The sequence below is a fragment of the Oryctolagus cuniculus genome, chromosome 6 (assembly GCF_964237555.1).
Source record: "Oryctolagus cuniculus chromosome 6, mOryCun1.1, whole genome shotgun sequence".
Classification (NCBI taxonomy): Eukaryota; Metazoa; Chordata; class Mammalia; order Lagomorpha; family Leporidae; genus Oryctolagus; species Oryctolagus cuniculus.
Genome location: NC_091437.1, coordinates 91,718,388 through 91,862,566, shown reverse-complemented (window position 1 = coordinate 91,862,566; position 144,179 = coordinate 91,718,388). Strand labels below are relative to the sequence as shown.

General features: G+C 42.9%; 2 protein-coding genes and 4 non-coding genes across 15 annotated transcripts in view; 1 reads left to right on the top strand and 5 right to left on the bottom strand.

The window, feature by feature from the left end:
- TRIM55 (tripartite motif containing 55) overlaps positions 1-42,538 on the bottom strand; it is a 53,732-nt gene extending 11,194 nt beyond the window's left edge. Inside the window, exons 1-11 of one of the 10 annotated variants that reach the window (XM_051843811.2) lie at positions 42,158-42,507; positions 41,442-41,614; positions 31,223-31,388; positions 30,792-30,887; positions 15,695-15,928; positions 15,344-15,366; positions 15,121-15,245; positions 13,572-13,825; positions 11,891-12,178; positions 10,515-10,602; positions 3,398-3,619 (exon numbers count right to left, since the gene is read on the bottom strand). In XM_051843811.2, the coding sequence (XP_051699771.1) occupies positions 3,570-3,619; positions 10,515-10,602; positions 11,891-12,178; positions 13,572-13,825; positions 15,121-15,245; positions 15,344-15,366; positions 15,695-15,928; positions 30,792-30,887; positions 31,223-31,388; positions 41,442-41,614; positions 42,158-42,325 (1,665 nt within the window). In that variant the 5' untranslated portion in view covers positions 42,326-42,507 and the 3' untranslated portion in view covers positions 3,398-3,569. Of the gene's footprint in view, positions 1-3,397; positions 3,620-9,045; positions 10,445-10,514; positions 10,603-11,890; positions 12,179-13,571; positions 13,826-15,120; positions 15,246-15,343; positions 15,367-15,694; positions 15,929-30,791; positions 30,888-31,222; positions 31,389-41,441; positions 41,615-42,157 lie in introns of those variants that run through there. The other 9 variants (XM_008255584.4, XM_008255585.4, XM_070075105.1 and 6 more) reach the window with 9 other exon arrangements.
- Positions 42,539-50,663: 8,125 nt separating this feature from the next.
- TRNAA-AGC (transfer RNA alanine (anticodon AGC)) lies at positions 50,664-50,736 on the bottom strand. The gene has a single exon. It is a non-coding gene; the product is annotated as a tRNA-Ala (tRNA).
- Positions 50,737-50,871: 135 nt separating this feature from the next.
- On the bottom strand, positions 50,872-50,960 carry TRNAY-GUA (transfer RNA tyrosine (anticodon GUA)). The gene is given in 2 exon segments: positions 50,872-50,907; positions 50,924-50,960. It is a non-coding gene; the product is annotated as a tRNA-Tyr (tRNA).
- Positions 50,961-51,420: 460 nt separating this feature from the next.
- TRNAY-GUA (transfer RNA tyrosine (anticodon GUA)) lies at positions 51,421-51,513 on the bottom strand. Its single transcript has 2 exons — positions 51,477-51,513; positions 51,421-51,456 (listed from the first exon to the last, which is right to left on the bottom strand). It is a non-coding gene; the product is annotated as a tRNA-Tyr (tRNA).
- Positions 51,514-51,877: 364 nt separating this feature from the next.
- TRNAR-ACG (transfer RNA arginine (anticodon ACG)) lies at positions 51,878-51,950 on the top strand. The gene has a single exon. It is a non-coding gene; the product is annotated as a tRNA-Arg (tRNA).
- An 11,754-nt stretch (positions 51,951-63,704) lies between these two features.
- Positions 63,705-143,249, bottom strand: DNAJC5B (DnaJ heat shock protein family (Hsp40) member C5 beta). Its single transcript, XM_051843820.2, has 6 exons — positions 143,088-143,249; positions 120,505-120,622; positions 107,449-107,576; positions 81,836-82,049; positions 76,546-76,720; positions 63,705-65,468 (listed from the first exon to the last, which is right to left on the bottom strand). The coding sequence occupies exons 3-6, from the start codon at positions 107,565-107,567 to the stop codon at positions 65,374-65,376; spliced, it is 603 nt and encodes a 200-aa protein (XP_051699780.1). The 5' UTR covers positions 107,568-107,576; positions 120,505-120,622; positions 143,088-143,249; the 3' UTR covers positions 63,705-65,373.
- Positions 143,250-144,179: the final 930 nt, after the last annotated feature.

Below are 144,179 nucleotides of genomic sequence, written 5' to 3'. Positions count from 1 at the left end.
AACTCTGTACTCTGTGGGCTGTCGTGGGGAAAATGGCATTTCATGGAAATCACTGAGAAACACAAATAAAGGCAGAGAAAAACCCACAGGAAGCACAACGCTAACCAGGGTCTTAGGTTAAATCAGAATAATAAGCAATTTAACAACATAGGAAGCAACTCCACTGGTTGTGTCATAACAACTCCCCCAGCACATATTTTCATCGAATTGCGGAGCTGTAGGCACAAGTTGTCAGGGGAAATGAAGTCATTGCTCTCCTCACACACAATTTGCATTATGTTTCCTTCTGTAAAATGGATATATCCGTTCTAGCTTCCTATTAGAGTGACATTTACTTAGGATACTATTTCATCCAGAGAAATGCAATCTACAATTTTAGGGCTGATTTGTTTGCTGTTTTTTTTTGTTGTTGTTGTTTTAGTAAAACTCCAAATTGACAGTTATTAGGATGTCAATTTCCTAGCAGGAAAAAGGGAAAAAGAAAACAGAAAAACAAAATTGCAGTTGTAGGATACAAAGGCAAATGCATTAATATTATTCATGTAATATTCTTCTTAAGATGTACTTGTTAAGGAAAACTATACTCGTTCCTGTAATTTTTTTCTTTGTAAAAATGCCTGCACCCCACTATCATCACTCCATGTAATTTCCAGGATTACTGTTATGTAGTAAATGTAGGCCAGTCCTGAGCACAGATCAGTGTACTCTCTATTTTTGACAAGTTGAAATTGCAGCATAGTCGGATGCCTCGCATATCAGTGATGTGTAAGTTGAATCTCCTAATTTGTAAAACACAAAGCAATCATTTTCAGCAGGAATTTCTGTTTGAAAATAACTTGACACTCTGAATCCCTCAATTAAATGTAGAGAACATTGTTACATTCTCATTCATTTCAGTTTGTTTTGGGAAATAGATCATTTCAAAGAACATAGGACCTATAGTCACACTCATGGGAAATCATTTTCTTGGTCTGCTGTTTTATTTATTTATTTTTAACATTCTAATACCTTACAGAATTAATCTCACTTAGAAAAGAGGCTTCTAGCCTTCCAGTCCCTGGTGTCTTACTTCTTAGTCTCTGGTGGCAGCTAGAGTGGATGTTTGCACTTGAAATTAGAAGGCATGCTTTGGTCTTAAAGGTCATTTGTATGAAGATGATTTTATCTTTTTTTTTGCATGTTGTATCTGGTAAAGATGCAGGACTCATGTCTGCTCACATTCTCCCTGGAATATTGGTTCATTTAAGGGATTGAATCTTGGGGGAGAAATCTGATAAGAGCTCAGGTTTGGGGAGACATATTGGTTTCTGAGAACCTTGGAAATAAACCTTGTGTTTCAAGAGGAGAAGAGAATTTTGTTAGCTTTCTAAACCTTGTCTTCAAGAAAAAATAGATTTATTTATGTATGTATTTATTTATTTATATGAAAGACAGAGAGAAGAAGACAGATCTTCCATCAGCTGGTTTATTCCACCAGATGCCTACAACAGCCACGATGAGGCCAGGCTGAAATTAGGAGCTAGGAACTCTACCTGGGTCTCCCATATGGGTGGCAGGGAGGGACTCAAATACTTTGACCATTTTCTACCTTCCAAGGCTTGTTAACAAGAAGCTAGATTGGAAGCAGTGTAGCCAGGACTTGAACCAGTACTCTGAAATGGGATGGTGGCAAGTGGTGGCTTAACCCACTGCACTGCAACTCAGGCCCCTAACCTCTGTCTTTCTAAACCTTTAAACCATAGGTCTGTGTGTCTTTCCTTCCTTCTTTCATTTTTCCTTTCCCTTTGCTCTCTCCTTTCCTTTTCAAAATGAAATATTTCTTATTTTCCCTTAGAATCATCTTTATAACCTCACAGGGCAACATTTACAGGTGGGTCATGGGAGTAAGATGGCCAGGGACTGGTTTTCCTTGGAGACTCTTTACCCACTGCTTCTGCCTTTATTAAGCCACTGCCTTGACCCCCTCTCACCACCTCTGAGTTCAGAGTGAAGAGCACTGAGTGTGGGTGACCCACACTGCTCCTGACGCTCTATGAGCTGACGACGTGTTAGAAAGCAAGGAACTGGGGACACGGGGAGTGGGGAAGGAACATCTGCGTCTTGCTGACCCTTAGGTTGGGTCTTCCCAGCCAAGAGGACAAGCCCAGGGCTGGAAGTCAATGGCCTGTGACAGGCGGCCTCTGTAGTTCTGTGAAAGTCAGTTTAGACAGTGTAAGGGGGTGGATTAGGGCAAAGATGTGTCATGAAAATGTTCAGAGATGTTAGCTCATAAAGTAATTGACATCAAGATGAAAAATAAGGCCCCAAAAAACAGTGACAACCAATCACCAGCTAGTGAGGCTCAGCTCAGTCACTTAAAGGTGCATGAACCATGCTGGCCCTTGCTGCACTTGTCCCTGCAAGTGGCTGAACGAGAAAGGGAAGAGAGGCTTGTTGGATGCAGGCTTCCCCAGGCACGCCCTTTGGAAAACTGCCTTAAGGACTGTCAGTGTCATCCTCCTCCTGGCTCTTCCCTGTCCCTCACTCCCATATAGATGCGAATGAGTTCCACTCTGGGCATGCAGACACAAAATGAGGAGAGGTCAACGGGAAGTTTTGCCTTTCAAAAAAACACAGATCTTGGAATAAGTTCTTCAAGAAAATGCTACAATGCTAAATGTAAATGTACCTAAACAGGGTTTCAAAATACGTGAGGCAAAAGCTCACAGAATTGCAAGCAGAAATAGACAAATCCACAATTGTAGTCTGAGATCTTCAAACTCTATTCTCAGCAATTGATAAATAGAAAATCAGTATGGATACAGTAGACTTGAACAACACTATGAATCAGCTAATTTAATGGTAATGTATCAAACACTTACCCAACAACCACAGAATGGAACATTCACCAAGATAGATAATATTCTGCGTCTTAAAAATATTTAATAAGCTTAAAAGGATTGGAAACATATGAAGTATATAGTCTCTTGACATAAAAATTAGACCAAAAGTCAAACAAAAAGATATTTGAAAAATCTCCATATATCTGGAAATTAAATATCACTCATCTAAAATAACTCATGATCAAAAAAATAAACTACAAGATTCATTTGAAAATGTTTTGAATTAAAAGAAAATGAAAATACAAAATGTTAAGACTAGTGAGATGCAGCTAAAGCAGCAATTAAAAGAAAATGTATAGCATTAAATGCTGATGTTAGAAAATAGTAAAGATCTCAAATCAATAATCTAAAAAGAAAGAGAAGAAAAAATTAAGCCCAGAGTTAACATAAGGAAAAGAGCAGAAACAAAAGTGGAAAAACTGACCAAAATCAATGGAGAAAATCAATACAGCCAAGTTAGTTTAAAAAAAATCAGTAAAACTGGTAGTCAAAACAATATTGAAACAAGATCAAAGTTGGAGGACTTATATTGCTTTATTTGTAGACTTCTATAAAGCCATAATGATCAAGACAGCATGGTATGGGTAGAAGAACAAACACACAGGTCAATAGTACAAAATAGTGTCCAGAAATAGACCTACACATAGTTGGCCAATTGAATTTCTATTAAGTTATCCAGGTAATTCATTAAGGAAAAGGAACTTCAACAAACAGTGCTAGAACAAATGGATGTCCATCTGTAAAACAAAAAAGTCAAAAAGCAAATCTCAATCCTTACCTCAGGTATACAAGAACTAATGAAATGATCTTAGATCTAATTTAAGAACTAAAACTATAAAAATCATAGAGGAAAACATGGGAGAAAATCTTTGTGATTTTTTCTGAGTTAAGCAAAGATTTCTGAAATAGAATATAAAAAGCACAAAGCCACAAAGCAAAAACGATAAACTAGATTTTGTTAAAATGAAAAATATTTGTTCTTCAAAATACAGCGAGAAAGTGAAAAAAAGCAGCCAAAGACTGGTATAAAATACAACTGTATTTCAGTATCTGCAGCAGACTCATTTTCAGACTCCCCACTGGAGACCAAATGTGTGAATGCTCAAGCGGTTTTTATAAAACTGCACTGTACTTGCATATAACTTACACACATTCTCATTTACACTTTAAATCATCGCTAGGTAACTCAGCATACTTAACAGAACATAAAGGCTCTATAAATTGTTGTTACACTGAATTATTTAGGGAATACTGACAAGAAAAAAGGTCTATACATGTTCAGAACAGACACAACATTTTAAAATATTTTCAGTCCACAGTTAAATCTAGAAACTTGAATACAGCGATTTGACTGCTTGAAAAACATCTCCAAATTTCTGATAATGATGTTTCATCCAGAGTACATAAGGAACTTCTCTCTAAGTAGACAAACAACTCAATCAAAAGTGAAGGAAAGGGGGCTGGCGCTGTGGCGAAGCAGGTAAAGCCGCTGCCTGCAGTGCTGGCGTCCCATAGGGACATCCCTGCACCCGTGTGGGAGACCCAGAAGAAGCTCCTGACTCCTGGCTTCAGATTGGCTCAGCTCCGGCCGTTGCGGCCATCTGGGTAGTGAACCAGCAGATGGAAGACACCTCTCTCTCTCTCTCCCTCTCCCTCTCTCTGTCTCTGCTTTTCTGTAACTCTGCCTTTCAAATAAACAAATAAATCTTTAAAAAAAAAAAGTGAAGGAAATTTGTGAACAGTTACTTCACCAAAGAAAATACAAAACTGACTAATAAGCACATGAAGAGATGCTCAATATTATTAATCCTTATGGAAGTGAAGTCAAAAGTGTAGAGACACTATACACCTCGATTAGAGTGGCTAAAATGTAAAAGATGATATAGCACTGTGTGCTGGCAAGGGTACAGAGTAGCTAGAACTCTTATGCAGTACTGATATAAACACAAAATTTAATAGTCACTATGGAAAAATGTAATAGTTTCTTATAAAGTTAACCATAAACTTGCCATTTAACTCAAAATTCCACACTCAAGAGAAATGAAAGCATATTCACATAGACCTACATGTGAATGTTCAGAGTAGCTTCATTTATGATGGTCAAATTGTGGTATATCCTATCCACTCAATGAATAATGATTAGGGATAAAAAATTGAGATGGTGATATGTGAACCATAATGATTGGCTGGCAAAAGCAGTCTACATGAAAAGAGCCAGTCACAAAAATGTACCTACTATATGTTTTCATCTATATGACCTAGAACTGGAAACAAACTCTAGAGCAAACAGATCAGTGGTTGCCAAAGGCTGCTAGGTAGGGAGGAGACTAACTGTAAAGGCACTTGGGGGAATTTGGGGGGTGACAGAAATATTCTCTACATTAATTGTGATGGTGGCTATACAATGCTATGTATTTCTCAAAACTCATTGAACTATACACTTGAAATGGATAAATTTTAGTGTATTGTTACCCCAATAAAGATGACTTGAAAAATCAATTATCTTTCATTGCCTTGTCCATCCACTATTCTGTGACTGCCTCAAATGTGTACCTTCTGTCTGCCTGACTGGGAAGTGAAGTGTACAAGAACCTTTAGGTGGACTTCAGAGCTGAGTCACCATGGATTTTGTAAAGTTTATGGCATCTGAAGAAGGAATAGCAACTGTGTAAACATTCAGCCAAATGAGTACCTAGGAAGAGACTTTGGAGCACAGTTTGGGAAACGTGGATTTATGAGCTTCAATACAAGAACTATATTTTGAGAAATGCAATGGACTATTTCTCTGAGAATCTATTGTTACTGTTGGCACCAGAATGACTGGTGGGCAGGCTTAAGTTCACGACCCTCTCCATGAAAACATCCTGTATCAAAGGACAAAATTCCCAGTGTTAGATTTGGCCCTGTCCAGTGTTGTATACACAGATGGAGCTACTCATGGAGTGGGCCCTTTGTTTTCCTAGCAAGAAAACTGAGACTCAAAGAAATTAAATGCCCAGAGAGGGCAGGTGCTGTGGTGCAGGGAGATAAACCCAGATCCCACATCAGAGTGCTGGCTTGAGTTTTGGCTATTCTTCTTCTAATCCAGCTACTTGCTAATGTGCCTGGAAAGCAATTGATGACGGTTTAAGTACTTGAGTTCCTACCACTCACATAGGAGACCTGGATGGAGTTCTTGGCCCCTGGCTTACGACTAGCCAAGCCCTGGCTGTTGTGGAATTTGAGAGGTAAACCAGTAGATGGACAATCTTCATTCATTCTCTCTCTCTCCACATAAATAAATAAATAAATATTTTTAAAAAATAAAGTAAGTGCCCAGAGCCAGACACAGGAGTAGCTCCAAGACTGGAGTCTTCTCTCCTTATTTAATTGATATTTTTATTGTATAGAGCCTTGGCAGAATTTCTATCCAACTAGTTTATTTTCAGGATTGAAGAATGGAATATGAAAAGTAGCTATTCCTTTCTTAAAATGACAAATAGCTATGATATGGTAAAGATTTTAGGCCTGACCACCACTGCCTTCATGCTCTTGAAATACATGAGCTGTGGTTCTTAACATAGGCAGAAAGTACAGAGAATTCAATGCCAAGGTTCTCATCTTCAAAGCACATGGCTCTTGCCAGGGTGTGTGTATGGTGCAGTGAGGGAGGGCTCTGACCTTGAGGCAGTTGCTGTGTCCAGCTCAAGTATCAGTCAGTGCAGCTGCTGAGTTAATCCACATTAGGGAGACATTGCTCTAGAAACCCCTGTTCCCTGCACAGCTCCCATTGAATACTCTGGACAAGGTCTTCCACACAAGGTCACTAAGTTGCTTCAGGATTGGGGTAAGGGGCACATGAACTGGGCTTTCATTGCTGCTGCTCCTACCTCTGCAAAAACTTAATTGCCACACGTATTTCCAATGAAAATCTCAATTGTCGATGGGGAGTGAGAGGGGCCTGGGGACAATGCCTGTGTTAACACTCAGTGTAATTTGTGTTTGTTAGTTGCAGGAGAGGAAAGACATCAGACGGAAGTAGATTTGACCAGGAAATAGTCACATCCATGCATGCTCAAGACATGAAGTTTCAGAGAGACCGCTTTCTAAGAGGAGCCAACTTGCTTCAATGCCTCCTTTTTCTACCTGATTATTGCCTTGCCTTGTTTTCTGACGTTGACTGGGGCATGGTGTCATGTTTCTAAAATAAATCTAAAAGTTAACACATGAAGTAGATTGAATATTATATCTACCAACTCTCTTTTCATTGATGGAGCATACAGCAGGCATGGCCTAGAAGGATGATAACCTAGAAGGTGGTACTCCAGCAAGAGGCCAGACCAGCTATGGGGTCTTTGCACAGTTTTCTGGGAGGTGTGGGGATGACAAGGGTCAAAGTTCCGCCTGTGAAAGGATGGATGGGCTTTTTATAAGACTCAATTCTTATTTATTTATTTGACAGGCAGAATGACAGAGAGAGAGGGAGAGACAGAGACAGAGAGAAAGAGAGACCTTTAATTCACTGGTTCATGATCCACATGGCTGCAATAGCTGGGTTTGGGCTGGCCATGTGCAAGGAGCCAGGAGCTCCACCCAGGACTCTCACATGGGTGGCAGGGACCCAAGTTCTTGGACCATCATCCACTGCTTTCCCAGGAGCATTAGCAGGGAGCTGGATTGGAAGTGGAGAAGCCTGTACTTGAACCAGTGCTCCTATATGGGATACTAGAGTTTAAAAGGTGGGTCAATCCTGTGGAGATCAATACTCACCTTGCTGAGAAATTCTATTTTCTTAGAGAATAAAGATGGGAGAGGCAACAATGTTTCTGTGATCTAACAAAGATTAGAAGTCCCATTCACTGCTGTTAGAGGGAGCTGAAGTTTATTTATTTATAGGAAATTAATTTGAGAGACAGAGAAAGAGAGACAGCAAGACAGAGAGATGAAGTGCTCCAATCCATGGCTTACTCCCAATTGTCTGCAATGCCAAGGCTGAGTCAAGGCTGGGACCAGGAGCTACAATGCAGTGTGGGTCTCTTATGTGGGTGCAGGAATCTAATTTTATGAGCCACCACTGCTGCCTCCCAGGGTGCACATTAGTAGGAAGCTGGAATCAATCAGGAGCAGAGCCAAAATTTCAACCCAGTTACTCTGATAATGGGATACAAGTGTCTTAATCTCTAAGCCAACTGTATACTCCTGGCATCTGGTTTTTGCCATTGTCACTCTTTCTCTTTTAAGATTTATTTCATTGAAAGACAGAGAGTAAAAGATGTCTTCCATCTGCTGGCTCACTCCCTAAATGACTGTAACATCCAGGTCTGGACCAGGCTAAAGCCAGGAGCCAGGAACTCCATCCTGGTCTCCTACAAGAGTGGCAGGACCTATGTGCTTGTGCTATCTCATGCTGCCTTCTCAGTCACATTAGTAGGAAGCTGGATCCAAAGCAGAGCAGCATGGGACTCCAAAATGGAATGCTGGCATCAAAGCCATGGCTTAACCTGCTGTGCCATAATGCCAGCCCCATGGCCAGTTTCTAACACACAACCTGCCTGTGTGCTTATGTGACGAAGTAGTAATCATCCAGCATCACAACTCAGAGACAGCAAAATCAAGGGCAGGCTTCCCTGTGCAAATGGATGTGAGGAAAGCACTTGGAATTAAAGATTTGCCTCCTTTTAGGTCTTCAGTTCAACTGCAGGGAGCTGCAATGAGTTTACAGACCAACATGTGAGCCCAAGATGCGCCTGGGCTCCGAGGCAACATCACTCCTGACATGGGGCCATCTAGGAAAGAGCGGTAGGACTAGCCATGAAGCAAGGACTCTGGTAGCACATTCTAAATGTTCAACATAAGACTAAGGACAAAGCATGAAATTCCAACAAGCCAATCTTGCAATCTTGGGACAAATGTTAACCTGGTAACTGGGTCTTGAGGTGGTGAAGGTGAACAAGGCCTGCAAAAAATTCTCAGAGGCCAGGACTTTGCTACTATCATGAGGTCTCTATTGTCAGGTCCATATCTTGTTTTGAGACCAAAGAGTAGTACTGTCTATGAGCAGGTGTCCTTCTCTTTGTGAAAGGCCTGTTCTCAAGTCCTGAGAACACGCAGCAAGGTACTCTGCAATACTGAGTGTCAATCCATCACACCCTACCCCACCCCTCCTGCCACCCCCTCATCTCACCAGACAGGCATAGGGATGTCAGCATACAGGGGAGGGCTCAAGGGATAGCAGCCATGATGAAGCGAGACACTCCCCCTGCAGCCTCTGAGAAGCATTACAAGGACATGTATAGATGGTGACAAAGCCCCAAACTCGAATTCTCAGAATTGTAAACAGAACTCTTTAGACAATTATTCAGATCCACAGTTAGGCCCTGGTTCCAATAAAGCACAGTGTCTTCTCTGTCTCCATTTGCCCTCCTAAGTCCACTACCAATACTCCCTCCCCTTGTCATTAAGTCTAAGTAATGTCAGAAGGAGTTAAGTAGCTGAGCAGACCATAAGAGTGTTCAGAATATTGCACAGTGTGCAAGTTTCAAGTTGACTGTTAGACTTTGGGGGTGGGTCCTGTTCACCCACAGTTACAGACATGGCAGGGACCCCCAGAGATCCCATTACCCTTGCTGAGCAGACGGCTAATGAGGCAGAGAGGAAGCCTATGATGGGAGCTCTGTCAACCCAGGAAAAGTCATTGAGACAGAAATAGCCATGTCTTTTCAGCAACAGGGACCATGAACTACTTCTGAGCCACAGGCACAGGGAGTTGGGTCTTAGGCCCGGTGGGGTCATTTACTTAAAAGTTCCACAGGATTTGGATCTTTAAATATGAATTAAACAGAAAATTTTCAAAAGGCTATTGAAGATATTTGTCCCAAATCAAACCTCTTAACAGTAATCAAGCAAAGGCTTGATCATGAGAAAACAAAATGCAGGGACGTTATGGATTTACTTTGCTTCCCCTTCATTGTGGCTGGTGAGTACACACTTGTGTTCTGGCTCTTCATTCATTTAGACCGCAGCAGGTGCAATTGTGACTGTACCCAGGCCACCTTTTCTCAGGGCTCTCCTCTCCCAGTAGAAAATGCTGGGGGAAGTTGAGTGTGAACATTCAAAGAGAACTGAGAAGTCAGCTCATCTGCATGGCACTCATGTTGGAACTGCCTAGGATAGCATTCCTGACAGGCAGGGGTCATCTTTCCATCTCCTGGGCATCTCTGGTGTACGCAGGGATGCTGCCACGTAATCTATGCAAACCCTACATTTTCCCGAATGAGCCCTTTGTTATTCCTCCCTACATGAAGGGCAATGAGTCCTCATAGGGACACCTTTAAAAATGCCCCCCCCCCCAGTGGTCATCCTGGAAGGTTCACTACTACTGGATTACTGAATAATTGCTGACGGAGTCCCTGTTCTGAGTCGAGGTTCCCCTCCATGCAGGAATAGACAAAGGAGCAATCCTCCTTCTCCGGTGCCTTAAGGCAATCGTATCACAGCGAGCTTGAGTCACAATATTATCTGTGTACGTGGTTCTTTTATAGATGACTGAACCTCAAGGTTGGCAGAGAACTTCATCTGTGGGCCTACAGAAGAGTAACATTATGGAAGAAACTACATGAGATGTTAGTCAAGGGAAAAGAAAATATTTCCTACCCATTAAAGTAAAAATCAAGCTCTGAATCTGACTCCAGATGTAGTGAAGTATGAGAAAAGCCAAAAGCACTAGGCAGATTGCTAACTCCTGTGAGAAAACAAGAAGAAAGCTTCACTGACATGATCACAAATAACGTTTTCAACATTATTGAGATGGACTTTGCATTTGGGATTGGAGCCCTCCTAAACACTCCTCCAAGGGCGCTGCACAACCATTTTCAGAGACCAGCTCCTCCTTTCTCAGCTTCCATCAGATATCTAAGAATTCCTGTAACCTCTTTAGAAATAATCAAAACCTACTCCTTTTGTAAATCTAAAACTACCTCAAAAAGGTTTTTCTCACACCAAATATTAATTTTTGCCATTTTTCATCTGTGAGACAAATGCCTGGCACAAAAGCATGCTACTTTTAATTCCCCAAATTTATTTTCTTTATTCCTTCATAAAATTGAGGTCTCTTTGAGTAGATATTGTTAAGATAAAAAGTCATTTTCTGATTTTTGGAGGAATGTTGTTTGTTTTTCATAGTCACCTGATGACCCAGAAGAACAGAACTAGAGAACACTTCTTGAACACAGTCTCTTGCCTGGGCAAGACTCACACCCAACACAACATTTAAGAAAACTCATGAGTATGAAGTAGCCATGAACACTCTTCCTTGTGAAGAAACCGTAAAGCATTTCTTCTATGGATTCTTTAAGACATGCAAACATCTAACCAAGAGTTAGGAAAAGACATAACTTCAAGTTTTCATTACAGCAACAACAAAAGGTATCAAGAGTCCCTTAAAACTTCCAGTGGTGGAAACCCTGTGCTTTTCTGCTCCCAGGAGCACAAGCTTAGGCAGCACGGATTTAGTCAAGCCAAGACGATCTTTGTTTAACCACAGCCAACATACTCTCAGAATCCATGAATCAGTGGTTATTGGCCAGAGATTGAAAACTAAGTCTAGTGTGCTCCTAGGGGTTGCTGGGAAAAACAGGTCATTAGTCTTTGGAAGCCCAAGGAGGACAGAGGAAAGGCTGAGCAAGAGCAAGTGGCTGTCGCAGGGAACCCAAGGGCACAGGCAGTCACCGCAGACAAAGCAGCTTTCCAGGGCATGCCGGGGCTGGGCTCATTTGTGCCCCCTTCCCTGGGAAGCCAGGTGTGAGTGAGATCACCACACGTGGGCAGAGTGGAGTCAACACTTTATTTCTTTCATATAGTGCTTTAAACAAAAGCCAACAATGGGGGGATGAGTTGTATCTGTATTTTCCCCAAGACCTTGGGTTCTCCCTCCCTCCCCTTTGAAAGCCCTTCTTTCTTGCGGAGGCCTATTCGAGCGGGACCCCAGAAGGCATGGGAAAGCATTCAGACACAAGAGCATCAACACTAACCTGAGAAGTAGCTGCAGGTGAACTAGTTTCCTTACCACTCACTGCTGCCCTCTCAATGGCTGCAGCTCCTGCCACTTCTGCCTTCTGCACATTCGAATCCTCAGAACCCGGAGCCCCTATTTGTCCCAGACCTTCGCTCCCTTGGGTGCAAGGTGGATTGGTGATGGCTTTCCGGGTTTGGCCTTTATACCAACTAGGGTACAACAAGGGATCCGCAGTTGCTGCTGCTGCAGGGAGTGGTGTTTCAGACTCTGTGGTCTGCTGGGAGCCAGTGGGCACCACCTCCCCCTTAATCAGGACACAGATGAATTCAAAAGTAAAAAAACAAACAAAACAAAAAAGGAAGAAGAAGAAAAGGCAGTCGATTTTAGTCCTCTTTGGGTTTGAACACTGAGCTCTTTGTGTGTAGTGCCTAACTCAATGGTTGTCTTGTACATTCATCCCACACTCTAGGAGTGCTAAAGGCAGAATGCTGAAAATAGCACTCCCTGTCTGGCAGTATGGCACATGGAATCACCCCATTAACTTCTGTGCTTGTCTTTCACCAAATGGTATCCCAAGCAGGTAGAAAGCAGAAGCCTTGAGTGAAAGTTGCTTTTAAAATATCAGATATGGGAAAAGATTCAAGTTATTGACCTGTTAATTTTTGGTATTATATGTGGGACTCCAAAACCTCTTTATAAAAACCAAAACTTGATCTCATTGATCAAATCCAACTCTTATTTAGTTAATACTGTTTTTTCAATGTCAGAGCAGCTGGCATACCTGGAATTTCAAGATTCTAGGAACCATAAACACTAGTTTAGTCTGATTTTCTGAGAAACAGACCATTGACTATAATTCCACCTCTTAGTTTCCCTTCTGGGGTTCTCTTTCTACAGATAATTCCAATCCACTGTGAAAGCAAGTGCAAAAACCTTGCAAAACCTCCTCTTTAATGAGTATGAATTGCCTACAATGTCACAGGCTGGTTCCTGTCTGCTGAAGTGTCATGGAATCAGCATAAGGGTTTGGAGAGGACAGTGACCTCTTGGTAACATAAAATTAGCAGACCAAGTGCAGTGTCTGGGTTGGCCTAATTTCCTAAGATAAGCTTTAAACAATTCTGTCAATAAACAAGCTCATCAAATGATAGATACACAAGTAACCAAGCTTAATTTACTTGCCCAGTGAAGGAAAGATATGATTTTATTTCAGGGTAAGCAACAGGGACATAAACTAGTGCGTTTTTTCCATTTACTTCCTCTATTATCTATGGGAAATCCAAAGCCCTGAAGGTATACTCACTTTTATTTCTTACATGATTACTCACATTATACCCTATATCTGCATTCACAAAGCAAAAAAGTAGACCCAATCACCATGGTGTTGACTGTCTATAAATTATCTTGTCCCACACACAGACACACACTTCTCAAAGACTGATTCCGAGTTGAAGGTGTTATTGCTGGGAAAGTGGTAATAAATTAAACCTTGCCAACCAGCTATCACAACAACGAACCTGTTGAATAACCTAGAAGACTTTTCTTTCTGACAGTGTGACTGTTCTGATATCATTTGTCTGCCACATATAAATGTCTAGCATTTAGTGGTCTTTTTCTTAAGATAGAAAAGATCTTTCTGGCTGTACAGCAAAGAGGCATCCTGCATGTCCTCCAGGAAGCGACTGCTGAATGGTTACCTGTGTTGCAGGGGCATCCACAGCAGGGAGCAGGGCTGCAGGTGGTTCTGGAGAGGAGACTGGAAGTGCTGCTTCCGGGGTAGCCTGGACCTCCGAGACCGACTGAAGGGGCACCATGCCTTTTCCTGGACTTTCATCTTCTCCAGATGACTCTATTTGAATACTTCCCACCTCTTCCACTTCTAATACTTCCTCGCCTCCTTCTTCTCCCTCTTCTATTTCTCCTTCTCCTTCTTCTTCTTCATCTTCATCTTCTGGTAAGGTAAGTTATTTTAAAAATTGTTACAACTACCACTGCATCCTCAAACCGTCAATGGCCAGTACTTCTTGCTCATGTTATGATCAGAACTAGGGAAGTTCTTTCCCATAGATACTTGAGAAGGGCCCAAGAGTGTCATGCTAGGGTGTTGCTTGTTTCTGGTTCAGCAAGAGCAGGACAAATGTGCAGGAACCACCACTATCACTCTTCCTGTCCTCTGTAGCACAAAGTCTTCACCCCTACTGTGCATCATACCCTCACCCTTCAGAGCCTGTTCACACTTCTGTCAGAGTCTGCCACATCTGCAAGCTCCTGCAGGGCTGGGATTGTTACTCATCTGTCTCTGTCAAATGGAAATGTACCTATCTTCCCTATCTCAGAAGATACACGCATGCACACACACCATTTTAGCTTCTTATCTCCTTTGTTCACTGTATATACTCACTTTTTGCTGCAAATAATGTCATGGTTCTTTCCCCAAACCATTGATCTTAATATTCCTTCAGGCAACATTAAGGACAGACAATATTAAGTAATTTTTAAAGAGACTGATCCCAGATAATTTGTTTTGAAAATGATATCTGTGGATTCTGGTGCAGGTGCATGGTATGACAAGTGGTTTAGCCAAGGAGTGTCATGATCTAGATGAGCTAGAATGAGGCAAGATAATCAAAGTTTGGGTCAACTCCAAGGCTATTTTCCTCTTTTCAATTATTTCATAAGGATGAAATTCTAGGAGTGGGATTTCTGGGTCCAAGGGTAAGAGATACATTTAGGGATGCAGTTATAGCTCATGAGATCCATCCAATAACACAGACCCAGTTTTATTTCCAGATTCCTAGGTTCTGACTTATTTTATGACATGTTTCTCGTTCTCTGAAATTTGAACAAGCTAATATGCAACCATATGTAGCCCAGGTGTTTTCTACATTTTGTTTTTATCTCATCCTTAACCTTGTTGCTAATGACACTTTACATCATGGTGGCTAACACTTCGAGTAGTGTTGAAGCTGAGCTATCATCATCACCACCAATTATTATGTATTTCACTATCCAGTGTCAAAGGTCTGATAATGTCATTAAAATAGGCGTATGGAATCCAAAGCTGAATAAACTCTGTCAACAAACTATATGATATTGTAATGAAGAAGAGATTATGATCCCTGTAAAGTTAGTGACATCCATTCCAGTGGTGTTTCTGAATCCCACCCCTTTTCTTCCCACCCAATTCTTTGCAGTGTTTATACACCTGCAATTTTGGTCAAATGGTCAGAAGAATGACGAACACACCTCTGTAAAAATCAATGTCACGTATTACTTTTTCTTCTCTATCGAGGTTGACTGTGAAGTGGTTCATGTTCTCATAACCATGTTCTATTTTCTCCATCTGAAATGCCTTTGATGCTTCAGAAATTCTACAATGAAGACAAATTTTAAACATATCATTGTTTAAAATTTGATAATCTTAGGTTTAAAAAACTATGCATTTGTCTTTAAAATACAAATCACTTACTTTTGTAACAGAGTTTTGGCATTCTGTGAAAGCAAACAAAAGATATGTTTACATAATTCTTTTTGTTGAAGACATTTGTGAGACTTAATTCTTATTATGCAGACTCTGAGAATCTCATAACTTAGTTTCTAATGTCATAAGTCATAGCGTTTTATAACAGAACGTTCTTATATTTAACACAAATGATAATTGAACTGTTTGAATAGATGAAGATAAGAGCATATAGGGGGTTAAAACTTTTGTTGATAACACAGGCAAAATGTATATAAAAGAGTGAAAATGTGATAATAACTTAGTTTACCAGGATCCACCTTTTGGAGTTGTTCTTTGGTACCAGAAAAAAAGACTTACCTGCAAAAACACTGCCATTTCGGGCTCGTCCATGAACTGGATGCCTGATTCAACCAACTTTGATACATTCTCCAAGTGATCAGAATACTTTTTGATCAGAGAACGGACGTGTTCCAGTTTCTCTTCTTGGGTCCGGGTAATGACTTGTGTCATTTCATTCTTCCTTTCCTCCAAGATGCCGTACAGGTAGTCAAACTTCTCACAAAGCTCCTGCTTCTGTTTTCGGCAACATTCCTGTTGGGTTAGTTGGTGTTAGAAACTATTTGAAAGAAAATTCATTTGGAGAAATCACCTTGACATTTTGGGAGACAAGAATATTTAATTATGTAGGCTATTTTTCCTTTTCCTTTAAGCTGCCCCCTTAGGTGTAGATACTCCCTGTGTTGATGCTTTAAAAAAAAATCCCATTTTTATCAAATTTTATATTAAGACACACTCAAAATCTATCAAATTACCTAAGTGAGTCAATGATTATTCAATCTTTTTGGTTTTCTTTTTTCCAAAAGATTTACTTAGGGGGCTGGTGCTGTGGCGTAGCAAGTGAAGCTGCTGCCTACAGTGCTGGCATCCCATATGGGCGCTGGTTCCAACCTCGGCTGCTCCACTTTCGATCCAGCTCTCTGCTGTGGCCTGGGAAAGCAGTAGAAGATGGCCCAAGTCGTTGGGCCTCTGCACCCGTGTGGGAGACCCGAAGAAGCTCCTGGCTTCTGGCTTTGGATTGGCTCAGCTCTGGCCATTGCTGCCAATTGAGGAGTGAACCTGTGGATGGAAGACCTCTCTCTCTCTCTCTCTCTCTCTGCTTCTCTTCTCTCTGTGTAACTCTGACTTTCAAATAAATAAATCTTAAAAATATTTATTTATTTGAATGATAGAGTTACAAGGGAGGGGGCAAGGGGGAGAGGGAGAGGGAGCGGGAGAGGGAGAGGGAGAGGGAGAGGGAGAGGGAGAGGGAGAGGGAGAGGGAGGGAGGGAGGGAGAGAGAGAGAGAGAGATTGATCTTCCTTCCCAGATGGCTGCAACTGCGGGGCTGGGTCAGGCTGAAGCCAGAAGCCTGAAGCTTCATCTGACTCTCTTAAGAGGTTACAGAGGCTCAAGAAGTTTGGCCATCCTCCACTGTTTTCCCAGGCACACCAGAAGGGAGCTAGATCAGAGGTGGAGCAGCAGGGACTTGAACAGGCACCCACATGGAATGTCAGCATCCAGGCAGCAGCTTAACCTGCTACCCCACAATGGTGGTCCCGTCAATCTTCTTGTTATTATAAATGGAGAATGCCTTAGAAATTAGGGCTACTTTTATTCAACTAGTACATTTGGATTATGTAAACTGCAGGTTGTATTTTTTTTTTTTTTTGAGTGTGGGATGTGTATGTATGTTTGCCAATCTCCCTGGGCCTATCTCTGGGTCCAGGACCCTTACAGATGAGAGCAGATTGGGAGCTATAATGATTCAGCCTGGCTCTCCTGCCCAATGTGGATCTTCTTGGGACTCTAGTTAATTTATCTCAGACATCTCTGATCTCTGTACAACCCTAACACATGTTCTTTTGTTTTAGTAAATATTAATCTCTTTGGTGTTGTGTATGACTTTCTTCCCTTACATTACTTTCTGGAATTTCTAAACCACAGTCTCCTTGAAAATAGAATCTGGGTCTGCCTAGAACACAAACCACCTTGGATAGTAGACATTCAGTAAATACCTATTGACTAGATTTTTTAAAATTATGATTCATTTCTCTCCAATTCCTCTACTATTCTCAGAGTGGTGGAGCAGGGGAAGAAGATCTAAACCAGACTGTTGATTGTGAAGATACTCCATACACAAGATCTAAACCAGACTGTTGATTGTGAAGATACTCCATACACAAAAGTACAAGAAACATAGGACTCACTGCCCTGCCTTCCTTGGAACACAACTACTTCTCATCACAGTTCCTAACCAAATTGTAATGCATACAGGTGATTCAATGGTTCAAATAATTTAAATAGAAAATACGAGTTACTGTTGTCATCCATTCATTCACTTAATAAATAATTCACCAATTTTATGTACTGTGCAAAACTGAGAAACTAGGATACAAAAATGGGTTAAACATAGTTTCTATTTGCAAGGAGCTCATAGTTCACTGATTGATAAAGACTATTGATGAGTGATACAATATGTTACAGTAGCTTGACTAATGCAAATATGCCAGAATTTATAGAAGCCACAAGGTGAGACCTTAATAAGTGCTTTGTGTGAGTAGGGAACATTTTCAGTGGAAACATGGGTGTTAGCTCAGGGAAAGCTTAGCGGAAGTTTGGCTTCAAGGGACGAGTATGAGTAGAGGTGGAGGCAGGGGAGGAAAATGTCTGGAGTCTCAGCGGTTGTCAGTATAGAAGGACAAGGGCCTTGCAGCACGTCAAGGCGTGGACATTGCTGGACTTGCCAAATTTCCATCCTTTTAGCTTGAGATTTGGCCTAGGAACTGAAGCCTGTAAGTAGCTTTCCAGTCAAACTTGCTTTTGCTTTATTTTCTTCTGCGTTAAGCTTACAAGTACCATTTGTCCACTAAACCTGAACTATGTCTCTCTGCTATTTAGAAGCCCTATATGGCTTACTAGGAATATGTGATGGCTTCTGGCTTATTCTAAAATGAAGCATTTAAGACTTACATTAAGATGTGATGATGGTAGGATGCATTCATTTATAGTTTTCCTTTTATGTGATTTCATATGTGTGAGAATATCCAAGTTTATGAAAGCCAAACATTTACAATGAGATTGAAGTGAAGTAGTGTATATTTAGTATATTCTCTCAGATCAAATAAAGATTAGATCACTCACTTCCACTTTGACTGTGACCTTGTCTAAATAAGATTGGAGTTGGTGAACTCAAAAGGCTTCCATAGCTTTGGCAGCTCATGACAAGAGCCTAGGGTGATTACTGATGCCATAAACAAGAGTGTCAATTTGTTAAGTCAACAACAGGAGTCACTGTGCACTTACTCCCCATTAGGATCTCTCTCCTTAATGTGTTGTACATGTAAATTAATGCTATAATTAGTACTCAAACAGTATTGTACACTTTGTGTTTCTGTGTGGGTGCAAACTATTGAAATCTTTACTTAATATATACTAAATCAATCTTCTGTATATAAAGATAATTGAAAATGAATCTTGATGTGAATGGAATGGGAGAGAGAGCAGGAGATGGGAAGGTTGCAGGTGGGAGGGAAGTTATGGGGGGGGGAGCCATTGTAATCCAAAAGCTGTACTTTGGAAATTTATATTTATTAAATAAAAGTTAAAAAAAGATTAGATCACTCATCTGGGCTATATAAATGTCATTTAGTGATTTACACGAAATAACTACTTTTATTCCTATATTATTTTCAGTTATAACTACCATTTTATTCCTGTTCTAGTCTTTTGATGATTTTTACTATACTGAGTTTTAATCAAATTATTATAATTTTAATAGCAAGTCTTATTTACTCATACTTTACAGAATAAAAAGTGCTACCCCATGCATGGTCTGTGCTTTGTTATAATTATTATTTCCCTACATACTTTGTAAAGCACTTATAATATTTTCTGGAATTCAGTAAGCACTGTACCGATGTTTGTTAAATCTAGTCGCAAATGTATTCATTTGAATGATTCAGTTGTGGAATTTTGAAATTGCCTTGAATCTTAAAAGTAACCTGCTCAGGTCAACCAGTTCACGAAGCGGAAACCCCAAACACAGCAGAGCAGCCGCTTTCTAAAGGCCTTTCTACCGCTCATTGCTGGTGCCTGCCTTAGAGTCCAGGGCTTCGACTTCCGGGCCACTGCTACTCACAGCACACCCAGATGTGCCCATACTTTTAAGTAACTTTAAAAAGAGACATGAAACAAAGTACTTATGAACTGAATACATATGCCTTTTAATAAGCCCCACTCTGCTGAAGGTAGGCTTTTAAAGGCAGGTAACTTCAAGTAGTTTAAGAATTACATTAATTAGTTAATTCCTTCAACAAAATCCTAGTGTTGATTACATACCAAGCATTATAAATTCCAAAAGCCTGCCATGATTTCTCAGTGTTTAAGAGAATAAAAAGTATAAAAATCGGCCGGTGGCACGGCTCAATAGGCTAACCCTCCGTCTGTGGCGCCAGCACCCCGGGTTCTAGTCCCAGTTGGGGTGCCGGTTCTGTCCCGATTGCCCCTCTTCCAGTCCAGCACACTGCTGTGGCCCAGGAGTACAGTGGAGGATGGCCCAGGTGCTTGGGTCCTGCACCCACATGGGAGACTGGGGAGGGCACCTGGCTCCTGGCTTCGGATCAGCGTGGTGTGCTGGCCGCAACGCACCTGTCGTAGCGGCCACTTGAGGGGTGAACCAACAGAAAAAGGAAGACCTTTCTCTCTGTCTCTGTCTAACATGCTTGTCAAAAAAAAAAAAAAAAAGTATAAAATTCGTCGAAAGTGACAACATAACATGTATGTAATTATTGTATTTTCTAATTTTGAACAGGAAAAAAGCCACTTTTTTTCTTGCTCCATTTGCCTTTAATAATATAATTCTGTGCAAGACATGGCCAGAATTAGACAGTTCTGTTTCAGGAATGTGGAAAAACATGTGTTGTACTTGGAATTATGAAATTGAGGCTTATAAACTTCTAGAAATTAACTTACAATATTCAGAGTAGGCTAATATTGGGTTTATATGCTAAATACACTGAGAAATTTGAAAGTCTCCCATTTTTTCCGACTCTGAGGCTGAACCAACACATGAGACTAAGTTAGACACCCTTCATCTTTCTTCACAACAAGACCATCAAGGTGCTGTGAAAGTCAGAGACCAATAAAGCCTCAGGTTATCAATTCGCCTTCCAAACTTATCAGGGAACAGGTCTGTCCTTTGAAAACAAAATGTTCTCAGAGGCCACCTAGCTACTGAGAGTGATTAGTTTGACTAAATTCACTATGGGCTGAGCCTTTGTAAATGTGAACTCATTACACTTTGAACAGCGAGTTCCTAATAACCTGAAAAGTGCAATGGGAAAAAACCGTGCATCTCTGCATTATCAACATGCCTGCAGAAAACACACTTTAAAGGATGATTGTTACCTGTAAAAGCATGATAACAGCCATGTTTATTTCTTCTCCACAAAAATTTTCTGACATCAAAGATTTCTCTCTGCATTTAGCATACTTTTTCCTTTATTTGAGTAGAAAGATGTATATTTAAACCCAACTCTATGCTGTATACCACCTATACCCCCTCCCACTTCTCTAGAGAATAATTGAATTAATATATACACTTTCGGAACTTTCAATTTTACTTTTTAAAACATTCTCCGCTTTCTTCCCTTTGATGTCTGTGGTTCCATGCTGTGTTCATGCACCTGTCTGAATGTGCTCAGGAGTGAAGCAGCCCCCATCACAAACGCTCCAGGCATCTTGTGATGCACAGGTCCCAGCTGGACCATGGCCTGCCTTCTGGGTCTACCAGGATAGTTATTTATTGGCTTCATAGGAAAACCAAATTAATGAAAGATTTTTGCCATATTTTAACAAAAATGAAATTCATCCCAGCAGTTACGGTTTGAATAATAGTTCAGGTGTCCCCTAGAGGCTCGTGCAATGTGGCTTGGTTCTCAAAGTCCTGTGTTAACAATGAATGGACTAAGGATGGAGACTTCATCTAATTCAGCATCTAGAAGGTAGGCCCAGTGGGAAGACTTAGGCTATTGGGAGCTCGCCATTGGAAAGTAGCTCTTGTGAGAGGGTTGGCTATTTAAGCTCAGTTCATCCTAGTTTCTGTCACTGCTTCCCAACTCATTATGTGATTATCCCTCCATCATCTGGCCTCATCAAATGCCTAATGGTGCCACCCAATCTTCGACTGTGAACCTCTGAAATTATAGGCTGAAATAAACTTCCTAAGTAGCTCCTCTCAGTTATTTTGTTAAGGTCATGAAAAGCTAACGAATACATCTACCTGTAATGAAATGGGAAGATGATGACAGATGACGTATTTGTTTCTAATCAAGGTAAAAACAAGAAAGAAACAAGTAGTCCTTTTAATGTTTCTTTGGAGGTGGGACATCTGTAATATTGACATAAAATCATTGTTTATCTCTAGCCTTCATAGAAATATGAAAAATTGACATTTTAATAATTTTCAGCCATCTTTATATTTTAGTAGCAATAAGATAAAACAAGATATGCAACTGCAAAGAGAAGTGTTCCATGGGAGAAACAGACGATTTTATACTAAAAGAGCAGACAGTGTACCACACAAAAAACCAGGATACCACTGTTTTTAGTAGTCAGAGTTTTGTTGACTCACTTTTCTCCCAGGCATTTATTACTCTGAAATTTTCTGTTTTTTATTTGTTTCATTGTTTATCCCCTCTTCTAGGATAAAAACATCCCCAGAACACAAACTTTTCACATCTAGCTCACTATTTCTCGACCAGTATGTATCCAGAGAATGGTCCATGACACACACCTGAGAAACAGGGTTTGCAGGATTGATCAAATGAGTGAATAAACACAATGTCCATCTAGAAATATTCAGTCCTCAATCCAAAACTTCTGTTTTGTTCTGTCCCAAAGAAATAAGGATTTATGTGGATACCCCAAACCACTGCTTCATTCAGTGCTCAAAAGAAAACAAAAACTTAGGTAAGCAATGTTGGGGAGGCCATTGAACCTCCAGGCAGTTTTAAAAGATCTGTACAGTGAGGGATTGAACTGGATAATTGATATAGTCCCTTCTGACTGTACAGTTCCAAGGCTCTAGGTAGGTCAGGGAGATGTGGATATATTTCAGAGGGTTTTCAGACTCTCCCATTTCTCTCCATTCCTGGACAGCTTTAGAATCCTCTACAGCACTTACATTACATTACATGCCCTGCAACATTGGTCTCAGCGTGGGCATGGGCCAGGTCTCAACAAGGAAAACCTAACACAATGATGACCATTGTTTTTACCATATAAGGAGCACAACTCTGGGACTAAAATAGAGCTGAGATTAGCTCTCAGCCCCTACACTTGTCTCTGAGCAACTGTGGCGCTACCAGACCCATTCATATCTCCCCTGCATTCCTCCAGCATTCATCAAGACACAGTTGCTCAGAGCTGCAGCTTCATTCAAATTACAGTATGTCAAAATGTCCTTCATCAAGCCAACAGGGTTCCTCCCACCACCTCTCCCCACATTCCTGAAAGAGAAAGAATCGTAGGCTAAAGGTCAATAATACTGAAAAGAGAACTATATTAAAGTAGGAAGTTCCTTCCAGGGAAGTGAAGTCCAACCCTTCATCACAAGCTCTTAGAGAAATCCCAGCAGTGCAAACTAGGCTGTTCCTACAAAAGGGATAGACACAGATCCAACACTATGGCATAGTGGGCTCAGCCTCTGCCTGCAGCGTCGGCATCCTGTATGGATGCCGGTCCAAGTCCTGGCTGCTCCTCTTCCAATCTAGCTCTCTGCTATGCCCTGGGAAAGCAGTGGAAGATGGTCCCAGTGCTTAAGCCTCTGCATCTGTGTGGGAGACCTGGAAGAAGCTCCTGAATCCTGGCTTCAGGTTAGCTCAGCTCTGGACGTTGGAGTCATTTGGGGAGTGAACCAGCTGATGGTAGACCTTTCTTTCTGTCTCTGTCTCTCTGTCTTTCTGTCTCTCTCTCTTTCTCTCTCTCTGTAACTCTCTCTCAAATAAATAATAAAAATCTTAAAAAAAAAAAGGGAAGGAAGGAATGTAAGAAAAAGAAAGGGAATAGACACATTAGAAAAACAAGGTCCTCCAGGTACAAGGCTGGGTCCTATCCACCCCCCACCAGCCAGGGCTAACATTGTGCTCCATTTGGGGTCCATGGGTCTTGAGTCTCCCAAACTTAGAGTCTTTTCTACTACATCATGTCATCATCCAGGTCAGAGGATAAACTATGTCATAACTGGGTTATGGCATTGGGTTGTTGGCAGTGGGTGTTTCCTGGGCTAATCCAGACCACCTAGAATCACCTAGAGTAAAGCCCTGAGGCTGAGGCTCAGGTGCGCGTGTTATGACTTGGGCCACATGGCGGCAGATATTTGATGGACTCCGGTCTGCCACAGTCTGTACACTTCTCACTTCCCTGGGACAGGTTCAGTCTTCCTGGGCTGCCAACATCTCCAGTCGTCACAAAGCTTTTTGTTAAAGAACAGAGCTAATATCTAGTTCCATTGCTTTTCAGCTTTTCCCTGTGAAGGTAGGTGCTCAGCTTGGCCACTGAAGTGAACCAAAATTCCGAGAGGCTTCTCCTGCGACCATTTAATTCCAGGGTTCAAATGATCTTTTGTTCTCAGGACAAGCGGCGCTATCCCAGCTGACTCTGAGGATGACCTGAAGAAACAACAGATGGCCCTCGCCTGTGCCTCCTACTCCATGTTAGTTCCCACACACTATGAAGAAGGTGCTAGCAACCCCATCGTAAAATTGATAAGGATGAGGGGGCAGAAGCTTCAGCAACTTGCCCAATGCCAGACCGTGACAAAGTTAAATTTAAACCTAAAATGCAGGGCCAAAGGCGTAGGGTAGCCGGTAAAGCTGCCGCCTGCAGTGCCCGCGTCCCATGTGATCACCAGTTTGAGTCCCAGCTGCTCTACTTCTGATCCAGCTCTCTGCTATGGCCCGGGAAAGCAGTGGAAGATGGCCCAAGTCCTTGGGCCCCTGTACCCATGTGGGAGACCCAGAAGCTCCTGGCTCCAGCTGCCAACTGGGGAGTGAACCAGCAGATGGAAGATCTCTATCTCTCTGCCTCGCTTTCTCTCTGTGTAACTCTGACTTTCAAATAAATAAAGAAATCTTTAAAAGAGAAAAAAACCTGAAATACATTCTTTTAAGCATACATTAAAATTCTGATAAGCACTTATTAAAACTATTCTTATTAGATTCATACTTCATATTTGTAACTGCATAGATAATGTCTCAGAGATGAGAAAAAGCTATTTGGGAATAAAATCACTGTTTCGGAAACACAAAGGTACTTTAAAAATGTTGTGGGGAAGTGAAATTCAAAGATGTTTATCTTGATGCAAAAAAATTGAAATTTACACATAGCTTTTTCATAATGCACATTTCTAAGAACTTATTGAAAATCTCCCACGCAATGGATTTGTTCTCATTGCAAAATCACTGAAAAATTTTATGAAAGCTGGCATTTTTCAGGTATTGAAAATGCTCAACATCAAATATTATTCAACTTGTAGCAGTTTTTCTGCACAACAGAATCATTTTTTTTTAAGATGTATTTATTTATTTGAAAGAAAGAGTTACATAGAGGCAGAGGCACAGAGAGAGAGGGAGAGGTCTTCCATCCACTGGTTTACTACCCAATTGGCTGCAACGGGTAGAGCTGTGCCGATCTGGTGCCAGGAGCCAGGAGCTTCCTCCAGGTCTTCCCATGTGGGTGCAGGGACCCAAATGGAATGCCAACACTGCAGATGGCAGCTTTACCAGCTACACCACAGCACCAGGCCCAATGGGATCATTTATTTCTAAGCCTGCTTGCCTGCCTTCGGTAGGGCCAGAATTAATAGCCTGCTCCTGAGGTGTCTAGTGTCACAGGGTGAGTGTCACCGGTAAAGATGATAACAGGGAGGTTGCGTTTTCTAGGGATGAGGAATGGAAGCCCAGCATGGCTGTCCACCAGCAGAGAGCTCCTGAGTGGTCACCTCCACTCCCACAAGCAGCTCTCTTTCCCAGTCCCAGCCTATCCCTGAGCATCTCCACACTCAGGAAGGCAAGTGGAGTACGGCCACGCCAGGTTCATCTAGGATGACTCAGAAACTCTCCATCAGCTTGCAGTCCAGAGCTCAGGGAATGTCTGAGGCTGAGCCTCTCTCAGCCAGGACGACTAAACCGACTCAAATCTCTTTCACCTGCCTCCAGCTCACACCACAGAGGGAAAATGCTACTCCTTCTTTTAGCACTAGAATCATTCTCAGAGTAGCCTTCACCATTACTGTAAATTCACAGCAATTGTGCACATTTTTGTTTTATAATTTAAATTTTATTTATTTACCTGAAAGAGAGAGGGAGAGCAACCTTCTAACTACTGGTTTATTCCCCCAAATGCTTGCAACAGTAGCTGAGCCAGACTGAAGCCAGACCTGGAACTCATTCCAGATTTCCCATGTGAGTGGCAGGTTGAGCCATAATCTGGTACCTTCCAGGATACACATTAGCAGGAAGCTGGATGGAAGTGGAACTGGGACGCAAACCCAGGTACTCTGATAAGCGTTATAGCATCAAGGATATAGCATCACGTAGGAATCATAAAGTCAGACCTTCTCCAGAGGAGCCATCAGAACTGATCTGAAAGAACTGTACTTATCCAAGTCATATTCATTCATTCATTCATTCTTTATTTTATTGGCTATTCAAAATTTCAGACTCATTTTATAAAAATACAAGATATAGGAATAGGCACGTCCATAAAGAAGGCCTTGAAAAATCACCTGCAGTCTCACTATTCACTGCTTGTAACTTTTTGTGTGTTCTCCTCCTGCTGCTCTCCTCCACCATGAATGTAGAGGAGGCTATATATGGGACATATATGCATTCTACCCTCTTATATGTGAATGCATGTATCCTAAAAGCATATATAAATACATGTTTGCCATTATTTTTCATCTTATTTCCTTGTGAAAAAAATCCAAGAGGTAAAATAAGCAAGTAAAAGGAGGTGAACACTATTAAAACTCCTGCCTTGGGGCCAGCGTCATGGTGCAGTGGGTTAAGCCTCCATCTGGGATGCTGCAATGCTGGTTCAAGACCCTGCTGCACTGCTTCCGATCCAGCTCCCTGCTAAAGCCCCTGGGAACACAGCAGAGGATGGCCAAGTACTTAAGTCCCTGTCACCCACATGGGGACCCAGATGGAGTCTCCCTGTTGCTGACTTTGGCCTGGTCAGCCCCGGTTTTTGTGGCCGTTTGGCCATTGTGAACCAGGAAGAAGAATGCTCTCTCTCTCTCTCCTTCTCTCTCTCCTTTTTTTTTTTTTTTAAAGATGTTATTTATTTGAAAGGTAGAGTTACAGAGGGAGAGACAGAACTTCTATCCACTGGTTCACTTCCCAAATGGCCACATTGGCCAGATCTGGGCAAATCTGAAACCAGGAGCCAGAAGTTTCTTCTGGGTCTCCCACACAGGCCACCTTCCACTGCTTTCCCCAGCCATAGCAGGGAGCTGGGTCTGAAGAGGAGCAGCCAGGACTTGAACTGGCGCCCATATGGGATGCTGGAGCTGCAGGTGGAGGCTTAGCCCACTACACCATCAATGCCAGCCTGACCGTCTATTTGTCTGTCTGTCTCTCTTCCTCTCTCTCTCTGCCTTTCAAAAAAATAAAATAAATCTGAAAATTAAAAAAAATGCCAATTTGTAGTCTCATCTTAAAGTTCGCAGGGAATAGTTACCCACCTCCTCCAGTAACCTAGGAAAATATGTAGATAAAAGGGTGTCACGTATGACAAACGTTATTATTAGGAAGAATGGAATATCTTCAGTATCCGCACTAAATCCCATCAGCTGGACTAACTTCACACCTGTTCCTGCTTGTCTTTGTCTCAGAGGAATTAAGAACAGCTGCTTCCTACTGCACCCCAAACAACCTCCAGGAAGAGAAATCTGTGGTTCCATTTTTCCCTACCCTCTTAGTGTCCTTTGATGTGGCCGGAAGGGACCCTGGATTGTTTGCATTTACAAGGCCCCACTGTGACCCACAGGGCTTTTCTCCTGGGCGTGTTTTCCAGCTGCTCCATCCCAGACAAAAAAGCCCATTCCTCCCAACAGAGATCTCTGGGAAAGGCCCCAGCAGACTAGAGACGCATATAGAGATGACCTCACTCGCCCACAAGCAACACACTCCTATTTATACGCCTAAGACTCAGCCTGCTACTGCAGTGCAGATTCACGGCTCAGTGATCAGATTGTATGGTCTTGACCTCTACTGTAAACGAATTCCAAGAAAGACGCTCCTGCGGCCCATTTCTGAATCTCTTTGGGCTCATCACCCAAAGAAAGCTTTCCTTCTAAAAATGGTTCCCAGATTCATCACAGATCTCTTTAGGAATATGAGCGTGGAGAAGAAAGGAGATTGAGTTTAATCATGTGTAAATTGAAAATGAGATAATTACAGCCAAGTTCTTGAAGCTGTCATCTAGGAAATGGCCTTTGGCTTTAATAGAACTTGCCTTTATAATGATGAAATAATAAGAACAGCCAGCACTCTCTGGGGACTCACCACATGTCAGGCACTGGGCTTAGCATTTTGTTTATACTTGTTTAATTCCTCACAGTAATGCTATGAAGTGAGTACAATGATTACCTCATTTTTACAGAGAAGAAAACTGAGACTAGATGTACTTGTAGACATACAATGTATCTTACAAACACAATGCTTCATTTAAAGAAAAGTAAGAAGCACTGTGAGAAATCCAGCAGGCCATGTATAAAGTTAGAAGATTTGCATATAAAACAATACCCATTTTTTTGAGAATACAGCAAAACAGAACATCAACCGTGGTTACCTAGGGGGAGTAGGACAGGAGTGGGGGGTGGGGATGGATAATAACAGGTCTTGCAGGTAACAATGAGGAGGACAAGGTGCCATGAACTGAGCAATACAGCACCTTAGTCCTCTACACCTGTGATCCAAAGAAAAGAACAGCCCTGAAGTTTACAGCAGGGAGAGGTTAGTGTGAGGTCACTTCAAACAGACTGTGGAAAAGTGGAATTCATAGGAAGTTTATTTTGGGGCAAAACTTTTTGAAACCCTTGCATAGCTTTTCTATAATATGCATTCTCCACAAACTTTCTGAAGACTTCTAGCAGATTGCTCTGAGTTACAGAACCAGAGACCTAGAATCAAACCCAGGTGTCTTATACTTGCCACCTACGTAGTATGGCTCTAACTAGCCTGTGAATCTTCAGTTCTTGAAAAGATATCTGCCACATAGCTAAACCTCATTAGGATGCCACATGTGGCCTTCAGTACTTACAGTTTATATACATTTCTAATATATTTATTAATTTACTTGTAAGGCGAAGTGATGAGGTGGGGGTGGGAATGGAGAGAAAGAGGAAGAGAGAGAGGGAGAGAGAGAGGAAGGGAGAGAGTGACAGAGGGAGGGAGAGAGTGAGAGCTCTTCTATCAGTTAACTCACTCCCCAAATGGCTTCAACAGCCTGGCTGGGCCAGACCAAAGCCGGGATCCAGGACATCCTTCTGGGCCTCCCACATGGGTAGCAGGGGCCCAAGTACTTGGACCTTTCTCCACTGCCTTCCCAGATACATTAGCAGGAAGCTGGCTCAGAAGCAGAGTGGCCAATACTTGAACTGACACTCTGATATGGGATGCTGGCATAGCAAGCAGCTGCTTAATCTGCTGTGCAACAATGTCAGCCCCATTTATAGTTTGTAATTAAAAATGATGTATATGTTTATCTGAAAGTCAGAGAGAGGGAGAGATCTTCGATCCTCTGGTTCACTCTCCAGGTGACCATAATGGCCAGGGCTGGGCTAGCTCAAAGCCAGGAGCCAAGAGTATCATCTGGGTCTCCCACATGGGTGGCAGGAGCCCAAGAACTTGGGCCATCTTCTGATACCTGCCCAGACCATTAGCAGGGAGATGGATTAGAAGTGGAGCAGCAAGACATGAACTAGTACCCATACAAGATGCCAGCAATGCAGGCAGTGGTTTTACCCACTATGCCATAATGGCAGTCACAATAGCTTTTAATTTTGTATAATATAAAAATATATTTGCTAGGATTTTATTTTTTTTATTTATTTATTTTTGACAGGCAGAGTTAGACAGTGAGAGAGAGAGAGAGAGAGAGAGAAAGGTCTTCCTTTTCCGTTGGTTCACCCCCGAAGTGGCCGCTGCGGCCAGCGCGCTGCAGCCGGCGCACCGCGCTGATCCTAAGCCAGGAGCCAGGTACTTCCTCCTGGTCTCCCATGCGGGTGCAGGGCCCAAGGACTTGGTCCATCCTCCACTGCGCTCCCGGGCCACAGCAGAGAGCTGGACTGGAAGAGGAGCAACTGGGACAGAATCTGGCGCCCCGACCGGGACTAGAACCCGGGGTGCAGGCGCTGCAGGCAGAGGATTAGCCTATTGAGTCGCAGCGCCGACCAGGATTTTATTTTTTAAAAAAGCTTTATTTCATTTATTTTAAAGGCAGACTTAACAGAGAGAGAGAGAGAGAGAAAGATCTTCCATCTGCTGGTTCACTCCCCAAATGGCCACAACAGCCAGGGCTGGGCCAGGCCATAACCAGGAACCAGGAGCCTTTTCTGGATCTCCCACATGGATGTAGGGGCCCAAGCACTTGGGCTGTCCTCCACTGCTTTTACAGGCCATTAGCAGGGGGCTGGATCAGAAGTGGAACAGCCAGGACCCAAAGCAGTGCCCTTATGGGATGCCAGCATCGCAGGCAGTGGCTTTACTCACTATGCCACAACACCAGCCCTCGGTAGGATTCTTAGATGCCATTCTAAATAGCCAGCCATTCATCTATTCATTCACTGTGTTTTTATTGAGTGTTTAATATGTGCCAGGCACTGGGTCAGGCACAGGGCAGAGATGAACCAGTCAGAACTCGGCCTCTATGAGCTCCCTGCTACTAACCCATTCCCTAATCACTGCCAGGCAGATCTGTCTGCTCCTGCCGCTCTTTCACAGCTCTGCTATCAGAACACAGATGTGCAGTGCACGCCTCACCTGCACGTGACTTCCTAAACACCGACTAGCTTATATTAAGATCTTTTGAGTCTCCCCCAATAAAGTTGGCTGTAACAGCAACAACACTCATTTCCATTGCTGGGAATTTATTTCCTGTAGCTAATCCTTCTAAAGCACTTGACCAAAGGAAAACATATGCAATGACAATCCTGCTACTTATGGTAAAAGCTGCCTCATTGACTCCTGGAAACTTCTCTTTTCATGCCAGGCAGTGAATGTTTCAGACACGCATCGGAAAGGAGAGAAGAGAGGAATGTCAGACTAGGAATCCTAGTGTGGCCCTGAGAAAGCCACAGAGCCCCAGGATTGCAGGCTTGGTTTGGACTCCTGGGAATCCCTCGACTTACCTCAATGGTTTTACAGGTGTCCTCCAGCTGGCTGATCACACCCTGAACTCGATCATTGCTTCCCACAAGGACGGCGATGCCATCACTGAGCTCAGACTAGTGAAGAGAAAAAAGGGACTCAGGATCGTAGGGACTTCCCAATCTCCCCCAATTGTGGGTTCATCATAGGGCTGTCCTCCTGCATTCTTAGATTAGGGTGCATGCAGTCCTTAAGGAGTAACAATGATGCTTGGGAAACCCGTGAACCTCCTGACAGCACAAGCGAACCTTCGTATGTGAATGCATTAGTGTGAAAAGAGAGTCCACAGTTCTGCTCGCATTCTTAACGGAGAGCGTGATTCTGAAAACACTAAGAACACTGAACTATAAGCCACTGAGAATAGCATATTCAATCAAAGGATTTTAGGCAGAGGCCAGAGCAGCACTGTTACCTTCTGCCTCTGGAACACGTGCGTGAGTGGAGCCACCTGACAATCCTTGTGTGCGCCGAACACCTTGCACAGGGAGCAGGTGGGCACTTCGCAGTTGAGACAGTAGATGTTGATGCGCTCCTCTTCGTGCTCCTCGCACATGGGCTGGTCAGACTTCTTTTCTGGCCTGGGTGGAGTAGGTAGGCAGATAAATGTCCATCAGCTCCGGCTGGGGCAGAGTGGAGAGTTTAGGCCACTTTGCAAAGCCTAGCTCCTCCCTGCACCCGCAGTGACCCTGTCCTGGACGACCCCCAGGGAGCCCTTCTTGTACTCAGAGCCCACCAAATTTGGCTTCTTAGTAACGGGGTGCTGACAAATCTCTAACAACTGCTTGTGGCAGGGGTGGGATGCCAAGGCTCTGATTTGCAGCATATGCCAATTCCCGAGGTGTGAATATTTCCATCATAGATGATTTCAAGTTATTCAAGGTTTTAAAACTGGCTAAAGGGGGGGGGGGTGCTAGTTATGGTGGAAAAAGCTGCTAGCAGCATCCCATATGGACACCAGGTTGCATCCCCACTGCTCTACTTCCTATCCAGCTCTCTGCTATGGACTGGGAAAGCAGTGGAAGATAGCTCAAGTCCTTGGACCCCCTGCTCCCAAGTACTTCTTCCTTCCTGGCTCCTGGCTTCGGACCAGCCCCGCTCTGGTCATTGCGGCTATTTGGGAAGTGAACCAGCAGGTGGAAAATATCTCTCTCTGTCTCTGCCTCTCTCTCTCTCTCTCTCTCTCACACACACACACACACACTGCCTTTCGTATAAATTTCGTATAAATAAACAAATCTTGAAGAAGAAGAAGAAGAAGAAGAAGAAGAAAAAGAAGAAGAAGAAGAAGAAGAAGAAGAGGAGGAGGAGGAGAAAAAGAAAAATTGGCTAGAGAAACTCCTGAAAGTTGAACACTGGGCTCAGGGCAAGCACACGATTCTCAAGAGACACTTTCCCATTATGAGCAAAGAAGGTGAGTTTGCCTAGCAGTTAAGATGCCCAAGCCACACAGCCTGAGTGCCTCGGTTTCATCCCATCTCTAGCTCCGTATTCTAGCTTCTTGCTAATGGAGACCCTGAGAGGCAGCAGTGATGGCTCTGAAGTTAGCTTCCTGCCTTCCATGTGCTGAGACTTGGATTGAATTCCTGGCTCCCTCACCCCTGTTAGATATTTCGGAAATGAACCAGCAATAGAAGCACATGCTCTCTCTCTCCCTCTGAAATCAAGTTTTAAAAATCAAGAGGGGAGGTGTTCTGAAAAGCTAAATCTCGATTTTGTACCAACTTTTCAGAGGAGCTCAACCACAGCCCTCTAGCCCCAGAAGAGGCTCCGCATAAAGAAGGGAGGATAACAGTGGCTAGGGGAACCGGAAGCTGTTCTCATGGTTGAGGTAGGATAACTGTGGCTAGGGGAACCGGAAGCTGTTCTCATGGTTGAGGTAGGATAACTGTGGCTAGGGGAACCGGGAGCTGTTCTCATGGTTGAGGTAGGATAACTGTGGCTAGGGGAACCGGGAGCTGTTCTCATGGTTGAGGTAGGATAACTGTGGCTAGGGGAACCGGGAGCTGTTCTCATGGTTGAGGTAGGACCAGGTGCTGGCTGGAGGATGCTCTGTGGAAGAGGAAGGAGTGAATATGATCTCCTTATGCTAAACCCAGCACTTTCAACATATTCTCTCTAAAGATGGAGGCTGTTAACAGTTTTCAGTTAATTATTGGAAAACCTCAAATCCAGATCCAAAAGCTGTCCTCAGATTTCCAGAATTACTTAGAAACATCTTAGATTTGAGACCTTTTTTAAGGTGCTATTGAGGTCCATTTTTAAACTACTGGTTTTTATGGGTCACAAAATCTATTATTATAGACCATAAAATCAGTTTAGGGGGTTATAACTAGTATTGTTAAAAATCAAAATAAAATGGGATTATAAATATTGTGAATTAAATGTAGTAAGAATTACTATGAAATATTATAAATTGCATGTGGTAAGAATGAGTATTGATATAATGCATATGTGTATGTGTGCATATGTTCATGAAGAGACTTCAAAAAGTTCATGGAAAGGGCAAGTGTTCTGGTATAGCCGGTAAAGCCACCACCTGCATCCCATATCAGCACTGATTCCTGTCCCAGCTGCTCCACTTCTGATCCAACTCCTTGTTAATGGCCTGGAAAAGAGAGCCCAAGTGCTTGGGCTGCCCTTTACCCACATGGGAGAGCTGAAAGAAGCTCTTAGCTCCTGGCTTTGGCCTGGCCCGGGCCCAGCCATTGCAGTCATCTGGGAAGTGAATAAGCAAATGGAGGCTCTCATTCTCTCTGGTAGCTCTTTGAAATAAAAAAATAGATCTCTTTTAAAAGGAAAAAAAGTACCTGGAAAAATGAGATTCAAAGATAAGCTTATTTTGGTACAAAACTTCTTGAAATCCATACAGTTTCTTCACAATGCACATTTTCCATAAACTTTTTGAAGACTTCTCACATGCAGTTTCAATATTTTTTGCACCAAAATAAACTTAGCTTTAATTGAATCTTCCATAAACTTTTTGAAGTACTTCATACACATATACATGTGACTACACACCTGAAACAACAGATGTATTCAATACAGACCTATTCATATACCTACCATAATGTAAAATATGCTTTCTACTGCAAGCCACAAATGCAAATGTTTGAACCCCACTAATACTGATGTGTGTGTATGGTTTGTAGCTGCAGCATCTAACTCAGTGAAAGGCAGAGAGGACTTGCTGATGCACCACTCTCCAATAGGCTCTAGAAAGAAGTCAAATACTTGAGATTGAGTTAACCACTGAGAGAAGCCCTGAGGCTTGTAAGCATAGATTTCCAGTTGCAAGATTTTAGAATCTGATTTTTGCAAAAGAAATTTCTGTTTTGTAGTAATATGCTTTCCATGAAACCTATGACCTTCTCTCTTGACCACACGCTTGGAACTCAAATAAACGAGGTAAGACCCACAATTGAGAAAATGGAGATGCCCCCTTCCGGATCTGTTTCCTTGACTAGAATGTGAGCTCTTGAGCTCCATGAAGGCAGAGGCCATGAGCTGTCTTCTTTTCTGCTGGCTCCCCAGTCTGCAGAACAGTACCTCACATGGTGGGGGTGAGAGACTCAGTACTCAGTGTTTGTTGATAGAACCAGTAGGAAATTTAAAGGAAATTTGCCTAATTAATGGATAGTATTTCCAGTGCTCTGATCTAACACCACCCAGACACAGGAAATATGGGAAAATCTGGGGTTACTTAGCATTCAGGAATGGCAAAGGAAGAGACCAGACAACCTGAACACCGAGTTCAAAAATGACAAAGCCCTCTGGGGGTCATCTAGGGACTGGCTTGTCAGTCTCCATCTGGTCAAAGGCAGGTGCACCTCTGAAGCTTTTCCTTGCACAAATCTCTGCCTTGTAGTAAATGTGGTGAGGCTGGACCTGGAGCACAATTACCAGAAACTGGCACAGACGGTACTACCATGGCTCATCTTCCATAGGGCAGCCTGGGTCTCATGTGCTGCTTTGACGTCAACTGCTATGACCAGAGACAGTGATGGAGAGCACAGATGTATGCAGTGTGTGCAGTTACTGAAATTGTGGAAACAGCCATTAGGCTCTGTGTTTGGTTCTGTTTATGGTTCAATTATTTTTCATGATACAATTTTACACAGAGAACTATTTCCCATATTTCTTATTGAATTTTTCTTGTTTAGGTTGCAACACAGCCCAGGGGTACTACCCATTTAAAATGGGCATATAATAGAAACCTCTGAATAACTTAAACATTTAATAGAATAGAGACAAATACTGCATATGGAATAAAGATGAAAATATATTTTAATGAAGAGAGAGTGCCCCAGCTCACAGATGTGGTTCAGGGCTCAGTGCCAAATGTTGGCAGTGGTCTTTAGCAGTTCAGGGCAGGCCAGATAGAAAAGGATATAGCCTGCTCTCTTTGGTCTTTGAGGCTTCTGCAACCACTCTGGAGATTCCTGAAGAGTGGGCATCTGGCCTCGGTGAGGTGATCTGGCAGTACCTCTGTGGTCATATGTCCTTAAAGTTTTACTCCCGCTCAGCTCCTCCATATGGTGGCTCTATGGGCTTAGACAACCTGCTTAACCTCTGTTAGACACAGTTTTTACTCATATCTAAAAAAGTCACTGGGTGGCAGTTCAGTGCCATGACTACGATACCACTTGTTACACCTGTGTCCCATATCAGAATGCCTGGCTTGGAGTCTCGGCTCTGCTTCTGATTCCAGCATCCTGCTAGTGTGTACCCTGGGAGGCAGCAGGTGATGGCTCAAGGACTTCGGTCCCTGCTACCTCCTAGTTTTGGCCAGGTCCAGCTCTAGCAGTTGTGGCTAGTTGGGGAGTGAACCAGCAGAAGAGAGGTCACTATCTGTCTCTCTCTTTCAAGTAAAATGAAAATAAATAAAAATTTTAAAAATAAATATAAGAATCAGGCAAAAGATCTTCTAATTAATTGTGACAGAATGAACACAGGCATTTATTTTATTTATCTTTCTGAAAACCCACTTACATGAGAGTGAGGAAATAAAAAAGTATAAATGAAAAAGAACAAAAAGTGAGCAGGATGAGAGCTCTCGAACAAATGTTGGAAAGTTGAGACATATTGATGAAAGGAAGTGACCTACTTGGCTTGTATCTTATGTCTGCAGGGAAGAAGTCTACAAGAAGCAAGCTAACGTGCACTGTGGAAACCTGGGAATGTTCTGGAATTGCAGAGACAAACACCCTGGAGTCAGGAGTAGGGGAGGGGCTGGACATTTTAGGAGTTTACTTAAGGATGTATTCCATAAAAACAAGAGAGTAAATCAATGAAGATAAGAAACACAGGATCCAGGAAGCAAGGGTTTAAATGGGAGGAGAGTAAAGAAAATTCCTTGGTAGAGTGTAAAGGTCAGCCTTGTGAGGGACTCAGTCCTGAGACCACCTGTGCTGGAAAGTCAGCAATGTTTAAAACTGCGAAATCAAGAACTAAGTGCCAGACATAATAGGTATATACGTATCATTGTCGATAAATAGAAAAATAGCTGAAGGAATTAAAAGAGGGTTGACTCGGGGAGTGAGACTTGGAGTGAAGAGAGTGGGGCAGGGACTACACTTATCACTAGAGGCCTTGTGGTACTGTTGAATTTTTTAAGTCATGTATGTAAATTATTTTGACTAAAATATTAAAAACCTTTCAATGGGTGATATTAATAGAAATCACCATCTCACAAGGTTGTTGTGAGAATTAAAGATGATTCATGTGTAAAACATGAAACATGTCTGACACATAACACATAGTTTCACTTATTATATTTTAAAGTTAATTATTATGTTATTAATATTAACCAAGGGGCTGGCACTGTGGCATAGCAGGTAAAGCCACTGCCTACAGTGCTGGCATCTCATATGGTTGCCGGTTCTAGTTCCAGCTGCTCCACTTCCTATCCATCTCTGCTATGGCCTGGGAAAGCCGCAGAACATGGCCCAAGCCCTTGGGCCCCTGCATCCTCAAGGGAGCCCCAGAAGAAGCTCCCGGCTCCTGGCTTCGGAGAAGCTCTGGCTGTTGCAGCCAATTTGGGAGTGACCCAGCGGATGGAAGACCTCTCTCTCTCTCTCTCTCTCTCTCTCTCTCTCTTTCTCTCTACCTCTCCTTTTCTCTGTGTAATTCTGACTTTCCAAATACATAAATAAATCTTTAAAAAATATATTAACCAAATTAGTACCTTCTCTTGCCATCCCCCAAACTACAGGCTAGTCTAGCACCGTGTGGCATTCCAAAACAGAAGCTAGGTTTTGTCAAGACCTACAGTCTGGCTGTTCTGTGGGAGGTTAGAATTAACCAGTACCTCCCAGTCTGTATTTAACATCCCCCTCTGTTTTGCACCACCACATCCTAATGACTTATGGGGTCATCTCTGCCCATGCAAGGTCATTCCGAAGTCATCTAATGTGTTCCTAGACTCAGGGTTCTGATATGGCAATGCTGTCAATATTCAGAAAACAACTGGGTTTACACCCACAGTGGCCAAGCCCTCTGGGCAACTTGTGGTTTTACTCCCAAGTAAAAATGCCCCAAAGGCAAGTCTCAAATTCAAGAAACAACAGTGTAAGAAGAATTTGACACTCACAGAAACATTCCTAGTCTACTCAGAGATGAGCTTTATTGTTGGAAATTTGGTTCATTGCTTTCATGTTATTTGCTTCCCAGCCCTTGGTACTATTTTTGGAGCTGTACTAAGCAGATTTCATAATTAAAGGAAGGTTATGTCTTCTAGTTTTACCAATGCCACAGTTTTAACATCTCTGGGTTTTATCACAAGTGTTATTTTTCACATTGTACCCCACAATGCAAGTAGTAAAGCAGAAAATTATTGGAATACATCAATAGAACATGTCAGAATATTTGTGGTATTGCTTAATCAGTAGGCATTTACAGAGCAATTATTCTGTGCAAGGCACTGTAGGAGGTACTGAAACAGTTTTCAGATAAACTCCTTGGATAATTCGTTGGTTATTAATTGGCTGCTTCATTTTTTCTAAGAGTTTGTATGTGCATTTGCATTTTAAAGTAATGAAATAGAATGAGATCAGATCTATGAGGAAACAGGACAAAAGTAGTACTTTGCTTCTTGGCAAGAGACTTTAGGAGCAAGGGAAGGAGCTGGCTACAAACTCTGCAAGTATGCCATCAGTATTTCTTCTCCAGTCCCATATCCTGATACTATCTAATTTAGTTTTGAATCTTGGGCAGAAAGTGATATCCATAATAATTACAGTAATTATGTTAGATTTATAGAACAGCTTTCCTCCGAATGTCGCTCCCCCTCTTCGTGGAGGAGCAACACAGGACCCTGCGCTGTTCTTTCGTCTGCTCGGCCCTCCCCGGGTTTGCTGCTGGTTCTTCCCGGGTTGGCTACTATCCCTTCCACCTCCGTGGAAGGGCAGTTCCCCCTGGCCGCATTCCCCACTTCCGCAGGGGAGCGGCACACCGCCGGCCGGCTCTCTCGGGGGCTGCACGGGTTCCCTTAGATGTTCCCCATAGATGTTCCTGGTGCATGCCGTCTCTCTCCTCCTTTATAGTCCTCCTCCGCCAATCCCAACTCGGCTGAGTACGCTGCTCTCCAATCAGGAGCAAGTCCTACAGTTAATTGGTTGAACTGGAGGCAGCTGTGCGGAAGCTGTTTACTTCTCTCCCAGCGCCATATTGTGGGAGAGCAGATGCATAGAATAAGTCCTAATTCGAGTAACTTAGTCTAGTCCGGATTGCTCCCCACAGATCCCCCTTTCTTTTTATTTTTTAGCGTTGATACGCGCCTGTCTTCGGTGTCCCGCGGCACACACTCTACTCTACTTGCTAGAGTTGCCACAGGCTCTTACAAGTCCTATCAATCAGGAAAACCGAATCCGGGTCCTCTCTTCGCCATTGTGAGGAGGTTTTTAGGCGCTGATGCATGCCTGTGTTCGGTGCCCTGCAGCGCATGCTCTGCTCTGCCTGCAGGGGACTTACAAAACCTATCAGGCAAACCGAATCCAAGCCTTCTCATTGCCTTATTGTGGGGGAGACTTATTAGTGTTGGTTCGTGCCTATCTTCGGTGACCTGCAGCTCATACTCTGGTCGAGCTTTGCTGGCGCTTACCGCCTTAAATCAGGCAGACCGAATCCAAGCCTCCTAATTGTTGCATTGTGGGGAAGCCTTACTGATGTTAATTCGTGCCTGTCTTCGGTGACCTGCGGCGCATAAGCTGCTAGCTGCCCGCAGGTGCTCATCGCCTCACTTGATTAGGCAGACCGAATCCAAGCTCTCACATTGCAGTGTTGTAGGGAGGCCTTTTTATTTCTCTATTTCTCTATCTCCGGGCATTCCTATTTCTCCCATTTTACTTCTATCTTCCAGCATTCCTATTTCTCTCATCTTACTTCTAAACTTCTGTTTCTCTTATCCCTGCGGCTTCCCGGTGCCTCGCCCTGCCGGCAGCTTCACGGCTCCGTGCGGCTTCCCAGCGCCTCGCCCCGCCGGCGGGCTCCGCCCCGAGGCTGCTTCTCGGCGGCTCGCCCCGCGGCAGCTTCACGGCTCTGCGCGGCTTCCCGGCGCCTCGCCCCGCCGGCGGGTTCCCGGCTCTGCGCGCACGCTCCGCGGTCTCCACGCACTTCGCGCCCGCACCACGGCCTCGCGCGCCAGCCCCGCGTTCTCTATCTATTCACGCCCCGTGCTCTCTCTGCACGCGGCGGCTTCCGCGAATGTTTCTGCCACCACCGGCATTCAGTCCAAGTTCCCCGGACTAACCTGGCGAATTTCAACCTGGCGGCCCACGTCTCTGCCTCTGGTTCCAGATCTTCGCCTCTTGCTCCCCGGGGTGACTTGAAGAATTCCAAGGTGGCTTATATCTCCGCCTCGGCCTGCACTCGCGGCTTCATCCTCCCTAACATTTTTCTCTACCCGGTATGTTTCCTTAAGTTTTCTTCCAACAATATTCCACTCATTTCTCCTGGCTTCTCCCCACAGTCCGTATCCGAGTCCAAGCCTCCTCCAGGTTTCACTTTCGCTTTCAATCTCCTAGCTTCCCCGCCATAGTCCGCATCCAAGTCTATGAAAGCTTTCACTTTCACTTTCAATCCTAACTTCTTTCCCACAGTCCATATCCGAGTCTATGCCTAGGCTTTCAATAGCTTCTTCCGGCACCTAGGCTCTTTGCTAGTCTCTCTCTCCGGTATTTTCCTGCTTCTTCCCGTTTCTTCCCTCCTAAGTTTCCTATCCGAGTCATGTTTCCTATCCGAGTCAGGTTTCCTATCCGAGTCACGGCACCATTATGTCGCTCCCCCTCTTCGTGGAGGAGCAACACAGGACCCTGCGCTGTTCTTTCGTCTGCTCGGCCCTCCCCGGGTTTGCTGCTGGTTCTTCCCGGGTTGGCTACTATCCCTTCCACCTCCGTGGAAGGGCAGTTCCCCCTGGCCGCATTCCCCACTTCCGCAGGGGAGCGGCACACCGCCGGCCGGCTCTCTCGGGGGCTGCACGGGTTCCCTTAGATGTTCCCCATAGATGTTCCTGGTGCATGCCGTCTCTCTCCTCCTTTATAGTCCTCCTCCGCCAATCCCAACTCGGCTGAGTACGCTGCTCTCCAATCAGGAGCAAGTCCTACAGTTAATTGGTTGAACTGGAGGCAGCTGTGCGGAAGCTGTTTACTTCTCTCCCAGCGCCATATTGTGGGAGAGCAGATGCATAGAATAAATCTTAATTCCAGTAACAGTATAGTCCGAATTGCTCCCCACACCGAAGAGCTCAAGGCTCTTAGAGCCCTGCAGATGTTCCATCAATACTTGTCCCTTAACAAGAATCACAATGAGGCCTTTGCTAGGTGGTCTCAATGCTGCCACCAAGCTTTGTGGACTGGACTGACCTGTGCATAATTGAAAAAGAGCTCTTTATGTCATGCCTTCTAGGAATAGCTTCCGCAGTGTTGCCTCTAGGAAAGGAACTCTATAGCCAATGTGGTTTGATGAATAAGGAGTCTTTTTTGAAGTGAATGAATGTGTATACTTATGTGTATATGTATACTATGTGTCAGTCAATCAACAAGTGGATGCTAAGAGAGTAAGTCAATACAGTCTAAGGAACAGGAAAATACAAACTGAACTCCAACCTTTTTTTTTCTTCAGATCTCCAAAATTAAGTCCATTAAAGCCAGGACTATTCCTAGCTTTATAACATCCCAGGAAATCAGTACAGTGATAAACTGTGTTAAAGGATTTTGTTTTTATTATTATAATCCAGATCATTCTAAGGCAAGACTGTCTGAACAAGGAACGGGGCCATTTTAGATGATGCCATTTATGTTCATTTTATGTAAGGCTTTGTGCTAGAATTTTTCTGCTAGATAGCATTTGGTGCTACAAAGGAACTGTCTAAAATGTATGTAATGAGAGGCATCAAGGTGGGACACACTATTATACCTCTCTCAACATCACCATCTAGAAAGGATGAATGATAATGGGTCCTAAATTGACACCAGCTTCCTTCTCTCCTCCCTTGGATGATCTCAGTCCCACTGGGAAGGACTGACTTGGAAAGATATTTTCCAGTGAAAAACATTAGCCTATGATTGGTAAACAATCATTCAGTGTAATAAACAAACAAAACAAGCCTCAAAGTGGGCTTGACACAGCGCTATTACCTGGTAGACTCCTGCTTGTAGATGTCAATGATATTTTCCACCAGCAGGTTCCTCTGAAGTCCATAGACTCCATGTCTGTCCAAAACTACTTCGTGCCTACAGGATGGGCATCGGAATCGGCCCCCAGACGCCACAGTTGTGCCTCCTCTTGTGGGCAAGTACGGGTTGGAGGCCTGTTCTTGCCAAACAAGAAAACAAGAAATGATTAGTGCCACACAGAGATTTTTCTGAGGCTTCTTTCACTCTCTGGGACTACAAACAGCGTGAATTTGTGCTTTGAGTTTGCCATGAGATAATCCCTCATGGCCATATCAGCAAGCGACCGTGAAACACAGGCCCCATTGTGAGCCTGAGATGCTTTCCCATCCGCTGTTTCCACAACCCAGACTTCCCGCCAGAAACTCCAACATTCATGATTTGAGCAGTCATTCATTTTCTTTTTGACACAGATTCAACAATTTGACTTTCTTCGAAAAAAATAACGCATGGATGCTGATTCTTAGTAGTAAAACCAAACTAGATTCTGGAATAAGAAGGAGGTTGACAGCAAAGCACAAAGCAAATCCTCCAAATAAAGTTTTCCTGAAAATAAATGTAGCCTTATGAAGTTTCCTAAAAGGATTTAGCTCATGTTAAGCACTCCTTTGGGAGAGGAGGGAATCTTTTCCACACAATCCCTTCCCCTTCCCCCACACACAAATTCCAAACAAACCTACCTGGAAAATATCACTGGCACATTTCCTACACAGGTTATGCTGGCAGGGGAGGATGACCACGGGCTTGGTGAACATCTCCAAGCAAATGGGGCAGATAAGTTGCTTCTCCAGGTTATCCATGGTCTGCTGCTCTTTGGAAAAAGACTTGTAATTCAGAGATGCGCTCATCTCCTGGCCGTCTGAGTTCTGCCAGGGAAAGGGTGCTCCGAACGCCTTCTAAAACTATTTCCTAGAAATAATTCCAAGGATTGTATGATCAAGTGTCCTTTACGTTTCTCTCCGTGGAGGACATTGTTTCAGGCCCTGGTTCACAGTGGGTGCCTGAGCTGTTTTTAGCAGCCCAGGGTCACGTGACCGTGAGCTGACTTGTCCATATAAGCCAGTGACAGGAGGATGGATTCTGACAGGTGACAGAGAGCAGGAGTCAACATTCTTACCCCAGGGAGTGAAGAGAGTGGGTGGGAAGGAGGATTACAAACCCCATTTAGACAGGGACAGGGGGATTGTGAGGAGAAGGAGGTCGAAGCTGACAGTTGTCAACAAGTGCAAGTGTGCATGCCTGGTCCCTGTGCCAAGCTCTCCGGGAGTGCTCGGTCAGACCCTGGTGACAGGCTTCTCCAGGAAGGGGCAGAACAAGGGCTGAGAATCTAACTGGACCACAAACGCTATCGCTATCTTGAGAATCTATGAAGTAAGTCACCAAAAGGAGCCTTACAGGTGGAAACAGACAAACAGGTGTAGAAAACCGTCGTCCCAGCTTCACAAGGGCAATATTCAGACTGGCTTAATGTTCACCTTTGTCCTGGTGGTGGTCTGGGAAAAACCCATCGTAAAAGCTGACTTCAACACAAAGATGTTCGAAAACTTAAACAAAGGCCAACTTTCAAACACTGATGATCTGATGATTCAAGAGGTTGTAACAAAAAACTCTAGTGTGCTCTTTTTTCTTCCATGTTGCTTTCCCTCCTCTGTAACCCTCTTTCATCCTGTGTTTTCCCCCCCTACACACACCTGAAAATACACAAAAATTTGGGTAGCTTTTAAAACCATAAGCTTAGTTTGCAGCAATAATCTCACAGGATTGCAGACTTGTGCATTCATTTAGCCACACATCAGGGGTCTCGAATTAGGGCCTTTGACAGCTGAAGCAAAAATGCAGTCCTGTATCCCTGTGTTTTAACCTGCAAAAATACCTTTACTCCTTTGCATCTTTGCCTTTTTCCAAGGTGGTTTTTTTAAAGAATCAATATTTTCCATGGTTATTTCTGATACTTTTGATGGGTTCTTAATTCATAAACATCAATACTAACATTTCCCAGGATTTTGTGAAACAACTGTTTAACCAGGAGAAGTCTATTTTAAAATGTTACAACATATTAAAAGCAAGAAGGAAATGTGTATCTGTTTTTGCGTGCAGACTTTTCATCTTATTTCTCCTTGATTTCAAAAACCTTGAACGATGAACACCTTTTGTCAGTGATCCCTGGAGTACACTTAATTACCAGCAGAGGTAGGTCGGTGTGACTATTCTGTGTAGTCTTAGTGTTGTGTGCCCTGAAAGCTTACTGACACTCTAATAAGCTCCATTTAACTAAAAATAAGTTATATATATTCACAAACATTTTGATGATCTTTGGAGAATTCTCTGATTCCTTTCTTTACTGATTTAGCAACTACAGACAAGGAAGAAAACTTGATTTTTTTTTTAACTTGGTTCATTCATTTCACCTAACCTAGGCAATTAATTGGGTTTATCGTTGTAGTGGTTATAGAGGTATGAGCATAGTATGTGAGATATTTCCTAGGAAAAATTTTAAATTTTTAAAATTTTGACCTTTTTGTAATGATATTTAACATAAAACACAAAGCATATTTTAATGCTTTACAAAGTTTTCTTTCCTGACATTCTGTAAGCATTTTTCCCATTCAAGTTTTTTTTTTTTTTTTTTTTTTTTTTTTTTTTTTTTTTTTTTGATAGGCAGAGTTAGACAATGAGAGAGAGAGACAAAGGTCTTCCTTTTCTGTTGGTTCACCCCCCAAGTGGCCACTACAGCTGGTGCACTGCACCAATTGGAAGCCAGGAGCCAGGTGCTTCTTCCTGTTCTCCCATGAGGGTGCAGGGCCCAAGCACTTGGGCCATCCTCCACTGCCTTCCCAGACCACAGCAGAGAGCTGGACTGGAAGAGGAGCAACTGGGACAGAACCGGCGCCCCAACCGGGACTAGAACCCAAGGTACCGGTGCCGCAGGTGGAGGATTAGCCTAGTGAGCCGCGGCGCTAGCCTCAAGTTTGTTTTTTTTTTTTTTTTTTAACTTTTTAAACTTCTGTTAAAAACTCGGATGTAGACATACACATTAGTGTTCATTTGTTTGCACCGGTATCACCACAAAGGTGAGTCATGCTTTGTGGTGGATACTTCAAGAGCTACGGTACCAACTAGGGAATGTAATGATATGAGGTTACTGTCCTATATGCAGCCTGACTTTGACTGAAGCTTCATTATGTGCTGTGTGACTGTACAGTGGAGCAGAACCTGTTCACACAGAAGGAATTCATTCCTTCATAAAGCATTCCTCGAGTATTTATCATGTGTCTTCATTGTGCGAGGCCCCAGGCACTAAATTATGAACAAAACATAAGTCATTGTCTTTCAAAAGCTCAGGCTAACAGTAGAGATAAGAGCTGGCAGACACAATGTGATCAAAAGTAGCAAAACTGCACAATAGGAGGAGTCAGGAAAACTTCATGGCTGGGGTTAGCATTTGATTGACCCACTGTGCAATTAGAAGTACCGGAGAGTTGGACAGTTAGGGGGACACAGAGGGGAAGGCCTAGAGCAGAGCCACAGAGGCGCAGATGCACAAGAATCCCCAAACATGTGGGACTGGAGCTGGCAGTCATGAATACTGAGCTGCAGAGTGTTCAGCACTTCATAAATTAAGCACCAGGATGTTGCAAATGTTTCTCACAGCACATTTCTGTTTCTGTGACAGCGCCACTGGTTACATTAATCTCTCAGGGGTGTCTCGGACAATGAGAGCAAAGGAACCTGGCCTGAGGCCAGACTGAAGGCTGCTGCCAATGAACCAGATGAGAGGCCCCGGCGTCCTGGCCTGGATGAGGAGGCAACGGAGGAAGGGGCCTCTGGGTTAGTCTGAAAATCAAGTCCAATGACTCAGATGGCCCGAATCTGAGGGACCAGTGACAAACAATGAGGGTGCAGAGTGAGTCATCTTACAGACTTCTCTCTAGCCTCTGTGTCCACCTCACTTTGTGGATAAGGAAAGTGACCTTGCCTCAGTATATCACAGTTCTTTCATCTGTAAGTAAGCAGAGTTCATAACCTAATGAAGCAAGATTTGTGTGTGTTGGGGGACAGGGCATGATGTTCTGAAAATTTTCAGTTTTGACTATGAAAATCCCCAAGTGGATTATTTGATGTCTACTGGATCCCCAGTTTCTCTGCCTTTCACACTTTCCTAGGACTGTGCCTGGAGGTCACACAGTAAGCTGGCCAGACTCCCATGGGACTAAGTACCTAGTGGATCAATAATGTCCCCTTCCCCTCCACATTCTCTTCCCTGCATGCCTGGCTTGTCCTCTCTCTCGGAGACCAGTGAGCTATGGAGTGGGCATGTGGACTGGAAATGGGACACAGGGAAAATGTCTTGTTCTAAGGAGGAACCAGGAAACTTCAGTCCATTCCCGAATCATTCAGAGTCCAGGAAGTAGGACCCATTCTGGAATTGAATCAGAATTTAAGTCATTTCAACACTCTGGGATTTGGAGTGGACCTAAGCCTCTATGGGGACATGAAATCTACTTAGCCTCCTGAGAGTACCCTGTATTGTATGAATATAGAAGGGGCATACTACCTCTTCCACTCCTACCTCCATCCTCATCACACACATTAGGACAGGGCTTAAAACCAACTGGGAGCAATTACACAGGGAGCTGCCTTGATTGGAAGCCCTACTTACTCCTTATTCCTGAATTCCATCAGCAGTAGTTTTTGTTTTGGTGAAATAAATAAATAAATAAACGAGAGAGAAAGAAACCACATTGAAATACATAGTTTTTTTTTCCAAAATACGTTTTTCCCGTGAACTTTTTTGAAGACCCCTTCATATTCTTGGATTTCAATTCTTACACCAAATAAACTTCTTTTAATCTATTTTGATGACATTTTGAAGTACCCATGTAGTTTTGACACACATTAAGAAATTCAGGGGGGCTGGTGTTATGACATGGCAGATTAGGCCACTGACTGCAGCACCAGCGTCCCATATAGTCATCAGTTCATATAAGTGTTGGTTCAAGTCTCTGCTGCTCCACTTATGATCAAGCTCCCTGCTAATGCTTCTGAGAAAGTAACAGAAGGCCCAAGTGCTTGGATCCCAGCTACCTGCATAGGAAACCCAAATGGAGCTTGTGGTTCCCGACTTTGGCCCTGTCCATTGGGACTATTTGGGGAAGTGAATCAAGTCTCTCTTTCTCTCTCTGCCTCTCATCTTTCTCTGTAACTCTGCCTTTCAAATAAATTAATTAATTTTAAAAAAGAAAAGAAATTAAGGAAGCTGGGAGATCTGAATTGGGTTCCTGGCTCCCAATATCAGCCATTCTGGGCATTTGGAAGAGAACCAGTGAAGGAAACTCTCTTTGTCTCTCTCTCTCAAATAATAAATAAATAAATATTGAAAAAAGAAACAGGCAAAACTCCACCACTCTGCCCTCTTCCAACAGTTTCCCAATCTTCTAAAAGTCTAAGGATAGAGATGGATTCCTAAGAACCTGAGAATGCACACAACAGTGGATTTGGCAATAAGGGATGACAATAAGGAAGAGAAGTCTTTTGATCTCTTTCAACTTTTGGCTAGCAGGCCAGTGGAAGCTGGCTTTAGGGGCCAGGGCGTGTGTCTGGAGTACTCAGTTGAGCTCCACCCCCAACACATATATCCCACCTCCCCTCAACCTCAGTCTGCTAACGGATTTCTCTGAATTCATTCAGGCCTTTTGAAATCTGTTTCTCACATGTCAGTCCTTATTTAAATCCTATTAGTGGTTATATAACCCCTGGATAAAGACCTCACTCAGGTCCCTAGGGCCTGACATAATCTACCCCTGGTGTATCTCTCCCATCTGTAATGTCTGAAGAAATAAGATGTGAGTGACAAATATATATGATTTTCAATTTTCTGAAAGCCACATTTAAAATTTTGCAAAGAAACAGAAAACATAAATTCTTAAGGGAATATTTTATTTAACCCAAAAAATCAAAAATATTATGATGTGTAGTCAATATTTTTAAAAATAAGATACACGGGGTTGACACTGTAGTGCAGTGGGTTAAAGCCTACAGTGCCGGCATCCCATATGGGAACTGGTTCGAGTCCCAGCTGCTCCACTTCTGATCCAGCTCCCTGCTATGGCCTGGGGAAGCAGTAGAAGATGGCCCAAGTCCTTGGGCCCCTGCACCTGCGTGGCAGACCCAGAAGAAGCTCCTGGCTCCTGGCTCCTGGCTTCGGATCAGCTCAGCTCTGGCCATTGAGGTCATTTGGGGAGTGAAGTAGCAGTTGGAAGATTCTCTCTCTCTGGCTCTACCTCTTTCTGTAACTTTGTCTTTCAAATAAATAAAATAAATCTTAAAAAAAAATAAAAATGATACATGTGAACATAGAGTTGTATTTCTTCTTTTCCAATTTAGAGGCCTTTTTCCTTCACTTTTTTATCTTATTGCACTGGTGTTAGCCAAAAACCTATAATAGACATGCTTGCCTTGTGCCTACTCTTAGGAGGAAAGTATTCAGTTTTTTATTATAAGTACAAAATCTTTGTTATATGTTCTTCATTGATGCCTTTATCAGAATGATGAAGTTCCCTGCCCTTCCAAGTTTGTTGACAGCTTTTCACTGACATTGAATTGGATCAAATGCCTTTTCCGCATCTGCTGAGATGATCACATGGCTTGCTTCTTTAGTATGCTTAATTATATCAATTTTGAGTGTTGAACCAGTTGTATATGTTGGAATAAATCCCACTTGGTCATGATATATATTCTTTTTGTATATTATTGGATTTAATTAGCAAAGATTTTTCTGAACATTTTTATGTTTGTAAGACATATTGGCCTGCAGTCTTCTTTCCTGTAGTGTCTTTGCCCAGTGTTGGCATCAGGATGACATTGACTTCATGGAATGAATTGGGAAACACTCCTTCTCCAATTTTCTGGAAGAGTTTGAGTGTAGTTCATAGCAGAATTGGTTTGTTCAGTAGAATTCACCACTGAGGCCGGCTGGACCTGATGGTTTCCGTATGACAGACATAAATGAATTAATACATGTCAATTACCTAGAATTGCGCATGGCTTGTAGGAAGTTCTGACAAAGGTTAGCTTTTAACTTTTTAAAAGTTATCTACATTTCCAATTAAAATGATAAATGTTTATTTCAAACTTAGAAAATATTTTTAAATTTTAGGGAAAAAAGCCTCACAATATCCTACTATCAAATATTATTGCTGTTTGCATTTTAAACTATGTTCTAGTCTTGTCCAGGAATAACTTATGCTTGCTTATATTGTTATTATTTATATTACCCTTTATTCATTTAGCATTTGATTAATATCTCTCATGTCAATACAAGTTGTTCACAAATATAATTTCAATGATTATACATATTCCATTATATGGTCATACCATAATGTATTTAATCATCATTTTGTATTTTTAGGATTGTTCTACTTTCCATGAACAATAGATCCAAGCACCTCTCTCCTGCATGTCTAAATATCTATATAGACACAAATTCAAACCCTCAAATGATGTTTCTAAGTCTTCACTCTGTGTATGGTGTGCTTGCCAGGCCTCTAGGCACTGAAATGTGTCCCAGTATCTGTAGCTTGCCAGGGAAATGACATTTTATGTTTATTTCCCTTCTCCCTTTTTACCTTCCTGTCTCTCCCTTCTTTCCTTCTTTCCTTCCTCACTGATAGCAGTAATGCTTATTGTGTGTTTACTATGTATCAGACAATGTACCACAGGCTTCCCAAATTGTACCATAATTAAAAGTGGGAACCATTACTATCATCTCTATTTTAGAAATGAGAAAACTAAAGCCCCAAACTGTGAAGGAAGTTTTCCAAGGTCATGCAGTAGCAACTGACAAAGAAAAGCCTTCAGGTTGCACAGCCCACAGGGCTAACCACTATGACATTCTGCCTCTCAACTTCTACCTCTGAACTTTTTATGTGACTTCCCCTCTTCACCTAGGCTATTGATTCGAGATGTTGTTTATTCTGGCCCAGTTCACCTGTTCCAAACATCTGTCCCCCACTTGGGTTTGGGGTTCAATCCTTCCTTTTTCTTTATTATATGTTTCCTGCTTTTTTGGTTACTTACAGTTTGAATGACTGTTCTCCCCTTAGCCAACTAGAACACACATAATCTCAAACTAGAAATTGGAATATATTATCTAACAAAAATATTCTTTTCCTTACTTTTGTAAATGTTTTCATGAACCCTATGATGATATTTTTAAATGACATTTAAGCATTCCATTAAAAATTTTATTGAAAATAGTAAAATGAAGTAAAAATGAAGACCATGCTGAATAATGAAAGATACAGCAATAAACCTCAGCAAGTTGTACACACTGGTCACAAAAGTCTACAGGTTTCCTGAGATCCTAAAATGAGAGATTAAGAAATATCATTGATTTACTGTAACCCTTAAAAAGAGTAATGTTTCTGCCTTTGTCTGGAAGATTTATATTTTGTGTTGTGAGGCTACAGGATGGCTTCAGCTGTCTCTCTCTGTGTGTGGCTATATTCCAGACAATGAGATTTGGGAGAAAAGTCTGTGTACATGTACCCTATTGAAGCTCTGGCTTTCAGTAAACTTGTTCTTGAGTTGTCTTTGACACAACTGACGGGCTCAAGCTCGGCCCTAGACAGAACTGTTTTTCCAGTTCATTCCTTCTCAGTGCGGGTCTCACAGCGCCTTAGAAAGACCCGCCTCCAGCTGCCAGCCCCTGGCTTCTGGGCCTCTCTCGGCTCCCCAGCCACCTCGGAGCTGCCCGGAGCAGGCACACACACACACCCCCACCCCGAGCGGAGCAGGAGGAGGAGGAGTGCCCGGTTCCTCCGCTCGACCAAAGTTTCAAGCTGCTGACCTGCCCGGGTTCTATTTCCGGTTTTGTTTTTCCTACTGTGAGGTCCCCCTAACTCTGGGCGTCTTAGCGTCAGACGGGTCCCCAGAAGAGCAGACATCAATCACCGAAGCAATCGCAGAGGTAATGGACGTGACGGTGCTCCGTCGCTGTTTGTGAAAGAAAAATAGCCAGTTTCCTAAGGTACCCAAAGTAAACGCGTCTAAAAATTTAAAATTGGGAAAACGAATGAACAGCAGCTGTCATTTTTAATTCCGGGGAATTTTTACAGAGTAGTTCCAAAATTGCCCTCCATTTCATTTTCGACTCAAAGGAAAACGTACCCCGAGGAGGAAGAAAACTGGAGGATGCGGGCATCGATCCCGCTACCTCTCGCATGCTAAGCGAGCGCTCTACCATTTGAGCTAATCCCCCACCGCTGGGCACGGTTGCTTATCTTTTCCTCTAGAGAAGGGTCAGAGCGTTGAGCCTGAGAAGATAAACTCCCTCCGCAATACTTCTGCTCATGCTTCGACTGAGGGGAAAAAAATGACAAAACGAAGCCGCCGCTCCTTCGAGCCGGAATCGAACCAGCGACCTAAGGATGGCCGCGGGCAGGCGCCTACAGTCCTCCGCTCTACCAGCTGAGCTATCGAAGGGAGCGGAGGGCCGGGCCGCCGCCGGGGCCCCACGACAGCGCACCCTTTTCCAGGCGTGCGTGTTGTTTCGTTCTCTTCCGGATCCCCAGCTTCCTGAACCCTTCTTGGCGCGGACCTGCCGCCTCCTCACGGCCGCCGGAGCGAGCCCTCGCGCGGCTGACCGGCCCGGGGCCGTGAGGAAACCACGCGGGCCTGGGCCCCGGGGAGCCTGCCCGGCCGGGCTTGGCCGCGTTCGCCCCCTTCCCTGCAAGCCGGGGGCTTGGAAACGCCAGACTGTTTAGCAACAAGCACTAGGCCAGGACCCCGATCCCGCGATCGCAAAATATTCCGCACGAGCGGTGCCACACACGCGCCGGAGCGACAGTGCGACAGTGCTAGAAGCGCCCACCGGTCGTTGGGGTGTAAGTTGTAAGAGGGACCCTTGCAGGCGGGGAAGCTGTGGAAAAATGACACAGCCGTCTCCTTCGAGCCGGAATCGAACCAGCGACCTAAGGATGTCTCCTGCTGGAAAATCAGCTACAGTCCTCCGCTCTACCAGCTGAGCTATCGAAGGGACGTGGTGGGGACGAGCGCCCCCTGAGATTCAACCCAGGTGTAGGCCTGCTTCCTCGTCGGTCGGACATGGCAACACGCATGCGTAGTCGGACGCACACGCGCCCCGCCCCTCCCCAGGCAGTGGGCGCCTGGGTGCTTTGCGCTTGCGCAGAATGACGGTGCGGCTCGTATCTGCGCGCCCCACTACGAACTGGGGGCAGGGCCCCTGCCCGGGGTGTCCTCGCCCTGCGGGGCAGGACCCTGCGACAGCACTGCCACCCCTGCCTGCCTGTCGCACTTCGGGTTTACCAACCTGGAGCGACTGTCGGGTGTGGCCTCACCGTACTGTAAATGGTTAGGCTCGTCACGGGTGAGTGTGTGAAGGGCCAGTGGCGCAATGGATAACGCGTCTGACTACGGATCAGAAGATTGTAGGTTCGACTCCTGCCTGGCTCGGCTTTTGTCACCTCAGTTTTAAAAACCAGAATTCCTTTCCTAACCGTAAATTCCACCAGTTGTGGGCCTGCCCTTGTTTCCGCCTCCCTGTTGGTTTCCTGGCTCCAACCCTGCAGCTTTTGCGGGGTTAAAGGGAGGAGGACCCGGGGCTGACCGATCGCCCCCCGTTTGGCGCCGCGGGACCCGGGCACGAGCGAAGCTCCCAGGTCACGCAGAGCTGGTTAAAATCCCAGCTGTGCTTCGGCTGCAGCTCGGTTCCTCAGGTCCAAGACATTGGAACCTTCCTCACACACCCCTGACAAGGCAGAGAGAAAAATTAACGTAAAGTGTCCATTTGATCGCGTTCCAGTCTCGCATTTAATTTGAACAAAGATGTTCATTTTCCGATCAGGCCTGTGACCCTGCTTTGTCCGGCCGTTTTTGGAAAGTCATTTTCAGAGGTGGTTCGCGAATTAATGATATGCGACCATTTCTCGAAGTGCTGGGCTCTCCAGTTTATTTAGCGCTGCATAAAAATTATTTAATGTCTTGGAGTCCCCAGCCCAGGGGTCTTTGACCTCAGAGGGCATAGTGTTGTTTTGAGCAAACTTGAATTTGTACTAATTTATCAGTTTTATTTGTGGAAGGAATTTTGGAATTATTTTTGAAATCTCCCCTAATAAGATAGCAAATCCCAAGAGTGAAAGTTTTCATGCAGTGTCGTCAGGAAAGAGAAAATTAGGGAAAACAAAAGGACTAGTTAGTTTTCTAAGTGGGAAAGCTGCTTCCCTAAGACTGCACAAGTGGTCTGAAGAAGCTACAATCTAAGTGGAGGACAAGCTCAGACTATTTGGACAAAATGATGCTGGTTTGTGGGTTTTTTTTGTGTGTGTACATTTTGACATTTTTGTGTTTAACAAACTGCCACCTCTTTAAAGTTACATAGTGTTTCTGAGAGTTTAAAAATCACCACCATGGGAAGTTGGGGAGATATGTTGCACCCTTCTTAATGTTCATGAACAGAACCCTGTAAATTAGGCTAAGAGGAAAGGACTTTTGTCTTTTTTTCCTGCCTTTTCATTATTTTACAAGGGTGGCAAACAAGATATTTCTTCTCTGGAGATTCAGGGCCCTGGCTATCGTTGCAATGCCACACCAAACCTTGCCTCTTGGGGTACCCCCTTCTTATTCTGCCCACTTCCTCAACACTAAGCTTGACCAAATAGCAGGTGCCAGGAGAGCCAAGAGAGCGTGGTTTCTGGCTCTTCATTGTAACTGAAAATCACATAGAGCTAGTATAAGCAAGAAACATATGTTGTAATGATCCAGAGGTGTACTTAAGGGACCAAGTACAAAATGCGCCTAGGCCTAAAGGCTTCCCTGTGCCTCTCGGCTGCCCTCAGTGCTTCTGTAGTGCATATATTTGGAAACATGGTGCTCCCTCCCACCCTAAAAGTTGTCCAGCTTTATCCCTCCCAGTCTTTAACCCCAAGAGTCCTTCTCTTTCTCAGGCCTGAGTCTCAAACCCTCCATTGTTCTGGCCTTATTTAGATGCTCACCTCACTCCCCTGCCCTCAGTGTCCAGGGGTGAGAATTACATATATGGTTGGGCATATGTGATTGTATCCCTTCCTTCTCAGTAGGGCATTGAAAAGATAAAGACACAAAAAAGAAAAATCTGTTGCATTATGGAAAACTATAGTAAGCACAATCAGCACACCAGAAATTTTAAGTAAGTTCTAGGAGGAAAAATTTTCTGTGAAATTGACACATCTAGCAGGGAGAAAACCACGGTCCATTCATGCACATTCTGCAAATTAGCAGAGACCAAACCTCTCTCCCTGCAGAGCTCCCAAGAGTCTCCAGGCACAGAGAGAGCAGCACAAAGGTCAGTTGCCCATAACCCTGAGCAGCTGTGGCTGAATTCGTCCGCAGCTGGAGCCCACTGGAGACGTGCTTAGGCAGAGTAGATTTTCCTGTAGAGAGCTGGTAGAGTGATTATAGTGCTGAGGAAAGAGGCAGCGCAGAGCCTAATAATAGTCACAGAGGGAAAAGAAAAGCCTACCTACCCGGCTCTCAGAATGAGTACCTCCTTAAGTTAGCAGTTTTGGGGGATCTTGGGCCATGGATCATAAATGAAATAGCCTGCTGTCACCAGACCCCAACCATTTTAGATACGAATCAATGTAGTCTTTCATTCATGAATATGAACAAGCATTTGCCACACATTAGAGAGGAAACAACAACACTTTAAAAATAAAGTCCAAGCTGAACTAATTAAATGACCCAAGAAGAAAACAGGAATAATTTGAGGACTAGAACAGAACTAGTTTTTTAAATGCTAATGACTATCCTCAGGGACATCCAAGAGAGTATCGCAGCAATGAAATCAGAACAATGATATTAGAAGGAACAACTGGAGAATATTAATAGAGTTCTTGAAAACTAAAACTGTGATGGATAGGATGAAAAATGATTGATCAGTCATGACTGAAGGCCAAATATGAAGATATAGAAGATAAAAATGGAAAATATCTCCCAGGATACCATGAAGGAAAAAAAAATAAGAAAAACAAAAGCATGAAAGACAGAATCAGAAATCAACAATGGCTATCTAGTAAGAGTTTCAGAAATCAGAATGTACGGACCATAGGGAGTAAGGGGGACGGAAGAAAGACATTAGTCATCAGCTCCAAGTGTCATCTACTAGGATACCTTAGTGAAATTTAAAAGCATTAAGAATAAACTCAAAAGCTTTCATGAATGAGGGCAAAAGAAAGGAAAAACTTGGCTTATCTACAAAGGAATAAGAATTGGATTATAATCATACTTCATCAGCAATATTGGATATTAGAAGACAGTATAGCAAGACCATCAGAATTCTGCACAGAAATATTTTGAATCTAGAATTATATACCCGATCAAGGTGGCAAATGCATATAAGAACAGAGCCCACACTCTCAAGTTCTCATTAAGTTTAAATCCATGATTCCTTTCTGAAAGAAACCAAAAAGTGAACATTAGTTAATATGTTATACTAGTTGAGTTCTCCAGGAAACTGAAACTCATACAGAATTAGAGTACAAAATTTTATTGGGTAGTAATATCTGTGAATGGAAAAGGGAGGGCACAAGATTGGGTAGGGGTAGCCATCACTACAAAATTGGTAGTTTCTGAGCAAAGATTTCCCTCAGAGGACTCTTGAGTTGTGCAGAGATGGCTTGTTCCTGCTACCACACTCTTGCTTAATGGTTGGCCAAAGGTTGATAATCTCAGCTAGAAATCTGAGGTAGACCTTGAAGAAGTTAACTCCAAGAGGCTGTGAGTTAACCAGCTTCCTTGTAGCTGGGCAGTGAGCCCTTTCTTGAAAGACATCTGTCATCTAGTTTGCCACAGATGTACTTCAGCAAAACAAAACAAAAATCCAAGAAAGAGGAGTATGCCAAATTTAAGAAAAAAAAGGAACCAAACTGGGAATTGAATAAAAATAAGCCCAGGTTTACAGAAACCATATGGTTCAAATAAAGCAAACTAAAATGTGGCACAATTTTAAAAACTAAATGAGATGTTTCTATGGGTTCGTTATCTTATCCCCTCCCTCCAAATTCAGATGGTCAATACCTAGCCCCAGTGCCTCAGAATGTGACTGTATTTAGAGTTAGGGCCTTTCAAGAAGTAGTTACATTAAAATGAAGTCATTAAAGTAGGCCCTTAATCTAATAGGAGTAATGTGCTTATAAAAACAAGAGCTCTCTGCTGTGGCCGGGAGTGCAGTGGAGGATGGCCCAAGTGCTTGGGCCCTGCACCCCATGGGAGACCAGGAGAAGCACCTGGCTCCTGGCTTTGGATCAGCGTGGTGTGCCGGCCGCAGCACGCCGGCCGTGGCTGCCATTGGAGGGTGAACCAACGGCAAAGGAAGACCTTTCTCTCTGTGTCTCTCACTGTCCACTCTGCCTGTCCAAAAAAAAAAAAAAAGACAGAAAGAAAAAAACAAGAGCTTAGGGGCCAGTGCTGTGGCACAGCAGCAGGGTAATGCCCTGGCCTGAAGCACTGGCATCCAACCCAGCTCTCTGCTGTGGCCTGGGAAAGCAGTAGAAAATGGCCCAAGTCCTTGGGCTCCTGCATCTGTGTGGGAGACCCGGAAGAGGCTCCTGGCTCCTGGCTTAGGATCAGTGCAGCTCCAGCTGTTGTGGCCAGTTGGGGAGTGAACCATCAGATGGAAGACCTCTCTGCCTCTCCTCTCTTTGTGTAACTCTGACTTTCAAATAAATAAATCTTAAAAACAACAACAACAACAACAAATGAGGGCTTAAAAAAGAGACTTCTGCCATATGCATACAGAGTGATGGCCATGTGAAGACACAGGGAGAAGGCAGTCATCTTCAAACCAGAGAGAAGTCTTAGAACAAACTTGCTGACACCTTGATCTTGGACTTCTAGTTTCCAAAACTGTGAGAAAATGAGTTTCTGTTTGAAAGTCACCCAGTTGATGGCATTTTGCAGCCCTAACAAATATAGGGATCATGGAAAAATAATTTGGATTTTTAAACATCCTTTCATATTGTTGTATTTTTAACTGTATGCAGGCATTTTACATAACACATGGGACAGAGAGCCCTTCTGTTGTCATCTAATACAGACACCATCTAATAGAAATTGCTTAACAATAAAGGAACTGGGCAGGCATTGGGCCTATCAGTTAAATTATGGGTTGAGATATCCCCATCCTGTATGGGAGTGCTTGAGTTCAAGTGCTGGCTCTGCTTCTGATTCCAGCCTCCTGCTAATACACACCCTGGAAGACAGCTGATGATGGCTGCCGCCACTCATGTGGGAGAACTGAACTGAGTTCCAGGCTCCTGGCTTCAGCCTGGTCCAGCCCCAGCACTGGGGTGTGAACCAGCAGATAGAAAATCTCCATCTCTGTCTCATCCCCTGTCTTGAGATGAAAATTGACTTAAAAAATAAAGGACCTGATATCTAAGGTTGTGAAGTGACTTCACCTAAAGAAATAGAGGAGGGCCGTTTGCAGGTCAGGAAAATGGAGGGATGCTGTGCTTCTGACAATGGCACACTTATACAGATGACCAGAAGCAAAATAAAACGCTACAGAGTATATATGAGAATACTTCCAGAAGCTCACAGAAATGGAATTGAAAGATAAGTTAATTTTGACACAAAATATTTCAATATCTGTGCATGCAAGAGAGTATTAAAAAATTCATGAAAACTGCATATTATGGAAAAAGCCATAGATTTCAATTTTTGCAGCAAAATAAACACCTTAAAATTTTTATTTGTTTATTTTCATTTAGAGTAGTGTATCTTTCAGGTTTGGGAAGCTAAAGATTTAATTTCCCAGTATGCTACACATTGAGTTCAAGAAATAATTTCCAAGTACAATTGTACAAAAAAGTTTTAAGTGAAAATATTTCATATGAAAGTTATGCTAGTAAGTTAATAAATGTAGAGACAAGTTTTTCATTACCTGATGATTTTCATTTATGTCCTTGAAATCTACATTAGCTTTAAAATATTGCCAAAATTATAATAAATAATTCAGAACAATGATGGTTTAAAAACTAGGTGATGTATGCATGCCCAAATAGAGCATGTTCCAAAGCTTAAGAAATATGAGAGTTTCACTCTCAAAGTGACAATATGCACTAAAAAATTTCCCCCGATTATTATTCTGCACCAGATAGGAAAATGTACTGTACATGAACACTTTAAGAAGAGATGATGGATCTGGATAGCATCTCAGGAGTGGAGATATTTGGTGGCAGAGCAGATGACTCCAAAGCAACAGCAAAAAGCCTTGCTGGGTAGGATGCCTTCTTCCTGGTGGTGGGAACAGGATGTGCCCAGAGGGCTTTCAGACATTGGAGAAGTTGATGATCAGATTGTGAGCTATTAGAAAGCTCAGTCGGCAGTTGGCAGTCCGGAGGTGAGCAGACTGTGTTAGCAGCTGTCCTGTAACTGCTGATTTGATTCTAGGAATTTAGTTTTGCTTCTTGGGGTCAGCCCTGGAACAGCATGAACATTCCAGAACGTTGTATTGTACTCACCGTTTCATTTGCCACGGAGCATACTTAGGGCTCAGCTTGGAGAAAGGCTTTCCTCAGAAAGGGCATAGGTTGTGAGAATTAACCAGTTAACCAACAGGTATTTACTAGTTTCCTCTTTTGTTTTCAGCTCCGTTGGGAAGTACAGGTGTAAACTGTGACTCTACAATGCACTTCTGGAAGTCACTGCTAATCTGAGTTGTCTACAGCGTGAAGGTTTTATTTTATAGGACCTGGTTATGTAGGGTTTTAATCTCAATTTCTGGCCATCTGTAGCTTAGAAATACTCAAGAATTCTGTAAGATGAACGTTAGGTGCCTAGGAAGACTGCAGGCTGTGAAGAAGAATGCTTTTGGAGAGTTGTGTTTTTTGAATAAAGGTTTTTCTCTCGCTGGAAAAAGGCTGGTGTTCTGGAAACGGACATTCACGTCAACCTAGATGAGGATTTAGGTGCTGGCATGTTAAAAAAGTAACTCCATAATCAGGGGCTTGACTAGGCACCAAGCTAACAGGAATGCAGTGACATGGGCATTTCTTTTTCATCCTTCTATCTTTATTTCAGGAGTATTCCATAGGAAATATTAATGTGCAAAAAATTAATATGCTAAACTGTGGTGGAATGAGAAGGCCATGCCAATGTGGCCACTGGCAAGTGAGCGTCAGTTACTCAGGGATGACTTTGGAAACTGCCTGGCAACAGGCTGTGATTGGTTGGGGCATAGACCGCCCCTTGACCAGATTGGCTGGTCTTGGCTATATAAGATGTTGTACCAACTGAAATAAACGAGTCTGCCGGCTGCTCGCCTCAAGCCTGCTTTCACCCGACACCCGGGGTCTGTGTGGTGACTCCGCGCCTCTTGCCCCCACCGCGCTGCTCCTCTCAGAAATGAATCCACTGCAACATTATTGAGAAATCAACGGCAACACTAAACCTCCCTAAAAAATGAAGGAATCTAGATGCTTTTGTACAATACAGGTTAAATTCTCACTTAACAAAGACTTTCTGATCATCAACTTTGTGTCAGGCAGACTTTAAGCACGGGAATACAGCAGGGCACAAAACCAGACAGAAATCCTCATCTTAATAGTATAGGAGACAGAAACTGGTAAAAATAAAGAAGTACGTTAGTGGAAGGTGCTAGGGAGGAAAAGTAGAGACAAGAACAGGGACCCATGTGGGAGGGGAGTGTCGCTATTCTAGACAGAGTGGTCTGAGGACACAGGGAGAGAGACATTGGAGAAAAAGTCTGGGGGAATCTCTTTTTTGCTCCAGATACATTATATGTTCTAAATTAATCTAACTCTGACTTGCAGTTTCAACTTAATAGGGTAACCAGAAATTTTAGCTCAGTCAAACTTTGAGAGTCTCTGCTCCCTAGGTTTGTGAGGGACTGCAGGGAGTTCTGTCTTGGTTCTCCAAGTGAGTGTCAAGCTTCCATCTTACTCCAGCATGGCTGCTCTTGAGGATTCAATGTCTAAGCTTGTGTGGTTCTTTGAGGGGCCATATCTTTGTAGTGTCTGTGAAGTCACCCCAGTATCCAAGTGCCATCCCATCATTAGAGGCTCCCCACTATCAGGACACACTCCTGGATCTCTACTCCAGATTCTCCAGTCCATCTTTCAAGGCCCTTCCAGTGGAGCCAGCTCTTCTCCTCAAATTTCAATAGGCACCATGCTAATGGTCCGAGCTCCCAAACGTCCGAGTGCTAATGCAGACTGTTAAGTGAAATAAGCCAAGCATGGTAGCCAGTTACCACATGATCGCACTTCTATGTGGAACCTCAAAAAGTTGAATGTATAGAAGCAGAGTGTAGAATGTACGGTGATTACTAGGGGCTGAGGAATAGGTGGAGAGTTGGGAAGATATTGGTCAAAACATTAAAAGCAAAAAAAAAAAAGCCTGAGTGATTGGTTTTCAGGTATCTTGCTACCTCTGTTTTTATTCCAAAGGCCATGGTAGCAAGGGAGTGACATTTTTAGGCTAAGACTCAGGAAAGCCCCCATTCTTGAGTCTCCTCAGCACTATGGACAGAATTAAATTAATATTTTAATAAGTTTCTTTGCTAGTGCACTCAGATAGTGAATGTGGTCTCTCTGAATCATTTTTGTTAATACACTCAAATAATTGTTAGTAAAATACTTGCATTATCCATTTGCCTATTAGCATGGTGATTATTTGTGCTTGAAGTTGGGTGGTACAAGACATCCCTTTAAAAATATTCCTTAATTGGACTGCGCCTGTCTCTCCATCATCTGTTGGAGCACACTCAGAACAGCTTGTTCTATCTGATTGACCGGTAAATGTGAAGGTGGGGAGTTTGCCGTGGGGAGTTTGCTGTGGGGAGCAGAATGGTTAGTGATAGTCAAATGGAAGAAAACAGAAAGTGGGACAAGGAAGACAGGAAAAGTACTGAGAAGCAGGAGAGAGAAGGGAAAAGGGAGGGGATGAAGTTGGAGGACACAGGACAAGAGACAGACGTGTGAGAGAAAAGCAGAATAAAGAGTAAGAAGGACAATGAAAAAACACGTTAGGAGCACCAATTGTGTTAATCCCATGCAGATCTTGAGGTCAGAAGGGTGACAGGGATATCACTGGGTCAAAATCAAGAGGGTGGTAGGGCTGTGTTTCTTTCTGGATCTTTAGGAAAGTCCATTTCCTTGAGTTTTCCAGTAACAGACCAACTTGCTTTTCACCCATGATCCCCCTTCGTCTTCCATCTTCAAACACATCTCTGATCTTTCTCTGATCTGCATCACCATCTCCCTAACCATTCTTCTATAGTTTATTCTCATTCATATCCTCTCTCTCTCTCTCCATCACCAGGGAAGTTTCTCTACATTGTGTGATTAGATTAGACCTGCCAAGATAATCTTCTCAAGTTCCTTAACAATCTTAAGAATCAGATCTGTAAAGTTCCTCTTGCAATGATATATTTACATGTTCTGGAAATCAGGACATGTACATCTTGGGGAAGGGGGGGCATTGTTATGATGCCTATCACAGAGATCATGTAGCCTTATCTGGATCCCTTTTTGTAAGTCAGAGAATCAGGTAGTGTACTCCCAGGTGAGTGTATCTTCAGGCCACATCAAAAGGGTTTTAAGTCTACATATCAATTGAAAAGTAGAAACAGAATATCACTGATTCTCAAAAATATTGCAATCTATATTTTGATTTTGGTAAAGATAAGCTCAGCAGCCAGAGACAGCATCATGGATGAGCCAAACAGGGAATGGTGGCTGGGTACTCCTGGGAGGTATGCCGTGCACTGCCACGTGGAGAACTGGCCCTACAAGGAGCTCTGCTCTCCTGATCCTGCTGAGTAAGGGAGTCTCCATAACTGCTGCACCCTAGAAGTCCCCCTCATCAGCAAGTGGGGCACATATTCCCTGGGCCTCTTTAGTCTCTTTGGCCAGTTGGGTGTTCTCATGATCGCCCTGATCTGCCTTCTGTGCTATGGGCAGCTCCTGGAGAAGAGCTGGCCCTGTAGGAGTGGGTGTTTGTCATCAATATCCACATTTTCTATGGCATCTTCAGCCACGAGGGTGGGGTGATCCCCTCAGATACTCTGGTGGCTGCACCGCACCCTTCCGCTGGTTGGGACTACAAATCCTCTGGGAGCAGCAGCACCTGCACCTACTTCAACCGTGTCTTGGAGGGTATTGCTGTGATCTGAGGTCTGGGGTGGGTGGCTGCCCTGGCATCCACAGAATCCCACCCCATATCTTTGCATTTATTTTGTACAAAAAACAATTTTGAGAAAGTATTCTGTTGAGATCTGGGCTTCCTTGTTTGCAGAGAAGTGGCTAGCCCTCATCAACCCATACCACAGAGGAGCATGCCCTGACAGCTGCCTTAGTTGCATGATCTGTTCCCAACACTCGAGTGTTGTTCTGTCTTTAAAAGTCATCTGTCCTCATTTGCCCAGCCAGCCCTTCAGGTACCTTCTACTTCCAATGCCAGAGCTGTACCACGGGGGTTTCCTGATGTAAAAATTGGGGGCTAAGGGAGGTAGAAGTCAGGAGAGGCAGGCTTTAGTTTATGGGAAAACACAGGGTGCCAGCATTGTGAAGCACGTTAAGCTGTGGTCTGCAGTGTGGACATTCCATATGGGCACTAGTTCATGTCTCGGCTGTTCCACTTCTGATTCAATCCCTGTTAATGCACATGGGAATGCAGCAGAATATGAACCAAGTGCTTGGGTCCCTGCACCTACCTGGGAGACCCAGGAGAAGCTCTTGGCTACTGGCTTCTACCTGGCCCAGACCTGGACGTTGTGGCCGTTTGGGGAGTAAGCTGGCAGATGGAAGATATATCTCTCTCTCTTGCTCTCGCTCTTGCTCTGTAACTCTCTCTTTTAAATAAATAATCTTAAAAAAAAAAAAAAAAAACAAGCAAGCAAACAAGCTCACTACTTCAGGGCCCACTGCCTACCTAGGTGCCCTGGGATTCTTTACTCTGCCTTTCACTTTCTGTAGGGCAAATAACACAGAAGAAACACATGAGTATTTAGTGCTTTTAAAAAACCGATTGAAAGAATTCTGGGGCTGGTTTTGTGGCGTAGCAGGTTAAGCTGTCACCTGCAGTGCCAGTATCCCATATGGGGACTCGTTCAAATCCCAACTGTTCTACTTGTAAACCAGTTCCCTGCTAATGTGCCTGAGGAGGCACTGGATAATGGTCCAAGTCCTCGGAGTCCTCGGGCCCATGCCATTCATGTGGGAGAACCAGAAGAATTTCCTGGTTCCTGGGCCAGAGCTGGCTGTTGTAGCCAGTTAGGGAGTGAATCAGTAGATGGAAGGTTCCCTCTCTCTCTTTCTCTCTCTCTCCCCCCTCTTTCTCTCTGTAACTCTACATTTCAAATAAATAAATCTTTAAAAAAGAATTCTAATCTCCAAAAAAAGATAAATGCATGTATATGTCTTCTGTTATGTTCTAACGTAAGATGGTAAAAAGATAAACAGATAACTAGCATACCTTACATGAAATCCCCACTGAGGTAATGTGCCGCCCCAGGTTAGATGAAGTGAGCTGTCCATTTGACACTGCATGACTCCTGCTCAGGCTCATGGCCAGCCTTCTTTCCTTGATGCTTCCATTCTAAGCTGCTTATGGAGTCAGAATGACTGCAGGCGATTCTGGATGGCAGCTCCCATTGACCTCCCCCCACACCCCCCGCCCCCGGCTACTTAAGCGGCCTCCTCTCGCTGTAGCTGAAAGCGTTCTGTAGAATTCACTGTCTCTCACAGGCATTCACATACTTGCATTTGCCCCACATCATTGTAGCCAGAAACCAGGCCTTTGTGAGAGATGCTGACCACCACTCCTCCAGGGGTTTGATTCCCCACCTCTGATCCTGATTCTGATTCATGTCCTGTTCTCATCTTAATCACTCTTGCACCAGCATCCTGGGTGAGCTGGGAATGGAAGTAAAAAATTCCATGTGAAACAGAAAAATGAGGTCTGGGAGTGAAAGAGGAAAGGAGCTTTGTGATTTTAAAGTTGCTATTCAAAAATAGGTCTGACATAATACTTAGAAAGACTGTAGGAAAGAGACATAGTGGCTTAAATTGTCCACAGGCTGGGCTATTTATTTTATCCTTTCCTCCAAGTGGAAAGTAGCTTTTGGTTATTGAGGTTATTGATACTGGGTGTCTATATGGGCCTTGTAGGTAAGTTTATATGAAGGTGCTTCAAAATGTTAGTGTAAAATGGAATTAAAGTTTATTTTGGTGTAAAAATAATTTTTAAATCCATACATACATTTTCCATATATGCCTTTTCCTGAACCTTTTGAAGACCCTGGTATGTAAGGATTTCAAACATTTGTACACTAAAAGGTATCTTTCAGTTTTGTTTTCCATAAATTTGTGAAGTACGCTCATAAAGAAGACGTGTTACATTTGTCTGTATGTATCAACATATACAGTTTTCACCCAAAACTAACTTAACGTTTGTGAAACACTTGACTTCAGAATTCCTTCACCTCAGCTATCTCATCTGGTCTCATAGCAACTTGAAGGTGGTCAGGGCAGACATGCAAACAGGGTCATATTTCACTTGATCATAGGGGTAGTTAAGTTACTGAGAACTTACATAGAACCAGGCTTCTTGACTAGCAAAACAAGGCTCTTTCTATTTGATATATAGAAAAAAATCCCAGTAGCTCAAGAATTAGCACAGAGTTTTAATGGCTTCAAAACTATAAGAGAAATAACTAATTCTCACTAACAGTATATATTTAGCAGCAATTGACTGTAGTTTGGTATGGAAGGGGATAAAAAAGAAAAAGGAAGATGGCATTTCATGCAATATTATATAAAAATATAACAAAGTCTTGAAAGTGCAATATTATATAAAGAACTAAGAAAGACCTAGGAAACACAAACATCTTTGCTGCTGTACTATTGCAGAAATAGCACATGGTTTCTAGTACGTGAGGAATTTAAGAATCAAACGAGCAGAGATGACCTCAGAGCTTAAATTGCCCAGTATCCTGAGCTCAGCATTTTCTAATCAATGTAATTAATTTCACCAAAATAATATATCTTTAAATGTAAATTTAGACTATAGAATTTAGAATTCTACCCCTACCTCATGTATTTCTTTTACTCAGTATGGCTAATCTGGACCACTTAAAATATTTTACTAAAAAATGATCAATGCATGTTTTTGGGACAGGTTCTAGCTCAGAATAATTTTGGAATCTCTTATAAGATTTAATCAGGTTGAAGTTATTTTTTTAAAGTCAATCTAAAAGTACACATAAAACCTGTTTCTTCCTGGTTTTACTTGTCACTTTTCAGTAAATGTCAATTTTCAATCTTCCAAAGACAACTTAAAGCAATGTGATTTGTCTTTTTTAAACCTAATTGTCCTTTCTTGCTTTTTGAAATGTTTCTATAACCATGGTGAATATTGACAAAGAACTCCACACACACACACACAAATCCTCCTAAATGCTCATGTCTATTTTGCTGATGATTTGTGGCTGATATGAATACTGCAATTAGATAAGTGGATGAAAAGTGGCTTCTTTTTTGGGTACAACTTTAGTCTGTGAGAAGTGAGGTCTGGGCACACATAAAGGACAAGCTCATAAAAGCTTCCTAATGCCACTGTCTTACCTCATGTAAGGAGCATAAAACAGCTCTTTGGGCCTTTATTCATCACAATTGAATATGTTTCATTAGAAATTCTACTCAAGAAGAAAGACTGCCTACTGAGAAAATTATATACCAATCATCTTTCCCTAACATAAAAATAAAATACAAATGTGGAAAAGTTCACAGCATCTCATTGCCCCTCCTTCTCCATGATCACCTGGAGACATGGCTGAACCAAGAGGAGGTAGTGTGGACCCTCAATGGGCTCAATATCAAGAGTCTGTGCAGTAGCTTCGAGGTCCTTCTTTGATTAGCTGTGTTTTCTCATTTGCGTTTGTGGGCTGGAGAACAACCGGAAAGTCCATATCTAAAAACAAGGAAAGCAAAACAATGAACATAATCTTATCACATGACAGTCCTTTTAATGGGGTAAATGATAGGTATTTTTGTTGAAATGAGTTTGCAAAATGAATTCAAATATATTAAAACAGCTACTCTTTCAAGGACTTCAAAAGGAAGGAGGCACTATACCATTACTCTTCATTCAAGTTCTATCAGTTACAGAATTTTTAGACCAAAGCACTAAACCCAGCTTTCACCTTCAGGATACTTGCTGAACCTAGTGTACTTGAACAAGTGTTCAGCATCTTATGGGGAGCGAGACAGGGCTATCTCACATGCTTGTGCAGTTGGTCACTGCACAGCTCCATGGGGTGGCTTTCAATGTATGCATCTATATGAAAAACATATGTGAAAGCTACCCCCTAGAGTTCTGTGGTATGCAGCTGCATATATGGCCCTCACTGGAGCAGAGTCAAAATCTAGGGTTTGCTTAGTTGGAGAGCCCAATAGGAAGCTGTCCACTTAAAGCTAGTGCCCAAAATGGTTATGCTCTCTCTAAATCACTATACTCCTAAATTTTCAAGGAAACTTGTTAGCTTTGAATTTTGGTTCCCAGTTGAGGAAGCTACCTGAAATATGTTTAATGGTAAGTTGATAAGCACACAAGTTGGCAGAGCAAGTTTGCAATACCTGTGTGTTCTAAGAAACCTCAAGGTGATCTGAAGAGATTATCCAGAATGTAATAGGGACAAAGAGAAAATATTAAAGAGGTTAAGAGACATGAAGGATAGAGTAATAATGTCTAACATAACTCATATGACTTTCAGAAAGAAATGAAAAAAGAAGAGAGGCAATATTTGAAGGTTTGATGTTAATGAATTTTATAAATGGATAAAAGATACCAATTGGTTTGATGGTTGTGAATTTTCTAAAATTGATGAAAGACATCAGTTTATATATATATATATGTAAAACATATTATATAGGAACTATATCTTTAGTAAAAAATCAAATAAATGACAAATAAATGGAGAGATACATCATATATTAATAGTTCTTTTTAACTAATCCATGGAGTCACAGTCATTCTTACCAAAATCCAAAAAGATTTTGCTTAAAGAAGTTTTGTTCAAGAACTTGACAAAGCTGATTGTGAAATTTAAATAGGAAAGTAGAAGACCAAAGATGTCTGAGACCCTTCTGAAGAACAAATTAGGAGGGCTTGCCTAAGCAGATACCAGAATTTTTATAAATGAACGTGCTGCCGCATACAGATGGACAGAATGAGCAAGGGACCAGAACAGAAAGCCCAGAAATGGGGCAGCTTCCTATACCAGCTTTCTGCTACTGTGCTGGGAAGCAGGAGGTAATGACCCAAGCACTTGGGTACCTGCCGCTCAGAGGAAGACCCAGACTGAGCTTCAGATTCCTGGCTGGCTAAAGATTGGCCCAGCCCTGGCTGTTGCAGGGCATTTGGGGGAGTGAACCTGAAAATGAAAGATCTCTCTTTATCCTTCTCTCTCCCTGTCTCTCGCTCTTTCTCTTTCTTTTAGATAAATTGAATAAATACATAAGTAAACATCTAAGAGAAAGCCCAGATACTATTATATATATATATATTGAATATGAGACTGTATCAAAATAAAGATTGGAAATCATTGTGCTGAGAGAATTTGTTTTTTATCTGAAAAAAAAAAAAAACTGAAATAAGAACCCTATATCATTTCACATGTAAAAATCAACTGCAGATGGCAAAACACTTGCATGTGAAAAGCAAAACTATAAAACTCTAAGAAGACCATAAGGGAGAACACCACTGTGTCCTTGAGATTCAGAAAGCTTTCTTAAAACACAAAAATCATTACACATAAAGACAAGATTGCAAATTTGAACACATTAAAATTAAGGACTTTGATTCATCAGAAGACTCCATAAAAAAATGAAATACCAAGTCGCAGACTGGAAGGATGCATTCTAAATAAACTTGAATGATAAAGAATTAATAACCAGAATATTTTCAAAAATGATAGGGAAAAACAAATGATATAATTAAAATCTTAAAAAAAATTCAATTGACATTTCATAGAGGAAGAAACCCAAATGACCAATAAACCCACGAAAAGGCATCCAACCTTACTAGTAACCAAGGAGATGAAAGCTAGAACCACAGTTGTATATTATTTTCCACCTACTAGATTGGCCCACATCTGCAGTCTGGTGATGCCAAGTGTCACCAAGCATGAGGAACAAGAAGAATGATCATTAATTGTAGTGCGAATGTAGCTGCAATAATTTTGCAGACCTCCTTGGTATTATCTAATAAAATGTAGATGTCAAAGATTCCTTTAACTAAGGAATCGTACCCCTGTGTATGTACTTAGAGAAATTCTTGCACTCATGCACTAAGAGACAAGTAAAAGAACATTCATAGCAGCTCTGTTTGCAGTGGCAAAAAGTGAAAACTGCTCAAATATTGGTCAGTAGTAGAGTGGATAAATAAATGATGGGATGTTATCACAGAATATTATACAATAATGAAAATAAATGCCAGCCACAATGTGGATGAATCACAGAAACACAATATTGAATAAAAAAAATCAAGTTGGCCGGCGCCGCGGCTCACTAGGCTAATCCTCCGCCTAGCGGCGCCGGCACACCGGGTTCTAGTCCCGGTCGGGGCGCCGGATTCTGTCCCGGTTGCCCCTCTTCCAGGCCAGCCCTCTGCTGTGGCCAGGGAGTGCAGTGGAGGATGGCCCAGGTGCTCGGGCCCTGCACCCCATGGGAGACCAGGAAAAGCACCTGGCTCCTGGCTCCTGCCATCGGATCAGCGCGGTGCGCCGGCCGCAGCGCGCCGGCCGCGGCGGCCATTGGAGGGTGAACCAACGGCAAAGGAAGACCTTTCTCTCTGTCTCTCTCTCTCACTGTCCACTCTGCCTGTCAAAAAAAAAAAAAAAAAAAAAAAAAAATCAAGTTGTACAAAGCCAGTATTATTAAATTTGGAATAAATATATTAAATTAAAATGTATGTTTTTGTAATACTATAAATAATAAAAAGAAATAATTACAGATGATTCAACATGATTACTTCTGAGGAGGGAAAAGCAAACAATTCTAACAGTAATGGTAAGATGTAGAAAGTCAGGTCATAAAATTCGTATCTGGTTAATATTTAACAAAAACAGTAACAGGAGTGGGCCCTTATCCTGGCAGCCCTGATACCACATCTCACAGCAGAGTGCCCAGATTCATTACCTTGTTCTGGCTCCTGACTGTAGCTCCCCACCAGTGCAAACCCTGGAAGGCAGTGAATTGCTCAAATAGTTGGGTTCCTGCCACCCACAAGGGAGACCCTGATTGAATACCTATATCTTGGCTTTGGTGCTAGTGCAGCCCTGGCTATTGTGGGCATCTGGCATTTTTCATCCTCAGTAACTTTTTTTTTTTTTTTTTTTTTTTTTGACACGCAGAGTAGACAGTGAGAGAGAGACAGAAAGGTCATCCTTTTGCCGTTGGTTCACCCTCCAATGGCCGCCGCGGACGGCGCACTGCGGCCGGCATATCGTACTGATCCGAAGGCAGGAGCCAGGTGCTTCTCCTGATCTCCCATGCAGGTGCAGGACCCAAGGACTTGGGCCATCCTCCACTGCACTCCCTGGCCACAGCAGAGAGCTGGCCTGGAAGAGGGGCAACCGGGACAGAATCCGGTGCCCTGACCAGGACTAGCACCTGGTGTGCTGGCGCCGCAAGGCGGAGGATTAGCCTAGTGAGCCGCGGCGCTGGCCCCCTCAGTGGCCTTAAGTTGCATTAAATTTATTATACTAAGCTTATATTCACATAAAGCTCTGGCTCCACCCATTCTTCCTCACTCCACCCTGTTTCATCTCAATCTGTATACCTTCTGAATTAGTGGAGTACAAATTTAAAACCAATACAGCAGATGGGAGCATGTGTTTCTTTCTCTCTCTCTCCTCTCCCCCCACCAATAAATAAGATAAATAAATAAAACAAATAAAAGATTTATTTTTCACTTGCATCCACGTCAGGCCTCCTAGTGTTCAATTTGCCAACCCCTGTGCTGCTTCTTTGTCAGACTTATTATTTTGTAAATTAACTAGTTCTTTGCTTGATTATTTGTTTACTATTTGTGTCCCTGTGTCTGCTGCTAGATTGTAAGATGCAAAGATACCAGAGCCATCCTTTTTTTTTTTTTTTTTGACAGGCAGAGTGGACAGTGAGAGAGAGAGACAGAGAGAAAGGTCTTCCTTTGCCGTTGGTTCACCCTCCAGTGGCCGCCGCGGCCGGCGCACCGCTGATCCAATGGCAGGAACCAGGTACTTATCCTGGTCTCCCATGGGGTGCAGGGCCCAAGGACTTGAGCCATCCTCCACTGCACTCCCTGGCCACAGCAGAGAGCTGGCCTGGAATAGGGACAACTGGGACAGAATCTGGCACCCCGACTGGGACTAGAACCTGGTGTGCTGGCGCTGCAAGGCGGAGGATTAGCCTAGTGAGCCGCGACGCTGGCCTTATCCTTCTTTTCTTTAGCCCTCAGCATAGTGTCAGGCAAATATTAAGTGTTCAATAAATGTTTGTTGTTGACATACTGTCTCAACAGACCAGCCTAGTAAATTTCTTCACTGAACACTGGCAGTCAAAAACCAAAGAAACTTCGGATCCACTTTGAGCTGCTTATTTGGGGAGCGTTCTGAGCTGACTCATCTGTCCTACTGTCCTGGCCTGGGGATTTGATGATGCTTGCTTGATATTTTCATATATAGAAGAAGCAAAGGGCTGTGGACTAGCTACAGGAATTATTTTTCAAGTATTATTTTTAGAAATTGACTCATTTTAATTGGAGGACAGGGTTGGAAAGGAGATTGAGTAGAGGTTGGCAAAAGAGAAAGGTTGAATTTAGTCTCTTCCTTCTTGCCTTTTTCTTGGGGAGTAAGAGGTGTTGAATGCTCAACAGCAAACATGTTATAAATGTCTCTGTAACTTGGCCAAGAGCAAGAGCCATATGGCCTCTTTAGCTCAGTGGTTGTGAACTTATTTGGGTTTTTTCCAGGTGAGTGGCAGGAGCAGTTAAGCAATCAATAGATTTTTCTGTGCATTGACTCTCACATTTTTAGATCCAAGGTCAACACCATAAAATCCCCTCCTCCAGATACGTTATTCCTCTTCCTTCAAAAACAAGGTGAGGTGCAAGGGGAATTATGACTCCACAAAACATTTTTAAGGTTTATAGGTGGGAGTTGTGGCTGGATTTCATTCCATTGCCTTACGCTTGAAAGAAACAAAATGAATTTAGCTCTAGTAATTTTGGCTTGTTTTGCCAGGATGGAAAATTCACATAAAGCTCTGGCTCCACCCACTCTTCCTCACTCCACCCTGTTTCATCTCAATTAGCTTCCTCTTCCCTAGAGGCAGGCATTTTTTCCCCCTATTTCTTGCCAATGACTATTGGCTTCCCTGTTCTCTTAAGCATCCTTATCTCATGTAGATTTTAAAATAAATGTAAAGGTAGATAATAGTTCCTTCAAGGAAAATTTTTGTTGACAAGAGTCATTAAGCTTGAAATTCAGATTTATAATCCATATAGGGAAATATTCTCAATGCAATAAGGCAAGGAAACGAAACAGAAGGTATACAGATTGGAATGGAATGGACTCCTCAGATTACTTCCAACTCTAAAACTTACAATTTTATGATCAGAGTCAATATCAGAATTAAAAATCCCTTTAGTGAGAATGTGTCTGCCATTTTTAAATTCACTTTCATTAAAAGAAAAGTCTGAAAGCCCTAATGTACTACCAGTGCTTCAGATAGCCTCAAATCTGCTTATTATTTATCATAACAGTAATTTGATATCTGAGTAACTAGAAGTGTCTTTCATTCAAGTATATTTCTTAAAATAATTTTCAAGTGGGTTTTCTTCTTTTACAGACTGGATTAGGCCATTGCCAATTTATGTGACCATTGTCCAGAAAGCATAGTCTTCAGAAAGAATATTCTTTTTCATACTTACCAGCCTTAAATTGCATTAATTTTACTATATTAAATCTGAATGAGTGGAGAATAAATCTACAGCCAAAACAATTAACTTCAAATAAAGCATAGATTCTCATAATTAAATGTCAGACTAAAGAAGGGGTTAAGACTTATTGTAGAGTGTATACAATTTAAGCTTCAGGAACTCTCACCTGCACAGATCTGTTGGGGCTCTAACAATGTGTTCCACATTTTTTGTAGCTTGACAAAATAAGATATCTTGGCCACAAACTGAAAAATAAAAATCTCTCTCCACACTGGATTTTCCTGCAACATATTTCTTTTCTAGATGAGTGGCAACAGAGAGCTATGGACGTTTTGAGGGTTCAGCTAAGAGGTAATGGAGTAGTGGGAGTTTTGCCTAGCAGTTAAGATGCCTGTGTCCCACATCAGAATGCCTGGCCTGGGTTTAATTCCCAGCTCTAGCTTCTGATTCCAGCTTCCTGGAAATGCAGACCTTGGGAGACAGCGATGATGACTCAAGCTATTGGATGCCTACCACCCATGTGCAATACCTAGATTACATTTCTGGATATCAGCCCTACCAGTTGGGGAAATTTGGCAGGGGTGGGGAGGGGTGTGAACTAGTGGTTAGAAACTCTGTCTTGGCCAGTGCCGTGGCTCACTTGGCTAATCCTCCACCTGCAGTACCAGCACCCTGGTTTCTAGTCCCGGTTGTGGCACCTTATTCTGTTCCGGTCGCTCCTCTTCTGTGTCCAGCTCTCTGCTGTGGCCCAGGAAGGCAGTGGAGGATGGCCCAAGTGCTTGGACCCTGCACCTGCATGGGAGACCAGGAGGAAGCACCTGGCTCCTGGCTTCGGATTGCCAGCGGCTTTGGGTGGTGAACCAAAGGAAAAGGAAAACCTTTCTCTCTGTCGTGCACGCTCTCTCTCACTGTTTAACTCTGCCTGTCAAAAAAAGAAAAAAAGAAACTCTCTGTCTCTTTCTGCCTCTTGAATAAAGAAAGAGGCAATAGAGTTGGTGACAGATTGTGTTTGAGTTTAGTGGGATATGTTTTTATGGTTTGCAGCAACTATTATGATTATTATTAGTCATATGGGTATAAGAATGGCCTTAGGAACATCCCTATAGCTCACTATGCCAATTCACTTGCTGAGGGGACATGAAGATCCAGACCAGAGGTGGTATCATACAATATGAATGTGTCCAGTGGACTCTGACTCTAGAGGGGTCATAAGGAGAAGAAATAAGGTATGAAATATAGTAAAAAATGGATTGTGGAAAGTTCTTCCAGATCTTGGGACATTCAAAATGTTCACAGAAAATGCACATTGTGAAAAAACTGGGCATGGATTTCAGATTTTTTCCATACTAAATAAGTTGATCTTTTTACTCAGTTATTGCACAAACTTTTGAAGTAGCCAGGTATATTACATCAACAATAGTTTTCCTTAATTTAGCAACAATCCTTAAAAATTTAGACATTATCAATGAGTTATAAAACTGAAAGAAACTTTTCTAATTTGCCCATAATAAAAAAATTCTAATCACATATACTGTGGGCCCGTCCTGTGAGGCTCACACTGTTGGGATGGTGGGGCGACAGCATTCTTTGGCAAGAAGCACTGGAGACAGTTTCGGTGAACATGTCTGTTAATTAGCAGTTAGGCACAAGCTTTTATAGGGCAGGCAAAGGGGAGTAGCTAGCTCAGGGTAGTTAACACTAATTCTATAGTATAAACCAATGCTGATGCCGTTATGCTTCTCCAATCAGCTTGAAAGTCACATAGACCACATAGCCCACATAGCCTTCCAGGTGGTTTTATGGGTCTGGGCCATATCCAGGAGCTGTTTATCTAGCTGACAACTACAAGGCCCCTCAACAGGAAGTGGGGGTGGGGGAAATATGCTTGGGGCCCCTGCCACCTACCAACTGTCAGGTCATATGTGAGTCTCAGTGTGCTGAGTCCTCAACCAGGGTTTTTCCCTGGGGGCATCGTATGCCCTCTTGACCTTCTGCATAGGCCAGGCAGGCAGCCTTCCAGCCAGGTACAGGATCACCCACAACAAACTAAAGGAAAAGCATGATTGTTTTTCTATTTTTCTAGAAAGAGATATTAGATTGTTGTTATTATTATTGGAAGAGGCAACCAATGAATATTCAGTCACAGAGCATTAGAAGAAAAGTACTATACAGTTGTGCCAGACATGTAATTAACTAATTACTGTTTTTCCAGATTTTGTGATATTTATGGTATTTCTCAATTTTTTAAAAAAAGATTTATTTACTTATTTGAAAGGCAGAGTTACAGAGAGCAGGAGAGACACAGAAAAAGAGATCTTCCAAGCACTGACTCATTCCCCAATTGGCTGCATGGCTAGAGCTGGGCTAGTCTGAAACCAGTAGCCTGGAGCTTCCTCTGATTCTCCCATATGAGTGCAGGGGCCCAAGCACAGGGGCCATCTCCCACTGCTTTCCCAGGTACATTAGCAGAGAGCAGGATCAGAAGTAGAGCAGCTGGGACTTGAACCAGTGCCCATATGGGATGCTGGCTTTGCAGGTGGTGCCTTAACTTGCTAGGCCAATTTGACAGGCTCTATTTGTCAATTTTGTTTTTTAAAGATTTATTTTATTTATTTGAAAGGCACAGTTACAGAGGGAAAGAAGGAGAGATAGAGAAATCTTCTATCTGCTGGTTCAAATGGCTGCAATGGCCAGGGCTGGCCCACATCGAAGCCAGGAGCTCAGAATTTCTTCCCAGGTGCGTTAGCAGGGAGCTGGATTGGAAGTGATGCATCTGGGACTTGCACCGAACCAGCCCCCATATGGGATGCTGGTGCTGCAGACAGCTGCTTAACACATTACACCACAACACTGCCCCTATCAGTTTTTAAACTTTGAAATTTGTTATGACTCCCTTTTCTCATTCTAAATATTCACTTTATTTTCAAATTTTATGTTGTTTTTCTTAAAGAGGATTCCCAAATTGTTTCAGGCTCCACAAAACCAGGATCACCCTGGCTACACAGGAGCTTTTAAATATTTAGAATTAAGAAAAAGCCTTTCCTTTTGGTTAGGGTTTCTTAATAACACGGGCAAATAGAATCATAGTTTACTTCATCTAAAATCTGACCTCTGTGATGGAATTGGTAGTTCTGGGGGTGTCAGAACTAAGGACAGTGAGAGACACTCAGATTCATCACCAATCACCCAGCAGGGAGAAACTCTGGGTGGAACCTGGCACCTGGTATGAATTTCTGTTCCAGAAAAGAAATCTTCTGAAAAGGAGGTCTGCTGAAATGACCTAGTGCAGCTTTTATCTCATTCAAAAGAGGAAAGACTGTGAAGCTTTTCAGACAAGTGTGGGAAACTGGATTTGGGATATTTATGTTCAGTTCACCTAGTTTTGGATTTTCCACTAAAAAGGAAAAGTTAACTCTGACCAGTGGATGATGATGGCTATCCTTTCCTGTCTGGTTGTCCTGTGTTTGACTGAGTACTGCGTTGGATTGATGGATGTTATGGGAGGTCCTACGGCCAGTGTGGCCAGAAGCTCCTGACAAAGTCTTAAAAGTTTATCTCCTCCTCACAAGAGCAGATGGGATCAATGCACTGGGATCATTACTTGCAATCAAGCTGTGCCAAGGTCGCTGGCTCTTCCCTAAAGAAAAGGAATTTCCATACAAATACCACTCATTTATCAGCAATCCTGCTTGCTTTATCTTTTTGCTATGTATGCCCGCATTAAAGGCATAATTTGTTTTTTTTTATATCCCAAATAAAAAAGAAAAGTTTAATTGTATTTCACTGTGGGCCCACAATTTGGCTCCAAGAGCAGTAATAAAAAATAGTCAGAACATCCCCTCTGGTTGCAGGACTGGTCACCACCATACCAGGAGGTCACAATGTGCAGACATAGTCCCAATGTCTCTGAGCCCTCAGTTCTCAGACTCTGGGAGTCAGAAGGCTCACGTGATTCGAGGACTCCTTCCTGCAGGCTGGAGTCAGGCTGGCTGAAAGTGGATATTACTCAGCATTGCATTCTATCAGGAATAAAAGTTACATGGAAGCCTTTAAACAGCCTCTGATGCTGGATGCCCAGGAATTTCTGTCTCAGTGTGACCGAAAGAATCAGAGTGTGGTGCAGTTCAGAGAAGTGCACGATTCTTAATGTCAGCAGTTCTAATAACAGTGCACCACTATTCAGATGACGAAGTTGTTCTCTTATTTAGCTGTCTAGGGTTTTTTGGATTTAGTGGTAAATTCTGTAATCAAGAATAATGATGTGTTTTACAGGAGAACATGACAATAGGATTATGGCTGCAAGGCTAAGCAGGACAATGGCAAATTTGACCCCTGCTTGTTTAACAAAGGCATTTCCCAAAGAACATGAAGTATTTCTGGTGCTGTGGATTCTCTGAGATCTTATTTTCCTTTATACTTTTTTCTTGGAGAATCAAGTAATAGACTATGATGATATATACATACAAGTATAGAGAGACATGTGGAGGTGGCTTAGCAAAGCAAATAGTCCCATTCTTGTTTTTGGTTTGAGGCTAATGCTGAATGCGTGTACTTAGAAAAAAACTACATTTCAGGAGAAGAGTGGTTTCCCCTAGCTCTACCTCAAACCTTTTATCAAGTCATCAAAAGGAAGAAAAGTCAGGAGTTGATGACTTTTCCTAATGTTCACTCCCTTCTGTTTTAATGAGATCCTAACTGCACAGGCTACAGTGGACTTTGCTGGAGAAATATCTGCCTTGGATTTTCCTGGCCTGGATACCTCAGGCTCAAACCTCCCTGAACCCAGAATTCACTCTTTTGTAATGAGACTGTGAATTGTGCTCACTGAGCTTCACCTTCCCCACCTTGACAAGATTTCTTCCTGTTGGAGTCAGATTCGCCTTTTCTGTATGCTTAGGAATGGAAATATCCTTTCATGTCCCCCAAAAGATGCACCCACGCTGACAGTCTGTAGTATTCACCACATCTGGTGGTTGTCTCTCTCTCTCTCACTCACTTTAATAAAACCTGGTGCTTAGTTGAGCCTATGAGGGACACCCGCCACCCTTCTGCTCCCATCTGATGCTACCTTTTTCTGCATCTATGCGGATCTGCATCTCGAGATCCTCTGTGGACATATAGAAGTCATCTGCTGGAGGCATCGATGATTTGGGCTGGCAGTGTCCACAGCAGCATTTGCAGCAGCAGCACAGGCAGCAGCAAAAATAGCAGCCGGTCAGGAGGCCAATGATGATGAACAGGGCCTGGGGGAAACAGAGGCCAAGCCAAACAGGGGTGAGGAGTGGCAAATTGGGGAAAGAACCCCAGAAAAGTCTGTACCTGGTGGCCTTTGAGACCCGAAGCAGTCCCAACTCACCCCACATCCACTCCCCCAATCCTTACTCCCTGTAAAAGCTCTTTTTGTAGAGTCCTTGGAAGCCAATTCTCTGATGTAAAATTTTGCTTAACAAGTTAAGACACAGAAGAACTGACTTGGATGCAGAATAATGGAGTATGACATTTTCTTTTTTATTCTTAAGCTGTTGTGACCATTAAGAGCACAGCAAAGCAAAACAAATACCAAACAAACCAACAAACAAAACCTGCACAGGTCAAACAAGCTAGCTGAACCATGCTGCCCAAGAGAGCTGAATCTCTCTTGCCGGAGAAGAGCTATGTGGTGGCTCCCTGTCTGCCTGTACGTTCCTGCTAGGCAACAAGTCCTATAGCGTCTCTCTCCTCAAGAGCTCGTGCCTCTTCTTCTCCCTCATCTCTGTCCAAGCCAGTCAAGCTTTAGAGCAGGTTCTTACTGCCTCTGATCTGGACTTGGCTGCAGTCTCCCCTCTGGGCTCCCTGCTTCCCCTCTTGCCTCCCTGCCCTTTGCTGCTGGAGTGAACTTCCCTGAATACGTGTTCTCTCGAAGCCACATTGCAGCTCCTGGATCTCAGATACAGCTGATCTCCTTAACATGATGGTGTTCTGGCCGATCACTGCTGACCCTCCCCTGCACCTGCTCAGCCCTGCTCTTGCCTGGCTGCATGGCTCTCACTGTGGATTCACCCATTCAGACATTGTCCTCATGTTCCCCAGTCACCTAACAAATACCTACCTGGTGCTTGAGACTCATCTCAAAGGTCCCTTTTCTGATGTCTTTCCTCATCTCACCCCAAGAACAATCGCTCCCTTCTTTGTGCCCCAGTTTTACTCCACATACATTTTTACCTTGATGCACTTAAAAAAATTGTTTACATTGAGGCAAGTCAGATTGAGCATGTCCCAAATTGTACATCTCCTCCCTCTCTTCCTACTCTTTTAACAGAGATCACCATTTATTTTTTATTTAAAAGAAAGAGAGAGAAAGAGAGGAGAATATCTCCCCATGCGCTGGTTTATCCTCTCAGAAGCCTACGACAGCTGAAGTTGGCTCAGGCTAGAGCAAGGAACCAGATCTCTCATGTGGGTGTCAGGGACCCAAACACATGAGCCATCACCTGTTGCCTCCCAGGGTGTACATGAGCAGCAGGCTGGAATAGGAAGTGGAGCTGGGACCTGAACCAGGCACTCCACATCCCAAGTGGTACTTAACCACTGTGCCAAATGTCCACTCCCTTGATGTTCTTTCTGTTGACACTTTTTTGTAGTTCTGTCTGATTATACTATACTGGGAGCTTCTTGAAGTCTGGGACTGTATGGTAGACATCTTTCAACCCTTCTTACCTAAAGAGTCAGTATCTGGTAGACACTTAATAAATGTGCATGAAATTAATGAGTACACAGTTAATAAATATTTTATATTACAATAAACATTTTATAATATTATATATTATATTCTTACTATATATTTTATATAATATATATTTATATATATTTTCTATGTATTATATATTTTATATAATATATATTTATATATAATATATTTTCTATGTATTATATATTTTATATAATATATATTTATATATAATATATTTTCTATGTATTATATATTTAATGTATTTTATATTATTATAATAAATATTTTATATTGTATTACATTATATTATAATGAATATTTTATATTATAATAAATATTTATATATCTAATAATAATAAATAAATTTCTCCTAGTAAACAACATTAGGATTTCCCCACAAACATATCAAAAGTTTGCTCACTAAGAAAAAAACAAAAGAGGAAGAAAAAGAAAAGAAACTTTCTCATCTCTCCAATTTGAAGTTATAAGAAGCCCATTTATGTGAAGGGAGCAAAATTAATTTATGGTTTTTGTCAAAAATAGAAAGGAAGTGGTTTATACATTTGTAATTGGATGCAGATTTTATGTAATAGTTGGGGGAAGGGAGTAATAAAAGACCAAGAACGTGGAGTGCATGTGCACTTCTTCAGTAACTTTGAGGCAGAACGCTTGAGCATCAAGGAAGCTCACCCGCCCCACCTCTGCTTCCTAGCCCAGAACCCTCGATCTACTCTGGCCCCAGGCCGACTTGGAGTGGGGGAGCCTTAGTCACACTCTTGCACCAATAACCTCTTTGCTGTGGATGGATACTTTACAGTTTTGTAGTCTTGGATAAATTACTCTAAGAACCAAAACCACAGCACCCTCCTCCCGTCCGCTGCCCCCAGGACCCTCCTGTGCAGAATTCCTCAGCTATCCCCCTAGAAATGCCTCCCTTCTTTATCTACTTTTGTCCTTTTTGTTTTTACTGTGTAATTCCCATATTATTCTCTTCTCTGAAAATTCCTTTTCTTTCATATTCTTTTTGTTTTTAATTATTCTAGCTACATTATTTGCCTTTTTGTGGGAAATAACCTTGCTTTATCCCTTTTAATACTAGATATACTCAGGTTTCTGATTTTTTTGAAATATATACTTTTGATGGCACATTGATTCACTCACATGGTACATATTTAATATGTGATTATTGAGTGTCAGGCCACCCTGATGGACAGTATGCCACTGGGCTTTGGCACACACAGAAGTGTAAGGCCCCCCTTTTTTGTAACTTTTTAAAAAAATTATTTTATTTATTTTAAAGTCAGAGTTAGAGAGAGAGAGAGAGAGAGAGAGAGGGAGACAGAGATAGAGAGAAATCTTCCATCCACTGGTTTACTCCCCAGATGGCTGCAAGGGCCAGGGCTGGGCCAGTGAAAAAAGCCAGGAGCCAGGAGCTTCTTCTGGGTCTCCCTTGTGGGTGCAGGGGCCCAAGGGTTTAGGCCATCCTCGGCTGCATTCTTGGGCGTATTAGCAGGGAGCTGGCTGGGAAGTGGAGAAGCCGGGATTCAAACCCGCACCCATATGAGATTCCAGTGTCTCAAGTGGCCGCTTAACCCACAACCTCACTATGCCAGCCCCTGTGGGCTTATTTTTAAAGAGCCACAACAAGAATTGTTTTGTGTATCTCTTACACTACTGGACAGAACCTATTGTCTAGATGAATTTTGGGCAAGTCAGTCTACTTCCTGAGCAAGGAAGTTGTCATTTTTATTGAGACAGGCCCCAATATATAATCAAGTACACGTGTGTAATTATCTAGAACTGCAGATGTTCCTTCCCATGGAGAGAGATTCCTAGAGGTTAGGTTCCCCCGTACGCCCACAAAAAGCCCCTCCGTTTTATTGTTGGAACGCTAATCTATTATAAGTGATGTTGTCAGTATGTCCATTTCCCTCTAAGTTCCAAATCCATCAAGTTTTCAAAGACAAAGAAATTTCAGTGGGAATCCCAGACATCCCTCCAAAAAGAATTCTGGGAACTGCAGAAGGCAAATGAAGTTTTAGATTGCAGAATTTCTTCCCCAGTTTTGTATGAAAACACATTACCTCTTTCCTTACATATACAAAGCTCAACGAGATTCAGTGAAAGAAAAAAAAAACAGAGTACTACTGAGCATGATACCTTACTTACTTTATTTATTTATTTATTTATTATTTGAAAGAGGGAGGGAGGAGAGAGAGAGAGAGAAAGAGAGAGAGAGAGAGAGAGAGACACTTCCACCCACTGGTTTATTCCCTAGATGGCTGCAATGGCAGAGACTGGACCAGGCCAAAGCTAAGATCCAAGAGCTTCATCTGGGTCTCTCACATGGATACAGGAGCCCAAGGACTTGGACCATCTTCTGCTGCTTTCCCAGGCCATTAGCAGGGAGCTGAACCAAAAGGGAAGCAGCTGGGAAATGAACAGGCACCCATATGAGAAGCTAGCATCACAGGCAGCGGCTTTACCCACTATGCCACAACACTGGCCCCGGAGATTTTTTTTTAATTATTGTTATTAATCACAACTCATATTTATGTGAACTGTCCACAAAATATGTTAATAGAGGGCCTGGTGCTGTGGCCTAGTGGGTTAAGATGCCACCTGTAATAAAAGCATCCCATATGGGCACTGGTTCGAGTCCTGGCTGCTCCACTTCTGATTTAGCTCCCTGCTAATGCACCTGGGAAAGCAGAAGAAAGATGGCCTAAGTGCTTGGGCTCCTGCCATCCATGTGGGAGACCTGGAAGAAGCTCTGGGATCTTGGCTTCCACAGCCGTTGCAGCTACGTGGGGAGTGAACCTGCGGATGGAAGAGCTCTCTCTTTCTCTCCCTGTAACTCTGCCTTTCAAATAAATAATTAAATCTAAAAAAAAGTTAATAGGCTGCATGCCTGATCTATATCCAAGTGTGATTTAATCAGAAGCTAAGAATATTAACATTTAAACAAATATAAAACTGGCACCAAACATAAATATATTAGGCATTCCTGAGAAACCAAACAAAATGTATTGTGTGAAAATTAATAGATTGCATGGAGGCTTCTAAAATATTATTTTTTCCTGACCACATAGCCAGTTCTCCTCCTTCCTCTTTCAGCCTCTCCAAGTTCCTGTCCTCTACTTAACTCTCACCTTCCTCCCTCATTTCCTTCTCCACTACCCCAGTGGGCTCCATGTGAGCCTATGACATAATTGCCACTCACTCTTCCAAGTATTGTGTTTGCTGCCGTACCCTCTGCTATAGATAGTAAAGGACGGGGCTAAATTTGTCCTATAATCTTTTATTAAACAGTTGTCACACTAATAAATTATTTTTGGTTTTGAGCAATGAGTCAGTTGTTAATTAGTCATTATGGGGGGAGGGAGTGCAGTCAGAATTAACCTGAAGCTCCAAATTCAAATATAATTAATGTCTAGAAGTATTTTAAGTCATGCTGGATTTCATAATTAATTGATGAGCTAATGCAAAAATGATCCCCAAATAATAGCTCTCAGTGGAAGTGAATCTCCTCTTATGACAAGATTTTAATAGCAGTAAAGTTTAACTTTCTTTGAGATGGAGTCTAAAAGAGTGACTATCATGGTCTTCCTGGAAATTGTCTTGAAGGAAGAAAAAAATTCTGATTCACCTTTGCCCACCAGCTTGAGAGCATAAAGTAGGTGTTCACATTTTCTTCTCCAAATTGCTCAGCCACATAGAGGCCCAGTGATCCATACTTGTCATATATGTTCTTCTTCGACATGTCCGTCAGTATTGTGTGGGCGTTGTTGATTTCTTTAAACTTTTCAGCAGCAATGGGATCATCTGGATTCTTGTCTGGATGGTGTTTCAGGGCCAATTTTCTTTTAAAATAAAACAAAAAGTGAGGAAAAGTATTATTGGACAAGAATTACTATAATCTTTTAGGAGGGCACAGTTCATTCACACACTCTTTACTCTTGTAAATACTGTGAAACAATATGTTTGTCATTCATAATTGTATTATTTCTCCTCTCACATCCGCAAAGGAGTTCCTAGCAGCTACATGATTGTTGAACTTGACATTTAAGTCAAATGTCCATTTCAGGAGGTTGTGTGTGTGTGTGTGTTTGTTTTTTCTGCCCACATAGACTATCATAAAATCTTTTGCTAATAACACAAAGTGTCAATTTAAAGTCTTTCTTTTTTTTTAAGATTTATTTATTTTATTTGAAAGGCAGAGTTACAGAGAGGTAGAGAAAGAGAGCGAGAGTGAGAGTGAGAGCGAGCGAGAGAGAAATGTTTTCCCTGCTGGTTCACTCCCCAGATGGCTGCACTGTTGGAGACTGTTGGAGCTGCACCAATCCGAAGCCAGGAGCCAGGAGCATCTTCTGGGTTTCCCATGTGGGTGCAGGGGCTCAAGAACTTGGGCCATTTAACACTTTTGTCCCAGGCACATTAGTAGGGTGCTGGATCAGAAGTGGAGCAGTTGGGACTCGAACTGGTGCCCATATGGGATGCCAGCACTACAGGTGGAGGCTTTACCCACTATGCCACAGTGCCAGCCCCTAAAATTTTTCAACGATTATGATATTCACTACATGTCAGCACTACTGTAAAGCACATCACAAATATTAATTCATTAATCCCTGTGACAATTCTACATGTTAAAAATATTTATTTAAAAGTCAGAGTTAGAAAGAGAAAGAGGGAGATGCAGAGAGAGAGAGAGAGAGATCTTTGATCTGCTGGTTCACTCCCCAGTTGGCTGCAACAGCGAGTGGTGGGCCAGGCCGAAGACAGGAGCCAGCAGCTTCTTCCAGGTCTCCCACATGGGTAGCAGGGGCTCAAGTACTCAGGCCAGGGCTCAAGTACTCAGGCCATCTTCTGCTGCTTTTCCCAGACTATTAGCAGGGAGCTGGATTGGAATTGGAATAGCCAGGACAAAAATTGGTGCCCATTTGGGATGGTGGTGTTGCCGACGGCAGCTTTACCCACTACTCCGTAATGCCGCCCCATGATAACCCTATGAGATAAGTGTTAGAATTGTCCTACTTTACAGATGAGGGAGTTTGGACACTGAGAGGTTAAGTAAGTTGCCCAGTGTCACACAGCTAAGCATTGGAGTAAGGCTCTGAACACAATCAGACCCTTGCCACATGCTCTTCATCACCACTATGTTGCCTCCTATGTTTCTATTTCTAAATGAAAAAATTAAGGCACGCAAACTGTTTATAGGCTGTTTTAAGGGCTTTGGCTTTCCTCTGGGTGAGCAGGAGGCCATTGCCATGTTCTGAAAAGGAGAATGATGTGATCTGATTGTAGTTTTAGAAAGATCACTCAGTCTTGGGATGGACAAAAGGCAAAAATGGGAAGACTCTTCTTGGAGACTGCTTTAGTGATTCAGGCAAAAAATCATGGTGATTTGGAGCAGAGTGGTAGTAGAGGGGAATAGTGAAAAACAGGGCTGCTGATGGAATGGATGATGTGGTGTGGGGAAAAACAATGAAGAATCAAGATGGCAGCAACATTCTGCCCTGTGCGACTGGAAGTTTAGAGCGACTATTTATTGGGATGGCATGAAAAAGCATTTGGTAGTGGGGAGTGGCTTGCCAGGATCCGGGCATTCCGACGCTTGGAAGATGCCCGTTAGACTTCTGAGAGGAGACGGAGGTAGAGATGTGTCTGGAGTTCAGACGGGAATCAGTGCGGGAGATGTGTGTGTGGGAGTTCTCAGCAGGTAGACTGATGTTTAGAAGAGAGTCTCAGGAGTGTGGGTCCAAGGAGCCCAAGGGTTGAACTTTGGGAAGGGATAATCAGAAAAGGAGACTGAGAGAGAAGGATTAGTGATGCAGAAGGAAAATTCCAGACAGTATGAGGTCTTGGGATCTAAGAGAGAAAACAATCTCAAGGAGGAAGATGATCATCTGTGCCAGGTGCTGCCGGCAAGCCATTTAAGATAAGGACCAAGCATAGACCACTGTACTTAGTAATTGTGTATACACACATATCCCTCCCCCACACACACATGCGCACAATTGTATACATGTCTTCATGTAGAGACAACTAAGACAAAAAAATAAGCAAAAAATAGGGGCCTGACGTTACGGTATAGTGGGTTAATCCATTGCCTGCAAAGCTGACATCCCCTATGGGCACTGGTTGGAGTCCTGGCTGCTCCACTTCCGATCCAGTGCCCTACTAATGTGCCTAGGACCAAAGTGGAAAATGACCCAAGTGCTTGGCCCCGGCACCCAAGTGGGAGACCAGGACAGAGTTCCAGGTTCCTGTATTTGGCCTGGCCCAGCCCCAGCTGTGGCAGCCATTTTCACCGGGGAATAAACCAGTGGCTCTCGCTCCCTCTCTCTCTGTAACTCTACCTTTCAAATAAAATAAAATAATAATAAAAATAAGCACAAAGTAAGTAGAAAATGGAAGGATATAACCAAAATCAAGTGTTTACAGCTGTACACTGGAATTACAAGTGATTCTTTTATGTGTTATAAAAACTACGCATGTCGCTTGTGTGATTTTTCTCCCCCGAAGCATTTTAAAGCACCAGTTGTAATTTTTTGGTCCTCTTTGAATAGCTGAAAGTGCAAAGTTTGTTCCCTTAAACAATCCATTACCAGTTAGAGGTGGGGAGAATCAAGAAAAAAGTCCCCAAACTGTAACAATAAACAATCATCATCAAGAAGCCTCAAGTGGATTTCTTTAAGCATATTTTTTTGTTTGTTTTGAGGCAGAGAAATAGAGGGAGAGAAAGATAAAGATGATAGATAAAGGCCAGCGCCATGGCTCACTTGGTTAATCCTCCGCCTGCGGTGCCTGCACCCCGGGTTCTAGTCCCGGTTGGGGTGCCGGGTACTAGTCCCGGTTGTTCCTCTTCCAGTCCAGCTCTCTGCTGTGGCCTGGGAGGGCAGTGGAGGATGGTCCGAGTGCTTGAGTCCCTGCAACTGCATGGGAGACCAGGAGGAAGTACCCGACTCCTGGCTTCGGATCGGCACAGCGCTGGCCATAGCAGCCATTAGGGGAGTGAACCAACGGGAAGGAAGACCTTTCTGTCTTTCTCACTGTCTGTAACTCTCTCTCTGTCTCTCTCTCTCACTGTCTAACTCTGCCTGACCAAAAAAAAAAAAAAATAGATAGATAGATAAAGACAGAGAGAGGCAGAGATACACAGAAAGAGCGCTCCCATTCATTGGTTTAATCCCCAGATGCCTGCAATGGGGTTGGACAAGGTCAAAACAGGGAGCTGGGAATGCAGTTCAGGTCTCCCATGGAGGTGGCAGGAATCCAACCCCTGGAGCCAGCACCTGCTGCCTCCCAGGGGCATTAGCAGGAAACTGGAGTCCACGTGAAGAAAAGTGGAGCCAAGGCTGAAACCCACCACTCTGATATGGGATACGAATGTCCCAACAAGCAGATGACCACTAGGTCAAATGCCCACACACATGTTAGTTTTAATGGTGTCATTTTCCTGGAATCCTTCCTCTGTGCCCTGGAATGATATTTCTAACTCTTTCCCCTGATAGTTCCAAAGATAACATGTCCTAGCCAATCAAATGAAAGAGCTGTTACTTCTGCCTTGAAAAGAAGAAATCCCTGGAAAATGCCTCTTTTCATCTATTTCTTTGTTTTTCAGGTTTGGTTGTAGGCTGATACACACTCCCCAAGGCTTAGCCAGGGAAGCTTGGCTTCCCATCATTTTTAAAAAGCTATTTGGATCTTCATCAGCTCACGAGGACAGATGCACTCAATCCATTTATCACATGCCACTAACAATGGAGTTGGCAAATTCAGAGAGCTGGAACACCTCCACTTGTAACAAATCCAATTCCTGGTCATCAGCAGCATTTTGATTCCTCTTGGCAGATACTCTTGGCTCTGCAGAATCCTTGGGAAATGTGGAGAGCAGAAGCAGCTGCCAAAATCACACAACTGCTCAAAGAGATGGTTGCTCAGTGTCCCACCCTCTTGTGAATTGTCTACCAAGCAAGAAAACACATGTGAATTTGGGATTTAAGGGAATGATTAGAGTACATTTAGGTAGAGTAGCCACCTGTTCATTTTAAAGGCTTTTAAACTCACCATTCCTAATTTTATACTTAAAAATAACATAGCGGCCGGTGCCGTGGTTCAATAGGTTAATCCTCTGCCTGCGGCGCCGGCACACCGGGTTCTAGTCCCGGTCGCGGCAGTGGTTCTGTCCCAGTTGCCCCTCTTCCAGTCCAGTTCTCTGCTGTGGCCCGGGAGTGCAGTGGAGGATGGCCCAAGTGCTTGGGCCCTGCACCCACATGGGAGATCAGGAGAAGCACCTGGTTCCTGGCTTCGGATCAGCACAGTGCTGGCTGCAGCGGCCATTGGGGGGTGAACCAACGGAAAAAGGAAGACCTTTCTCTCTGTCTCTGTCTCTGTCTCTCTCTCTCTCTCTCTCACTGTCCACTCTGCCTGTCAAAAAAAAAAATGACATAGTGGAGCCAGCACTGTGGCGTAGCAGGTAAAGCTGGCTACTGCAAGTGGCCCATCCCATATGGGCAACAGTTCGAGTCCTGGCTGCTCCACTTCTGATCCAGCTGCCTGCTAATGTGTCAGGAAAAGCAGAGGAAGGTGGTCCAAATCCTTGGGCCCCTGCACCCATGTGGGAGAGCTGGAAGAAGCTCCTGGCTCCCGGCTTCAGTTTGGCCCAGCTCCATTGTGGCCATTTGGGGAGTGAAGCAGCTAATGGAAAATCTCCCTTTCTCTCTGCCTCTGCCTCTCTGTAACTCTGCCTTCAAATAAATATTTTTAAAAAAATACATAGCATTCAATAAGAACATGAGTCTTGAATTCTAAATCCTCTATACTCTTTTTTTTTTAAGATATATTTATTTATTTGCAAGGCAGAGTTACAGAGAGGCAGAGAGAGTCTTCCATCCGCTGGTTTATTACCCAGATAGCCACAACTGCAAGAGCTGTGCCAATCCAAAGCCAGGAGTCAAGAGCTTCTTTGGGATCTACCACTTGGGTGCAGGGGCCCAAGCACTTGGGCCATCTTCAAGATACTTCTTTCCAGGCCATAGCAGAGAGCTAGATTGGAAGTGGAGCAGCCGGGACTTGAACCGGTGCCCATGTGGGATGCCAGCACTGCAGGCCATGGCTTTATCCACTACACCATGGCACCAGCCCCTTCTATACTCTTAGTCACCTGTTAATCTGGTAGGGCTATAACTAATACTACAAGTAGAGTTCAATGCCTCTAATTTCCACTTCAAATCCACTGCAGCTGTCAGCTGGAATGCATAGTGAATTCAGTGAGTGGCAGGTAAGACCAATAAATGTAATAAAAGATCTCCCTGTTTGAGGCAGTTTTAATAATTCCAAGAATTGTAATATTTCATTGTCGTATTCTTTCTCTACATAACACTCTCGGATTTGACCTACCAACTACTCCCTATCAGTCAACATGTTGTGGGCCCCTGTCTATATCCTTTGCACTTGATGCTGGCTCTGCCATGAGGTTCTAGGATATAGAAAGAAATCCATGTCTTATCCTCTTCTACTTTTTTAGGCTACAGATGGTTTTCTTTTACAGGCACTTGGAGAGGCAATGATTTTTTGTAACTGAGGGAGGTTAGCAGGAAGTCAGCGAGCAATGGGGAAATTTTTAAATAGGAAACACTAGAAGCCAATTAGAGAAAACAGCTGAGTTCCCTGACACCCAGGGCTCATGTTCCCAATCTAGATGTTCTTTGACACTCCAAATCCACGGAGATAGATTTGTCCAGGAGCTGGGACAACATGATCAGAATTGATTCTCATGTGATGGCATGCATAGTTCTTCATAATATGCATTTTCTATGAACTTTTCAAAGACTTCTAATATGTGTGGATTTCAAAAAATTTTGTGCCAAAATAACTTACCTTTTAATTCCATTTTCAGTGAACATTGTAAAGCATACTTGTATGCCATTCAGATATCCTCTATGTAAGTGTATTTTAGTCTTTCATAATTTTTTGTTTTATTTTTAAAATTAACTTATGGGATTTGAAAAAGTACATACTCTTATTTATGATCTCTGTCAGTCACACTCATATATTGCATATACCCTCTGGGATTTTGTTCTTAACTGTTACCTTCTTTATGAGATCATTTGATGAACCACAGTTCTTAATTAATCAATCTTTTTGAATTCAAAGAGGTATAGGTTTATAAACTTTATAACTCCAATGTTGGGGCAGGCTTGGGGGTACCATCACTTAGGATGACAGCAAATCATATCGGAGTACCTGTGGTTGAATCCCACCTCTGCTTCCAATCTAGCTTCCTGTTAATGTGCATCCTGGGAGGCAGTGAATAATGGCCCCTGCTACCTACATGGGAGACTTGGATGGAATTTCTGGCCTCTGGCTTTTGCCAGCCCAGCCCTAGCTGTTGCGGGCATTTGGGGAGTGAACTGTTGGATGGAGGTACCCTCCCTCTCTCTCACACTCTGCCTTTCAAACTAAATAAACATAAATAAATATATCTCTAAAATATAGTTTTGCCTTTCATATTGACATCTTTGGCCCATTTATAGCTGACTTGTTAAAATGTGATATAAGGTAGGTATCTAGTGTCACTCATTTTATAAGATACCGAGTTTTCTTAGAACTATTTTTTTTTTACATCCTTTTCATAGGTTTCTGGGACCTCTGTTCTGCTCCCTTGGTCAATTTAGTTATTTCTGGAACAATAACAATCTCAAACACAATGCTTTAAAATGTCATAGTGCCATAAGGAGCAAGTTCTTTGACATTATTATTTTAAGAGTTCTGTGGCTATTCTTGGTCCCTACATACATTTTAGACTTAGCTTATCAATTTATACACACACACATATACACCATGTGTTAACAATCTATTGAGATTTTCATTATAATTGCATTGATAAAATAATTTGGAGAATGACATTTGTATAATATGTCCACTTATCTAGCCTTTTTAATGACTTTCATAGTTTTATAATTTTTACAATTTAAGTCTTACATATATTCGACTTGATTTAGCCCAAGTAGCTTTTTTGTTTTCATGTGATTCATTGCAGATATAAAGAATTTTTACATGCTTATTTTTACTATGTTTCCTGAGCTTATTTCTTAAGTTTAATTATTTGGGTTTTAAAAAAAAATTTTTGCATGCACAATCATGTAATCTTCAAATAATGATTAAATTTTTCCTTTTTAATTCTTTTATCACTTATATTTATGTTACTGCCCTGGCTGGACCTCCAGGGTGATGTCAAATAAGAGTGGCCACTGCAGGCATTCTCCTTCTCTTTTGCTAATTCACTAAGAGTAAGTGGCTGTTGCATTTTATCAAATTCTTTTCCTCATCTGCTGAGAAGATATGTTGTTCCTCTTCTAATCTGTTAATGTGATTGGTATTTAATGTTAAATGAAGCCTGTGTTCCTGGATACACTTAATTTGGTTGTTAGGTATTTTAAAAATTTGTGGCTGGATCCAGTTTTCTAATATGTGCATTTAACTCTATAAATTTCCTTCTAAATACTACTTTAACTGCATTTCAAGGTTTACTATGTAGTATTCAGTTTTAAATATTTTCTAATTTTAATTATGGCTTGTTGTTTTACCCATGAGTTATTTTAAATTATATATCCTGATTTTCAAATATATGAACATTTTTTAGATATTTTGTTTTTAAAATTGAAGACTTTTTACTTTTTTCATTTGAGAGAGAGAAAGAGAGAGAGAGGAGAGAGAGTCTTATTCTTTCACTTCCTAGACCCCTGGAGTGGCTAGGGATGGGTCAGGCTGAAGCCAGGAGCTGGGAACTCAATGCAGGTTTCTCACCTGGGTGGCAAGGACCCACTTACATGAGTCATCACCTGCTACCTGCCAGGGTGCACATTAGGATAAAGCCGGAAAGGGGAGATACAGCTGGGACTCATTCCAGGCACCCTGATCTAGGACTAGGGTATCCCAACTGGTCCTTATCCCATAGTCCAAACACCTGCTTCAATATTTTACTTATTTAAAGTGGGTTCTCTCTAGTTTAACTGCATTTCCATTAGAGAACAAATTCTGTGTGATTGACATCTTTAAAATTTGACACTTGCCGATGGCTCATTATTTTTATAAACATTCCATGTGTACGCAAAAAGACTAAAAATTCTATGCTTGTTGGATTTTTTTGTTCTTGTATTAAGAGAGTTCAATTTTATTTATTGTTTTGTTCAACTCCTCTATAACTTTAGCCATTTGTTGATCTGTAAAGCCAGTGGTGTTAAAATTCCGTACCATAACTGTAAGTCTCTAGATTTCTCACTGAAATTCTCTCACTTTTTGTTGCCTCTATTTTAGGCCATGTGTTTCAGAAGCACACAAATTTACAACAGTTATACATTCGTGACTAACTATATTATTATCATTATGAAGTATCTTTATTTCTCAGAATGCCTTTATTTTTAAGAAATGTATACCAGCATTCTTTTAGTAAGAATTTGCACTGAGGCCGGCGCTATGGCATAGTATGTAAAGCTGCCACCTGCAGTGCCAGCATCCCACGTGGACACTGGTTTGAGACCCAGCTTCTCCACTTCTGATCCAGCTCTCTGCTATGGCCTGGGAAAGCAGCAGAAGATGGCCGAAGTACTTGGGCCCCTGCACCCACGTGGAAGACTCAGAAGAAGTTCCTGGCTCCTGGCTCCTGGCTTCTGATTGGCCCAACTTCGGCCGTTTTGGACATTGTCGCTCCCTGTCTTCATGGAGGAACAACACAGGACCCTGTGCTGTTCTTTTGTCTGCTCGGCCCTCCCCGGGTTTGCTGCTGGTTCTTCCCGGGTTGGCTACCATCCCTCCACCTCCATGGAGGGGCGGTTCCCCCTGCCACTTTCCCCACTTCCGCGGGGGAGCGGCACACCGCCGGCCGGCTCTCTCGGGGGCTGCACAGGTGTTTCTTCAGATAGATGTTCCCCTTAGATGTTCCTGGTGCATGTTGTCTCTCTCCTCCTTTATAGTCCTCTTCCACCAATCCCAACTCTGCTACCCACACGCTGAGTACGCTGCTCTCCTCCAATCAGGAGTAGGTCCTACAGTTTATTGGTTGAACTGGAGGCAGCTGTGTAGAAGCTGTTTCTCCCTTCTCAGCGCCATATTGTGGGAGAGCAGATGCATAGAATAAGTCTTAATTCGAGTAACAGTCTAGTCCGAGTTGCTCCCAGTTGCTCCCCACAGACATTTGGGGAGTAAACCAGCAGATGGAAGATCTCTTTCTCTCTGCCTCTGCCTCTGCCTCACTGTAGCTCTGCCTTTCAAATAAATACTCTTAAAAAAAAAAAAAAGAATCTGCATAGCATATCTTTGTCTTTTCAAATTTTCTGTATCCTTAAATATTAGATATATCTTTTGTAAACACTATGAAGAATTTTTCAATTCAAAGTGACATTTCTTTTAGTTGAAGCATTCAGCCTCTGTATTTTTCTGTAATTACTGAAATCTTAAGGTGAAATTTATCACTGTATTATGTTCTATTTTTCCTACCTAAAATACATTTATTTTTCCTTCTTTTTTTCTTGCCTTCTTTTGATTTCTTTTTCATTCTTCCACTTTTTTCTTCTATTTGTTTAGTAATTACATTTTTTTATTTGACAGGTAAAGTCATAGACAGTGAGAGAGAGAGAGAGAAAGGTCTTCCTTCCGTTGGTTGACTCCCCAAATGGCCGCAATGGCCGGAGCTGTGCCGATCCGAAGCCAGGAGCGAGGTGCCTCTTCCTGATCTCCCATGTGGTGCAGGGGCCCAAGCACCTGGGCCATCCTCCACTGCCCTCCCAGGCCACAAAAGAGAGCTGGACTGGAAGAGGAGCAACCGGCACTAGAACCAGCGCCCATATGGGATTCCAGTGCTGCAGGTGGAGGATTAACCAAGTGAGCCAAGGCGCGGGCCCCTAGTAATTACATTTTAAAAATTATTCTTTCAGGAAACTCCTAGAGATTAAAAAAATCCTTGATTTGTCAAAGTCTGTTAACATGCTTTATAAGCCTCCAAAATAACATGGAAATCTTGGAAGACTAAATTGTTTCTCCCCTGTCAATGTATGTGTTTTTGGTAGCATGTACTTTAATTTCCTAAATCTTCTAAACCCCTAATAATTACTATTTCATGCAATGAATATTTAGTGATATTTTATGGAATTATTATTTGTGTGCACTTACATATTTTCCATTTTTATTACTACTTGTTATTTCCTGCATCTGTAATCATCTTTTTGGTGCCTATGTACACCCTTTAGTATCCCCTTATTGAAAATTTGCTCTCACAATTGTTTTAAAGCTTAAGATATTTTTATTTAATCTTCAATTTTTAAGAATGCTTTCCCTGGTTATAGAATTGTTACTTTCTTTCATCATATTATTTTATGGCTTCCCTCATCTTTGTTGAAAAATCAGCTGTGAATCTAGTAGTTGTTCTTTGAATGTAGTCTGTATTTTTTCTCTGGTTGTCATGAGGGCTTTACACCTTCAGTTTCCAGCCGTTTTTCTGTCATGTTCCTGAGTATAGAGTTCTTTTTACTTCTTGTACTTCATTATTGTTGGGTATATGTGAACTGATATGTTTTGTGAACCTGGAAAATTCATGTATCTTCTCTTTTCACATGGTTTTTCTTTATCCCCATTCTCTTTCTACTCTCTTTTCCAGACTCCAGTTGCATAAATTTAAGATCTTAGTGAATCTTCTATGTCTTCATTTTTTTGCTTTTTAAATTTTTTCTGGTGATTTTCTTTCTTTTAGTTGGCTTACCAACTAGATAAGCTCAACTTTTGAGTCCTTGAGATCAGTTGTTGTATTTTTTAGTTGTAGAATTTCTGATCTGTTTTGAAGGCTGAGATGTCCTTTTCAAAATTTTCAGTTTTCATGAAAATTGTCAATCTTGTATTTTTTTGTCTAGATCACAGTTGTTTTGTTTTGTTTTGTTTTGTTTTGTTTTGTTTTGTTTTTGACAGGCAGAGTGGACAGTGAGAGAGAGACAGAGAGAGAAAGGTCTTCCTTTGCTGTTGGTTCACCCTTCAATGGCCGCCACGGCTGGCGCGCTGCGGCTGGCGCACCCTGCTGATCCGATGGCAGGAGCCAGGTGCTTCTCCTGGTCTCCCATGGGGTGCAGGGCCCAAGCACTTGGGCCATCCTTCACTGCACTCCCGGGCCACAGCAGAAAGCTGGCCTGGAAGAGGGGCAACCGGGACAGAATCCAGCGCCCCGACCGGGACTAGATATGCTTTTATTTTCTTTTAGTTTTTGTAGTTCTCACTAGGAGGGAGTACTGGTACAAATTGTCTAACCAGTGATAACTAGGAAATTCCTAACTCATGATTGTCACTTGTGTCTGTGTTATCTTGTTTCAGTTATATGCTAATCCTTCCAAAGGCTTTCTACCACTGTTACAAAAAGGAACCAAAGATGTCCTCTGTGTATTGGCCCCTAGGTTATTTCTTCACTGCAGCTGAGACCCATTATCTCAAAAGCCTGCCAAAACCAAAGTAAAATTTTCACACATCCAATTATTTTAAAAATAGCCCAAACAAGCAAATTTTTAGCCACTTGGAGCCTTCCTGTTACCTTGCAAGACCTCAGTCCACATCTGCTGGCCACTGATAAGACAGAGACTTGTGCTTGTAAGAGGCAAAGTTGCTATGGCCCTTTGAGATTCTCTAACCCACAGACTCTCTGATTGGTTGCATCACCATGACACAGAAGCCCTCTTTTGATTTCCTTTCCCCTTTGGATGGTGGTCCCTTCGTTGTAAGCCTCAGGAGAGCTTCATGTGGTGAGGACATCAGTCATATGAACTCAGCCAAACACTGCCCAATAAAACTTGCTGTGCTGTTGCCACTCATGATCATCTCTTTTCCCTTGGTCAGCTCTGTAATCTCTTAAATCTCCCGCGACCACTTCATACGTTTGCACCCAGGACAGTTGCCCTTTCCACAAGAAGCTTTAGTGCAGTTTGCTGCCAAGAGAGAGCTAGAATATGAGCATGCCTGTGGGGCTCAGAGAAGTAGGAGCCACTAGGCCAGGATTAGTATGGAGTACTTCAAAAGGGACAGAATAGAAAGGCCAGGGCACCATTTGGTTTCAAATTGCAAGTGATGACGACAGTCAACCCCTGCTGTGTGATTATTTCTGAAGCACCTGCTACCATCGCGTATGATTCAAGTATTTTGGCCACCAAGGCCCCACTGAAGGCATGCTGTAGGCCACAATACACAGTCCTATGATTTCCTCACATTTGCAGATGGAACATTTGAGCAGTTCACTCCAACAATTGTTAGGGTGTTTTCTAGTTTTCTGGGATCCATAGTCACATTTATGATTCCAGACAGATGGTAAGAAATAACAACAGGAAACACAAATGATGATCTGTTTCCCAACTGGTCTTTCCCTCCGATTCCCATTGAGAGTCACGTGCTGACCTCTAGTGGCAGTCGAGATGATGATCTCACTGTACTTAGTGATTCCTTGACAAATAACCTTTATGTTATTAAGGTGGAATAGACTGAGCTATGAATAATTGTGCAAACACAATAGATAAAATATGTATCTATATTATAACTATTTGTTATGCCCATCATAAAAATACTACTTTCATGAATGAAGACATGAAGTTCTGGCACCAGTAGTCACTGACAGCTTCCACAGGTGACTAAGACCTCTGTGTACTACAGTAAAATTGTTACCCCAACTCCACAGCTTGCTCCAAATTGGAAAGCTGCACACAGTTCAAGATCTCTGTATCTGGCTCAATCTCCCAACAAAAGTTTCTAGGCTTTTAACTCTATATACTGGGAAGATAGTTTTTTTTTCTTTTGTTTCAAGACCAGAAGTTTCTATTGAACTCTGAGTATTAAAGGAGAATAAGATGGGGGTGTAGGAGAAACAGCTCTGCAGACCTCCTCAGCCTGATGCCATGTTGCCTACTTCCAACAGCAACTCCTATCCTCTGTGCTAGTCAGAGCTCTCTGGAGGCACATGTTATCTGCATTCCTCATGCTGGCTCCTGGCTCCTGGCTCCTGCTCCAGTGGTAGTGAATTGTGGCAAGCCTTCAAACAAGTCTTGGTAATTTCCAGTGGAAATCCTAGATCTTGTGGTACATCTCAGTGTCTAAGGATCTTCAGTACAAAAAACATATGTGTCCTCTGACATTTTTGGGTCAAACTATCACTTAAATCTGTTTTTCCCTACACTCAATTTTTTTAAGATTTAACTTTTTTTATTTTTTTAGATTTGAGTGACTGAGAGAGGGAAACAGTCAGAGCTCCCATCTGCTGGTTCACTCCCCAAATGCTGACTATGGCTGGGGCTGGGCTGAGGCCAACAGCTGGGAGCTAGGAACTCCATCCAGATCTGCCATGAGGATGTCAGAAACCCATTTTCTTGGGCTGTCACTATACTGCTGCCTCCCCAGAGTCTGCATTAGCAAGAAGCTGGCAACAGTAGCCAGAATTGGGAATTGATCCTAGGCACTTTAATGTAGGACACTAGGCTAAATGCCCACTCTGAGAGCAGCCAAGTTTGTAATTTATTATCATAGTACCATGCTCTTTTCCCTACAACACTTAACTTATTGGTAATTATACACTCATTTTTATGACCATATGACTGCTTTCTGTCTCCTCTGGCAGACCTCAGCCTACATGAGAACACTGGCTGTGGGTTGCTTGTTATTGTATCTCCAGCACCCAGCGTAGTTGCCGGGACAGGAATGAATGATGTAAGGAAACGCTTACTGTCATTTAAGTGATTAATATGAATTCCGTGCCTGAAGTCTGTTTTGCTCACCTTAAAAGATATGTGCTCAAAAACAAGCCAAGCCGAGCCAATGAAAGGAAACTATGGTTAGCAGAAAAAAATCATTGGAGCACAAGGATTCATGTTCATGACTACAATGAAGTTTTCAATACTAAATTGATGTTGAGTAAACAGATGAGTGAATGAAAAAAGTTTCTGATCATAATGATTCCGGTGCCCAGGAATTACTGAGGTTGGCACTGTCAGCCCTGAGAGGGTGAAACGGAAGAGTTGACACAGGAGGAAGCTCATGTAGCCCACCTGGAGGATGATTCTGACGTGGCCTCATCTACTCTCCTTTTTAATGGAAGGTTTTAGAACTCAGGAAACCAATTAGTGCTTGATAGAGATTAATTTCAATTAATCTTGTGAGCTTGAATCACCACTCAGCCTTGCAAATATTTACAATTCTGCTATTAGCTTTGCATTCCCCTGACATTCACACTTTATTCATAAGCAGCCTCTGCTTTTTACCTGTAATTGCTAATCAAGATGGGTGAAAGTACTGCAGATGGGGGTTGCCGCAGATCACTATGGAAATGACACTTTCTCAGCTCCTCATGAAAACGTTGTTTGCCTCACTTCGGTCTACTCAGAGGCAGTCCGCCTCTTCACATTTGGAAGATAATTTCCAGAAAATTCCATGTGAAATGAAAGGAAATAGAAGAATCAATTGGGACTCCCACTACTTTGTGAACAAGGCTATTTGGCACCTTGTCAACAGGGAGATGTGAAGCTTATCCTCAAGGCATGGAGACCCACGTGCTGACGAACAAACTGGTTTACTCTGACTTTGTGAGTCTAAAACCACAGAGCTAGATCCCTGTGTGGTTTTTCATCCAGTGGGCCAGCATCTTGTGCCAGACATGCAAGAGAAACTAGTCTGGCTCATGGGGGTATCTTTTTTCTTTAAGATTTATTTGCGAGCCGGTGCCGCGGCTTACTAGGCTAATCCTCCGCCTTGCAGCGCTGGCACACCAGGTTCTAGTCCTGGTTGGGGCGCCGGATTCTGTCCCGGTTGCCCCTCTTCCAGGCCAGCTCTCTGCTGTGGCCAGGGAGTGCAGTGGAGGACGGCCCAAGTGCTTGGGCCCTTCACCCCATGGGAGACCAGGATAAGTACCTGGCTCCTGCCATTGGATCAGCGCGGTGTGCTGGCCGCAGCACGCCAGCCGCGGCGGCCATTGGAGGGTGAACCAACGGCAAAGGAAGACCTTTCTCTCTGTCTCTCTCTCTCTCTCACTGTCCACTCTGCCTGTAAAAAAAAAAAAAAAAGATTTATTTATTTGAAAGACAGAAAGACAGAGAGTGACATACACACATAGAGAGAGAGAAAAAGAGGGAGGGAGAGAGGGGGTGAGAGAGAGGGGGAGGGAGAGAGGGGAGGAGGGAGGGGGAGAGAGAGAGAGAGAGAGAGAGAGAGAGAGAGAGAGAATCTTCCATCAGCTGGCTCACTCCCCAGCTGGCCTCAACAGGAAGATATGGGTCAGGCCAAAGCCAGAAGCCAAGAACTCCATTCATGGTGGCATGGTGCAAGCATTTTTGAGCCATCATCCACTGCCACACAGACACATTAGCAGGCAGTCGGGTTAGAAGCAGAGCAGCCAGAACTCCAACTGACTCTCTGATATGTCATGTTGGCATCTCAAGTGATAGGTTCACAATCTGCTGCACCACAACACTGCCTCCACTTTAGGGCATCCTAATTTTGTTGCTACCTAACTTCAAAAATGTACATATTGGGGCTGACACTGTGGCATAGCTGGTAAAACTGCCACCTGTGATGCTGACATCCCATATGGGTGCTGGTTCATGTACTGGCTGCCCCATTTCTGAGCAAGCTCCCTGTTAATGTGCCTGGGAAAGCAGTAGAAGATGGCCCAGGTGCTTGGGCCCCTGCACCCACATGGGATACCTGGAAGAAGCTCCTGGCTCCTGGATTTGGACTGGCCCAGCTCTGGCCATTGTGATTGTTTGGGGAGTGACCCAGGGATGGAAGATATCTCTCTCTCTCTCCTCTCTCTCTCTCTCTCTCTCTAGCTCTGCCTTTCAAATAAATAAATCTTTAAACAAAGTACATATCATTCTAAATAAAAATGAACATTCATGTTATATAAGATATTTTGCATACTAAAGATTCATATTCTCTAAATTGCAAAGCTGGCTCTATTTCCTAGAGTTTTCCTTTCCTTATCCTCTAACTACTTCTCACTTGAAGGTTCCAGACTCATACAAAATGCACGGAAACTCCTAAAAGAAGCAATTGTCTTTCCCTGCCCATCTGCCCCTATGAACCTCTGGGTCAGGGAATGGCTGCCTTCCTGTTCAGCAAGGTGACAAAATCAGTCATTTGCAATATAATCCTGCAGAAGCTGAGAACATAATCAGGGAGAAAAATGGTCTGAAGCCCTCAAGCAAAGTCCATTTACTTCAACCCTTCTTGTCCAAGGCCAGCAATTTCTATTGAACTCTGAGTATTAAGGAGAAAGGCTGTGATGTAGGAGTGGATACACAGACTTTCTCAGTGTTGTCTGCTACTTCCAACAGCAGCTCTTATTGCCAACATCAATTTATGTTTGCAAATGGCACATATTAGCATGGTCTTAGGGCTGGAAGTGCAGTGGGAAACAAGACATGTTGTATGCCCCCAAGGAACTGAAGGAGGTGGAGAGGCAGAAAAGGAGAAAGGAAATTGCAGAGAGGCAACGGGGCTGGTATTTAGATTCTGTAGTATTTAGGTTCCATTGAATACACTGAAAATTGTGTAATGACTATTTTATAAGACAATGTTAATGATATGCTGGAAATTACATCCTGTATATGTGTTTAATCTTACAAAAAATTTTAGGTAACTAAGTTAAAAATGCTGAGGAGGCCATGGAGTGTACAGAAGGCCTCAAGGAAGGTTCTCTGCCATGGGCTTCCCACAGACCACCCTTCCCCCAAAGGCTCTCTCTCTCCCTCTATCTTATTAGAATTAAACTTTTTGATTAGGTACACCCTTAAAACATTTATGCTGAGAAACTATTGCCCCTCAGCATTTTTGTAAGATTAAACACATATACAGGATGTAATTTCCAGCATATCATTAACATTGTCTTGTTAAAATAGTCATTACACAATTTTCAGTGTATTCAATGGAACCTAAATACTACAGAATCTAAATACCAGCCCCATTGTCTCTCTGTCTGTCTTCCCATCCTCCCAAAACACACCCAGAGTCTTGGAGATTCACCCTGTGTCCACGTCCTCTCTGAGTAGGAAGGCTGCTATTCTTTGAGCTGCTTCTCTGATCTCTGTTTCCTTTGCAGCACTCAGAGCCCAAGTACCAACCTTCATTCTGCATTTTACAATTTAATTCCCAGCAACCCTCTAAGGTTGGTACTGTTTTTGTTTATTTGTTTTTGCATTTTACTAATGGAAAGCACATGCTGAGAGAAAAGGCTTGAATTCAGGTCTTTCTGACTTCATATCCTGCACTCTCAACTGCTTCCTTATGCCTAACGTATACTACAATTGATGGATTCAGTGTTCAAATCTATGCAGACCTCCTCAGAGTGTGTAACTTTCAGCACACTTATGACACTCCCTGCCTTCTTACTCTGCTTGGCTTTTCTTCCGAGCACTTAACAATATCTGAAAAACTACATGTTTTACTCAATTATCATTAAGATCCCACTTCCCTTCCCCGTGACCCAGAATATAGGTTTCAGTAAACCAGTATTTGGTCTGTTTTGCTCCCTGCTATTGTCTCAATACCTAAAAGAGTACCCAAGTCCTAGCTGATGCTCAATAAGCATTTGTTAGATAATGAATGAGACTTGCTAGTGTGAAGCCACTGATACTATCAGAGACTCTCAATGTGCTGGCTGCTGTAGGCTTGGGTCAGCCTTCCTGGCTTCTGCTATAATTAGGTGGCACCATGTGGTGTGAATTAATCATCTCTAGCCTTTGGAGTGAAAGATCTTCATGTGCTTAGCAGAATTGTGAAAGGAGGGAATCTAATCACCTACCCAGAGTGCACGCTAGGCAGTAGTAAATATGGCAAACTTATTGACCAAGTTACTGAGGAGAACGGAGCATCAGGTGGCATTGTTGTTGGACTATGGTAGGCTCAACTTTGAGTCATCCCAGTCTATCATTCACTGCTGGGGATTGGGGAAAATCAGGACGTGTTTGAAACACTGGTGGCAGCAGCCTCCCAAAGTTCCTGCAGTGCTGAAGGGCCTTCTAGAAAGGAACTGAAACCATCACTGGGGCACCCACAGCTGGGTAACCCAAAAAGCTGCTGGGATCCTTGACAGAAGCCTATCTGAGGGTAAGGTGGGGACTATGGAATCTCCCGGAAGAATGCAGCTTAGGGAAGAAAGTGCCAGACCATGATGACTGACCCAGGAGCAAAGCCTTGTCTGTCAGATAGGACTGGGAGTCTAGGTATAGCATCATGACGGTTAGCCTCTGGCTCGCCCCCAAACTTTTGCCGGGTCTTAGAGGAAAAGAGCTATTAGAAAAATGGAAGGAATCTTTCTACCAATCTTTGACAATCACCAGGGACTCTTGCAGAGGGCATCACAAAGAAGAGGGAGCCTTCCCTATGCCCAGTCTTGCACCTTCTAGTACCACAGCCCAGCAGCCATGGCCACTCCCTCAAGTCACAAGATAAATAGCAGTTGAGGCTTCTGGGCCTTAAGGAATAGTCAGAGGATTGGAAGTGGTGTAGTTGGTAAGAAGCACCTGTCATGCCTACAGTGCTGGTAAGAGGGTGCAGCTGAGTGGCAGAGCAGCTGTGCCTGGCTAAGTGAAAGTGAAGCTGCTGCAGCAGAGCCTAGAGTCCAGGGTTGTCCTTGGCAGTGACCAGGGACCTGCCTTACTGAGCTAATGGCAAAGCAGTACCATCAGCAGGGTAGAAACTTGGCTTGTTGGGACAATGCTGCTACCTGGGGATGAACTGGTTCCTGGGTCCCAGGAGACCTTCTCAGAGGAGACTCCCAGAAGAATTTGGAAGGCAGGGACTTTGCAGGAGTCCCAAGTTCTTGGATCACTTGATGAAGCCAGATGTTGGGGTTAGAGACTAGTTACTGAGTCCTTCATTCCAACAGCCAACCATGTTCCCAAATACTTAATTGCCTGACCATTCACTAGGTTCTGTCTCCTCCTCTCTTTCACCAGCCTCCTAACTCAAAATTTCTGTTGGCTGAGAGTGATTATCTGAATTAGGAGGGAAGGCAAAATATGCCAGTGTAAAATTATAGCAACTGCGTGGAAGATATTTAACATCTTAGCCATTAAAAGGTACAACAGAATTGTAAAAGATTAACTCAAATGAATATCCTTTAGAGAGCATGATAGGGAAGAATAAAGACTTTTAGACAGTTGGAGAATAGGGCAAAATATTTACTCTGCTCATGCAAACACTGGTAGGATTAAGTGACGTCACCCAGCAATGAGAAAATTGGATTAAATGAGTCTGAGACTTTGAGCTCCTTGGGATGATTGTACTCAGAAATGCTAAAGACATATTTATTCATTAATGAAGGCCTTGGATGAGATTTATACCATGAGTTTCACTCTGTGATATGCAACTTTTTGTATGGATTACAGATTCACCTTATGCTAGATAAATGGTTTTTGAATAGTAGCATTGAATGCAGGATAATTTTAGACTTACAAGGATGATGAATATTTGTTCAATCAAGTAGTTCCTGGTATTTCACTAGATTTTTCCACAAAGGGCTCCACATACCCTGAAAAAAAAATGATCTAATTTCTCTTGATAAAATCTCAGTGAGATGAGAGCTTCAGTACCTGATGGATTGACACCATAAAAGCCTTTTTCTTTTCACCTTTCCCAGCTGTCCTTTGAGGTAGCTGGGCACTCCAATTTATCAGCTGCCTACTGAAGTATGGTTGAGTTTCAGATAATGTAGGAAAAAGATGCTATATTCACAGGAAGGCTGTTTGATAGAGGTTTATAAATAGACACAAAAGGAGCTGAAACAGATCTTTGAGTCTGTTTTTGTGGTAACTCTTTAAAGGAATAAAGAAATGGAGATGGTAATTTCCTTCCCAACTTTTTAACTCTCTCTTAGAGAACATTACTTCTTTTCTTTCCATAGCGTTAGGTCCCGCACCATTGCTAAATGGTATCTGGGCGTTGTGATTCTAGACCTCTAATCAAAATTAAGTACACTTCGATGAACATCTGACCCAGCTGGATCCATTTGATCCTTGCTCTAGAAATTTGGGACTGGGACATACAAAAACTGGAAAATGAAGAGGAACTAAGAGAGTTTTCCTCTCTCTACTGCCTATCTTTCTGAGGCCAGGAGATTTCTCTCTCTAAGAAATTTGTTTAAAAGACAGCCTAAATATTTATCAACAGGAAACTGGCTAAATCATGGGATATGTATGCCATGAAATACTGCACAGTGGTATGAAAATAATCAGGGATGTTTTAATGAACTGATTTCTTCAAGATACATTATTAAGAGAAGCTGCAAACCACAGGGTAAGAGGGTTAATATATCATAATTTATATAAGAAAGGGTAAACATAACATCTCTGCTTAGATCATTTACACATATGCTTGTCCATTGTGATGTCAGGGTTTAGGCCTATTTTTGTTGTTGTTTATTTTCTGCTTGTTTCCTCTGTTTATCATGCCTCATTTCCTTTTCTTGTCCTCCTTAGGGTTATTTAAATATTTTTGGGATTCTGTCCTGGCTTATTTATAGTATTTTAGTGTATACTATTTGTATGGTTTGTATAGTGGTTGGGTGTTTGTGTATGTGTCAGAGAGAGAGACTTAACGATAGTCTGTTGATATGAATGAATTACAGAAATTTCACTCCCATTTAAGTCCCTTATTGTCCCACATTTAAATATCACTGTCTTCAGTATCAGATGGTATGATAATTTTTGGACCAATCGTCTTGTATAACTTAGAGAACTAGTAAGAAAAGGGGCTAGTCTTTGGTATTTATACATATTTCTGCTTTCTTTTCTTTCTTCCTGATGATCTAAATTATTTCCTTTCTTTTGGAAAATTTCCTTTAGCCATCTGCTAGTGACAAATTCTTTTTTTCTTTTAAAGATTTATTTATTTGAAAGAGTTAGAGAGAGAGGTCCTCTATCTGCTGATTCATTCCCCAAATGGCAGCAACAGCTGGAACTGGGCCGATCCGAAGCCAGGAGCTTTTTCCAGTTCTCCCAACCAGGTGCAGGGGCCCAAGGACCTGGGCCATCTTCTACTGCTTTCCCAGGCCATAGCAGAGAGCTGGATCGGAAGTGGAGCAGCCGGGACTCAAACCGGCACCCATATGGGATGTCAGTGCTGCAGGCAGCAGCTTTACTGGCTATGCCACAACGCTGGCCCCTAGCTCATTTGTTATTAATGTCCCACAGGTTCAAGAGACTCTGTTCAGTTTATTTTCTCCCTGTTCTTCAGATTAGGTAAATTCTGTTGCTCTGTCTCTGACTTCACTGATTCTATCCTCTGTCTTCATTCTGTTATTAAGTATCTCTAGATAGTTTTGTTATTTCTGTTATTTTTCGGTTCTATAATTCCATGTGGTATTTTAAAAATTTCTTCTATTTATTTGCTAACTTTTTCTGTATTTTCACTTGTTTTAAGAACATTTGAAGTTCCTTGTATCTTTTTTCATTATTGTTACTTTAAAAATTTTGTCAGGTTGTTCTAACATCTAATTCATCTCCATATGGAAGTCAGATGATTGCCTTTCCCATTTAAGTTGTGATTTTCTTGGTTCTTTGTGTGATGAGTGACTTTGCTTATATCTGAATAGTTTGGCTTTTATGTTAGGAGATTCTCAGTTCTACTTAATTTTTTATTTTAATAATCACTCAGGGCCAGTGCTGTGGCATAGCAGGTAAAGCCGCCACCTGCAGTGCTGGCATCTCATAGTGGCACTGGTTCGAGTCCCAACTGCTCGATTTGGCACAGTTCCAGCTATTGTGGCCATCTGGGGAGTGAACCAGCACATGGAAGACTTCTCTCTCTCTCTGCCTCTGCTTCTTTGTAACTCTTTCAAGTAAACAAATAAAATCTTAAAAAACAAATCAAAAAGAATAAGGACACCACCAATCCATTTTTAAAAAGATCACTCTGGGGCCGGCGCCATGGCTCACTTGGTTAATCCTCCGCCTGCAGCGCTGGCATCCCATATGGACGCTGGATTCTAGTCCCGGTTGCTCCTCTTTCAGTCCAGCTCTCTGCTGTGGCCCAGGAGGGCAGCGGAGGATGGCCCAAGTGCTTGGGTCCCTGCACCCGCATGGGAGACCAGGAAGAAGCACCTGGCTCCTGGCTTCGGATCGGTGCAGTGCCGGCCGTGGCTGCCATTTGGGGGGTGAAGCAATGGAAGGAAGATCTTTCTTTCTGTTTCTCTCTCTCTCTCTCTCACTGTCTTAACTCTATCTGTCAAATAAATTAAAAAAAAAAAATCACTCTGTGTAGGTCCTAAGCTAACTTTTATGGATGGTTCCAAAGACAATCTAATTTTTGCTATTTTGGTCTGCTGCATTTGTCTCCTGCCTCTCGGGCTCTCATTGGTCCGTAGGGTTATGTGAGGAGTTGAAAGGAGGTTCTCAGATTGGGTGCCTTTAGATGGGAGACAGAATTTCCAGACTGTGAGGACGAAAACCACTTCCTGAGCTGAGTGCTTGTGGTTGAATCCCCCTCACTGATGGCCTCTGTCAAGTGGGTGTCTGAGTGGGAGAGGCAGGTCTCAGGCTGGTGGGAGAAAGAGTTCCCCTGGCTAGTTTCGTTAGGGGGACTTTCTCTGATTTCCTTGTGGTTCTTTGGAGACTGTCTAGTGTTGCTGACAGAACTCCTGATCTGGAAGAGGAAGAATAAAGAATAAAGCTACCTGGAAAGCCTTAGTTAAAGTTGCTAGATTGAGTGTTGGAAGAGGCCTGGCTTGAGTTACCTTCTGTTGGGGGAGAGGGAAGGTCATAAGGCTCTCTGTCACATCGATGCACTTTCCTCACTCTACCTTTCAGAATTCCCTTGAGTTGTCTCTTCTGTCATTTCCAAGCTTTTTAGTCACTTAGCAGGAGGACAGGGAGAGACATGTTTACGCCATCTCACCCAGACAGGTACTTTAGAAGAGTACACAAGGAACTGACAATCTGGTTTCCCCCTGGGGAGGAGACATGGAGGAAAAAAGGTAAAAGAGAGACCTTTTTTTTTGCGGGGGGGGAGGATATATATCTGCTGTATGCTCTCATTTTAACTAAGCAAAAATATCGTCTCCTCAAAAATAAAAATAAGCATAAAATTAACTCAGCTTTAACTCAGCTTTGCTTTCAAGAGCACAACCAAAGATGATAAGAGAGGTCAAGCAGCAGAGGGTTCAACAGTTGGTAATTTTATTAAATTTCACTGACTTTTAATTTCACTTATAGTGTCACTGTTTTCATCCAGGTCCCTGAATATAAAAATAATATCCTCAGTGGATTTTCAGCTTGCTCACACATTTTGAATAACTTGCAGAATATAAATGTGTAATTTAGATAGAAGTAGATGCTTTTGGCAGCATCCAAGTACCCTAATAAGCTGAAAAAAATAATATTTATGTGTCATTAAAGCAAAATTAATAGCACAACACTGATTACATTGAAAGATTTTATGTTGTGATTATTAAACTTGCAAACAACTTGGCATAATTAATGCCTTAATTAAGATATGACCTGAAATTTCAGCTTCCAAAATTAATAAAGGCAATTTAAAGTCACATTTGTAAAGTAAAATAGGTTTTGTAAATGACAAGGTGGTTGAATATCACTTCACCCCCCTCATTTTTATAGGTATTAAGCTTACAATGCAATTAATTTGATTGCTACACCAAATCCCAAGCACAGTGACTCAGTCTGAAGCTGTAAGAGTCAAGGTTAGCAACTTTGAACCAAAGACTTCCACCAACAAGGAAGCTCCCAGACACATGCTTTCTGGATAGCTCTAGAGCAAAATGAATCAGCAAAGACTTTTGTCTCCCTAGCACCTTAACTGAAATGTTAACTAGGAGATCAATATCGACTTTGATCAGACTCTATCATTTTTGCAAACTATTTGGAATTCAAGTGGCAGTTTGCACCACTTGATTTATTCTTCAGAACCTGCTTCTTGAAAGTATTTCAGGTCATAAAGTTTGCCGCACCATGAAGGTTCCAATCCAGGACCAAAGAGTTTCTTACCAGTAGATAAAAATAGAGACTTAAATAAAGATTGACTGGTGATTTGGGGAAAAAGTAAATCTGAAATAGTACCTCATGCCATTTGCCAAAATAAAATCCAATAGATCAAAGATTTGGTGTAAAAGTAAAATCATGAATGTACCAGATGAAGATGGGGGTCAATTTTTTTTATAACATTGTAACCCAGAGGAGTTTTCAAATCATGGCAGGTAAAACAAAAGCCATACAGGAAATGAGTAACAAATATGCAAACCTGAGATGTTTTAAACCTCCATGCATTAAAAAAAAGAAGCTTTCAAGAGCAAATCAAGAAGTAACTGACTAAAACCTGAAACTATTATTTCTGTCTTGATTCATTTTTCCCCATCAAGGCATAGTTTTCTTCCCTAATAATAAGGAAATAATTGGAAATACGCATCATGATTTATGGACAATGATATTGTTTAGGAAAAATTAAAAGAACTTATGTTAAATAATAGCTCACAATGTGATTAAATAAAGTACAGAATAACTATAAGGTTAAGCCATTAAAACAGAATGATGAATAACATCAGGATATTTTTATTATAGGACTTACTAAAAATGGTAAAGTATTGATTAACCTAATTTGATTTTTTAAATCTAGACTGAAAAAAAGACTAGAAGAAAACAAAGTATCAATGATAATTATTCCTGGAGTTAGAATTATGAGAAAATATTGTTGTCTTTTTAGTACTTCAAGCTTTTTACAATAAGGAAAATATTTTGTACTCAATTTTTTTATTCCTTGAAACTTTAAATAAAAGTATATTTCAATTTTTTCCAAAAATAGCTAATTTGGAACTAGAACAGCTATGAAAAATAAAATTTAATATCTGGAAAAAGGTAGCTTACAATACAGCAATTACAATGAGCTTCTTTTTATTTAAAAGAAAAACAATCTCTCTACACAATTCAAGGATACTATGTCAAATAGGTTACATCTGTAGCTATTGGTTGTGGTTTCTCTCTCTCTCTTTCCCACATACATCAGCCCTAGAACAGAGGCTGCTCTTTCATATGCTACAGTATCACCAGAGAGTTCTTTCATAAACTCAGTGGCGTGTCTGTCAATTCCTAACTATCTGTGTTTACACAGCAAGGAACATGGGGTCCAAAATTCAGATGACCTGATCTTAGCAATAAGCTTATATATTTAACTGGAGACACTTGCAATCACAAAATAATTATCACTAGTAGCACAAGAAATGTCATCATTGAGCTGTTTCTGTACCTGTAGGTTTTCTTAATTTCTTCATGTGAAGCTCCCTTATGCAGACCAAGAATCTCATACAGAGTCTCTCCAGTTGTTGACACAGTTCGCTGCCGTTGGTAAGGTGTATTACATGCCATTTTCTCAGGCTGTAAAATCAATGGGGGAAAACAGCCATGAAGGTTATGCACATCAGCTCTCAGCCTCTAAAGGGGAAGAGGGGAAGACAGGTCATTGTTGACTTTTTATACAATGACAGTTTGTATGCCAGCTGCAAAAGAAAGGGACAAAGGATTAGGAGATGCAAAAGTAGAGCTTTGAGTCAGGGTGTCAGAGGATATAGGCAGTCATGCAAATGGAATCAACTTTATCCACATCACTGAATAGAAGCAAACATTATCTAAGTGTGCAGCTAACTCAGAATGGTTTAGAATCACTCTTCACAGGTCGGGCAAATGCAGGTCTTTGGTGGGGTAGGGGCCAGAATTTACATAATGTTTTTTCTAAGTCTTCCAAATTTAGTTGGCAATGGAAATAATCATTCATCTTATTCCAACTCTGTTAGTTTAGCCATTGAAAAAGCAAGAATATTTTTTCAAAAAAAAAAAACAACTTTTGGGGCTGGCATTGTGGCAAAGCAGGTTAAGCCTCCACCTGAGACATTGAATGCCGATTCAAGAGCTGGCTGCTCCACTTCTGATCCCGCTTCATACTAATGCTCCTGGGAAAGCAGTGGAAGATGGCCCAAGTGCTTGGGCCCCTGCATCCATGTGGGATAGCTGGAGGAAGTTCCAGGCTCCAGGCTCCAGGCTCCTGGCTTTGGATTGGCTCAGCTCCGGCCATTGTGGCCATTTGGTGAGTGACCCTGTGGATGGAAGATCTCTCTCTCTCTCTCTCTTTCTCTCTCTCTCTCTCCCCCCTCCTGTCTCTGTAACTCAGCCTTTCAAATTAAACAAACAGGCAAACAAAAAACTTAAAAAATATTAAGGAAAAAAAATACTGATCTCATCTGAGACCTAGGTTAGAACTTTCTGTCACCAGAGGGAGCCCAGAGCTATGTCCCCACCTGCTGCCTGCAACACCAGTGCTCCTGGGCGTTCTGCATTTGTGATCTACCGGAGTGGGTTGGGCTATCCTAGGTCCTAAGGAACCATCTGCTTGCTGAATTCTGGCTCTGGGCTAGGGGCCAGGGGTGGCTCACAGAAGCACACTTGGGAGACATTCTTGTATCCATCACTTAACCTGTCTGAGCACTAGTGTCTTCACCTGAAATACCAAGTTAATAAAACCCTTCTCATAAAGATACCTCAATGATTTAGAAATAATGCATACAGTGTAACCAGTGAATAGTTAAGTTCAAAGGAAAAGGTAACTATTTTTATTATTTTAAAATGGTTTCTATCAGAATAGTTTTAAATTTAGATAACCAAAATCGTAAAGTAATAAAAAAAGTTCTCATATACACAACATCCAGCTTCCCCTATTATTAACATCTTACATTAAGATGATACATTTGTCACAATCTATAAACCACACCCAGCTTCTATTACTAACATCTCCTATTAGTGCAATATATTTGTCACAATTAGTGAATCATACCCAGCTTTCCCTATTTTTTAAAATCCAAACTCCCTCTATCCCTCCTACCCCTCCCAGCTTCTAGTAGTAATATTCTGTATTTTGATTGAGTTTTGCTTTTAGCTCCCACATATAAGGGAGAACATGCGTCATTTACCACTCCATGTCTGACTTATTCCAGGCAGCACAGTGTGCAATTCAGAGTGCTCTGTAGTCAGACCCTTCAGGTTGGGATATTGACCTTGCCATTACCAGCTGCATGACTTCCTTTGTCTGTAAATTAGACACAAAAAAGTGCCTGAATTTATCTAACTTTTGCAAGAATTAAATCAGTTAATAAATTTAAAAGAATACACCAGTGTTCGTAACAGCATTATTCATAAAAGCCAAAAGGTAGAAACAACCTCAGTGTCCATCCAGGGGGTGAAATCATGAAGAAATGTAGTGTGTACATAGAATCAAATATTATTGAGTTACGAAAAGAAATGGAACTCTATTGATATATGCTGCAACAAATTGAAGATACCAGGACTCTTCAAAAACATTCATGGGGAATGTGTATTACAAAAAAAAAAAAAAAAAAAAAAAAAAAAAAAAAAAAAAAAAAAAAAAAAACACTAGGCATGAATTTCAAAGTTTTTGCACCAACATAAACTTGCCTATAATTAAATTTTTCCACAAACTTTTTGGAATACCCTCATTTTATGCTAATAGAGATAAATCAGTGATAAAAGGATGAATGTTGTGTGATTCCACTTATATGATGTAGGAGAGGGAAATTCAGAGATAGAAAACAGCATAGAAGTTACCAGGGTCTGGGGACAGGGAGTTATCAGATATAGAGTTTCTATTTGAGGTAATGACAAATTCTTTTTTTTTGAGATTGACTTAAACTTTTATTTTTTTTTTACTTTTTTGTGTTTTTTTTTTTGTATTTTTAAACTTTTATTTAGTAAATATAAATTTCCAAAGTACAGTTTATGGATTACAATGGCTTTTACCCCCCATAACTTCCCTCCCACCCGTACCCCTCCCATCTCCTGCTCTCTCTCTCATTCCATTCACATCAAGATTCATTTTCAATTATCTTTATATACAGAAGATTGATTTAGTATGTATTAAGTAAAGATTTCATTAGTTTACACCCACACAGAAACACGAAGTGTAAAATACTGTTTGAGTACTAGTTATAACATTAATTCACATTGGACAACACATTAAGGACAGAGATACCACATGAGGAGTAAGTACACAGTGACTCCTATTGTTGACTTAACAATTTATTTTTAATTTTTTTTGACAGGCAGAGTGGACAGTGAGAGAGAGAGGCAGAGAGAAAGGTCTTCCTCTTGCCGTTGGTTCACCCTCCAATGGCCGCCACTGCCAGTGCACTGCGGCCGGCGCACCGCGCTGATCCGATGGCAGGAGCCAGGTGCTTCTGGTCTCCCATGCGGGTGCAGGGCCCAAGCACTTGGGCCATCCTCCACTGCACTCCCTGGCCACAGCAGAGAGCTGGCCTGGAAGAGGGGCAACTGAGACAGAATCCGGTGCTCCGACCAGGACTAGAACCCGGTGTGCCAGCGCCTCAAGGCAGAGGATTAGCCTAGTGAGCCACGGCGCCGGCCTAACTTAACAATTTGACACTCTTGTTTATGGTGTCAGAAATCTCCCTAGGCTCTAGTCGTGAGTTTCCAGGGCTATGGAAGCCTCTTGAGTTCGCTGACTTGAATCTTATTCAGACAAGGTCATAGTCAAAGTGGAAGTTCTCTCCTCCCTTCAGAGAAAGGTACCTCCTTCTTTGATGGCCCGTTCTTTCTACTGGGATCTCACTTGCAGAGATCTTTCATTTAGGTCATTTTTTTTTCCCAGAGTGTCTTGGCTTTCCATGCCTAAAATACTCTCATGGGCTCTTCAGCCAGCTCCGAATGCATTAAGGGCTGATTCTGAGGCCAGAGTGCTGTTTAGGACATCTGCCATTCTACGAGTCTGCTGTGTAGATAATGACAAATTCTACAAATACACAGTGGTGGGGCTGGCATGGTAGGTTGGGTCTCCTCCATCTGCAGTGCCAGCATCCTATATGGACACCAGTTTGAGTCCCGGCTGCTCCACTTCCAATCCAGCTCCCTGCTGGTGGCTTGGGAAAGCAGGGAAAAATGGCCCAAATGCTTAGAGACCTGAAAGAAACTCTTGGTTCCTAGCTTTAGATCAGCTCAGCTCCACTGTGGCCATCTGGGGGAGTGAACCAGTGGATGGAAGACCTCTCTCTCTTTCTATCTCTCCCTCTCTCTATAGTAACTCTGCCTCTCAAATAAAAATCTTTAAAAAAAAAGAAAAGAAAAGAAAGAAAAGAAATACACAGTGGTGATGGTTAGATAGCACTGTGAATGCACACACATTTTGTGTTAAGTGTATTTTGTCACAAAAACAAAGCAATAATTTAAAAAAAATCAAAAGTACCTGGACCTCAAAAGCACAGTAAACAAAAGCAAAAATAGACAAATGGGATTTCATCAAACTAAGAAGCTTCTGCACAGTAAGTATTCAGCACAGTAAGGAGACAACCTGCAGAATGGGAGAAAATACTTGCCAGCTATACATCTGACAAGAGGTTAATACACAGAATCTATAGGAAACCCAAAAACTCAATAGCAAAAATCCAAATAATCCTGTTGAAGTTGAAGAATGGCCGGTAGAACTAAACAGACGCTTTCCAAAAGAAGACATACAAATAGACCAACAGGTACATGAAAACTTCCTCAGCAGTTCCCTAATCATCAGAGAAATACAAGTAAAACCCACAGTGAGATATCAGCTCATTCAAGCTAGATTAGCTATCATCAAAAAGACAAATGATAACAAGTGCTGGGGAGCAAGTGGAGAAAAAGGGGAACCCTGTCACACTAGTGGTGGGAATTAAAATTAGTCCAGTCAATGTGGAAGACAATGTGGATGTTCCTCAAAATCTTAAAAATGGAGCTATCAGAAATCCTAGAAGAAATCCATCTGTTGAAGAGACATCTACACACCCGTATTTAATGCAGCCCTGTTAACAATAGGCAAGAAATGGAAACAACCTAAGTGGCCATCCACTATGAATGGATGTGGAACATGTATGCAGTGGAATACTTTTCAGCCATAAAAAGGATGATGTCCTGACCCTTGAATTGAAGTGAAAGTCATTATCAATTTGTATGTATCAGCTAACATTTTTTTAAATTAAAAGCCAACTACTTTGACTGCAAGCTCCTCTAATCAGAAGTTGCAGACGTCGTTGTCCAGCTCTTAGCTTTGGGCCTTGCACATTAGCAGCTACTGTAACCATGAACAGATGTGAAGTGGTTGACTATGTGAGGGCTAAGGGAATGGTGTCAGGGCTTTGGGGATACTCATTTACAGCACTGGCAGCAGAAGAGCTGGGTATAAACATCCCAGTGGGGAATGGGCTCAGTTGGAGCAGCTCCCAGTTCTGGTCCCACCAGACTAATGACCGCACCAACATCTGCAAAGGCAGGGCCCACATGATGTTGTCTGGTATATCAGAGACCCCAGAGATCCCAAAGTGGTACAGTGAAGGCTGGTAATCCTAAGGGATCCGGTTAAGTAGAAAAGGGGAAGTTGTTTGGCCTAACAGCTAACAAACCCACATCCTATTTCAGAGTGCCTGAATTTGATTCCTGCCTCGGGTTCCTGACTGCAGCTTCTTACCAATGCAGACCTTGGAAGGCTCATGTAGCTGAGACCCTGCCTCCCATGTTGGGGACATAGATTGTGTTCTTCGCTCCTGACTTTGCCTGGCAAAGTCCTATTTGGGATGGGATCGATCTTTCTTTCTGTATCTCTCTCTCTCTCTCTTTCTAAACAAGAAATAATTAAAAAATTAAAAGAACAATGTAAAAAATTCAAAAATTTTGAACCTCTCCTCTTCCCTTATAAAAAAATGTTTAGTTCTTTATTTGAAATGCAGAGTAACAGATGACAGAAAGTGGGAGAGAGAGAGAGAGAGAAATTTTCCATCTACTTGTTCACTCCCAGATGGCTGCAATGGCCAAGAGCTGGGCAAGGCCAAGGCCAAGAGTCAGGAGCTTCATCCATGTCTCTCAAGTGGGTGGCAGAGGCCCAAGTCCTGGGGCCATCCTCTGCTGCTTCTTCTATGCGATTAGGGAGCTGTATTAGAAGTGGGGACAGCGGGGACACAAACTGGCATCCATATAAGATGCCAGCATTGCAAACTATAGCTTTACCCGCTATGCCACAATGCCAGCCTGGCCTTCTCTTTCTTGAGTGAGGAAAAGGAAAGCAACTCTGAAGGGAGTTAGACATCGGGCAAACATCCTGCAGTCACTCAGGCTGTCAGGATAGCACGGACCTATCTGAGGGAGCAACTGCTCAAGGGCCAGTGGTTGCCATGTGGAATGGCTGCATTGCACCCTCCAGAAGTAGCCTTGAAAAAAAATGTGGAGGCCAGAGGAGCTCAAGTCTGAGATCTTTGGTTCACACCAAGGGGAGAACAAAGCCTGATTCTACCCACCATAAAACAAAATCAAACAGATGTCCATACTGGCTGGCAGCTGCTCAGTATATTATTGCACTTTTTCTTATTATTGTCCCATAAATTTCCCTATGCAGTAAGGTAGAATTCAAGGTTTGGAATTGTGTCAATCATCCTTGTGTCCCCATCCTGTAGCTAAGCCCTGTCTCAAAAATGCTGCTTAGCTGATTATTCATAATTGAAAGCAAAATGGCCAGGGTAACTTACATTTCTGCCTCCTTCCTTCCCTGTCCCATCTCTCCTGCCACCACCTCACATGCAGATCCTGAGTACTGATGTTCTGCCCACACATCCACCTGATGGCCCCTGGAAGTAGAGGCAGCTGCAGGCTTCTCCAGCAGTCACACCACAAAAACATGCTATCCATGAACAGCATTTGACAAGTGGGGATTTCTCCGTGCCCTGGAGGACAAACAGCAGGACCAGAGACATGCCGCTGGCTCCTCTGACTGGGGTTTCAAGATCTGGCTGCGGGGGGGCAAGGTCCCTAAAGTCACTGGTTGCCAACACTAAGAGCGCATCAGCAATTCACACTACTGGATGTACATCCAAAGGAAATTAGGTTAGTTTGTCCAAGAGATGTGTTATAATCCCATGTTCATTGCAGTTCTATTCACAATAGCCAAGATACGGACTCAACCTAGGTGTTCATCAGCACCTGAATAGAGAATGAGAATGTGATTTTCAATGGATAAATAAAGAGGATTCACAAAGTTTATGGAAAATATGGGAGTTTTTTTAATTCAATTTTTGAATTCAATTTTTCCATACACTTTTTATAATGTTTATTTATATATATATTTATTTATTTTCATCTACTTCAAAGGCAGAGCAACAGAGAGAAAGGGAGAGCCCAGAGCCCAGCCAGGTCTCCCTCGTGGGTGGCAGGAGTCCAGGCACTTGAGTCACCATCTGCTGCTTCCCTGGAGATAGTAACCGGAAGCTAGCCTGGAAGGGAAGTAGCTAGGACTCAAGCTCATGCACTGTTATGGGATGTGGGCATCCCAAGCAGTGGCTCAACCCACTGTACCACAGTGCCCACTTGTCCACAAACTTATGAATTACAAATATATATAAATTTTATTTGTCAAATTAAATAATAAATGAATAAATGCATCAACCTAATGATTCAAGTCCTAGGACTACAGAATACAGAGTTAGAGGCTATCTAGGCCAGCTTAATAAATGCCTTTTGGGGGCTGGTGCTATGGCACAGCTGGTTAAAGCCCCAGCCTGCAGCACTGGCATCCCATATGGGCACCAGTTCTAGTCCTGGCTGCTCCTCTTCTAATCCAGCTCTCTGTTATGGCCTGGGAAAGCAGTAGTAGATGGCCCAGGTGCTTGGGCCCCTGTACCTGCTTGGGAGACCTGGAAGAAGCTCCTGGCTCCTGGCTTCGGATCAGCCCAGCTCCAGCTGTTGCTGCCATTTGGGGAATAAATCAGCAGATAAAGGATCTCTCTCTCTCTCTCTCTCTCTCTCTCTCTCTCTCTCTCTCCCTCCTTCCCTCCCTCCCTCTCTCTGTAACTCTGTGTTTCAAATAAATTAAATACATCTTTTAAAAAAAAAATGCCTTTTGGAGCGTTCTGGCCAGAGAACAACATAGTAGATAGTTTTTCTATAATTAGCTCCCATTTTTCTGGGAAGTACAGGAGTCCCTACAGCAATGTATGTTTTTCCTAAGATTTACCTCAAGCTCACATTTTCCCAGTTGAGTAGGCCAGGAGTAGACACTTGGCCCATACCAGCCCAATTTAAATCCTTTCCTAGGATTTTTTTAATAGGACAATTTCTCAAATGGTGGAACCTATAAAATGTAAAACTATGGCAATGTTTGGAAAGAATTCTTTGGGAAAATACTAGTGGTATACTAAGATCTTCAGCCCAAAAACAGTCAGATGGATTGTTTAGCTGTTACTAGTACAGATGAGAGGAGCAGCTTTAAATCTGTGGAAAGAAAATGTGTGAAGAGCTATTCAAAGAAACTAAGAAGAAATGGAAGTACAACACATAGTTATCTTTGCTTTATCAAATTTATGTATAATCAGCATCAAAAGGAATAGTTTTAATGGGGGGTGTGTGTTCATTCTCCATAAGAGAGATGCCATGGCTTCTGTAAGTCTACAGACAGACCTACAACAAATTTTAACAAAGCACAGACATGCATAATTTCCACAACTGTGAGAATTCTGCTCCACGACCAGCTTTGATTCCTTCCTACTTGGAGCTTGCTGTTACAAATTCAGGATACTGAAGATAATCTGCCAAACAGCAGAGAATTCCATGACTTATTCAAACCCAGGTTTTAGGGAGGTAGAAAACTAAAATGGGATACAGAAGAGCAAGCTAATAATAAAACTGGTGCTCATCATCAGAGAACACAAAGGATAGAGGTCAGAGAGAACCTTGATTACCTCAGTGTAGGGAGAGTCGGCATTCTGGTTGGAGCAGGCCAGTATTTTTCTACAGAGGAAGGGGAGGCAGAGGATGTCCGAAAACATTTGTGACACCCTCTGGGAATGCTCAAAAATATTTGGGGTCATTGGAAGCTCTTGTATGGCAATATAGGAAAGACACAGTACCAGCAAGAAGCAGGAAGGACAAGGGCAGGCTGCTGAGAGGGGCTTAGAGTATTTTTGCATAGACCTTAGATCAGAATAAGAAAATATCAGTAATCCAGATTTTAAAATAGGGGTGGAGATAATGCTAATGGAGATAATGAGGACAAAAGGTGGGCCTCGGAAGTCCCTCTGCATGTCTCCCCTTACTGTTGGCACCTCTGCGGGAGGACTTTGCCTCTGCTGGAGCCCTGTGGTTTTACATAGAATGATAGCAATGAGACCACATTTATCCCCACAGCTTGTGAATCTGGAGGTTATTATTATGCTCGCCAAAATACTGTTAACTTGCATGTCTTTCTTCACTAACATACACTGAGCAGCTTAAAGGCTAGAACCCTATTTTGTATTAATCTCTGTAATCCCAGTGGCATAGACCAGGGCTATGGTTTATAAAAGTCTTAAGAGCTGTTACATCGCATGAAAGGGAAAGGGTACATGGATTTAGCATTTACTGAGCACCTTCTATGTGCCAGAAAGATGACTTTACAAGTGTCATACCACTTAATCCTGTTATCAGCCCCTGGGGGAATCAGAGAGGGACCTCCAAGGGCTCAGGAGTAAGAAAGCTAAGATTGCTCTCTGAGAGATAAACTTGGAGGTCAGTGCCTATGGCTAAGTGAAGAGCTATCTTATCTCAAAGTCATCTTAAAGAGCTAAATGGCTCCTAGGCCTGAAAAATCTGATAGAATATGATTAACTACCTAATGTAACTGAGAGTTTACAGGGTTTTTCTTTCTTTATTTTTTAGAAGACTTATTTTACTGATATGAAAGGCAGAACAACATAGAGAGAGAAGAGAGAGATGGAGATCTTCCATCTACTGGTTCACTCCCTAAATGGCCACAATGGCCAGAGCTGGTCAGGGTCAAAACCAGGAGCCTGGAGTGCCATCCTTGTCACCCATGTGGGTGGCAAGAGCCCAAGTACTTAAAGCATCTTCTGTTGCCTTCCCTGGCACATTAGCAGGGAGCTGGATCAGAAGCAGAGCACCCAGGACTTGAACCAGTGCTCCAATATGGGATGCTAGTGTATAGGTGGTGGCTTAACACATTGTGCCACAATGCTGGCCCCACCAAGTTTTTCTCATGTCAGTTAATGAGAAGAATGATAAGACGTGGACATGCAGAGAAAAACAAATGCAGAGGCAAATGCTGACTCAGCCATCCAAGTACTACGATGGAGAAAAAGCCAAAGGATTCAAGCCTGGTTGGCCAGGTGGTTGGTTCCTGTTGAGAAAAACCCACCTAGCAATTTCAGCCCAATGTTGTTAAATGTTTATTTGACTCATCTAACTCCATGCTCAGCTAGCCACCCTCTGATTGTTATTTGACAGTTTACATAGGTCTGCCATGAGGAAGAGAACATACTGGTCATATGGATTGAGTTCTTTGCACTGGCCCACAATTATGACAATTATGTGACAATTATATCCCATAGCACATGAACACGTTGACATTCTGATGATTTGTCTTTCCTTGAGATCCGCCCATGGGGAGGACACAGACTGGTCATGTTGACACAAGTGGCCTCATTCCAGGATAACCATTTATTTCATTTCATAAAATAATAAACAGACCTCCAGCGTTTTTACAGCTATAGGGAACCTGGCTTTTAGTAATGACCCTGCTCTCTCAGTGCAGCCCAAGTCAGGTAGTTGAGCATATAGGACTGAGAACCAGACAGCATTTTACGGTTCTGACTGTGGAAAGTTCATGATCTGATGTCAGATACCACCTTCTGAAACATCTTAAAGAGAAGTGTCATACCTGTTTTATAGATGAGAAAATTGAGTCTAATGAATATAACTTTACCACATTCACACAGGTGAAACTTGAAGTCCGATCTATTTAATTCTTTTTTTTTTTTTTTTTTTTTTTTTTTTTTTTTTTTTTTGACAGGCAGAGTGGACAGTGAGAGAGAGAAACAGAGAGAAAGGTCTTCCCTTGCCGTTGGTTCACCCTCCAATGGCCGCCGCGGCCGGCGCACTGCACTGATCCGAAGGCAGGAGCCAGGTGCTTCTCCTGGTCTCCCATGGGGTGCAGGGCCCAAGCACTTGGGCCATCCTCCACTGCACTCCCTGGCCACAGCAGAGAGCTGGCCTGGAAGAGGGGCAACCGGGACAGAATCCGGTGCCCCAACCGGGACTAGAACCTGGTGTGCCGGCGCCGCAAGGCGGAGGATTAGCCTAGTGAGCCGCGGCGCCGGCCTTGATCTATTTACTTCTAAAGCCTATGTTCTTGCTAGTGTGCCACATTGACTAATACTTGATATTTATAGGTTATTTACAATCTAGAAGTAATTTTCACAACTTCTGTCTCATTTAATCATTACAGGAACTCTGAATAGTGGTAACATTAAATGAATGTAGCTTTACACTGTGTCTGGGCCAGGGCCATGAGGGATCCTCCTGAGCTGGGCTCAGTCAGGGGCGACCCCCAAACCCTTCCAGAAAGCAGTCCTGGGGACAGTCTGGCACACAAGCGCAGACATAGCCTTCAGTATCAGAGCTCCTCCCTGTCCCAGGCCACTCCTCTCCACAGCCCTCTTTTCCAATGGAAACAGAGGAAGGCCGATCCCATTTCTCAAATAGTTCTATTCGGTAGAAATATACACCCTTGAAAGCACAGTAACTACCTATTCCTTTGGCTTATATGTTCCCCAGAATCATTGCTTCAATTACACATGAAGTCACATTCTAATCTGTTCCTGCTGAATAAAATTTAGCAGCTGACTGTTGCTTTATGGTGTGGATAGATTAATCCTCAGAAAGGATTGCATTCACAGAGAGAGTTTGATGTGTGCTTTATCATTTTTTTGCTTTATTCTAGATGATTTTCTGTTAGGCAGACAACATCTCTCAGTTAAGGTATTTATGAGAAACATTTGCATCATATTGGAACGTAAAAAAGATAATATTGAGTCAATAGTTGGTCAGTGTAGTTAGTAGTTGACTGACATATCGTTGAAGCATAAAGGAATCAAAAAACAAAGTTACTTGGTGCATTGAGCAGCAACAACATGAGCAAGCTTCAACAAGTTCATGGAAAAGTGCATATTATTATAAAACTGTGCATTTTTTGCACCATTTAGTCCCATTTCCCACAAATCTTTTGAAGTACTTTCATACTTTTTCTGTCTCCTGGCTGAGCTAGAAACCAGACTCTTCATATACTATATTGATTTAGATGCTGTTTAGTTTCAGGTTAAACATAGAAACCCTTAATGTGTGAAAACAAGGATACTATCATCCCTGAGAACATACAAATTACAGAGTAGTAGCCAAACATCCTGTAAAAGTTCTTCCTAAATGACCTTAAATAAATAAATAAATAAAATGCATACAGTTTTTATGAATCCTTTTTCTGTAGCCTTTTGAATTCTGATATTCCTATGTGAAATTCAAGTGCCTATTATTTATTCATAATATCTCATGAGTCAGCCAATCGGGGATGGGACGGGAATAGAGTCATGTGAAGTCATCAAGTAATTTGATTTTGATTATCTAGTACATGATACTTAATCTGTGGAACTTATAGTGACTTTCCAGCTGGATTGTAATGCCAGTAATATTGTAATTTCTTAAAGCATTGACCACCACAGAGACACTACCAAACCACATGCTCCTCACCTGACTCTTGATAATACATACAACTGAAAGAAGGTGTAGTACCCTAATGATGGTGGGAATTGACTCTAAATAAATAAATAGTTTTAATTCCAGAGGTCCCAGAAGGGCTCTTCTGAATTTTCATCTACAATGACATGTTCCTTTCAAAATGAAAGAAGCTTCACCCATATCATATTATGTAAATTCTGAAAGATGGAAATCATCAAACTATGCCTTTCTGGGCCAGGTCCTTTCACAACCAAGAAATGAATGAAAGTGAAGGAGATTTGATCATTAAACACAGCAAAATGCTTTTAGTGGCTATCACTGGAGAAACTAACACAATTTACCATTTTATTTCTATTTCTATGATTCTGCCATAGAAATCCATTTAGTGGAACAAATCCCCATAATCCAAATAATGTGTCTTAATGCTAAATACATCCAAAATGCCAGTCCTATGCTTAAGAGCAATAATCCTCCCTAGTACAATTACCTATTTGCCGTTTGAAAATAATTGCCTCTTAATTGCACCGGTACTTACATAACCAGCAATCTGAAGATGGAGCAACTCAGAAATGTTACCAGTCACTCACAACACCTGTTCCTGTAATGCCGATTCTGTGTTTTCAAACAGGAACATCTTGCTGTTTTCAACTGGTCTGGAAATAGATGTGCAAAAAAATAAAAGAAATCCACAATGAAAGGAGCTATTCCATACCTGTTCCCTGTTTCAAAGCAAACAGCTGCTCCTTCCCATGTTCCTACGCAGAGCTGAGTGGGTCAATGGAGTCAGGTTACTTTTCATTTGTTACTCTATCAGCCAATTGGTTATCGCCCTGGAAAACATAACAAAGAGAGAATAAAACATGCATGACCATAAAGTATGCTATTACAAGGCATCCAGTGATACCAAAATATATGCTGCATCCACTCTGGGTTCTCACCAGCTGGTATGTGGCTCAGCCAAACATTACTATGGAGTGGGCTCCAGTGTTTCCACCAGGATTTACTATTGAGAAAATACGATTAGGGAGTGGGTGTTTGGCCTAGCAGTTATGATGCCTGTGTCCCACATCAGAATGCCTGGGTTCATTCAGAGATCCAAACCCTGAGTCCAGTTTCCTACTAATACAAACTATGGAGGCAATGGTGAAGGCCCAAGTGATTGAGTTCCTGCCACCGATATGGGAGGCCTGAGTTGAGTTGCCTGCTACCAGCTTTGGACTCAGCCCAGAGACCAAAGTAAGCAATTGGAAAGTGAATTGGCAGATGGGAACTCTGTGTGTATGTGTGTGTCAGAGTGTGTGTGTGTATGTGTGTGTGTGTGTCTGCCTCTCAAATAAAAATTAAAAGAAAACTGAAAGATACTTCAAAAAGTTCATTAAAAGATGTTCATTTTGGAGTAAAAAAATTGAAATTCATGTCTATATTTTTAAAATATGCATTTTCCATGAATTTTTTGAAGTACCCTATGCTAATCTGACATGCAAATTGAGCTCTTTCAATTTTTACTTCCTTTTTCATCTCAGTCTAGTGCTTACCAGTTGATTTAGAATTCCTGGAAAGATCATACAACATTAAAAGGAGGAAAAGTTAATTGCTCACTACAAAAACTATTTTCATATCTGCACATTTTAATTTTAGTCAAGAAGCAGTGAGACACAGTAGAGGTTTTAAGAGTTAAAGGCTCTCTTGTTAAAATAATGCTCAAATTCTCATATACAATGGAAAATCACATGAGCCAACAGTTCTATAATTTTGAGTTAAGAGTCTAAGGACTGGGAATTTCATATGGCCTAATGGTTAAGATCTCTATGTCTCACATCAGAGAGCCCAAATTCACATCTGGGCTCCTCTCCCAACTCCAGCTTCCTGCTAATATGCACCCTGGGAGGCAGCAAGTGATGGCCCACATACCTGGGTTCCTGCCAGTCATGTGGTAGACCTGGACTGAGTTTCCAGCTCCCCGATTTCGGCCTGCAGGCCCATGCAGGCATTTGGGGAGTGAACCAGAGGATGAGAACCTTCCCTCTCTCTCAAATAAATAAATAGCCCCAGAAACTGGAAAAAGTAAAAAATCAGACAGATGTGTGGGGTTTGAATTTGGCACAGTGGGGTCTGGCTATCCAGGCTGAAGGTGCAGTTTGTGCGCTGTTTTCTCAGTATGACAGGAAGCAAAACCCAAGGCAATACTGTGTGAATATTTTAGAGCACTTTCGCCTCTAGAGGGCATTGGTTTTTCAGATACCAAGGAGTAATAGACTATTTCTCCTAGATTCAGATTTCCAGCCAGAGTTTAGAAAATGGCCCATCATGATGCAGAGAAATAGTAAAAGGAAAAAAGGAAACACTAAGTAGATTTAGAACAAAATGCCCCAGATCCAGCATCATGTCAGCTGAAGGACAGGGGCCTTTGAAGAATTGAAAACAATTGCTGTGTTAATACAGTGAGACTATGGGTCACTTTTTAAAATAATTAGTTTGTATCAATTCAGTTTAATAATTATTTTTAGTAAAATCCATTATTCTCATACAATTAGTCCTCTCAAACTACTAAATTTTAATTTTTAAGGATTGCATAACCCATTCACTTAAAATAGTATTACACAACTGTGGGATGCAATGGAACCATAGGTGTGTTGCAAAGAGAAAGCACAGTTTCGGCTGTTCATCTATTCTTTTACCACTTGGCCATGCAGTGGATCCAGGCACTGGACTAAGTGCTAGGAACAAACTGATAAACAAAACCAAACATAGATTCTGGGATTGTGGACCACATATCTACAGTCTTCCAAAAAGAGACAGAGAGTCATCCAGTGACCACGTAGATAAGTGGCATGATGAGAGTCTGGAGAGAGGGTTCAAAATCATTTAAATCAGGGCCAGAGAAAGATGAGAGAAAGCTTCCTTAAACAAAACAACCCAACAGAGATCTACAAAGAATGAGATGAGAGGGCTGCCTGAAGGAGCAAATAGGAGGGTGCTTCAAAAAGTTTGTGGAAAAATGGAATGAAAAGGATGAGTTCATTTTGGTGCCAAAAAATGTTCATAATACCTGGAAAATGTGTATTAGGAAAAATATGCATGGATTTCAAAATTGTTTTTTCACCCAAATAAACTTTTTCAGTTCATTCCATTGTGGATCTGGTATAAAAGGCTCTTTTCTGGGTCCCTTGTGCCGTGTCATCCCCTGCACAGCCTCAGGACTATGCAGAGTCCCCACCAGATGCAGCTTCTTGACCTGGGGCCTCCCAGGCTCCAGAGCTTTTATTCTGCATAAATATTCTGCATAAATTGTGGCATTCAGTTAAAGCATCAGAAGCCAGACAAAGATGTCATTTTGTGCCTACATATATATATATATATATATATATATATATATATATAGGATTTCTGACAGATCATTCAAAGAGACAGTCAGAGATCAACAGCACTATATTCCACTTAACCAGGCGAAGCTTTCTCTAAGCAGTGAGTTTCAAATGATGTTTGTAAAAGTAAATAATGCATGGTGAGCATATAAACAATTCTTTGATGCAAAATTCATTAAATTATTTTAAAGCATTGCCAAGTGAATCATCCTTGTTTTGAAGAAGAGAACTTCAAAGATCTTCCAAGACTGGATCAAAAAGGTCTTTCCACGAAGTAGAAAATAGGAGACAAAATCATATTGGGGGTTGGGGGCATACATGCTAATTTTCCTAGTGTACTCAATTTATGAGGTCTTATAGGAACTGTTTATATAACTCTCTCAATTATTAGGGTTAGGGTAGTTATAAGAAGTGGCTAGTAGTGCCGGTGCTGTGGTGTAGCGGGTAAAGCCACTGCCTGCAGTGCTGGCATCCCATGTGGGCGCCAGTTCGAGTCCCAGCTACTCCCCTTCCAATCCAGCTCTCTGCTATGGCCTGGGAGAGCAGTAAGAAGATGGTCCAGGTTCTTGGGCCCCTGCATCTGCGTGGGAGACCTGGAAGATGCTCCTGGCTCCTGGCTTCCAATCGGCACAGCTGATTGGGGAATGAACCAGCAGATGGAAGACCTCTCTCTCTCTTCCTCTTCCTCTTCCTCTCTTTCTCTCTCTGTGTAGCTCTGACTTTCAAATAAATAAATATTTCTTTAAAAAAAAAAAGAAATGGCTAGTATATTAGCATAGAATCTGTAGTGGGCACTGAGTGACTTACTTGAATATTCAACAACCAAAACAATTTAACATACAAGCATTAGAGTACTTACTTGTATGCATGGATTTCCAAAATTTTTGCACCAAAATAAACTTCTCTTTTAATTCCATTTTCCATGAACTTTGCTAGTATCCTCACAGTCTTTCATTCAAATTTCATATCTCAGCAGGCTCAAACACCACTCCTTTTGAACATGGAATGTACAAGGAAGCCTAATACCAATCATGAATCCTAATCCAAAGACCACTCAAAGTGATGAACAAAAACATTATGACTGCTATCATTGTTACTATTTTATTACTTCTCTATGTTATTGTTATTATAATAATATTATTATAATATTATTATTATATGTGGAATTCATGCTTTCACTTTGTAGATTTCAGAGGGATAAATCATCAGGTCAAGATTCACTGTGTTGCATGTTCACTAGCATTTGACCTAGCAGTTAGGTTTCCAGTTAAGACACCTGAGTCCCAGTGGGAATGTCTGGGTTCTGTGGCTACCTCCTGTTTCTGACTCCAACTTCTTGCTGATGCAGGTCTTGGAAGGAAGCAGTGATGGCTCAAATGCAATGGTTCCTGCCACTCATGTGGAATCGAGTTCCTGGTTCGAATCGATTGAGTTCTTGGCTTCCAGCTTTGGCATTGGCCAAGCTTTAGCCATTATGGGTATTTGAACCAGCAGATGGGGCTGTTCTTCCCTTGCAAAAATAAGTAAGTTTAAAAAGTTTTTTTTTTTTAATGATTCATTGTGTAGCATTAACACAGAAAGGAAAAATGCAGGTAATTGTTTTGTGTAAAATGAAACCATACATTATTACTGCAGTGGTATCTTGGCAATTCTTCAGTAAAATCAAGTGTTTATGTTTCACAAGATCAATTCTTTTTTTTTTAAAGATTTATTTTATTTATTTGAAAGACAGAGTTACAGAGAGAGACAGAGACAGAGAGAGGGGTCTTCCATCCGCTGTGTCACTCCCCAGATGGCCAAATGGCCGGAGCTGAGCTGATGTGAAGCCAGGAGCTTCTTCTGGATCTCCCACGTGGGTGCAGGGGCCCAAGGACTTGAGCCATCTTCTACTGCTTTCCCAAGCCATAGCAGAGAGCTGGATCTGAAGAGGAGCAGCCAGGACTAGAACATGGGATGCTGGTGCTTCAGGCCAGGGATTTAACCCTCTGCACCACAGCGCCAGCCCCACAAGATCAATTCTTATTATGTTTCATAATTTTCCAAAGTTAAAAATGTCCCTTCTAAAGTGAATTTACAAAGGGGATGAAATCTTACTGTGCTGACATTTATAAATATATAGAAAGCATAGAATCATAGAAACCTTAAGTTAGACTGAAATTCTCTAGAATCACTTGGAAAGACTTTGAGATTTGTCATGCCTGGGGCCTACCCAGATTACCCTAAAGCAGAATCTTGCAGAGTGGGGCCAGCTGGGGCGTTTTTGTGGCTTCCTAGGTGGTTCCAAAGACCCGCCATTCCTCTGAGGGCACAAAGCAGACAGTGGCGCGCTCTTCAGTTCAGCAATGTGGAAGACACCTGCTGAGCAGGCAGCTCTCTGGAGGAATTTTCCATTGCCTGGGTTTCCTATGAAAATATCTCCTGAAGATAATGGCATCCATGAGATTATTTGGTTTTGCATAGTTTAACTCAAAAACGAGTATCCAAAAACAACATTCCTGTTTCTTAGACTTTCAGCAAGTCACTTGTCAAGCCGGTACCTCCTCTTTAAAGCCTTAATAAAATACAAACACCTGTTATCTCCCAGACCTTTCATTAACTGTCTAGTACAATGTGGCAAGGATTGTGCGGGAATTTGTACATGCACAATGCTTTCTAGGATTGAGGTTTGGGCAAGTGTTCAGAAGTCACCCTCTCCTTGTCAGAGTTTACTGGAAATGATTTTGGAATTTGGATTGAAGTTCTGAATCCATAATTTGTCTGTAGATTGAATGAATGGGTTATACACCAAATGGAAATGCTCATCACACAGTGCAAAGTGCTGTACTGAGAATTGTGAGGGGTTCAGAGGTGGTGATGATAATGGTAATGATAGTGGTGGTAGTGGTGATGTTAGTGGCAATGGTGATGAAAGGTCATGATGGTTATAGTGGAGGTGATGATGTTGACAATAGGAGATAATGATGGTGGTGATGGTGATGGTGGTGGTGCAGGTGGTGGTGGTGGAGATGATGATGGTTATGGTAGTGGTGATGGAGCTGGTGATAGGAGATGAGAGTGGTGGTGATGTGGTGGGGGTGGTGGTAATGATGGAGATAATGATGTGATGGTTATGGAGACGATGGTGATGGTGATGAAGGTAATGATGGTGGTGGTGATGGTGATGGTAGTGATTAACACTTTGAGAGGACTACTTCACCTAAGCCCCACAAAAGTATAAAGTGAGTGTTTTTAGTCCTCCTTTTGTAGAGGAGGACTACAAGATTGAAGGCGCTACATAAAATGTCCAAAGTCGCCAGTGAGTGTGGCCTCAGGCTGTGGAAACAGGCTGACTGATTCCATACCCAGACTCTAACTCATCCTGGAGCTCTTCTTTTGTTCATCGTTCTAAGGGGCTGGTACCCACTACTTTCATTAGTGAGCCAATCTGTGATTGTGCCAAATGGGATACGTGTCAAAAAAAAAAAAAAAAAAAGAAAAAAGAAAAAAATGACTTTAAACACGTAACTGCCAGTAAGCATGTCCATTAATGAGGCCCAGCGTGCAGTTCTAGTGTCAAGGACAGTATCTATTTGGTTAAGTAAAGCTCTAAATCTGAGAACCATGTTACTGAAAACATATTGACCGAGTCTTGTCCCCTGCTAGGAAACGTTATCTGTACTTTACACGTGTGAAATTTAAACATCTCATCACTTACTTACAATAAGCAGTTGCTGTAATAAACCAAGGAGGCTTCAGGCTCAACAGATGTGTTTATTTGACAAAATGTCTGTAAATAGAGCCTCACTCTGTGCTTTTGCCAGTAGCTGTTCCCTGTTCACATTAGCCCAAGATGTCTCTCACATTAGTCGCGTACAAACGACAGAGGACAAAAATAAGCAAGGTACTCCCTGCTCAGGGCAAAAGTCCTTTTCGGTGGAGTTCTCAATACAGAGATGTTTCTGCAAATTGTCATCGAAATGTAGGTACTCAGCCGATAAAAACAGGAATAAGAAGAAACCAAAACCATGCTCAGTTCTTTTTGTTTGGTGGTGGTAACTGGACTGACTTGATGATGTGTGAAAGTACTCCAAAAATTTCATGAAAAGTGGAATTAAAAAATAACTGTTTTATTTTGGTGCAAAACCTTTTCTTCTTCTTTTTTTAAGACTTACTTATTTATTGGAAAGACAGAGTTGCAGAGAGGCAGAGGCAGAAAGAGAGAGTTCTTCCATCTGCTGATTCACTCCCCCAAATGGCTGCCATGGCTGGAGCTGGGCTGATCTGATGGCAGGAGCCAGGAGCTTCTTTCTGGTCTCCCACGCAGGTGCAAGGGACCCAATGACTTGGGCCATCTTGTACTGCTTTCCCAGGCCATAGCAGAGAGCTGGATGGGAAGTGGAGCAGCCAGACTTGAACCGGTGTCCATATGGGATGCCGACACTGCAGGCGGTGGCTTTACCTGCTACACCATAGTGCCAGCCCCAAGGCCTGTGTATCTTATCTTAACTCTAAACAAGTCCCCCTTTAAACAGCACAGCACCCAGCCCAGGTAACACACACATTTGGAAATGAAGGAAATGCTGAAGATCTCCTCTTGCAGTTAATAAATGCATTTGAGTGCTTTCACCAGTCATAGCTGTTATCTGGGACCAGATGGCCATTTTATAAAAGAGGTAACTGGTTAGATGTGGTCTTGTGACTTCTCCCAAGTGTGAACATTAGTAATGAGGGAACAAAAGCTGGAACTGGGATCCAAGTGCTTTGCCACTAAATTATGTTCTCTTTTATCTTTGCTAAGTAAAAAAGACTGAATTGAGCAAGAGAATTTAAGTGACAAAGGGAATCCCTCTTTGTTGTTGCACACAGCCAGACAGCCCCCAAAACTGTCACCACCCTGGGAAACCCCCAAAATTATCACTGGCTACTGGTCACTGGAAAGTCCCCAAAATGGTGGCTGAGAAGTAAGGTGGTCCTCTCTGTGCCTTCGGGGCTCCACCCCTCAACAGATCATGGCCTTGCATGAATTCCTAGTGTCCACAGTAGACCATCTCAGTGTCAGGATCTAGCTTGCTCATCAAGATAATAGCAATGACCTCGTACTCTCTTGTCTACACATAGATTCTCCTCCCATTTTGTCAGGATTTTCTCTTTCATATGAACAGCCAAGGCATCAACCTGTTAGTACAGATTTTGATCTGCAAGGCTGCCTTCTATCCCATAGTGTAAGTAGCACTTGGCTGTTTACCACAGGCCATTGCTGCCTTTCCCAGGAGGGTGACAGGGGAAGGCGCATTTCTGAATAAGCTTTATAACGTAGCACAGATTCATCTGCAGTTTTACACGTACATCCTGGGGTCTAGACGGGCAGGATCAGATGGGCTCTGATCCTGGTGGTGTCTACCCTGGTTCCTCCACCTCCAGTCAGGGGGTGCTCCTTTGTAGCTCTCCTCACAGCCGTGACACCCCCTCACCAGAACCCCTTTGCCTCCCACACTTCCTCAACAGCTCCACTCCTACTCCTTCCAGTATCTTCTGTACACCTTACAAAGCTTTCTGTTTGGCTCAGGAAACCATGAATACCCACACATCAGGTGAGAAACTACCAGAAGTTACCGGCAGGAGCTGTTCCAAGACCAGACACACAGATGGTCCGCAGGCCCCTGTTACTGCAATCCCACTGAGGTGGGGCCCCACTAGTAGGATGTCTGCAGTGCCTCAAACCTCACAGTCCCCTACCTACACCTTTGAGTCCTTGCATTCTCTGAGGACCAGGCCTGTCCTCCAGGTGCTAAGTGGAACAACCTCATAGAATCAGCTTCAAAGGACAGGCCCGGGAAGGGACAAGCTGGCTCCCTGATCAAGTCACTTCCTCCCTGGACCACAGTCCAGAGCCCTCAGAAATGACCAGCCCTGGACAACCTCAGGAAGAGGTGGGAGAGTGAGTGACAGTGCTTCCCCACAGGCCTCCCCACCGCAGGCTCCAGGGTGCGGACGCCTTTTGAATGGTCCCCAAGGCCTTCTTTGTAACCTTCTTGGAAGCCTGAGAAAAATATTCAAATTCTGCATTTGTTTTTAAATTTTAAATGTTATTGCTTCCCGGGATTTCAGACCTAAAACCTAGCGGGCCAGCTATTCAATATGAGTGTGTCGCCCTCTGGTGCTCAGACAGAGAGGAACCGTAAACAAGAGTTGTTTCCACTTCAAAATATTCCTCACCCCAAATCACCCTTGGTTCTCCTTCCCCACTCCACCCCCTCCCTCGGCCACCTGAGAGTAGGAGAACCGCTGAGCAAAACACTCACGGAAACAGCAGGGTGGGGCCGACGATGGCCGGAGACCGTGGCACCGCCCTGCTGCTGCATTCTTCTGAAACTGGGCTTTTGCCATGGGGTCAAAGAGCTACTCAGTCAGGGGATTTCAACTACAGCCTTTCAAAATTCTGTTTTTGATTGGTATACAACGCACTGGACATGCATCAAAAATCACACCATAGCATATAAATGCATACAATTACTATAGGCCAACTAAAAATATGTTTAAAAAATTTTTAAGAAGACATAAAAGAGATTTCCAGAATCTGTTCTGAAGCTTTTTCTGAAGTGGGAAACTATGAACCTCTGGGATCTCATTCCATCCCCTCATCAGCTGGGTCAACACAGAAGACCCCTGAGAGATGCGGGTAGCAAATGGGAGCAAAGCACCAGGAAGCATAAATGCTCGCAGGTGCTGCTGGGGGCTCGCCAAGGCTAAGAGCCGTTCCCTCATGGGATATGAGAAAATTCTCTGAATGCTGGGTCTCAGCCAGGTCTTCCTTGGCCCCTTCAATGGGGTAAGTGTCTTATTTAACTGAAGACACAGTTTCTAGATTGAAATGACTCTCCTTGCACATGCACAGCCCAGTTGCTCAGATCCATGGAGGCATCTGAGATTACAACCTCAGATTACTGCCTGGAGGAGGCAACAGATGTGCACAAAGAAATGTAACCCACTTACTTGGAAGCCCACAGAAGGCTCAGGGGATGGTACAGAAAGTACTGAAGGAATGGGAATGGAGAAGGTCCTGGGAGACAGGGCACAGCAAGCAAGGACAGATAAAAGCCAGCTTCTTTGGTTTATCCTGTTGAAAACTTCCAGTTGCCTCCTGCCCAAACTTGAGGGTCTGACAGGGCATGGGATTGGCTTCAAAAAATAAAAGTGCTTTCTCTTTCAGGTGTGGAGGACAGAAGTCTGAAATCAAGGCCTCGTGGGGATTGTTCCTACCTGCAGTTCCAAGGGAATTTTTTCCATGCCTTCCTTGGCCACTGGCATTGCCCACTCATCATCTGCCTCCAAGGTCACAGGCTTCTCCCCTGTGCCAGTGTCTTCACACGGGGTTCTTCTCTGTGTGTATCTGGCTCTGTGTCTCTCTCTTAGGAGGCCACTGGTCATATTGGATCAAGGGCTCACTCTACTCCAGTATGGCCTCATGGTAACACACATCTTAATTATATTTGCAAAGACCCTGCTTCTAAACAAGGCCACATTCATAGGTGCCAAAATACAGTGCTTCTAGGGACACAACTCAACCCACAGGAACAAGGTTATAAAGTTGCGTAGAAACTGAGGTTATATTTAGGTTTATTAAATGATCTACTGGGTAATAGTTAATAACTAGATTTCCAGGGAACAGGGGGAAGCCCTTGTTTATAGTGTTTGTAGATTTCTGTGAATTTTTTTTAAAAAGATTATTTATTTGAAAGGTGGAGTGACACAGAGAGAGGGAAAGATAGAAAGATGGTGAGAGAATGTGTATGTGTGTGTGTGTGTGTGAGAGAGAGAGAGAGAGAGAGAGAGAGAGAGAGAATCTTCCATCTGCTGGTTCATTCCCCAAATGTCCACAATAGCCAGGGCTGGGCCAAGCTGAAGCCAGGAGCCAAGAACTACATCCTGGTCTCCCATGTAAGGGGCAGGGACCTAGGTGTTTGGGCCATTACTCACTGCCTTCTCCGGTGCATTATCAGGAAGCTGGATTGGAAGTGGAGAAGCAGAACCCACTGGGCCACAACAACCCATCATCTGTGTTGTTTTGGCTTTTCCCTCTCAGCTTAATTTAAGCTGTCAACGTGACACCTGGCTTGCAAAGTTCCTGAAAATTTAGCAATGAGTTTCTCTAGTGCACTGGTACTGTCTCCAGCATGCTATTGGGCCTAACATATCAAAAATATCAAGGGCTAAAAGGAGTTAGCTATCCATTATAGGATATAGATAGGTCGATGATAGAGGCCAAGATGACCTGACAACTTTTGATTATCTATCTGCAAAATGATCCCTTGGTAGATATATAATTCACATCAAATTTTAAGCATAAGCACAGGTACTGGATGTCTGTTTTCTGTAGTATCAGCTTCTCCTCCAGCCCTTCTCGACAACTGCCCCTCCACGCCTTTGATGAGACTTCCAAACACAGGCTCCCCAGTACTCCCTGGGCAAATCCCAAGTCTGACAACTTGTCACATTCGGCTCTCGCTCTCTACACCAATCCTGTCATCTGCCTGGGGCCTCTGGCACCCATCAGGCCCTCCCAGCCAGCACACTCTCCCTACAGCTCCCTGCCCTACTCAGATCCCTAGGTGGCCACCTCTCAGATGTGGAACTACTGCTCACACTCTGCCCATTACAGTCTGCCTTGCCAGCTAACCCCCTAGGCACGTGGTCCTCACATCTTGCTAACACTCCAAATCTACCAGCTGTGCCTCTTTCTCATCCCTTTCCCCATTTAGTGAAGACTTTTGGGTCACCATTGTCATTATTTCCTTGTCGGTATTCCTAATTCTTTCCACCATCACTGCTAGTGGGTAGATATTGCTCACATAAAGCCAAGGTCTTCAGTCTCATGGGAGCTGTATGTCCCAGTGGGATCTTCACTGTTCCCCACCACTCCCTCAATTCCCCCACCTCCCTGCCAGCAAAGAACATCTTATTCTACACCACAGGAGAGAAAGAGAGAGATCATCCAATTGTTAAAGTAGTTTCACCTGGGCTCATTGCCCCACTCGACAACTAGGACAGGAGGCAGGACGAGTGTTACTGCTATTCCAGAAACCAAGAAACTGAGGTCCAGAGAGAGAGGTTCATGTAAATGTCACACAGTCGTTAACAGAGTTGGGTAGACACCCAGATCTCCTGGTTCAGAGAATCCCAGGACAAGCGGGTGATTTGCCTTCAGGCACCAGTGAGACCTTGGTGGCCAGGCCGAGTACCCACGCCTCTGGGCGCCTTCTAAACTCTGCCTCTGCCTCCAGAGTGTGTTGCTTTCTCAGTAAAGACTACGACTTGCAAAGCACCGGAAGTTCAGTTCTTTATGCTTGGCACAAAGGGGAATGATCTTGAAAGCAAGCATTGATTTCTTTCTTTCCTTTGGAAGGTGGTCGCCAGCGATGATTGTGTTTCCTTGCGCGTTTTCCTGGTAGAGTATTTTTGAGTCCTTTGCTGCAGCAAGATGGTTCACCCTCAGGTCTATAATCTGGTTCACAGCGCTAGAATGATACCAGACACCGGATGCAGGGGTTCAGGCTGGGGGTCTGATCCAGAAGCATCGCTCCATAGAACCCAAGTGCCTGTCAGCCTGAAGGGCATCACAGAGATGAAGCCCCTGGGTGGCCCCAATGCTTCAGACTTATGGGTGAACTGACTTTCTGTAAACATGGGATGCCAGGCAAAGCCACTTCCCCTGGGCATGGGCCCCAAGTGAGTGACTTGCTGCAACTGTAGACAGACAGGAATCTCAGCTCTTCCCTGGGCCTTCCTGAGAAGCATGCAGCCCTGAGAGAGCCTCATGCCCTCTGACAAATTCTGTCTCTGAAGTGTCCTGCCTTGTGACCAGGCCAGGAGGCCACCCCTACCCTATCTGAACGGATGCCTATTGGATACCCAGAGCACTGGACTAGAGGACAGATGGCTGGGCTTCTAACTGTGTAGACTCAGGTAAGGCACATGCACTTCTGACTCTCAGATTCCTTCTTCAGAAAATGAGAGGTTGTGGGGCTGGCGCCATGGCGCAGTAGGTTGAACCTCTGCCTGTGGCGCTGGCATCTCATAAGGGCGCTGGTTCTACTCCTGGCTACCCCCTTCTAATCCAACTCTCTGCTATGGCCTGGGAAAGCAGTAGAGGATGGCCCAAGTCCTTGGGCCCCTGCAGCCACATGGAAGACTGGGAAGAAGCTCCTGGTTTTGGATTGGTGCAGCTCTGGCCATTATGGCCATCTGGGGACTGAACCAACGGAAGGAAGACCTTTCTCTCTGTCTCTCCCTCTCACTATCTGTAACTCTACCTCTTAAATAAATAAATAAAAATCTTAAGAAAAAGAGTGAAAGAAAATGAGAGGTTGCTGTGGTTGAAGCTAACTTGGCAGCACTGTAAGGACTGGTCAACGTGACCATGTGGTCACAACAGAGGGAAGCAACGAGAGACTGCTGCAGGAGCAGAGGACAGAGGAGTCACCTCCATACAGGACTGGTGTAGGGGTTCCCAGTAAAGTTTGCCATCAGGCGAGCTTTGTTTCAGGTGCTGGTGGAAGTGGAAACTGAGGAGCAGCAAACATCAAGCTCAAGGAGTCAGCCGAAGGGAGCCCAGGCCTGGCTGTGGGTCAGTCAGCAGACAGCGTGCACCTGCAGGATATTGCCGCATGAACATTTTCAGCTGGTTTTAAGGCATATTGAGGAGGGAAGGAACAGGATTAGACTGGTCCACAGGGACACTTGTGGCAACCTGGGATACTCTAGATGGTTCTGAGGATTGTCCCTACACATGGCAACCCCATGGAGACCCTGTCATCCTCCCCCTCCTGAGGCAGACTGGGGTGGTAGGAAGAACACAGTTAAACCACAGCATCCATGAAAAACACTGAAGTCCAACTGTTCACATATGTGAGGATGAGAATGAGCCTTCCCTGTCCCTGAGTGTTGAGTAAAAGCTAAGACCTTCAGCTCTCTTCCATCCCGGGGAGGTGGGGGTGGGCAGGACCTGTGAGGAACCCAGCATTCTTGCTAGGAGGCAATGAGCATACTGGTTACAGGAACCCAGCTCAGGCATTCGGACCTGAGCTGCAATCTTGGCTTGACTACTACTAGATAAAGTCCTTCAATTGCCTGAACTTCAGTTTTCTTATGTTGAAAACGTACAAATATTTGTTGAATGTGTGAGCTGTTGAGCACATGGGGCAAAGACTACTTTCTCCATGGGTTCTCTGGTGAGTAAATCAAAATCCTTTTGATAACATAGGTGTGATGGTTAATTTTGGTGTCAACTTGGCAGGGCTGAAGGGTGTCCTGATCATTGGTCAGATTTCACATTGGTGCACCTGTGTGGCTGTTTCATTTGTGATTAATATCTGAATCAAGAGCCCGAGTAACGCAGCTTGCCCTTCTAGTATGAGTGGCCCTCATCCAATCAGCTGAAAGCCTGCATAGAACAAAGGGACTGATTCTTCCCTAAATAAGAGGGAGTTTCCTTCTGGCTGCTGCCTTTGAGCTGGAACATCATTTTTTTCCCCTCTGCTTTCAGCTAGAACTGAAAGCTCTTCCTGGGTCTCAGACTTGCTGATTGTAGATCTTGGGACTTGTCAATCTCCATCAGCATGCGCGTCAATTCCGTGTTTTAGAAACACATCCTCTGGTTTTATTCTCTGAAGAACTACACGTAAAGCTGATTGAAATTATGTGGCTCAAGAGGCACTGTGTAGGCCAATAGTGGCCTAAATGGCACTTGCTATTCATGATGTGCTGTTCAGAAAGTGTATCTGATCTTCTTTTTATTTTATTTTATTTTTTGACAGGAAGAGTGGACAGTGAGAGAGAGAGAGACAGAGAGAAAGGTCTTCCTTTGCCGTTGGTTCACCCTCCAATGGCCACCGTGGCCGGCGCACCATGCTGATCCGATGGCAGGAGCCAGGTACTTCTCCTGGTCTCCCATGGGGTGCAGGGCCCAAGCACTTGGGCCATCCTCCACTGCACTCCCTGGCCACAGCAGAGAGCTGGCCTGGAAGAGGGGCAACCAGGACAGAATCCGGTGCCCCGACTTGGACTAGAACCCGGTGTGCCGGCGCCGCAAGGCGGAGGATTAGTCTAGTGAGCCACGGCACTGGCCTATCTGATCTTCTAACATCAACATTTATAGCAACACTTATGCATCCGTGTATCAACTGTGAGAATGTTATTACCTTAAACTCTAGGAAAGACATTTTTAGATTTATGTTGATAATTACCTTCTATTTGTTTAGCTCTCTGAAACTTGAGAATCACATTACTTGTGCTATGAGTTTTACCCTTCCTTAACTATGACGAAACCTTTGGAATGCAAACCTGACTCTGTTAAGTGGGTGGAGAAATCACTCACCAGTTGCCTCTCTTTGAAGCTTATAGAGGTGGCAAAGGGCTCCCAAAAGCGTAGACCCAGGGGACGCCATGAAGAGGATTCCAGGCAGAAGGGAGAAGGACTGTGAGCATCCCCAAGAGGTTGGATAAGAAAGACCTTGCACGAAAGGGCAGGATGATGAACAAGGACTATGGGAGGAGGAGGCTTCCTGCACTGGAAGAGGGGCATCCACTTACAAGCAGGGGTGGGGTGGGGGAAGAGGGCCAGTAATAGCAAGTGAGGGACAGAACAACTCCATCTAGATGGATCAGGCTGCAGATGAGCTGGTTCCTATGACATGTGGGTGCCTTAAATGATTCACAAGAGGGGCTGGCACTGTGGCGTAGCAGGTGAAGCTGCCAACTGCAGTGCTGGCATCCCATATGGGTGCCTGTTTGAGTCCTGGCTGCTGTACTTCCAATACAGCTCTCTGCTATGGCCTTGGAAAGCAGTAGAAGATGGCCCAAGAAGATGGCCCTGCACCCACATGGGAGACCTGGAAGAAACTTCTGGCTCCTGGCTTCGGATCTGCACCGCTCTGGCCGTTGTGGCTAACTAGGGGTAAACCAGCGGATGGAAGACCCCTCCCCCCTCTGCCTCTTCTCTCTCTGTGTAACTCTGACTTTCAAATAAATAAATTTTTTTTTTTTTTTAAAAAAAGATGGTTCACAAGGAAAGAAAAGACACATTCAGAAGAAGCCATGAGTTCAATTCCTTTACATTTCTAGGAACGAATAAAGGACATAGGGCCTCAGGTGGTGTTTGTCTGCTCTTGTACAGGCCTTGACTTTGAAAGGAAGGTGTAGAAAGTAGATTGGCTCAGGATGGTGTCAAAGAACAAGACTGGCTTTCTGGTGATGACTTTGGATAACAGACACCAGCCACCCTGCAAGGAACACCAGAACTATCAGATGATCTGGTTGACAGAAGACTCATCTCCTAGTGAAGACTTTCAACAGAAATCCAAGTTGGGGAGGAAGAAAGAGTCCATTACCGTGTATACTAGGAGCAACAGAGGATAAAATGCCCAACATTTTTTTGAAAAAATAGCTGGCATATTATCAACAGCAGTACCGACAGGCACGGTTGTGTGTTCACCAGATGCAATGAATGTCTAGGTGGCCTGGAGACTGACAAGTGAGTGAGATCCACGCCCCACATCAGTTGGAAATATCTTCTAAAAAGAGAAGTGACTGAGGAGCTCTGACCAGCCTCACTGTAAGTTTCATCTCAGAGAAGGAGAGAAATCCCTACTATTTAATTTAATTCTGACTTGAAATGAACCAGTCTCTGCTTGGCAGTAGGGGGTGTGATCTGTTTTAGTTTATATTGTCTTTGGCATAGTTAGTTTATAATGTCTTTGGCATAGTGGCATAAATACAGGAGATTGGAAAATATATCTCACAAATTTAAACAAAAGATTGGTTTATCTGTTGCTCAAGGAATATGGATCTGCCAAGCGAAATTGATGCTGTGATCACGGCTGATTCCACAGGGAGGAAGACACTGGACTCTTTAAACTCCCATGGCTTCAGAGGTAAAAGAACATGTGACCCACAGCAAGACTGGCAAATGGTTTAAAGTAGTAAGCCCACTGGAAGCTGAGGATTATAGACAAGATAAGGATAAGCAAGAGCACTTTGAAACCAAGTTTGACTTAAGTCTTCATTAATAGAGGGCTTATGAAATAAAGGGTCAGAGTGTATAGATATATCCACTGCAGACATCTAAAAGAATGAAGATCTCTGAGAGCTGATACAAAATTAGGATAAAAATATGATAATATAAAGCAAGGCATAGAAGAGTATTATAGTGATCTCAGGTAAAAAGTGAGTAGAACTATGTAAACACACACACACAGATCAGGGAGACAGAATGTGAAGTGCAGACTTGGATACCTTTGTGTACGCATAGAAAAACATTAGGACATAAAACCTACAAAGGTCCTGGAGGGGGAGGACAAGAGTCTGGGATGGGAGAGAGAATTCTCTGTATTTATTTATGATTTATTTATTTTATTGTGTGGACTATTAATATTTGAATTAAAACAGTATTTTTTTCATGAGACTGTCTGGGGCAGGAGCACCAGGGCTGAGATGGGCCCACTGTTTTGAGGAGTGATGCTGTTAGCTTTAAATACCTCTTCAATGGTGGTTGCCCTCTGGTTTACCTGCGACCAGCCCTCCCCTTCCCAGGCCCTCCTTAACACCTCTTCCAATGTCCTCTTCTCAAAATGGAGGTTTATCTAAGCCAAGAAATCTTTGTTCCTTCCTGTTTCCTACAGGATAAAATCCAGTCTCTTCAGTGGGCAGTCCCAGGAAGCAAAATGGGCCCATCCTAGAAACCTGTGTGTCTTCCTTCATTGACTCTGTGTGATCCATGCCTGATCAGGCAACCAGCCCTATCAAGTCTCCTTTGGAAACCCTCTCAAATCTATGACCTTGCTGTCTTCCCACCATCATCATCCTAGATCAAGTTCATCATGCCTTTGGTTTACCCTGCCAACCTCCTGATAGTCCTTTCTTCCATTTTTCTCCATTTCCATCTGTTCTCCATGCACTGTATTTTAGAACACAAATATTATTGTATCACTGCCCTACTTATAATCCTTCAAACCTGCCCATGGATCTGAAGCTACAAATCCAATTCCTTAGGGAGATCAGCCACTCAGACATAACCCCTTGTCTCCTTCTCCAGCACAATCTCTTACCAGTTCCTTCTGTCCACTCAGACTCAATGTCTACACCCTTCACCCTGGTCTTCCGGTCCCACTTGACTCAATCTTTCAGGGTCATAGGGGTCATAACTGATAAGAATGTGAGAAAAGTGTCATAAATAATGGAGGTGGAGAGCAGAGAGAAGAAAGCAGTGGTCCCTGGCGGAGCTACATTAGATGTTCAGCTTTCAGAAAAGATAAGAAATCGCATGAGTAAGAAATCGCATGGAGATAAGAAAATACTGAGCAGGCTGGACAACGAAAAGCAGAGGGATCCATGCAGGGCAGAAGGTGTGGGAAGGACAAGTGAATGGGTTGTCCAGCAGAGAGGTGTATCTGCCTGCAGCTAGAGCAGGTGTGGGGCCCCAAAAGCCAAATGCAGGAATTCAGTCCTCACTTCGTAAACAATAGGAAAGCAAAACTGGCTTTTAAACTGGGGAGGACAGTATCTGATCTGCCAGAGTGAAGAGCAATGGGGTTGTGGCAATGAGCGGTGATCTTCGAGCATGATAACGAGACCTGGACCGGGTGGCAGTCTGCGGCAAGCTGGAAGGAGTCCTCGGTCTGGGGACCGAATGCAGGTGGAAAGAGAGACAGACTGGGAGTGTGGTGAGGTCACTGGCTGAGAGGAGAATCACCAAAGCAGAGCAGGCTTAGGGGGAGCAAATGAGTAAGATCTGGAACATGCTGACTTCAGGGTGTAAGTCTAGGGAGTGCAGAGTTGAACCCTGACACAACCCTGGTGACAGAGGCCATCTGCTGGAGTCCAGCTCATCCTTCCTTGTTCCCTTGTGTTTCCATGACTCCTGTTTTCCATGTTCCAACATGGAAAATTGTTTGCTTTGCACGCAAAGAGCGAGTTGTGAAAGCACAGAATGGACATAAAGTCTCTGAGTGGGAGAAGACCTGTTGTACCATGGCCAACATTTTCACCCAAAGAGTGTTTTCCCCCTCAGCTTGTGTCAGTCAGACAGTCAATCACTTCTGTTTCTCTTCCTTCAAGATTCTTCCCAGGTCCAAGGTGCTAGCATGAGCAGCCCAGTGGTTCCAGACAACTTGGCTTCCTCTCTGCCTGAGCTCCTGGGGCACTTTGAAGTCCACAAGAGGAACATTTTTCACATAGTTATGGGAATTCCTTCTCTGCTTTGAACCCTTCACAAGTGCACATGTTGTCTTCCTAGCTGAACCCTTCATTTTGCTGCTGTCACAGCCCCTGGTCCCAGGTTAAGTTATTTTTACAACTGATTAAAAAGTCCATTTGCCTGGGACAACTTTTATAGTTTATAACAATATTGGTGAAATATAATACAACCCTGGTCCTTCAGAGTTCATTGCACTCAGTAGTCAAATAAAGCACTCAATTGTTTGACTGGGGGCAAGTCTTTCACTTGTATTTATTTTGTAACATTCAATTGACACATAGTAATTGTACGTATTTCTGGGGTGCCATGTGATTGTTAGATACATACACACCTTGTGTAATGGTCCAATTAGGTAGAGTTCCATTTGCCCAGCCATGCTGATATTTGGGTAACATAAAAGAAGGAGAGTCTTGACTCAGCTCATGACCCTATTTCCCAGGCAAAAGAGGTGGAACCACACCAAGTGTATGTTGGCCAGATTGTGCACTTGTCATGATGGAGAAGGTGTCTGTGGGGAGGTGAGGAAAGGGGATTAGGAAACTGGTTTTGTGTTGCGAGTTGATGGACACCACGGGATCTGATCTCGGGATTCCAGAGTTCTGCAGCCACTGTGCCATCATTATTATTTAATGCAGATGCAAACCCCCACCCCAGAAGGATCAGGGCGGTGGGATATGGGGATCTAGAAGACAAATCTTTCCATAGAGGACTCAACTGGGTCTAGGAAGAGTGGCTGGAACATGGGTGGGGTTCTCTCCGTGAAACGCACCCCTAGGGGTGGCAAAGACAAGAAAGGCACTGCTGCGCTTGCTTCAGAATTCTGCTACCACTGGATTCCTCTACCCGTTTTAAAACAGACTTTTCCCCTTGGAGGTTCCCAAGAGGCGCTGGGGTAAACAGCAGAAGAACTCCAGGGCGGCCCTGGTGGCACCACCGCCCATTGGCTCTGGGTCACATTCCTTTGCAGACTTCACAGGCTCGGGTTACAAAGGCCCTGTTGCACAATTCCTAAGAGAGTGGGCATGGGGGTGGGGCTGGGGTGAAGGGGCGTGTCCTATATGTGTCAGAGGTCCTGGGGTGATCAGATGCCTGGGCAAGCCAGGTGATGGCAGCAAGAGAGAGTCTAGTTTCTCAGGATGTGTGGAAAGAGCTTTCTTTTATTTCTTCTTCTTTTTTTTTTTTCCGCTCCCAAGCCTCTTAAATGAGTCTTGTCAGGCGGCATCCCCTCCAGTAATTTGAAGGCAAACATATCAGAAGTTTGCTTGGCATACCTATGTGTTTCAGTTCACTGGACAAAGTGAAACTTCAAAACCACAGTGAAGAATCTGGAACTAAAGCTCTTTTTATTTCTCCATTTCCCACAATTAGCTTTCTCCGGCTGTAGTATGTGCAAAATCACTCAATATTACACAACTCTTGAAATTATTGTGGAAGCTGAAAGATGTGACCACAGCCCTGTTTAATGTTCCTTCTTGTTGGTAGTCATTTTATAATTCTCTTTTATTAAAGACAATCTGCATGGAAAACCAGAAATATACAGAAGATCTTTCCAGGAAATATACTTTTTAAGTTTAATGAACTAGAAAATTTTCATCAGACCTCTCTATGGTGAGTTATGGAGTTGTAACCATGAAAAATTAGGGCTACATGTATGGCAAGCAATTCTTTTCATTTCATTTTCCCTCAGAATTTGGATCTTTGGGCCAATATTAATATGTTTGCAATTGATTAAATTGGAAAAACCCTGAGGACTTGTGCTCAGGGAATGCACAGGCTCAAAATTTCAGATTCAGTGGCGATATGAATTTCCCGGATTTGTTCCCATTGTTATCTCAGCATTTTGGATGTTGCATGGGTCCCTTCGCTCAACCTGGACTAAAGCTTGTGTTGTTGAGAACTGCAGAAGGGGAGGAGAGCTGTGGCAGATGGTGTTATACACAAAGAGTACCTGCACTGACCAAAGTGACATCAAGGTGACAAAATGAGATTTCCTTATCTTGTAATATTCTAAATTAAAAGAGCCAATTCAAATATGAGTCAATAAATCCATTTAACGTGAATCAGGGGCAGACTATATTGGAGAGGTCACCAGGTTGGGGGTGAGAAGACTTAAGCTTTAGGCCCAGCACTAACTAGCTGGACACCCTTTGCCAAGATTCTTGACTTCTTTATTCTGTCTTCTGGAAATGAAGATGTTAGGATGAATGACCTCTTCATTCTCCAACTCTAAACTTCTAGCATGTGTGACTGACACAGTGATCAGAGGACATTACAGTCAGTAATGCAAATGTAGATGATCTAGGACGTTCTGTATTTTGTGGATATTATTTTAGGTTAAGCCTAAACTTAGTTTTCAATGACTTTAAAATAAATGAAATATAAAAATGACCAATGAGATTTTAATTCTAAGGGTCTTAAGAGATTAGATCACAATGCAATGGTGCAAATCATAGTGACTTTTCTAGGTGGAAGTTGAACATATATTATAAAGTTAATGTGCAAGTACATTCTGTTTTCATTTGGATCTCTGATGTTTGCACACTTTGGGTTATTACTTTTATAGAGTGTGAGAGTCTTGGCTTTACTGCTGTGATATATTTATTCATGTTGTGTGATGAAGGCCAAAGACCATTCAAAGTGTGTCCCCTCCTTGGCTTCTCCATGGCCATGTGGAGTCCCCTGTGGGTAACTGATCATCCTGTCAGAATATTGCGCTTCTGCCTCCCCCGTGGGAGCACGGCACTGAGCTGTGTGATCCCGCAGGCCAGTCTCTGTGTGCTGTGACTCTGGGGGTCTCTGTGTGCTCAGATCCAAGGGAGTCCACATGGGGATGAGTCAGGGCCTGGCACCCACCCTACACTCCACCCTGCTGGTAAACAGAGCAGCTATTTGCTGTCACCCAGAGCCTCTCAGGGCCCCAAGACTCCAGGAAGAAACAAATACTTGAGAAGCCAAAACCCCAAGGCAAGGTAAAGAAAACAGAACCGTCTGATCCCCAGAGATGATTTCTCTGGCGCGTTCCTCAGAGGGGGAGGAGCTGCAGCTGGCTGCAGCTGAGCTGTTTGGCTTCACTTCTCAACCTTAAGGCCCTTGTCTTTCATTCTTTAGAGGGGGCAGCCTTTTGCCTTTTAAACCTTGAAATTCCCCAACTAGACTTTAGAGGCAATCTTGATTGCTAACGCAGAATACATTTTTTCTCTCTCCTCTCTTTGTTACTTTTGTTTGTATTTTTTGTACAACCTTCTACTAAAATACTTCTCTCAGTTAGCTTATTTTTGTTTAGTTTACTCTTCTCTGTTATTCTGGGGAGGAACTATTAGAAAGAAAAACAGCCAGAGAGAAGGGTACCACTAGGCAACACATGTGGACGACTGTAGCAAGTAGTTTTGCACCTAATGCTTGAGGTCCCTGTGCCTTCTGCATTTTCCCAGTGGGTTGGGAAGAGGTGAGCAAGGGGCCAAGAGCCTTGGAAATGACCTTGCGGCCCAGCTCCCTGACCAGGAGGCTTCTGGAGGGTGTGCTCCAGATCTGCCTCTGCTGGCGCTGCCTTTGGCATTTCTTCTGCCCTTTTGAAACTTCACATCACCCTGATACAGCGGGGGCATTGTCTCTGCCCATACTGTTCCTCCTCACCCGTGGACCTGTCTTTCTTCTTTTTCAGACACCAGCGGGTTCTGTTCTGAGCCTCACAAGTCCACCTACCTGAACCAGAGACATGGCTGGTGACCCTCTGAGCTCCTCCGGAAGTGCTCCACCTCTCCTGTCAGTTACTGACCCTCCTGTTACTCGTCCTGCTCAAGAGTCAAATCAGGCCTGGGCTGGACACTGTGATGTCACAGAGTGGAACCCTTGCTCCTTCCCACAGTTCAGCTGAGGCTCCCCACGACCCCGACCTGGGAAGCATGTCCCCTGGGTTGCCATTTACCCTGCCACTCAAAACCTTGATGGGGTTCACAAGCAAGAGTACCTGGGCAGATCATAAAGGAACCTGCAGAACTGTGAGGTCTTCCTGTGGGGAGAGACCTTGGAGATCACCGAGTGACTCAGTTCTCATCTAACTCCCTTACTTTACAGATGGGGACACTGAGGCCCTCCTTCCCCCCCACGGTGAGGGGGCAGAGCCGATGCCAGAGCCCAGAGGCCCTCAGTGTCTGCCCTTGCTTCTGCCCACACTTCATTTGCACACTGCTCTGTCCGGATTTTTGTCAACAGCAAGGCAACTCATGAGACAATGTTTACCTCGATCCACTCACAAGGGACCCTTTGGGTTATGAGCACTACAGTCTCCATTGAAGATCATTAATTTTTCTGCCAGGAAGAGCTGGCTCTGGTCCTAGTGCGGTCTCAGGAACCCTGAGCCATCAGACTGATTCTAGATTAACCAGTAATGTGACTTCTGAGTAACCACCGTTTTCCCTGAGATTTGATGATAAGCAACAAAGCTCGAATATGAGCCCAGAATTCATGTTGACTTCAACAGCCTATCATGCTCTAGTGTTTACAGAGGAGGGGACAGGAAGGAATAATCTGTAGACAAGGAAGTTCTCATTAGAATTGAGCTCTTTTAAATTACGGGACATGTACTCTATAGAGTACTATACAGCAGTCAAAAACAACGAAACCCAGTCATTTGCAACAAGATGGAGGAATTTGGAAAACATCATGCTGAGTGAATTAAGCCAGTCCCAAAGGGACAAATATCATATGTTCTCCCTGATCGGTGACAACTAACAGAGCACCAAAAAGGAAACCTGTTGAAGTGAAATGGACACTATGAGAAACAGTGACTTGATC

What these genes read in the sequence shown, in the direction of transcription:
- DNAJC5B (XM_051843820.2), bottom strand. Translation starts at nt 107,567, where the DNA reads ATGGCATGTAATACACCTTACCAACGGCAGCGAACTGTGTCAACAACT. An exon ending in GAAATTAAGAAAACCTACAG is followed by an intron (nt 82,050 to 107,448) that starts GTACAGAAACAG and finishes TTATTTTAAAAG; the next exon opens with AAAATTGGCCCTGAAACACC. An exon ending in TCTCAAGCTGGTGGGCAAAG is followed by an intron (nt 76,721 to 81,835) that starts GTGAATCAGAAT and finishes TGTTTCCCCCAG; the next exon opens with GCCCTGTTCATCATCATTGG.